The 106837-nt window shown below is 40.2% G+C and overlaps 2 protein-coding genes and 1 long non-coding RNA gene across 4 annotated transcripts; 1 reads left to right on the plus strand and 2 right to left on the minus strand.

Moving 5' to 3' along the window:
* Positions 1 to 1037: 1037 nt before the first annotated feature.
* On the minus strand, positions 1038 to 21232 carry ROPN1L (rhophilin associated tail protein 1 like). 2 transcript variants are annotated; one of them, XM_036020268.1, is made up of 6 exons: positions 21117 to 21232; positions 20768 to 20941; positions 17444 to 17567; positions 16035 to 16196; positions 7595 to 7770; positions 1038 to 1219 (listed from the first exon to the last, which is right to left on the minus strand). In XM_036020268.1, exons 2-6 carry the CDS (start codon positions 20896 to 20898, stop codon positions 1156 to 1158), a joined length of 657 nt encoding a protein of 218 aa, XP_035876161.1. In that variant the 5' UTR covers positions 20899 to 20941; positions 21117 to 21232; the 3' UTR covers positions 1038 to 1155. The 2 variants fall into 2 exon arrangements, with proteins under 2 accessions (XP_035876161.1, XP_035876162.1); XM_036020269.1 differs by having other exon boundaries at positions 20768 to 20922; positions 21117 to 21228.
* A 4718-nt stretch (positions 21233 to 25950) lies between these two features.
* MARCHF6 (membrane associated ring-CH-type finger 6) lies at positions 25951 to 95221 on the minus strand. Its single transcript, XM_028524385.1, has 26 exons — positions 94922 to 95221; positions 81639 to 81735; positions 80545 to 80618; positions 77985 to 78128; positions 70007 to 70079; positions 65423 to 65591; positions 63748 to 63937; positions 62068 to 62129; positions 61173 to 61205; positions 58966 to 59017; positions 54833 to 54891; positions 53512 to 53592; positions 53212 to 53280; positions 53059 to 53133; positions 51863 to 51997; positions 49314 to 49433; positions 47587 to 47687; positions 46405 to 46542; positions 45230 to 45434; positions 44596 to 44665; positions 41298 to 41479; positions 39544 to 39678; positions 35744 to 35833; positions 33448 to 33580; positions 32230 to 32365; positions 25951 to 29901 (listed from the first exon to the last, which is right to left on the minus strand). Exons 1-26 carry the CDS (start codon positions 94938 to 94940, stop codon positions 29811 to 29813), a joined length of 2733 nt encoding a protein of 910 aa, XP_028380186.1. The 5' UTR covers positions 94941 to 95221; the 3' UTR covers positions 25951 to 29810.
* On the plus strand, positions 80008 to 97927 carry LOC118499429. The gene is made up of 3 exons (XR_004901906.1): positions 80008 to 80381; positions 97666 to 97672; positions 97916 to 97927. It is a non-coding gene; the product is annotated as an uncharacterized LOC118499429 (long non-coding RNA).
* The last annotated feature ends 8910 nt before the right edge of the window (positions 97928 to 106837 follow it).

Genomic DNA, 106837 nt, shown 5'->3' on the forward strand with positions numbered 1-106837 from the left:
GAAGCCAAAGAACTTATATGTACAACCCATAGACATGAACTAAGGGGTGGGGAATGCTGGAGGGTGGGGTGGTGCAGGGCAGAGAAAGATAAAGGAGAGAAAAATATGGGACAACTTAATAGCATAATCAATAAAATACACTTTAAAAAGAAAAAAAGGGCAATCAGAAACTATTAGAAGTTTTAAGCAGGAAAAAAATTGTAAAAGCTTTTAAAAACTCTAAAAGCTACTTGTAAATTTATGAATAATCTCTATGTGTTGTCTATTTACTGGGAGGGTGACCAAAAAAAAGTCCAAATGACCATCTCAAATAAGGACATTTAGTATTGAGATGAAAACACCCTTTAAACATTTCAGTGCAAAAAACAACTCTTTCAGATAACAGGAAAACATTTGAGCCATGCAAAACATGGCCATTAGTTAACTTTGGGTTTTCACGAGTCTTGGAACACTGATAACATTGACTGGCATGGTGACCAATGTGCAGAGAAGCAATGAGCCAAACCATTTCCAAGCTCTCAGAAAAATTATTCAAGATGAATGTATTTCCTTACATTGAGTGTTCTACTGGTTCTAATGTTGTGTATAAGACTGTATATAGGGAATGCAAGTAAAGGATTTGGATGCTTACTCCTGTTCAGTGGACCAATAGTTTGTCCAGTTTGCTTCATGGCCATGGCTGCCCTTTGAGCAACACGAATTCCTAGGCCCGCCTTTCCCAGACAAGACCTAGATTCACCGAAGATGCTCTTCCTGGCCAGTCTTAGGTGCACCCCCAGGGAGTAAAGAGCATCTTTGTCCTGCTGGTCAAGTTTCCAGTGAAGAAAAAGAACGGCCATTTTTAAACTGCCCATCCCCCTCCATACTCTGTAGCTTCCAAAAAGATGGCCTTACTCACCTAAATCATTTTACTGCTGGAAAGGATTTGCCTTTAAGGTTCCTACAAGAACATAATGAAGAGCAATCATTAAATAGACCCTGCCCCCCCAGATGCACTGGTCACATTCCGTTACCACAGAAACTCACACAATGGATGCATGTGGTTAATGACAGGTTGTAATTGGTGCCAAGTTTTTGAAAAACACTCTTTTGACATTAAAATGTGTTCTTCTCTGTATTAGTGGCATATCTTCTGAGTTTTCTGTTTGAGGTTTTTTAAATTTTCCTCTGTGGAATTAAGAAATCCACAAGTCCTATCATGCCATTCTTTCTAGAAGCTCTAAAATAGAAACAGATAAAGACACGTATTAGTAATTTCTCACAATACAATACTAATTTTATGAAACAATATAAGTTAGTATAATTTAAATATAATTTAAATGCAATATAATTTTAAAATTTTACCTTAAAATTACTTATGATCTCTAATCAATAATTCTTACCTCAAAAATTAAAGCATTCTATTTTTTATTTTAAAAATTGGCATTTATTTCTAGGTAAAAAAATCGGTACTAGTCCTAACAACAGCAATCAGACAATAAAAAGAAATAAAAGGCATCCAAATTAGAAAGGAAGAAGGAAAACTGTCATTGTTTGCAGATGGCATGATAGTGTACATAGAAAATCCTATAGACTCCACCAAAAAACTACTCAACCAAGTAAGTAAATTTGGCAAAACAGAAGGATACAAAATCAATACTCAGAAGGCATTTTTGTACAACAATGAAATATCAGACACAGAATCAGGGAAAAAATCCCATTTGATATAGCAACAAGAAAAATAAAGGACCTCAGTTAGGAATAAACCTAACCAAGGAGATAAAAGACCTGTACTCAGAAAACTACACAACCATGAAGAAAGAAATTAAGGAAGACACAAACAAATGGAAGCATGTATTGTGTTCATGGGTCGGAAGAATTAACATCATCAAAATGTCCATACTACCCAAAGCAATTTATAGATTCAACAAAATCCTTATTAAAATACCAATGAAATATTTCACAGATAAAGAACAAACATTTCAAAAATTTGTATGGAACCATACATGACCCCAAATAGCAACAGCAATTTTAAGAACAAAAGAGGAGGGATCACAATACTTGATATCAAACTGTATTACAAGGCCACTGTAATCAAAACAGCCTGGCACTGGCATAAGAACAGATGCATAGATCAATGGAACAGGATAGAGACCTCAGAAACAAACCCATGTCTCTATGGTCAATTAATATTTGACAAAGGGGGCAAAAGTATAAAATGGAATAAAAATAGCCTCTTCAACAAATGGTGTTGAGATATATAGAAAATGAAACTCAACCACCAACTTACATCATATACAAAAATGAACTCAAGATGGATAAAAGACCCTAATATAAGTTGTGACACCATAAAAGTCCTAGAGGAAAACATAGGCAGGAAAATCTCAGATATTCTACACAGCAATATTTTCACCAATATGTGCCCTAGAGCTAGGGACATAAAGGAAAGAAGAAACAAATGGGATCTCATCAAAATAAAAAGCTTATGAATGGCTAAAGAAAACATCAGGAATATGAAAAGGGAACCAACCATATGGGAAAATATATTTTCCAATGATATCTCAGATAAGGGTTTGATCTCCAAAATATATAAAGAACTCACTTGACTCCACTCCAGGAAGACAACCCAATTAAAAAATGGGCAAAGGACCTGAACAGACATTTGTCCAAGGAGGACATACAGAGGGCCCAGAGACATATGAAAAGATGCTCAACATCACTCAGCAGAGATGCAAATTAAAACCACAATGAGATACCACCTCACACCAGTCAGAATGGCCATGATAACCAAATCAGCAAACAAGTGCTGATGAGGTTGTGCAGGAAAGGGAACCCTAGTACGCTGTTGGTAGGATTGCAGACTGGTGCAGCCAGTATGCACCAGTATTTTCCTCCATACTGAGGAAAACAGTATGGAATTTCCTCAGAAAACTGAAAATGGAACTGCCTTTTGACCCAGCAATTCCACTGCTAGGATTATATCCTAAGAACCCTGAAACACCAATTCAAAAGAACCTATGCACCCCAATGTTCATAGCAACACAATCTACAACAGCCAAGTGCTGGAAGCAACCTAAGTGCCCATTAGTAAATGAATGGATCAAAAAACTATGGTACATTTACACAATGGAATTCTAGGCAGCAGAAAGAAAGAAGGAGCTCCTATCCTTTGTGACAGCATGGATGGAACGGGAGAGCATAATGCTAAGCGAAATAAGCCAGGCAGTGAAAGACAAATACCATATGATCTCACCTATAAGTGGAACCTAATAAACAAAACAAACAAGCAAGCAAAATATAACCAGAGACATTGGAATTAAGAACAAACTGACAGTAACCAGAGGGGAGGTGGGAGGGGATAATGGGGAGAAAAGCAGGGAGGGTTGTCAGGAACATGTATAAAGGACACATGGACAAAGCCAAAGGGGAGTAGGAATGAGGGTGGTGAAAAAACACAAATAAAAATTGAAAAAAAGGGAAGAAGAAAAACATTTTTCTTAATGTAATTTCATCATAGTTTTCTATCTCTTGGTGCTCCCACTGACTTGAATTTCAACCTTTTCTTTACTTAATAACGTACTAAATGGCATTTTTTTCTTGCCTTTACTAATCTCTCCCTTGTCTCAGTCACAGTGAAATCCTTTGCTTAAAGAGCTCCATGAAATTAACTAAAAAGCAGCCATCTCAGGACTGTCCATGTTCGATTTTTGTGTCTTTGAGGTTTTGAGTGTTACCTGGCATGGAGATCATCCTGTTCATCTCTGTTTTTGAAGATACTTATTTTTTTAATTTTTGGTATTAAAAGTTTGCACTCTCATTTTAAGATATTGAAAAATATAGAAAAGCATTAAAAAAAATGTTAAAGTAAGCCACAAGCCTGTTATCTGGCGATAGGCATGTTAACTTTTCAGCATAACTGAAATCAGGAGGCTTTGGTTAAAAAGGAATGACGAAGATTTTTTTCAAGGGCCTTAGGGTTTGCACACCAGAAATACAATTAGGCAATACCCAGTGCAGCAAAGAAGAAAGAGCAACTAAGAGTTCTTATGGGGAAATGTACATTCTTGAGAAGAATCAGTTCTGAATTCTTAGTCTCTGGATTGGTCTGAGATGATAATCCCCTAAATGACTGTTGGCCTGCATAATGGATTTCAGGCAGTCTGGGTATGTGAACATTCTTCCCTTAGTCCTGCGGGGGTAATCAGAGGTTTATCTGGAGGTTTCATGCATATATATGCAGGCATTGATGTAGGACTGGCAAGTTCAAAGTTGAAGTTCCCAGGCTTGTTAAAACAGGGATAGAATTGTTACTTCGTGCCCCAACCTACTTGGTGTTAGTTAATTTAGCAGCTTGACTATAGTAATTCTATTTTACTTCTTCTTTCTATTCTTCATGTCAGAAATTTATCTATAAAGAATCACCATGTAGTGTCTCAGGTTCGATTCCCAGCCAGGGTACATTCCTGGGTTGCAGGCCATAACCCCCAGCAACCGCACATTGATATCTGTCTGTCTGTCTGTCTCTCTCTCCCCCCTCCCTTCTCTCCCTAAAAATAAATAAATAAAAATCTTTAAAAAAAAAAGAATCACCATGTAAATGTTACTTTACCCCTTGCTTCTGAGCATTTTTCCGTGTTACTAGCTATGCATTAAAAGTATTGAAATGTTGTTTACCTTTAAAATCAATATAAATCATACATTTGTACAAACTTAACACAGTATAGAAAGGTATAAAATGTAAATTAATCTTCTTAACCCTGAAAGATTATCACCATTAAAAATTGTTTGCCACTCTTCTGATAAAAGTGTTTCTAACTACACAAATGGGCTATTCTACTGTTCTGTATCTTGCATTTTATATTTACTGCTGTGTCTTGAAGCACAACAAATCTGTCTCATTTTAACAACCTTATGGAATTCCCGTGAATGGACGTACCATATTTCACATGCATCCGTCTGACAAATATTCCTCACCTGTCTTTTGTTGTTGTTATTTCAAGTAATACTGCAGTAAACTTTATTTTTTTAAATGCCAAAAAAATCGGCACTGTATTTCAAGGTTTTTCTTTATTGACAACCCAGATTTTAATCACTGATTAACAAAGGTACCCTTCCATTTAAAAATTTAATTCAGTGAAAGTTTAAGAACTGTCTTAAGCCTATGAAGCTTTGGCACTGACAATAGAATCTTTTGATTTTTCTATTTTTAGATATTTTATTTCTTGAACGACAGCAGACATGAGTAAACTTCTATTGTCGACATCAGTAGATACACTGTAATAACACTGAACTATAACAATGTTGATGTGCAGTGCCAGTGGGAAAAATGAGACCTGTCTTTAGGGCTCACATTTTAAAAGTAAAAGGGGCACAGTTAGGAGTGGTTCTAAATCGTATTTTACTGTGAAAAGTAGCGACCTCCTACAGGCCCAGGGGAGTCACACTTGGAGCAGTCTCGCGTGGCTGCCGAGAGAACAGTGGAACATTGGAGAATGACGCCTGTCACCCTGGCCACTTGCCACCCTTCTCCTTAAGCCACGGAGAATGACGGCCAGCTGGAGTTCCTGTCCACAGCTCGGAAGCACCATTAACCAAGTGATGAGAGAAAATCACGGAGTGGAATTTTATGTGGGCTTACGCCTTAGGTAGGACACAGCAGGCCAGGGTCCTTCTGGCAACGAGAGGCTGCTGTAAACTTCCAGTGGCTTCCCCAGCCTCTCAGGCTAGGTCCTGGCAGTGCTACCCCACGGCCGTACCCCCGCCAACCCCGGGAATCTCCTCAGCCAGGGCTCCCGGTTTTCCAGCCCAGCCAGGTGCGAGGATGACACTGGTGGTGTCCCATGGCAGGCACAGTGGGGGCAGCTCTCTTCGAGGGCACAGACTGCCCCCCACCACTCGAGAGGAGGGAAGCGGGCTGAGGGGATGGACCCCGAGTCAGATATGGGAGGCTGGTAGGTCTGGTGGTAGGAGGACACCAGTCCCCCTGCTGTGGCCTGTCAGTGGTGTGAAGGGCAGGCTGGGGGAGACTGGTGACATGCTGGGCAGGGTGCAGATCGCACCAGGCTCCAGGTTGGGCTGTGTCTGCTGAGGGCCTGGGGGCGGCCCAGGAAGGCAGGAGGGGCTGCGGCACAGGTGTGGGAGAAAGAGACCCAGGAGGGACTAAGGGAAGGGTGGCTGCAGAGGAGGAGACTGTGAGCCAAGATGGAGGCCCAAGAGGGCAGAGTGTTGGGCCACCCAAGGGCCTGCTAATGTCAGGAGTGACAGGGAGAGGAATAAAGAACCGAGGAACCACAAGGAAGTGCTTACAAAATTGGCAGATGACAGATGAGAGAAAAGACAGTGGACTATGGAGTCTGGAGGCACAGTCAGGTGCCAGGGGCCTCAGAGGGGATGTGATTTTGAAGGAAGGAGGAGAGGAAATGGGTTGGGAAGGACAAAGAGCGAGGGCTGTGGGGATGCCAGGGTTCTGTCGGGTAGGAAGTGAGGGAGGAGCTGGCCCAGGGCTCAATGGGGCATCCCAGACATGGAAGGTTTTAGGGGAGTAGGAGGGGATGTGCGTCTGGGCAGTGATCGTGCACCTGCCAGGTGGGGCTCCTCAGGGGCCCAAGGGGATGTGCATCCTCCTAGTCCAGCCCCCATCCCTGGGCTCTCTGGCCCTCATGGCCCTGGAGCCCACCTTCTGTCTGGGGATCTGTGTGTCTGGTGTCCCCAGGACTGCAGCCCCACGGGGCACGGGGTGACCTGATCCGTGGACCACATCCCTGGCACAGAGCAGGCACTCTGAGATCATGTGCTGGGGCCCATAGCTCCTGACGGAAGGTGTGAGGCTTGGGCACTTGCGGGCAGTGGCCCAGGAGGTACCAGAAGGCCTTGGAGCACAGCCCCACCCAGTCCCTTCCTTCCTCCCTCCCTCCCTCCCCCGCAGAGCCTGAGGGAGCCGGTCAGTCCTGCTGGTCAGTCCTGCCTCACCCGGAGCCTCCTCCCCTGTAATCAACAGGCTTCCTGGGCTTCAGCCCTCGAGGGGCACCACCACCGCCCACAGGGAGCCTTTTCTGTGCATGCCATGGCCCCCAGTACTCGGGGGGAACAGGGAGCCACCACTGCCCCACCTGCCCTCCAGGCTGCTCTTCCTCTGCACACCCCTCACTAGCTAGCACAATATGGGGCACACAGTCAGCACCCCAAAAATGTTGCTGGAATGGAGGACGAAGCTGCATCAGTGGGCCCAGGCACGCCCCCCACCTGCAGTGCTCCGTTTCTGCGTTTCGTTGTTGAGAAACGAATTCTTTTCAACATGCGATGGTTTTAACCCACTTGACACACTATACTTAAGAATCAAGATAAATTTAGATAAACTTTTCTTAAAGACAGGACTATTTTCTCCCTCTGAAGTCTGAAGAGAACGGAACCCCAGACTGCCCCGAATCTCGTGGGAAGAAAGCTGCCTCCTGCCACAGCTTCCTTGGCACGACTTGGTGACATATCCATGTGAGTGCCTGTCCTTCCCATCACATCACAGCAAGATCGGCCGGGACCCAGGTGTCAGAGATAAGAGGTGGGAGAGGGGAAGACTTCTGATCATCAATATGCCCCCACAGCCCAGAGGGCTACTTACGTGTTTTCCTTTAGAGAGTTAAGGTAGGCCTCCGTTTCCACAGCAGAGGCATCCGAGTCCAGGGACGACAGGTAACGGTAGACGTAACAGAAAGTCTCGAAGGGGATGCGTGCAGGGCCCCCCTCCTCGTCTTTGGTCAGGATCTCACACACGTGCTTCATTGCACTATTCAAGGACTGGAAACCACAAATGGGGGTGGGGAGGGGTGGTAATTAATGCTTGGGTTTCCTAAAACTGGCAGCAAAGACACTAGCAGAATAAATACTCGATTATATTTTATAGAAATTCTCCCAAAGTACACTATGTTCTTGATCTAAATTAAGGACCAGTTGAGTATATACGTGCCATAAAGAAAGAAATAAACAGGAAAAGTTTCATCAGGGTGCAACTGGTCTGAAAAATTTTAACCCATCAATTTTATATTAAAATAGGAGTAACTTTTAAAGTGGGAATATTGATCTCCTTAAAGATACACCTCCCACACCGCTGTCCATGTCCATGGGTGATGCGTGTATGTTCTTTGTCTAATCCCTTCACCTTCTTTCAACCTGTCCCATCCTCCCCCTTCCCTCTTACAGCTGCCAGTCTGTTCCTTGTTTCTGTGCCTCTGGTCCTATTTGCTCGTTAGTTTATTTTGTCCCTTAGATTCCAATTATAAGTGAGATCATATGGTATTTGTCTTTCACTGCCTGGCTTATTTCATTTAGCATGATAGTCTGTCTCCAGGTTCAACCATGCTATCACCAAAGTTCTGGAAGAGGAGGTGCAGTATCATCATCATCATCACTATCTTCTTCAAAGTCTTCACCGTCCCCATCTGTGAGAGGATTGAGGTTCAAAAGTTGGCTGAGCTGCTATCAGCTTTCATGATTCAGCAGCCCCTGCAGATCACAGACACCGAGACGACTCTGGGCTCCCAGAACCCTCACATCTTTGTTTCTAAAGACAGGTCCAGGCTGGGCACAGTGATTGCGTGAAAGGGAGAGGAAGGAACCTACTTTCATCTTGCGAGGTGCCATTCTGTGGCTTCGTGTACATACACATTATCATTCCATATCATCTGAACAGAGTGACTGCTGTGAGGGGGGACCACAGATGTTATGGACTTTATGCTGCCGGGCTGATGACCTGATCCTCGTGGCAGTTTGAGCAGTAACTGCATAAGAGAATCTATGGTAGAAGTACTAGAATACATACCACTCCAAAATCGAAAACAAATACTCAATTATTTTTTAATACACCTAAGCCACTTTGATTAATGCTAGCGTCTCACGGGAAAAATTATCCACCGCCCAGTGTCCACATCTTGGCTACTTCAAAGTCCAGGAGCAAACAGTTAAGGCGCTGCCAACGCCACAGAACAGGCTGTGAGCACCATCTTCTGGCAAAGCTGAAGGTGCAGTGTGGCTGTGTTGTGAAGAGGCTGACAGCCAGCCATGCAGCGGTCATAGGCTGTTACGGCCCAGAGAAGACATACTGTGACTCCCAAGTCAAGGGCAAAGAGGCACTATTGGAGCACATACCCTCAGTATGTAATTGACTTTTTTGATCCTATTTATTTACCTAGCATCTGGGGGACCTTGCTAGTTACATGACAAAGGCCCAAAAAAGACAAAGTGGTTAAGAAACACATGGGAGCATGGAGCTGGGCGTCCAGGTAAGACAAAAGAATGATGGTTGTGTTCCCTGCCAGAGTCACAGTAGAGTCACAGAGACAATGCCCTCTAACCGGGGCTGACGGGAAAACCCGGGGAGGGTGGCGTCTGCCCCCCGAACCTCCGCTGCGTGTTTCCGCTGTTCCTCACGAGGGCCGAGAGTCAATGCCTCGGCAACAAAATAAGGCCAGCCTTAGGCAGGACTAAAACTCTCTAAAGTTTGCCACGGGTATTCAAACCCCACTTATTTGCATGGTTTCTCCCATTTGGAACATCTGTTAATATCTCCCCTGTGTTCAGTGCCCAAAGCTTCTCCATATTTAATCATATCCAAGGTGGGTCTAAAAATAATGTTAAAGCCAATCACAATGAATTTTATATCACTGAAAAACTTATGATGCTATGCTACATATGGTTCTATGTATTTTGATTAATAAATAAATAAATAAAGCTGATTACATAAAGATATTCTTCCTAAGCCAATGCAGAACCCTCCAGCCCCTTTGGCCCCGGAACATACCTAGGGACAAAGCACACTGTTACCAATTAGAGGGGCCACCTGTGAAGGGTGGGGGCTGGCAGGGTCCTGCTGACGCCCACCTGCCCTTTGGACTCTGTGCAGGGCCCGCCTGCCCTTGCTCTGGGCCTTGCCTCAGTTCTGGAAAGCACCCTGCCTGCCTCCCCTGCGCACTGGGCACCTCACTCTGCCTACACCACGCACCCTCACCCCAGCGTGGCTGACATCCTCGACTTGCAGCCCAGGTGACCATCTTCAGGGAAGCCTTCCACCCCACACCACTAAGCCTCCAGAGCACATGACCTATCCCATTCTCCCCTTCAAGCCACTCAAGCCATGAAGGCATGAGGAGACACATTCGGGGTGGGGGGGCCATCGCCTGTGTCAAAGACAGTGTCAGTATTCCAGGAATTTTGTGAGATGGTTGGCCATCTGTGGGCAGGTTGCCATCAGCCACGGTGGGAGCAGTTCTGCCACATCCATGGGCAAGCACTGCAGACGAGGGCCTTGCTCCCAGGGCAAAGCCCCAGCTGTAGGGAAAATCCCGGGACCTGCCTGCCTGCCTGCATCAGTGCCGGTATGGGGAGAGTGCTCTGACCCCCTCAGGGACATGCAAATGGCTGGAGCCAGGCCTGCCTGCCTGCCTGCCTTCCTTCCTTCCTTTCTTCCATCTTTCCATTTCTTTCTGTCTGTCTTTCTTTTTTAAACAATACTTTTGTTTTCTGGCAGTTTCCGGGGGTGAACAGTCTGGACACAACTTAGCTGGTCCCCTCGTCAGGCTCAGTGCAGGTGTGAGCCCGGGCTTGGTTTCCACGCAGAGGCTCCGTTGCTGAGGGAACCAGTGGCAGCCTCACCCTGGCAGTGGGCAGAACTCATTTCCTTGTTGCTGTACGCTCGTCTTGCTGAGACTGGCTGGTGGCTGCCCTCAGCTCCAGCAAGCCTCCCGCAGGTCCTGGACACGTGACCCTCTCACAACGTGGCCACTTGTTTCCCCAGTGCTCCAGGAGCTCCACCAGGTCCTCCCAGTGCACTTGTAAGAGACAGTGGGAAAGAAGGTAGGTTCTTGCACAGGATGAAGCTTCTGAGAGCTTGACAGGGCACCCCCCTTCCTCCTCACAGTAACCCTGTGAGGTGGCCCAGAGAGGCAGAGTTACTTGCTCAAGGTAAACCAGCCAGGAGCAGAGGCAGGCACTGCTGAGAAGCACCACACTCCCCCGCGCAAACAGCTGCTGGGCTGGCTCAGGGAGGGAAGGGTGGGGCAGACACTGGGCCACATTCCCAGGATTCCAGGCATTGGGCTGCAGGGGATGAAGGCTGGGCAGAACAGACGCTGCCGTCACTGACAGCTGGGACTCAGGGCAGGGCGGAATGTGGGTGGAGAGCAGTCCCCAGCCCAGAGATGCTCCAGTGGGAGGGCCACTTGTTCACTGCACTTCCATAAGGAACGGCGAAGCCGTCCTCTGCAAGGCTGTGCTGGAGAGAGGACTTGCTGAAATTGAAGCTGTGTGTTTTACAGTGTGTGTTTCTTGCAGGAAACTTTGCCAAGGCATGTTATTACGTGGGACTTTACTTTTGCATCTGACACCAGTGGCAGGGGGCCGGCGAGCAGCAGGCAGACGAGGTCTGTGTGACGGGAGGTCCCAACACTCCGGAGGAGGAGGTATTTAAGGAAAGAAACCCATCCAAACATCCTGGCATCCCTGCCTTCCGCAAAGGCACGATGACATTACCGGTGCTAACATTTCTGACAGTAAGATTTGCAGTAATTTTTACATCCAAAAGAAATCATAAAGCAACTTGCTTGGTTTTGCACTGAGGGTTGTTTCCTATAAACAGATTTCTGACTCCAGAGGGCGGTGGGCAGTCAGGCTTCTTGCTCACAGCCTCGGCAGGCGGCCGCCTCTGACTTCCTGCGGTTCCCTGTCAGGGACCTAAGCCCTCCCGGGGAGGGGGTGACTGACCCACGCGCTTTGTTCTTGGCCAAGCGCTCTCGCCTGCCCAAGCCACCATCCGAAACCGAAGCGCAGACGCGCGAGAAACACGGGCACGGAGGCGTCTGTGGCTCCTGAGCCTCTTCCACGTGCAGGTCTACGGAATTCTTCAATTTCAGAGCTTTAGTTGCCGTCGGGATGACGCACAGAACCACCTCACCCAACCCCACGAAGCGCCCCTTTTAGCGAGCATGGAAATAAAGATGAGAACAATGTCTCACCCGACCCCTTTAGACAAACTAAGAACAAAGAAGGTCTTGCTCCCGAGGTGCGGCCCGACTGCGCTCAGGAGGCTGACAGATTTAATGTCAGACTGTGGCATCAACCCCAGCTCTCATTCTTAGAAAGCCTGTGAGCTGCTTCATTTCGTTTTCTTATCCTCACAGGACTTCTGGTTTAAGGCGCTGTCCTGGGGCTTGTGGCAGGTGGGGGTGGGAGACCCACATTCTCCGAGGGGCTGGGACACGGCCCCAGAGTGAAGCCAATCTGCTCAGGCTGGACACTGCCCTTGGCACTGTCCAGGAAAGGGGTGGAGGGACCAGCATGTCCAGTGTCCACCATCGTGTATGGACTGGATGGGAGCACAGTGACAGCACCAGTGGAAAGCGTACCCCAGCTCTCCTCTTCCCCACAGAGAGAGAGACTTGGGCCCGCCAATGGGCTGACTGGTACTGGGGACAGGCAAGCCCAGAAACCCCAGAGCGGCCCCTTCCTCTCTGTCACCACACAGGTCTGGGCGGCGGCCCTCACTTACTGAGGGCGGAGGGCAGCTGTCCCAGGAACAGGCTCCGGAGGCCAACTGGGGCACGCTGAGTGGAAGGCAGTGGGAAGTAAGCGAGGATGCCCCCTCCACCCCGGGGCAGGCGCCACCAGCGATGTTCTTAAGCATTAAAGTGGTGGATGAAAATTTTTGGTTTTGTTTTTTTTAAGCCTGGGGGTCATTTTTGGAGCATCAGAAAATTGTGAGCCAAGTCCCCCATTCCCTACACACACTGACTGAGAAAGCCACGATGACATGACAGGGCCACCGATGGTGCTGCAGGAATGTAAAGGTGCAGGTCACAACATACAGGTGTGATCCTTCCACCAGGTAAGCACACGAGGCACTGGGCGGGAGGGCAGGAAGCCCTCACCCAACCTGCCACCACACCCGACCTGCCTGGGGCAGCCCGTGGGGCCCCTGACCCCGCCTGCAGCACAATGGCCAGAGCAGAGCTCAGCGCTCGGAGAGGTAACAGGATGTCAGCTCCGAGGCCCAGGGGTGTGGGCCTCTTGCCTTCACTCTGGAATCCTCAGTGGGCAGAGCAGGGCGCAGCACAAACCGGTGCCCCACACAGGGCGGTGACGGCATGGGGGGATGGGTTGCAGTCTCTGTAGAAACCTTAAACTTGGTTCATCTGACTAAAGTGATTTTTAAGAGAAACTCTGGAGCACGGAGAAAGTATCGGCCGTAAGCCAGGCAGACGACGAGGCGGCGGCAGCAGGATCAGCATCCGCTGTGGATGCACAGAGACTAGATCCCAATTTTACAGAAACCCTAGATGAAACAAGAGGCAGCAGTCCGTTCTCAATTACTCCTCCTTGTCTTGCTTCACTTCTTCATTTCCTCCTTTTTGAAGGTCTTTTTTTTAAGCATAAAGATAAATGTTAAGATGCCAAACTACACCACGAATCATCCTCTGGAAGTCACAGCTTCAAGTCAGTGCACTTCCAAGCTGCCCTGCCAACGTGGGTATACAGTGGCATCAATAAGGGGAATCCCTGCCTCTGCATCCGAGCCTGCTTCCGGGGGGGCCTCCCCGCCCCTGCCGCCCCTGCTGCCAACAGCTGTTTGAACTCATCTCTGCACTGTGCAGGGCGGGGCAGCCCAGGCGTGCCAGCACCCCACCCCCCCCACTCTGCCCCCAAGTCTTGCACACTTGAACTTCATCCCTGACAGCAGGCAGGGGCCATGACTTTCCACAGCAGGAAGGGGCTGTAGGGGAGAGGTAGGGCAAGGGCCGACAGTGAACCCAGCCACGGTAAGGGCTTAGTTAGGGGACAGAGCTGGACCCACATCGCCTGCTACAGGAAGAAGACAGGCCTGCTGCTGTTTCCCACCCCTCCCCCAGGATGCAGTGTAGAAGGTGAAGCTCCATCCTTGACAAGGTGACTCCACCTAGTGCCACGCACTGCACATGGATACGAGGCCCAGTCTGCCAAACCAGATCCCTTGCGGTTTTAAGTCTGGGGCTTCGTTTTCACAATCAGGGAGATAGACATTACAAAGATGGATCCCAAAATATGAAATATTCTGCTTTCTCATCAAAACTAAGAGGCACAAACCCATAAACATTAATTCATATGTTCGAGACTAATTTCATACTACTAAAATCTTGCTTTCACAGAGTTCCAGAGAAACCAAGCAACATGAAATTTTTAAATACTTAAATGTACTTGTCCTACAACACCCCATTGGGATCCCACTCCCCCGGTGACCCCGATGCTGTCTTTCCTACTTGTCAGTCAGTGTCCAGCCCTCGGCACAATGAGCCCAGGGCTGACCCCCCTCTCCGTGGCTGACCGGGGACACTGCCTCTGGGCAGTCACACAGCAAAACTGAGCAACATTAGGCAGCCACCGGCCCGACCCCTGACCTGACGGGGCTTTCGGGGTTTCTCAGCTGCAGCCATCAATAGGCAGCGAATTGCAGCGTGTCCCCACAGAAGGTGTTACACGGCAGGGGAGGTGACCTACACCCACCTGTAATGACACGGGTGGATAACTGTAGAAATCCAACTGGGAATGAAAAAGTCCCAGAAGATTACTACAGCACAATTATCTTTTCATAACTATAAGCAGAACTACAATAAGGTATTTCTCGGGGTATATACGAGGTCTGTCCAGAAACTATCTCGCCATGCACTATGAAAAATAGAGACGTTAATTGAAGAAGATACAAGAAACATTGTACAATGATGCCTCAGTCCCCTTCAAAGTAGGCGCTTTGGGACCTCGCACAGTTCTCCCAATTGCCACCAGCTGCCCCATCGTATTTCCCTAAGTCTCGTCGATGCTCTGAAATCTCTTGCCTTTCAAAGGTGATTTTCGTTTTGGGAAAAGCCAGAAGTCACAGGGCGCCAAATCTGGGCTGTAGGGAGGCTGAATCACCTCAGTGATTGGATGTTTCGCCAAAAAACTCTGCACAAGACGTGATGCATGAGCGGGCATGGTGTAGTGATGAAGCTGCCGACCCCCAGCTGCCCAGACCTGCAGCCTCGTACATCATCCGACCAGGTTCCGCAGAGGAATGTTCAAGCTTAACGCAAAACCTGATGTAGATTCACTGTTCTACTCGCTCAATCATTTTGAATGCGACGGCCACACAGTACACATGCTCACTCGATGACATCTAGTGCCCCCACCAACTAGAAAGTGAAGTCATCATTATTCACAATGCACATTCCAGTCCACTCTCCTTGGCTATAGGTTATATCAGTGTCGCACAAATTGTTATTATATTAACAATGGCTGGACTTCTGGACAGACCTCGTATACGTGATAAAGGGGAAATGTGAGAGGCAGGAAAGCCTGCCTTTGCAGGGGGTTGGTTACTGTCAGTGCCAGTGATCATGTCAGGTGGTATTCCGTAAAGGAATTTTTAAAAATTAAAACTGAATCAAAGAGGCTCATGCATGGACCCAAGATGAGTGTGAACCAGGAAGTGACTGACCTCCTAGGCTCACAAACCCCTCACCTGGGAAACAGTAGGGTCATCTGGGTCTTCACTCCTAAGTCCTTGGGCCATACTCTAACATCAGCAGAGCTGTACTGTACCTGTTAGTTACTAATAATACATTTTAACTGAGGTATAAAATAATTCTGTGCTTCTCTCCATAGATTAGGAAAACATGTTATCTTTGCCAAATGATGTGTAGTTTAATAGAAAGTCATTGATGCATTTTTTTCTAGAACCTAAATACAGTTTAACGGCACCCAAATATTTTATCTGCTGCTGACATCTTTCGGTGTGTTGGGAACGAGGTGCTAACCAACTGAGCTACCTGGCCAGGGCTACTGTTAACATCTTTTAAATTGAGATATTCATAAGCATTCAACTTCTGTAGGTTAAAATAACCATAATCCTGAAAATACATTAGGTATCTGAAAAACATTGCTTTTCTGAGACAAAGTCACTAAAGTAATGTGATTGCTTCAGTCACTGAAACACCTAAGTTATTTTTCAGGCAGGCCTGTGATTACACAGAATTATCAATACGCTATTTCTGGATACATACCCCACCAAGCATGCTACATCCAAGCGCTAAAAACTTCATCCACTCAATCTTGTGTTCACAAGGATCCAACTGCAGGATGGCTCTGAATTTTTCGACTGGCAGGCACAAATTTTTCCATTTCTGCTCAAGGTCGGCTAATTCCACATATTGCTTGTGGCTACACTGTTTAGAAAACACAGCATAATTTATATAAGCTTTAAACTCCACAAAACAATATGATGCTGTGAATACTTGCACATACCCCAAGTAGCCAACCCCACGCAGGGACCGGGGAACTCGGAATTCACGACCCAGTGAATTAGCCCTGGGGAGGGAAGGGGGGTGCGTGCGGTGGGGGAGACGCACGTGCGGGGAGGGGGACAGCGAGCTCGGCGACACCTCACTTCTTAAGCAAGGACTATGAGGCAAACGTGGCACAGCGCTGTAACCTCATACACCGGGCGTGCTGATATTGGGTGTACGATTCTCTTCCGATAAAAATGAACTTCCATAAATAAAAACATTTAAAATCCAACCCCATAAACATGTAACAGTTACAGGGGAGAAATCTTAAGACTGAAAATAAATTTATACCTCCTACTATTTTAAAACATGGGTCACTTGAGTGATCTGCTAGTACTGCTCTGCGTGTAAAGCTTTGGGCAATACTGGCACGTCTTTTCCCAAGCTACCCCGTTTCGATGGCTATTCATCTTCCCTTACCTCAAAATCTAAAATGAGCACTATGCTGTACACCTGAAACTAACCTAATATTATATGTCAACTGTAATTTAAAAATAAAAAATTATCTTTAAAAATGAGTAATGGGGACCAGTCACTTTAAAAATCAAGGTTTACCCTTGGTGTCGTTTTTTAGCAACATGACCCAAGCACTAGCCCCAAAGCTGGTGGAGTTCTCCTGAACTGGTTCCTTTAAAAGCCAGCAGGTGGGCAGGGAGGAAACTTGCCCAGGGCTGTCAGGGCAGGGCCAGGCCCAGGCTGTCTGGAGGGTTGGACACCAGCCCTCCCCCCAACCCCCTCCCCAGGACAGCCGTCCTCCACTCGGTCACTTTAGCACACACACAGCTTCCATGGACACACCTTCACATTGTGGCCCCCATGTCTCAAATGTCATACTTTCACATTTTTAGACTTTTATTTCAGTCTTGTAGCATCTAAGCATTTTAATCTGGTATTTAAAAGAAATTACACTTCACTTTTCTACTATCTAAGCCTGAGTAACTATTTTGGGTTCTTTCAACTAGAGATAGGCACTGAATTCACCGAGTTCTCCTCAAGTGAAACTCAAAGGGTTATGGCGGGGAAAGCACCGTGCAAGGATGCCAGCGGTGGTGGCTTCCGCCAGGCACTGGCGGACGGCAGGGCTTTTGCTCGAGTTAAGCTGGCTGGTACTACAAACCCTCTGATACCTGCTTGTGCAAAACTTTCAGCAGCCCCTGAGTCAGGCCGGTGTCTGTTTTCTGAGTGGCCACGGGCATTTCAATTCTGTCCTTTACAGGCAGTGGATCTCCTCTTGACAAAGCTGAAAAATACCTAACAAACAACAGAGATCTCTGAAGACTCAGCAATACACAAAAAGCATTTCAATTAACAATTCATGCACTTTCTTAAACGAACCCTGCGCCCAACAGTGATTGGGGAGTAAAGCGCTGGAGTCTGAAGGCGCAGGTCCGTCCCCACGCCTCCACTCAGCTCCCCTACTGCCCGCCCCCTCCGCTGCCAGTCTCTGTCTGCAAGCCCAGGACAGCGACTGTGCCTTCTGGGCCTTGCCATTTTTCCAGGGGCTGGAGTGCAGGCTTCGCTGCCCATTCGACTCTAAGGCACGCAGGTCGGGGCTGCCCTCTATCTGCGCCACCGGGAAGGGTTGCGTCACTGTGCTAAGGCAGAGGCTGCCCCTCCCCTCCCCTTCACTCTTCCTGCCTGGTTTGTTCTTTTGTTTATTTTTCTAGTATTTTCCCCTTAACTGCTCCTTTCTGGACCCCAAATATTGCTGCTTATATGGGCGACAAGAGAGGACACAGAAATGTTTGGGGCAACAAGTCAAGAGAGGACGCACACCCAGCCTCCGGCTGGGGGGAGGGAGGCGGAGGAGGGCCGGGCGGGTTCTTCTGCAAAACTCACTTCCCTTCGGGCCAGCGTGCTGGAGGTGGCCACAGGTGATAGTTTAAAGGATATGAATAATTAGAAACATCTCTGCATATGTAATAAAATGTAGATAAAAAGGCAGTTGATAAGGCTAAAACAAATTTTATATCGACCCCTTTCTCTCCACCCCTCAAATTCAACTTTGTTTTCACGCTTTTAAGACAACTCCAGTTATCTCCCGTTTGTTTAATGGTTTGAGGGGGAATCAAAACAAGGCAGCGGAGAGTCGGACAAATGCGGACCTCGCGACCTAAGGTGCCAAGCTGACTGACGCGTGCTTAGCTTTGTTCCTAATGAGGGTTTTCGCCTGCCTCACGGACTTTATTCTTCACAGCCTACCAAATCCGACCCGAGCTGGATGGAGCCTGCAGAGCAGTGGTTCTCAACAGGGGGCGATCTGGGTCCTCCCCCTTCCTGAGAAGGTGCTGACAGTTCCCGGGGATATTTTGGTTGTGACCACAGGTGGTGGGTGGTGTTACCGCCATCTAGTGGGTACACACTAGGATGCTGCTAGGGATCCTATGCCCCCACCTTTCTCTAACCCTCAAAATGGTCCCAGCCATAGTGTCAAATGAGCCAAGACAGAGAAAGCCTGCATTAGTGACAAGACCAGCTTGTGTTAAGCTCTGTTAGTTCCCCGGAGGCATGTGTGAGCGAAAGTAGCCTTTTAGCACTCAACCAATTCTGGCTTCCATCCTACTGCATGATGCACAATTGCTCGATGACACAATAAGGCACAGCCAACTCACTGTGACATCACAGCAAAGTACACAGGCTGGGGGGCAAAGCTGTATGTCCTACCTTTGCCGCTGGCAAATCCCATTTGAAAAGAATGCTAACCTTGAACGTGCACTTGAGTCCTCCACAGCAGTTACTTCCATACGCACCCTGGTTTTCTGCTCTCTTTTTATTTTTTATTTTGTTCTTCTTGACACAGGCCCTTTGTTCACATGCTGTGTCCTCATCTTGGAATACCAATCTTTGCCTCGAAATCTTTCAAAGACCAATTCATCTTGTTCTGAACAACATTCTAACAGATTCTGTGCTGAGAGACCTGGGACACCTCCGGGTCCACTACACACACATTGCTTAATGAGTGATGCTCATCTTTTCTCCTAAATTCTAAACTTAGTTCCATGGAACATTCAGAAAGTTCTCAATTAAGTCTTTTAAAGGGAAGCTTAAAGTAGTAGTTGTCTCTAAAGCATTACCAAATATAATTTAATGTTCCAAGAAAATTATTAAATCTTAGAATGTTGTAGAGTACCAATAAATCTTATGAGTCCCAACTATCTTTTATTTAGGCCATGATTTTTCCGAGCAAAAACCTTCGGAGAATATTTCAGAAGCAATTGCCAGAAGTGTTTGTCAGAAAGCAAAGCACCAGGTACACAAGCAGGAGCCTCGTGTGGGAGGTTCAGTGGGGGCCCCAGGGATGTCTACGTCCTAATCATGGAAACTGTGGGTCTTATTTTGCATGGTAAAAGGAACTTTGCCTGTTATGTAAGGATTTGGAGGTGGAAAATATTATACTGGGTCAGCTGGATGGTTCCTAAATGTAATTGCCAGTGTCCTTAGAAGAGGCAGACTTGAAGATGCCATACTGCTGGCTTTAAAGACAGAGGAAGGGGGCATGAGCCAAAGAATCCAAGGAATGAAACTCTAGAAGCTGGGGAATCCCAAAGACAGATTCCCCCTCCAACCTCCAGACAGAGCAAGGCCTTGCCAACATCTTGACTTTAGCCTGGTGAAACTGATTTTGGACTTTGGGCCACCAGAACTTTAAGAGAATAAATATGTAATTTTAAACCATCAAATTTTGTGCACTAGTCACAGGAAACTAATTCACCTTGGTTATATAGTTTAGAGGTCAGCAAAATTTTATATGCTAGTTACTAAAACATTTTGGTTGCATTTATACTGATTCTTATGAGCATAAAATTGAGCTTCTAAATCTGTTGAAAAAGAACAAAGAGTTTTCCTGTAAAATCAAAAGGGTTTATTTTAATGGTTCTAAGGTCTGTTGACTTGTAACTTTAAAGTTAGGAATGACTGTTGCTGGAAATAGAAAGCTTGCCACAAAAAGTTTTGAAAGCTCAGTTGCTGTCAACTAAGCTGGACACAGTTGAGCCTTATGGCAGCCTTGGGCTGAGAACCCCAACAGGACTTCGGTCGTTCCCAGTCAGCCAGTACCTAGCCCTGGGAGGATACCCTGAGGAGGAGGAACATGGCCACAAGATTCCCTCTGTCTGTAATTGTTGTGTTACCACAATGAAGAAACTTTATACCCCAAGCAAATGCTTTCTAAATTTTACTCTATCTGCGTAAACATCACTCTCCAACAACAGAACTGTTATTACTCTGTAGATAAGTGAGCATTGTACAGTAATTTCTAGTCCCACAGTCAATAAACCACGATGCTTCCTAGATAGAATACTTAGGTGTAGGTAGCACCGATGCTAAAGTGAAGTCTTGCCGATACTCTAAGCGTTCTGGGCGTGGGACCACCGCTCCAGAAAGGAGGATTCACTAGCTCGCCTGGGCACGCGGACCGCGGGCTTTTCCAGGCACTGGTCCCGGGTACTTACCCCGCGGACCACTGCAGCACGTCCGCGGGCTGGGTGCGAATCGCTGCCTTGGTAAATTGCTTCAGGATGTCGGGTAGTTCCGGGGGAATGTGGATCTGCTGAGCGCAGAACATGGTGTCGGGAAGCGGCATCGCTCTCCAAAGATCAGGATCAGGCTGGAAAGATCAAGGTATGCTGCGGCGGAGGAAAGGCGGAGAGTTGCCCGTCTGCCCTCCCCCAGGTTTGGACCCTGGCCAGGGTAGGTAGTTTGGGGCGAGACCGGAGTCCGGAATCTGGGTCCGGGCCGGGGTCTGGGATTTGGGATTCGCAGAGAGGCGGGTTTCGAAGGGCGGGGACCACGGGGACCCACCCGCTCCTCCTCAGGCTCCTCGAAAAATGAGGGCCAACCGCCCCCTCTAGCGGCCAAGACCCAGCTGCACCGGAGCGCAAGCCGGCGCAATTGTTGCGCAGCAGTAACCAGGCAACCGGGACGCGCGGGCGGCCCCGCCCGCTAGCGCTGCGCACGCGCACACGCCTCTGGCTGAGGGTGGGCTGTGGCCTGTGGGTTGTCCAGGAGGCAATGCGCGTGCGCAGCGTGGCTTCGGCTCCACTGCAAGAGCTGATCGTTTCATTTAGGAGAAAAGAGCCTGCTAATCGCTTTCCCGCTGCCGACAGTGAGAAGCGAATTCACAAAGGCCACCACCACCCCCCTTGCTCTAGCAACTGGGAACTTAAGGACGGGTGACTCGGTTTCTCCTTTTTTGGAAGCCGTTAAAGTCACGAGGGGTGATCCGTGCAGTCAGCGTGAGCCTCCCTGAAGGAATCTGGCCCTTGCCTTCCTCAACTGCCTCGTTCATCCTGCACGGGCCCCTGGCAGCCTGTCCAAACGACGTGGAAGTGTCGGCGCCTTGAAGCGCTTGCTGTTCCTGTTGCCCAGTTGTTTCGCCTTAGTAAGCTCATTCTTCAGATCTCAGTTTATTAGTTACTTAAGAGTTTAGACAGTGGGTAGTTTCCAGCCAAAAGATTCTGTTTAACTTGGTTTCCCAAAGCAGGGTGGTTGAGCCACTCTGGGTGTAGGAGAAAATAAGCCACCTCTGATTGAACCACTTTAAGTGGAAGGATAGAAGAAATTGTTCCGTCCTGGCGGGTGCTGATCAGAGCAGCATAAAAGCTGCCCGCCCTGGCTGGCGCCGCTCAGTGGATTGAGCCAGGGCTGTGAACCAAAGCATCGCAGGTTCGATTCCCAGTCAGGGCACATGCCTGGGTTGTAGGCCACAGCCCCCAGCAACCCCACATTAATGTTTCTCTCTCTTTCTCCCTCCCTTCCCTCTCTAAAAAATAATAATAATAAATAAAATCCCTCTAAAAAAAAGGTGTGAACCCTGGTTTAGGGGACATCCTGGCTGGCTGCTTCAACTGCCCCTGACACCCATACTGAATGAAAGAGGCCCCGAGACGCACCTACCCTTGCTTACCTCTGGACAGGAAGATGGAGAATGAGAGTGAGCTATTTCCAGGAGGGTCCAATAACAAACCCTCCTTCCCTCCCTAAAGTCATCAAGCCCCAACCATGACTCCTCTACCTGGCCAATGTGTCCACCAAATAAATACACGTTTTCAAATTAACAGCTTTAGCAAAAACTGAAAATAGTCACTAATGTTGAGGACGATAATGGGAAAACAAGGTATCTCATACAACAATTGTTGAGAGAGGAGTAAATTAGTACATTTGGGGGGCAATTTGGCACTTGAAAATTTTTTGATGACTTAGCAATCTTACTTCTAGGAATTTATCCTACAGAAATTCTAGCCTAAGTATATGAAGTAAAAGGGACAAAAATGTTTACCACAGCATATAATAAAATGGGTTAACTAATTCTTTCAGAAAAGTTAAACCCATATTCTTATCCACACAATAGAGTACAAGTTAGAATTTTTCAGTGGGATAGCTACTTAAGTGCTGACGTAAGATGTTTGTAAAATATACTGTGAAAGAAAGCACGGTGTAGAGCAGTCTGTGGAGCACTCTCCTGTACTGTGATCAAAGGGTCTGTGGGTGTGGGTTTACACACAGAGACGGTCTGGGAGCATATGCTAAACCACTGACGGTGGTTACCTCTGGAGAATGACACAGAGCTTTCTGGTTTCATTTTAATCATAATACATTATTTTGATTCTGATTTATTCATTTACTTAACCATGTTGAATACCAAATATGTCCCAAGGACTGTTCTAGAATACAGTAATAATTCCCAACTAGTTTTTTGTTTTTAATCTCTGGCACTTACACCCAAGTGAGGGAAAACACGCAATATCAACAAAATAAATAAACCCTATAGTATGTTAATAGATATGAAAGAAAAAAATACAGCAGAAGAGACAAAATACCTCCCTAAAAATGATGCTTCAGTAAAAAAAAATGAGGTTGGGGAAAGCCTGGATAAAGAGCATTAAGGCATGGCAAACCGCCAAAGCAAAAGGTCCTGAGGTTTCACCTGTTCTAGAAAAGGGAGGCTGGAGCAGTAAACACAGAGTGTGATAGATCAGAGAGGGTGTGGACTTACGAAAAATTCTGTTCTGATTGATTCTATCTTCTCAGTGAAACAGGAATAGAAGTCATCAGCCAAAAATGAGAAAGGAGAAAAAAGCGGCACTCTGAGGGGGAAAGGTACGAAATAGTCCAATAGGGAGCCGATATGAACACGGTATTACTTTTTGAAATTGAGGTGCAATAAATTGCATAAGTTTGAAGTGTACAATTTGTTTCGACATATGTAGATATGGCCATACCAGGACCCCATCAAGATAGGCAACACAACATCCATCACCCCCATTTCATCATCCCCCTGGAAATCCCTCCAAGTCCCTCCTCACCACCCCCACTGATCTTTCTATAGCTTTCTGTTGGTTACTTGCGTTTTCTAGAATTTTACTGAAAGTATTCAGTACATTTTTGGTCTTTCACTTAGCATAGAGATTTGTGAATGTTGTGTATATCAATAGTTATATTGATATAACTTGCTGTTCATTGTATGGATAATCATTTACCCATTCACCTGTTAATGAGCATGTGGATGCTTTAGGCTATCACAAATAAGAGTACTATGAACACTTGGGTGCAAGTATTCGCATGGGCTTATGTTTTCTTTTCTTGGTAAACAACTAGGAGTGGTGAGTACATATTTTAACCTTTTAAGAAATGCCCAACCATTTTTCACATTAGTTGTACCACTTTCTATTCCCTCCAGAGTACAAAGAGTCCAAGTTCCTCCACACTCTCACCAACGCATGGCACCATCATTATTTTTAAGTTTAGCCTAATAGGTATGTGGTGGCACCACATTGTGGTCTTTAACGTGCATTTTCTGAATGACTAATGATGTTGAACAGCTTTTGCATGTATTTCCCATCTGTATACCATCTTTAGCCTTTTTAAATATTCTGCCCATTTTTTAAATCAGCAAATAGGTTTTCTTACGATAGTATTTTTACATTTCTTTATTCTGAATGCATGTCCTTTATCAAAAAAATGTTTGGCAAATATTTTCTGCCACTCCATGGCTTGTCTTTTTGTTCTCTCAACAGTATGTTTCAAAGAGCAATTTCCAATTTTGATAAAGTCCATTAAATTTTTCTTCTATGGATTGTGCATTTGGGGTTGTATCTAAATCTATGACTAACCCAAGGCTGAACATTTTTCTTCTTCTAGAAGTTATATAGTTTGGAGTGTTATATTTAGGACTCTAATTCATTTTAATTATTGCATACACTGAGATATGGATCAATTTTTAATTTCACACCGGGATGTCCCATCATACCAGCACCTTTTGTTTGGCTGTCATACCTTTGACAAAATCAGCCATCCATACACATGCAGGTGTGGGTCTCTTTCTAGACCCCATTCTGCTCCATCAGACCGATGGATTTGTGCAGTTAGCAGAAGGGGTTCATCAGTTCATGCAAAAAAACAAAGTGGATGAATGAATGGGCTTCGTGAATGAAGCTTCTTATCCTACATTAGTTACTGAACAAACAAGAAATACACATCTACCTATGTTACCTATGTAACATTTCAGAAAGATGATTAAACAATGTGAATCGCAAGGGACCTCCACCCCAGTTCCTGTTGACTGAGTAGGGCAAAGTGTGGGACCGAGCGGAAGCAGACTGCAGGAGGTCGAAAGAGGAATTATGGGGGTAGGGGGAGTACCTATATATACAAAATAATAATTAAGGACACACCTAGGCCATCACAGAATCCCCTCCAGGCAGATCCTTTGTGTCTCCTGTGGCATTTTATTACTATCTCTAATACAGCCTTTGCTCCTTTTTCTGTTCTTTTCCACTCTACGTGGGCTCCTTGAAGGCAGACCCACAGTTCATTCAACTATGGTGTTAAGTACAGTGCAGGGGAACAAAACACACACCAGAAAAGCATGGGGTGGGGGCAGGGGGAGTGGTTAAGAGAAGAGAATGTTACCTCCTCAGACCCTCAACCCACTTCTGGTATGGGTTCTGTTTGCAACGAGACAGGCTGCACTGCAGGGTGGGAAGGGGGATTAATGGTCACTTTCTGAGATTCACCATGCAATCTCATGTGTGTAAAATTTCAACTTCACAGATTAAAGATGCTCTATGGTTCAAATAGCATTTTGCCTACCATCACCACATTTAAAATAAATATGTACTTGATTTTAAAAAATCATAGAAAAAAGTTGAACCTAAAAACAGAAAAATTAGTAAGGGATCTCTTTATACAGGACACAGCAGGGAAAAAAATCCACGTGCAGTCCTTTCCTTTCTCTCCGAGGCTTACGGGCAACTATGTAAAATGGATTTGGTTGGTGTTACTCCATCCAAGTATCCCCCTGCAGGAGGCAACCTGGTGAAGCCTCAACATTCAGATCTTGTAGCTGAGGCACAGAGGTGGGCGGCACAAGACCGAGGGGCTTTACACCTTTGAGGTGAAGATGGTCTATAATTACAGTGAGGGGCGGAGGAAATGAGGGCTGTATCCTCTGCAACTATCACTTTCAATTTATGCTTAGAACAGAGAGGCTATAACCACATGTAACTTCAGTGAATTCTTCTTCTTCTTCCACAGTTATGTTAAAAAATATCTGGATAATCTACTTATGCTAGTAATACACATTTCTGTGATTCTGAAGCAATCTTGCAATAAAGCAAAAACCAACCAAAAAAACTAGGCTACAACTAACATTCACTTTATTCAGTTTTGTTCTCTCAACTTAGAAGACAACAAATGACCACATAAAAAGGGGAGCATTTTAGAATATATACAGGAAATCAGTCCAGGTATCTAAGGTGTTCAGTTTAATAGAAAACTGGCATCCCACATAACTAAGTGTTTTATTTAGCTTCTACAGTAGTAGTCCATGTCTAGGCCTTACAGTCATTATATATTCACTTAAGGTACTTTATTACTGTCATGACTAAAAAATGAGGCACTCGTAAGAAACGGATGGGAATACAAACAAATATATACTGTCTTACCTTTACCCTGCACTAATGCTGAGATTATAGGCAGGGACTATTTGAAAGTAGCCCTTGCTCATGCTGGCTGTTACAAAACAAAACAAAAAACCCTTGCCAATGTGGCTCAGTTGGTTGGAGTATCATCCCATTAACCAAAAAGTCACAGGTTCAATTTCCAGTCAGGGCACATACCTAAAGTTACAGGTTCGGTCCCCAGTTGGGGTGTATATGAGGCAACTGATGGGATGTTTGTCTCTCACATCGATGTTTCTCTCCCTCTCTCCCCTCCCCTCTCTCTCTAAAATCAATAAGTATGTCCTCGGGTGAGGATTAAAAAAAATTTTTTTAAGACATAGAGTAGTAAGTGGGCTGAAGAGAAAACATCTGATTGGAGAGCAAATGAAGTAAAAGGATACAAGACAGCGCCAGCAAGTAAATCAGAGAAGTTCCACAAATGAGGCTTTCAGTAATACTTTAGTAGTAAGGCATTTCACTGTTGTCTCTTCTTGATTGTGATCCATTACGTACCATTCTACAGGAGAATTTTAAACATAATTATTCAATTTTACAATGTAAAAAAGTCACAGTTCAGTAGAGGACTTAATATACTCAATCCTGAAAATAAGTAGCTAACTTGCCAAGTTTGAGAAAGTGACAGTGTTCACACCCTGGTGCTACAGTTTCATGTGTGTGTCAGTGCAACACAATGTAGCAATGTCCGCTGCTTCTCTGCATTGTTTTTAAAAGTCATCAATTCCACCTAAATTCAAGAATTACACTTTAATAATAACATTTTGCCAATAAAGAAATTACATATCTGAGATCAAATCATTTGACAAAAAGTTATTCTCTATTTCTTAAATAAGGGCAAGAAAAAAACACAAGACAAAAACCCACAGTAATAACAGCTATAATAAATGTTGAAATAAAAATTATCTTTGTTTACACTTGGAGCTGAGATGTCCGATACCCACTGTTTCTCTAAAGAACAGGAAAACATCACCTAAAAACATGGAGCTCTTTAAAGCTAGCTAACACAAACTTCACACTGGCATTTCTCTTCAGTTTTCATCTCAACTATTAGTACTTAATAGTTTAAAAATCAAACATAATTTGCTAATAATGAACAACAGTACACCTCATACTATGACCATCTGGTAACTGGTCATGAAAAACTAACCCTAAATGTTGGCTTGTCTTCAATTTGTAAAGGTAAAGCAAAAAGGTCTTTCCTAATTAACTTCCTTGAAGACTATTTTAGCCCAATGTAAAATGAAGCAAAACTATGCTATTATTAAAAATAAATTCTACATGAAGAAGGGCAGCAATACTAACAGTTTCTAAACTAGAGATTTTAAATATTTATAAGACTGGTTAGTAAAATCTTGGTGCTACCCCCATAAACAGTATGCCAGGAGATGCTTTTCTATGCAAGTATTCACCTTTTTGAAAACAGGACAAAGCACAACTGAAAAACTAAAGGAAAATCATTAAATAAGATAAAGTTATCTGAAAATGCAATGCAGGGCAACCTTTTGGCCATTCATATATATATATATATTTTACAAAATATCTGATAAGATTCATTTAAAATTTTGTAGAATAACAATTTTTAATCTTTTGTGGTATCTGCCTATATCTTTCTGGTAAAACAGATAAGTATGTTTCAATGACTTTATATCAAGATCTACAAAGTCTCTGAAAAATTAAAAAAGAAGCCTAAGTTAATATAATCAAGTTATATACCAAATTTTGTAGCATATTTCTCTACTGTATAGACACAAACCATGGCAGGTGGCATTTTAAAATGCTCCTTCTTTTTCACAGTAGGACTAAATTTCTAAGTGAAGGCAGGGCTCGCAAAGACCTTATTTTAAATACAAGAGAAAAGGCCTACTGCAGACTGCCAAAAAGTGTAACACTGAATCCTTACGTCAAGCTTTTTTTTTTTTTGATACTGATATTTTAAAATATATTTTAAAGTAATTGCTTACCACTTTGGGAAAAAATTGAACTATAAAACCACCAGAATATATTGCTTTTGATTTCAGTAGCTTATGTTTGGCTGACTTTCAAATTTTAAAAATCCTCAGATTTGAGTCTATGGGTTTTAATACTATATGGAAATTCTTGTATGGTTTCTGAAGAACTATGCTTTTCATTTTCTCGGAGAACTTTTGGTTATCATTAGCAAACAGACATTTATCCATACAATAAACCATGATTATTAAATATTTGGATCACGTGCCCAACTGTTCTATTTCCCTAAACTTCTACTTGGAAGCTTTGGTAGTAAGGGAAAAAACCATGTTTGTGTGTTCAGTTCTCAGATTACAGCACGTTTCAGTTATAGCACGTTCCCAGTAAAATACATCCCGCACTCCTCTATTAAACAGCCAGCCTAGCCATGTTCCTTCTGGACAAATAAAATCAACTTGTTTTTGTTTGTGGTTTTATTCTGTAAACAAAAAGCTCTGGAAACCTTGGGATTTCTCACAGAAAACTAGAAATGTACTCCCTCATCCTCACCCAATGACGCACTAGCCAGCAGGACTAAGTGTTCTAACCAGTCTTCTAATGCTATTGATCTCAGACCACAAACCACGTCTGCATTTAAGGGACATGAGTGTGTCGTGATTCCAGTAAGATGGAGTATCCTAGGTGGTATTATTCTGTAAGACTTATGAACTTGAATGACATATACCAATGCTGCTAAAAACAAACAAAAAAAGTTGTGTATGGGGAAAAGTGGGGGTGAAAGGACTAATGAAAATCTTCTTTTGGACTTTTTTCCCCTCTAAGTATAGTCATGCCCCTAACAAGCACAAAAACCCAACTCCCAATGCTAATCACTAGGAATATTAAATTATCAAAATTAAAAACCATTTCCCCACCTAGCACAAGATACTATACAATATTACAAACACAGACACATGAAAAAAAATCAGGCAGTAGAAAATGTACAACAGCTTTGGTGTTATACAAAATAACTTCCAAAAACGATTGACAGTGAAGCACAAAGTTCATGTTTTCTTACCACAGACACTCCACTGCTGATTTCCATTTGTTTCCTTTTATGTTCTTGGTAAGGTATCAATAGCCAAGACAGACTGAATGTACAGTTTACTGAATAAGAACTGGTAGGAACACCATGACACTGTGCTCCAAGAAATGTCATTAGTAAGTCTTGCCTCTGCACTGTGGCTCTGTGGCACGTTTCCTTTCAAGATCACAGCAGGTCCAAAATAAAGTGACAACTAGATTTAATAAATTAATATACATTTGTTTAAAGATGTACAATGCACATTCTGTTTAATCCAAGGTTTTAGGGTATCCAGGAACTTCTATTTACACATGTACAGATCTCAAACAGCAGTGATGTCAGAAGACGCAGAAAGGCAGCAGAGCCTTAACCTGCAGCTCTCTCCGAATGCTGAGAACACAAGTCAAATACATTTAACTTAAAAACAATGCTGAGAGATCACTGGGAAAAATCTCCAAAGAGAGAAGTCCACAGAAAAGGACACGTAAAGGCAAGGGGAAAGTCAAGGTAGTTGAGACAACCACTTTATTCTTGGGATGACTGTGGAGGTGGCGAAGATGTGCCTTGTTTGCCAGATTTCCGTTCATAGTTCACAAGGCGTTGGCCCACAAGGTACCTAGGATGTAAAACCAGGGTGGTTACTCTATGATCTTACATATTAAAACATTCTTCCAAAAAGCAGTCAGTGATACTTTTTAAAAATGCAAATCAGATCACTTCACTCCTACTTCCGTGACTAGGTAGGTAGAAGGAGAATCTACATAAATACCTGCAAAAAGCACAAAAGCAAGCACCTTCTAGCAAGGGGCGGATATGTGGGAAGGCCTAAACAGCAAAGGTCAGAAGGCCTCATATGTGTGCAATGGAGCACATGCCCCCAGTCCACAGGTTGGGGCTTCTCATGAACTCAAACACTCAAGTGGCCAGAAGAGTAAATAAGTCAGAGTAAACTTATGCAAGGGGGTTTCTCTGTACAGATAGTATTTTATGAAACACCTTAGTGGACTGATCTGAAGAAATGTACCAGAAATACAATAATCAGAAAGCTAGGTAGAGAGGACTTATCCTACCCTTTTTTTCTTAAAGTTTTTATTTATCTACTTTTACAGAGGGGAAAGAGAGGGAAACATCAATGTATGGTTGCCTCTCTCACATGCCCTCCTGGGGACCTGGCCTGCAACCCAGGCATGTGCCCTGACTGGGAATGAAACCAGCAACCCATTCGTTTAAAGGCCTGTGCTCAATCCACTGAGCTACACCAGTCAGACCCCTTTTCAGTGGACCAGAACAGCTCTAGTTCTAGAGAGGAAGATAAAATGAAGGACAAAGATTTCACCAATGTCAAAGGGGAGATAACACTGAAGTAAGTCTATGTGAGTGATGGAAGGTACAGGGTTATGGTGCAAGAGCAGAACATGATGTGTTCCTAACTCCTGTGACATGACGACAGGGAGATTACTGTCAAGAGTGCAGGAAGGCAGAAAAAGAGATGTAACTGGCTGAACTTTGACAAGACTGCAGGTCCTCCACCAGGACACTGCATTCCCATGACAATGGCAGGCACTGCCACAAAGCGATATGCCTTACTGTTGTTGAATGACCTGAAGCTTGAGCCCTGGAAGCCAGTGGGTGACAAAACCATGGCAATGAGCTGGAGGGGCCTGGGGTACAAGTGTGCGAGTGCCCATTTGGGAGCATTAATGCAGATCGAGTGCCCAGTAAGACCTCGCCAAAACAAGAGAAGTGAGAAAATGGACTTCCATTACTGAAGTGCCCTGTCCCCCTTCTTCCACATTTGATGGAACTTTGTACTCTGACCACCACCTAAAGGTGTACTTGTGTTTTCAACTGTCAGTAAATGCTCTGGAGAAGCCTTGAACACTCCTAAATTTAATTCCTAAAAACACTACTCTTACAAGTCCTCGGAGGAAATAAGGTGAGCACATAACGTGCTGTCTAAACTGGGGCACTCCTGAGTCAGGGGGGTGCTGTGAATGATGACACGAAGGCACCATGTGTAAACTGGGGCTCTCCCAGGCAGGCCAGGAAGGATGGTTACCAACTCACCTTCTCTGTCAGACACCGCTGGAGCACAGCAGAACTCAGCCTTCCGTAAGGACATGGAAGGCCAAAGGGCTGTTATCCCCGAAAGCTATTATCTATCCTTGGCTGTCCTCAATCTCTCACTGAGGTCAGGTCACCGTTTCCTCAAAAGAGAAGGCTCGACACTTGTAGTAACCTTGTCACCTCCCTCAGCGGTGGTCAGAGTAACCTAATGGCTCTTGATTATAAGAATGGCTTAGCCAGGCACTGCTAATTCCTAACAGAGGCTTCTTTTTATCTCAAACTATTTAATATATTGTCAGATCACAGAATTTGACTAAAAACTATGTGAAATGAGCATTAAAAGAAAAGGTTCCTCCCCACACCAGTTTCTCCCAGTCTTTTCATCTACACCAGCAATTTTCAACCTATTTCATCTCATGGCACACATAAACTAATTACTAAAATTCTCCAGCACACCAAAAATACACAGGTTTTTATGATCTGACAAAGAGAACAGGCATAATTTTGATTTATTCATACCAGATGACTATCGTTTTTTGGCTGTTTTCATTTTCTTATTTGATAATCTAAGGGAAAAGAGGTCAGTACCCCTGACTAAACAGTCAGATATTGCATGTTTTAAAAATTCCTGCGGAACAAGTTGAAAATCTCTGATCTACATAAATGACAACTCCCATACTGCCGGCAGTTCAGCCCAGCAGAGTTTCTGATAACACTGTTTCACACCCTCACTCAATCTGTTACCAAATCCTATTCTACCTCAATGTACATACAGAATCTAAGCAATTTTTCCTCTGGCAATTTATCACATTAGACACAAAAATTAAGGGACAAGAATCTTATCAAGAGTGGCGGATGAATGGAAGTCTAGACTTACTTGTCATTTTTAATATGTTCATAAAGGCGCTTAAACTGGCGGACCTGGAAGGACAAGATCCCCATCAATACCACAACCATCAATAAGAATGGGTAAATCCGCCTGTGGACCAAGTTTTGCATTTCTTCAGTAACACCTGTAAAACCAAAAAGAGAGGAAAACATTAAGTGTATACGGAATGACAGTGAAATGAAAATCTGCCCCTTCACTAAGAAGAGGGGACTGGCTGGTGGTGCTTAGCTGAAACTTGTTGCATATGAAATGAAGTAAGGCAACAAGTGAGGTCAAACTGGAGCTGGTCACAGCACAAAGGGGAGCCTTTGAACTAAGTGTAGGAGCTGAGTTATATTCTAAAGACCACAGAGGAACCAAAGAAGAAGGTTTACTAAAGAGAAACAATGAGATTCGGTTTTCTGAAAGGTCACTGATGCAGCAGTGTAAAAAATGAATTAGTTGTCAAAGCAGGGAAACGAGACAGGAAGCTGCTGGCAATAAAGTAAGAGATAATATGCACCTCAATGAATCACAGGTGAGGGCACCAGAAATGAGAGAATGGGTTCCAACAATCAGATCAGTGAGACATGAAGACCGTTTGAGTAGGGAGAGCAGAGAGCCTCAGGTGACATGAATGACCTTCATGGTTTCTTGCTCATGCAACTTGTTGGATGGTAACACTAATCGCTGAGAGGGAATTCAGAAGAAAAACACTTGGAGGGGAAAACTTTGTGCTTATAAGTAAATATATGTGGGGTTTAAGGTCCTGTGAAGGTTCTTCAGTAGAAAATTGATCACTTCTGGTTGATGCAGTATCACAAATTAGCATCTCCTCTTTGGTTATCTTTTTATGCTAAAGAACATTTTTAGAATTAATTATAACACGTCCTTAATTTTGTAAGTATGTGATCACAGCACTTCTAGTCAAGAGAAGACAACATGAAAGAAATCCGTTCCTGCCTATTTTGGAGACAGTGTAAATGTCAATACTTCCTCACCTGCCTAGAGAAGAAAAAAACTGTACCAAAAGGTTTTATGATCCTTTTAATTTTGTCATGAATAATCAAATCTAAGATAAATGATTTTTTGAAATCATTGTTTTAGGTAAATTTGTTTTTATACATAAAGCATTTGGGGACAGCCAGCCTATGATACCAGAAGTGACAACATTGTAACAATGTCAAAAAAGGTGCCCTCTCAAGATCACTAGCCAGCAATACTCACCTAGTAAAGGAACAATGCCAGCCGCAATGACATAAGGTACACACAGGGAAAGTAAGAGCACAGAAATCACAGGTGCTGCCAGTTTACGAATGATATAGTGAAGATCAATGTTTCGGATACCATTTGCGTAAACCTGAAAAATGGGAAACGTATCAGAACAAGGACACAAAACCATTCTTCCGAGTTAACAGAACAATCTCTACTGAATCCATGCTGCAGGGAGTTGAGTCTTCCAGGCCCAAAACATTCAAACTGGTTATTTTTTTCCATCCAAAGTCAAGACAAATTCTGAAACACAAACATAAGTGTGGGACCCACAAGCTTTTAACTCCTTACACTTTGTAGTTAACTCTACTAAAAAATGAAATAGTAAATCACTAATCTAGAATCATAATTATACTAACCTTGAACTATATAATACCAGATGGCATCTAATAATACTAGTTTAAGACCACATTAACTTGAGGTAACTTCATAAGTCATCTATTACTACTCAATACTGCATTCATTTTATCTGAATATTAAAAACATTAACCCTAGCTGAAGTGGCTCAGTCAATTGAGTGCCGGCCTGCAAATCAAAAGGTCGCTGGTTCAATTCCCAGTCAGGGCACATGTCTGGGTTGTGGTTGGGGTCTTGCGAGAGGCGACGGATAGATGTCTCTCTCACACACCAATGTTTCTCTCACTCTCTTTCTCCCTCCTTTCCTCCTCTCTGAAAATAAATAAAATCTAAAAAAGTTTTTAAAATACATTATAAACAAAGAACGTATTTCTGGAAAACTTGTATAAATCAAATTTTAACAAACCAAAAGGTATTTTATGGAAAAATTTAGTATAAATGAGTTCTACAGTGAATAAAATTTTTTAATTCAAAAATTCCTAGAGCATTTCCATAATCTTACCCAGAAAGTTCTACTGGATAGCACTGAAAAGGTCAGAATTGATGAAAGTAGGAAAACCTTGGGAATAATGGAAAATAAAGATGGCATGCAGAGGGGCAAACTGGCTAGTGTTATTCTTGTTTTTCTCCAGCACTTCAACCTTGCTTGCCCACAGTCATACCTCATGGTACAACTCACCCTATCCCTGAGGAGAGGACCAGAGACAATGACAAACTGGTTTAACCCCTAAAGGCAGCTTCTGATCCCAAAGAAATCTATTTAACACAGATGCATTTACACTCATGCAGCAAGGCATCCCGGTGTTTCTCAACCACTTTAAACTTGCACATATGTATGAGAGAAGAATGCATCAGAGAGCAGAATATTCAATGTTACAAAGATCAACTATGTTTCATAGCTGCTAGCTGTGATTAAACCCTTATTCTCCATACTCCTTTGCAAGGGCAAAGGAGACCTACCTGGAGACTCTAGAGTGAAGTGGCCCGTACCCCTACCATGAGTGGATATGCTGCCACGCACCCCACAACCCACCTCACTTCAGGGCACTCAGAAAAAGTCCGCACTTGAGAGATGCATGCAAAAGCACAGCAATCCCTGGCTCTCCCCACCCTCAGAAATCTCCAGGTACAGGAATTTGACAGTTTTTCTCATGCAGACTGGGCTGGAAATGACTGCCTTTATTTCCTATACATCAAAAGGAGATGTTCCTTTATGGCTACAGAACTATAACACCTTATTTATTTGGCACTGGATAAGGATAAGAGGATTGCCCACAAAAACATTTTCTAGATATAAGTAAAACTTAAGTAATTTCCAAAATCTGTTATGATGGCTATTTTGGACAGAAATCTTCCTAAAATAAACTGCATACCTCTTAGCCTTATTATCAGAATACAGAAGCACATCTATCTTTTTCAAGGTTATGATCACAATGACCAAATTATCTGATGGTTTCATAATACAAAAATTTTCTTAGGCGCTACATAGCTAAAATACTGCCAAACAACTCTGCTTTTATAATGTTATTTTTTCTGCCTTTTATTCACTGCCTTGAGTAGCTTTCTTCCCTTCAAGTTTAAAAAACCTAAACAAGCCTCCATCAGAACTCCTGCCCCCTCAAAAAGCGCATATGCTAATTTTTGCGTTAACTTTGGATAAGGTTCTAGGTACTGTAAGTTACTGGTTAACCTCAGATAAGGTAAGTCTTAAGAGTAGTTGATACAAATTCATGGTGATAAAAGAGCAAGTTAACTTAAAAAAAAAAAGAGTTATATATGCTCATAAAAGAAGATACAGAAAACTCTGAAAAGTTGAAAAATGAAACATAGGTCCCATCAGCTAAATGTAATCAGTATTACTCCCAGTCTTTTTCTGAAAAATGATTTTGCTTACCTGCTCAATTACAGTTTTCAACCACCACTGAGGACCCATCAATGTTATAGCTGCAATGATTTTGGCGTGCAGGACTCCAAGTGCCCAGTCCTAGGTTAATCAAAAACATTTAATAGATTTGTATTATTCTTTTTAGCAATAAACCCAACATAGAGGCTATATAATTTTCTTAATTATTTCATTTCAAAACTAAAGCCCTGAAGAATGACTAAGAGTTTTACCTAAGACTAACATATGCTGAAAATATAGGAAACTTTTTCCTCAACGGCTCAAGTTCAACATTTCTATCAAAAATCATTCTTATATCTTTTAGAAATCTACATCATTTTAGGAAAAGAGAACTAGGAAAATTAGAAACACTAATGGAGAGCTCAAAAAGCAAATATATAAAATAGTGCCATGATCTTAGTAAAAGTAGAAACATTAATGGAGAATTAGGAAAGGTACGAACATTAATAGAGACCTCATGGAACAAATAAAATACTTTATTTCATTTTTATTTATTTTAAAATAAAAAATATTTTATTTCATCAAACCATTTTTAGGCTGTAGTTCAGCCGATCACATCAAAATAAGATTGTGGAGCCATGTTTGGCCTAAAGAAACCATCCCAAATGCTCAGAGCACTTCTAGCTTGGTGAATTCATAGTTCTGCTGAACTGTCACTAGAGCCTCCACTGCCACCCACCAGGCTCCTCACTGTGGGAGATGCCTGAGGAGATCACTGAGGGGATCCCTGAGGTTCAAGCTCTTTCAAGATTCATTGCTTTCCAGTCTTTTCCCATAGTGAGAACACACCACACTAGTTCCTCTGCTGAAATCCCTGATTCCCACAGATCTGCAGCCGGATAAGGCAAGACAGGCAAGTAGTGTAAAGTCAGAAATCAAAAAACAAGTCATTCCATTTTCAAAGTTTGGGGTTTACTATTAAGGACATCCTGCGGCACATATCTGTCTACAACTTGTGTTTTCCCCCTACTCAAAAAGATACCTGAGAGATACCTGTAACAAAAAAACATACAGCTCTACTTTATTCTTTTAACTGCTGCACTGAGTTCCAAATCAAAGATCTACCACATTTTATTTAGTCACTCTACTGGTGGATATCTAGGTTGCTTCTAATTTTTTTGACATTATAAAAAAATGATATAATAGCAGAAACAGCCTTGTTCTTGCCTCCTTCTACATTCACATGTGTAAATGTATCTCCGCAGCAGATTCTGAAGAGTAAAACTGCTAGGTCACAATATATAACCATTCTTAAAATGGAATAGTTTCAAATAATTCTCCAAAATGACAATGTTGGGTACTGTCAAGACCACCAAGAAAACACATGTTAACTGAGTAAGCTGCATTTAGTACTCACTGAGGTGAGAGACAACACAGCATGGGGAACTGGGGGTACTTAGTAACAGCATGTTAGAAAGGGGTTGGTACAGGATTTCAGCTTATGGGAGGGAACTTAAGGAAGCAGGGCTCTGCTCTGTGTCAGATGTTATTACAAGGCAGAGGATCTATAATTGGGTATCTTAATAAATCAGACTGAGGGACAGACTGAAGCTAAAACTATATATATTGGTAATGAACAGCAGCCAATCATATTTGCCAGGACAAGGGATATTTGGCTCATTATTGTGGTTTGGACAATACTCATGTTTTACCTCTGTTCACACATGATTATGGCAGGAGTCTTATTTTTGTCTTGATCCATCATAGTCAGAGTGACCTTATGTAATGCTGATGTTCTGTGAAACTGTTTACGCCCAACAAAACACCAAGGCCTAGCTCATAGTGCCGGGGCAGCTCCTGGATGCCAAGGCTACCTTGCTTTTTCAGTGCTGCATCCTGTATAATATCTGGAGGCACATACCATTCCTGTGTAATGCATTTGCAGTGATCACTGGGTTAAGGCAACATCCACTAGACCCTTCCACTGTAAAGATTTGTTTCTCTGTGAGACTGTGAAATAATTGCTAAGGTATCACTTGGCCACCATGCATTGTGGTATCAAAGCACACCAGCAAATTCTTTTCCCATTGAGGGCTAGGGGTCTACTTCCCATCTCTTGAATCTGGACCAGCCTCTATGACTTGTTCCCAGTAGAATATAGCAAAAAAATGAAGCCGGACTTCTGAGATACGGTCCTAAAAGGAGATGCAGCTTCTGCCTTACTGGCTGGGACACTCATTTCCCTGAAGTGAAATGTAAGAAGCCCAACTTTCTCGAGGCTACCAAGTTGTGAGGAAGCCCAGGTACATCCAGTAGCTCCAGCCAACAGCCCAACTTGGGTATAACCAACAACCTGCACTGACCCTGAGTAATGATGCCTCCAAATGATTCTAGCCGCAGCTGTCGAATCACACTCAGCCTCGGAGTGTTTCTAGTTCAGGCCTAAGATAACATGGAGCAGAGACAAGCTGATGTGCCTCAGCTAGTCTTAATTTCTTACCCACAGACTCTCAGACAATATAAATACTTGTTTTAAGCCACTAAGTGTGAGGTAACTTGTTACGCAGAAATAGTAACTAAAGACCCATCAACCTTCACCAGATGGGTTCAGCATTCACTAACAATTCTTGCTGGAATCAATTGTTTTGTTAACTATCACAAAACAGTGATTTTCTAATCTGTTAATCCCTCTATCTTTATTAGCTGGTGTCTTTCTGCAAAATCTTTTTCTTCAATCACTGATGCAATTTGACTACAGTGCAACATAGCTCTCACAGACAGGCATTACATATGCCTTATTACTTTACTTTCACTTTTCTCTCCCATTCTAACTTACGAGCACACTGGGTTAGAGGCAGTTAACTATATATGCATCCTCTGGCTCACTCTGAGGTCTGCCCACTCACTCCTTCCTAGAACATACTTCTTGATTGTTTACCCACTTCTCTCTACTCTACTAGATTGTTTAGACATTATCTCCTAGAGAAAATCATTATCGGAAACTCCCAAAGCTGGTTAAATACCTCTCCTATGTGATACCACAATTCCTCGTGCTTGTATCAATCACAGCACAGTTTACATGGGTACCTGTCTATCTTTCCCACCAGCCTGAGGTCCTCAAGAAACTCCCGTGTTAGACTCATTCCCACCTGAGTTATGGAGTACGGGGTTTTGGCACATATTAAAGCACTCAAGTATGTATTTGCTATTAGATGAAGTCTGTAGTCTGGAAAGTATAGAAGAAGGGAAATATGTACCAAATAATTTTCATTTCCAGAAAATCCATCATAATATACTATGAGGAAGTAAAAACAAGGCTGAAATAGCCTTTGAATGACTGAAGTCAATGCGTAGCTCTTTCCTCTAATATTAAAACTTGAGGTCCATGACATTAACTTCAGGCTCTAAGTACTATAGTTAAGTTAAATTTTTCCCCATAAGCTTTAAGATCTTTGCTGTGACATACGTAAGTTTCTCCAAAAATGCTCTTATTAATAAGCTCTATGACTCTGTGAGATAAATGCTGTAATTATTCAAAGGTATAAGTTATTGCTTAAAGTCTCAAAGGCAAAGAAGCTACATATCCTGCCCTAACTAAAAGGTAAAAAGATCAACACATGTTACTTTGCACCATCAAACACTGGTGAAGCCTAAATGAATAATGACATTTTAACATATAAAATAAGGTCTAAAGAACTTACATAACCTGCATACTTTGAAAGCCATAGAGTGAAATATATTATTTAATAAATGTTACAAAGGTCTTCCCTGAAGTAGAATTAAGGAGTCTTTCAAAACAAACTGCTTAAAAGCAAAAGTATTATTATCAAGTGCAAAAGATACGCACTTACCTGCCATGGGTAAAAAAGAGGTGTCTGATCCAAGGGAACCCTTAACGGAGCAACAATAACAAGCTCAAACAGGAGCCCCAGAAGGAGCGGGACGACTCCAGCCAGCAGCACCGCAACTATCAAAGTCTTCATTATCTATTAAGAAATGAGAGGACATGTCATTAATGAAAGTCTTTCTGACTTTCAGCCAAGCTCTTCATTCCATTGGGAAGTTTATTTTTCTTCATTGACCTTATGTCTAATAGAATGAATACATTACCATCAACAACTTAAACATACTTTATACTACATGTTTAAATGAGATTTGGATATATGGCTATAAAAGCTTAAGCTATAATGAAAACATGATATTACTATGCTTTGCTGCTACCAAATTATAAGAATTTCATTTTATTACATATATTAACCAGGTGGCTGTGCTGCTTTTCTCAATCTCAATCTCAGTAGTAAGCTTTTATTTGTCCACGAAAAGCTACTGATCCAATGGTAACCGACCCACAAGCTAACATGTGACCCCTGAGATGAACTGGTATTGGAGAAGGGCTCTGCATAGCCCTTATTAAGGTAATTAATCAAGCTAATCAAAGTGGCTCCCTCTAAAACAGTGCAGTCCAACAGAACTTACTATGTTAACAGAAATGTCTATATCTGTACATGGTAGTCATTAGCCACATGGCTACTGTGTTAGACAGTACAGCTCTAACATTTAGACACACTGGCCACTACGAAATCCTAACAAAGAAATCAGTAGCGGCCTTAATGTCTGATGATCTCACTATTCTTAAGATAGCCTCAGTGAGTACATTTGTTTCAATAAGAGATTAATATGATATGCATGAAGACACAGTACACTGTTACTTTAAATGGCAAACTGATGATCTCGAAGAATGTCAAATGAAAACTAGAATTAGCTGATTTCTTTATTTTTAAATATAGTTAGATGTCTCATTATCCTATGGATTATATTTATTCCTCTACTCATAATATACAATGAATCTCTTATGGTTTTCTTTCAACGTTAAAATTAAATCAATATAAAACTTTCAGTGGAACCAAAATATAAATTTAGATACAAAACGAGAGTTGGTTATACAAATGAAAAGGCATAAGGAGTCACCTAACTATATTTTATGAGTCATGGCTAACATTACAATCAATAAATTGTCACACGTGGACTGTCTTATAGTGACATTTCCCCCCCACCTTTGTGGCAGTTAAGTTCTCTATTGAAAGCAAAAATTTCCATTATTTACTACACTTTCATGTTAGCCAAGACATTCCTGAATGAGCAATATACTATGTGATTAAAGAACTCCCAATTATATGAAAAACACTGACTCAATCCGGAGGTCAAGATTTTACATATTCGAATAGATCGAAAAATCTAATTTTAGAAAAAAAAATCATTAAAGAAAATTTCTATTAAACAAACTGATTTTAAATTCTACAGAATATCTTATTCCTTAAAAATGTAATCAATCTCCAAAATAATTTTTCTATTATATTATTTACTCAAGACATTACTGGCTCACTTAATAACATAATTTTCTCTTACCTCTCACATACAATTAAAAGTGATTTTTAGAATGAACCAGAAAGCTACTGTCTTGAAGGACTATCCCTTCTGATTCAAGAAAATCAACTCGACACTATTAAGATAATGAAGAAATAAAAGTGAAAAGATTTAAAGAAATGATTGAAAAAATATCCACTACTCCTATCAGACAAGATCAGTCTTCATTAGAAAAACCTACCATGAGGGACCACTCTTTAACCTTCTGAAAGATCACTCTGCGTCCCTGGGGCATCCATGCCACCAGCACTGTCACTGCTCTTATAGTCAGCCAGCAGACATAGAGACCACAAGCAGCTGTGTAGAGCTCATGAATTTTGGCAGTCCCTGTCCAAAATGACATTAACCAGCGGCCAGCAAATACTGAAAATAGAAAGGCTGATAAATGAGACACTTGGCTACAAAAAGAGAACCATACTCTTGATGTTAATGTTCTATTGGTATTTTCAGCCATTTTAAGTGATAAAAATAGCACATTCTGATATATCAGTATCTTTGTTAAAAGCAAACAAACCAAAAACAAAATAACAAAAAACAACCCTCCCAAAACTCACAAACTCTAAAGAACATAATTATTTGATTAAAACACAACCAAAACACAGCTAATCACCGGGAATTAGCCCTCCTAACTAGCTATACCAATTACTTGTTCTTTTGGGTCTGAAAAAAACTTGAGAGAGTGGTTGTTTTCACTGTTTTTTATCACCAAATGAAATCAGTGAGCACATTGTAAGACAAAAGTTAGAGAATTTATTTTCTATTATTTGTATAAATATTTTCACTATTTAGAAGTATTATAAATACTTTAGAATAATTTTCTTTCAAATGACTTTTTTGTCTAGACAGAAAACTAAGCTTATTTTAATAAGAAGCGGACACAATTACCAAAGAATAGCATATTAATTTTCTTGGAGAAATTAGGGTCTAAATATACTAACACTTAGGAAACATATTTGAAAGTTGTCTAAGGAACATTCTCAGATACAGTGTTATTATAAATAAAGTCTACACTGTACTCACAAAAAAATCTCTTAGGTAAGATCATTTATTAAGTAACATTCTTTACATGGCTACTTCTTAATAAGGCTAGACAGAATAGCAAGACCCAAATTTACAAGTACATTTATCTATGAACCAATTTCTACTTAATGCAGAACTTATCTGTTACTTTTGAATACCTAACAGAAGCTAGTAGCTATCCTAAGCATTTTGTATCTATTATCTCATCAATCCTCCCTACTACCCCTGCAATGTAACTACTACTTCCATTTTGAAGAGTAAGAAACCTATGCTCAGCAACTGAAGCTTGCCTAATTAAGGTCACACAAGGGCAGAGGATGAATTTGAACTCATGTCTACATGACAAAAACTCATGCTCTTGACTACTGAAACCACACTGTCCCCAATCAAACTAAACCAGTGCAACTGTCAAATCTTACACGACAGAATACTGATAAGCAGACTTCTTTGTAGCCTTACAGAACAGCTTGGATGGGAAGATAATTTCATTTTTTTTAATTTTTAAAAAATATTTTATTTATTTGTAGAGGGAGAGAAACATTGATATAAGAGAGGTACATCCATCAGTTGCCTCTTGCACACCCCCACAGCGGGAACCAGTCCACAACCCAGGTTAAGTGTCCTGACTGGGAATGGAACTGGTATCCTTTCGTTTCCCAGGCTGGCACTGATTCCACTAAGCCATACCAGCTAGGGGAAGATAATTTCATTTTTAAAAACAAATAAATGTAAATGTTACAAGACATGAACACATGTACATGTTCATTTGAAGTTATAATAATCATCACTGATATTTCTGCAGAAATGTTTAGTGTTTGTATATGTATATGCATACATGTATATATATTTCTACTCCAAGGTGTTGGTTTCATTTTTAAAAATTTAAAGGCTATTTTCCATTCCATACATCATATACTTCTAATCAAAAGTGTTTTTGAGAGGACAGGGTTAGGTTTTAGTTTGTAGTTATCAATTAAATTGTAGCTACTGACAAGTAACCTATATGGGGGTGGGGGTGGGGGGTGGGAACAGCATCCTCACCACCTTAAATGTGTACTATGACACTAAGCATTTCTATGATTAAATATAATTGTATTCTCTCTAGATGGTGAGACTGGATTAACAGGGAAATATTTAGTTAACAATCTTCAATGTAATTAAAAGTATTTTTCTTGCCAAATTTAAGCACTAAAACTATTTCCTTCTTTTGTTACCTTTTTCTTAATATTTCTGAATAAAACATGAAAATGGAACATAAAAACTGTAAGTGTAAAACTGTCCAAAGTTCAACAACTAAGTTTTCTCAGCAATATGTTTACTACATTACATCTAATGGTTAAACTCTGTCATTTTAATAGCTGTGATGAGTACTGAGTTTAAGAGCAGAGTTCTAAAGGTCGAAAATTATGATGCAGAAACAGTTCAAGGTAGACCACAATTCCTACAGATTAGAAAACATGTATGTATTTTAGAAACCTCCCTTGAAATTAAAATATCCTACTTGCTCCTTCTTGGCCTTAGCCTTCATGGGAGCATTCAAGTACTTATTAATACAAATATGACTTATAAAATTATATTATTATAATCAAGACACCAACTTAATATACATTTATATGCTTTATAAGAGCTCAAAACAATAACTGGAGAAGGTGGGGACAGCAAGCTGTTCCTGCCACTTTGTAACTGGCTTTGGGCTCCACCCCCATTTACCCCTGATATCTGGAGAAGATGACAAACTACTATCTTCATTCACAGCTTCTTATACGATAAAGAAATGTTGTTTAACTGAAATTTAAAGATGAGTATTTGAGAAAATGAGATGATAAAAAGGAAACAGTCTGGCTCCATAAAAGTCTCCAGCAACATCATGCAGTGAACTGGAAAAATAATTACATGAGGAGAGCAAACATAATTAACATCAAAAGAGTGGCATGAAAAAATGACTTAAGCCACAAAGATGACTGTCAAAATGTCCATAAAAACTGAGTGACCACAAGTACTCTACCTCCAAAAATGAATCACAGATTATATCTCCTGACTTTGTCCCCTTCTACTCCAATACAAAGGAGTTCAATGAGATGGAGAACATTAAGTAGATCAATATCCTATCTTCAATCAGAAATGAGGGGAAAACTATTTCAAATTTTGTATCTGATGAATGGTCACACCCCAGCAAGATATACGATTAAAAAAATTTTTTATTGAGTTGAGAAAGAAAGAGGAAGGGAGAAAAGGAGGAAGGGAGAAAAGGAGGAAGAGAGGGAAGGGAGGAGAGAGAGAGAAACATCATTTGTTGTTCCACTTCTTTAAGCACTCATTGGTTGATTTTTGCATGTGCCCTGACTGAGGAGTAAGCCTGCAACCTTGGTATATCAGGGCCTAAAATATACCATTTTAAAACACAGCACCTTTTCATAATGTCACAATGGCATTAGTGGAGAGCTAGGATAAGTTCATACCTGGTAGAGTAAGACAGATGAGGCTGGCGATCAGTAAAGTTATGCACATGAAGACAATCAACAAAAATATCTGCAAGGAAAAACACTGAGAGTACATAAATGGCTCCTATCAGTTCCATGCATTTTATAACACCCTCAAACGATCAACACAATTTTCCCAGTAAAAACAAATGGTCTATATCGGTTGTTTCTAGGTTTCCTTCCATTTTCTATAAAAAAGACATTCTACTTTAGGTAAAATTACCTACACTGCCTTGAAGTATTTGAGAATTAAATGGGAGAAAAACATTAGACTGCCCACTCCAGTTCCTGATACATAGTTGAAATGTAGCAATAATCTTAATTTCTTATTTGTTCAAGGAGTCTTTTATATCCTTCCTTGCAAACAGCATGGAGCAAGTGCACAAGGAATCTCAACTCTGTTTAATTCATTGCTAAAACTTGATAAACTGATCTGACATTAACATATATTATGCTGCATAATGAAAGGTCTAAAATCATGAGTTCTTGTTGTGAGACTGTAAGACATCTTTACACAGAGGACCACGTACTTACAACAACAAAAACAGCACAAACATTTCTCAATAAAAATATGAAAAACCTTAACTTTCGTTTAAGTCTGTAGAGTACCTACCCTGAGTGGAAAATTTAAAGGCCGGCGGTAAGGCTGAAAACCAACAGGCCCTCCCTGCTGGAGTATGGCTTGGTGCGCTGCGTGTAGACCTTCCCCCACCACAGGGAGAGCGTTGTTATTTCGAGCATGCTGGTTATTGTTAACTTGCTGGTTTGCACTGTTCTCATTTTCTTCCTGGTCTCCCAGTAAATAGGAATGAAGATCCCTATGTAAAAATTGTATCAGTGAAAAACTCTCACTTCAGGATCAGCATAAATGACATTTACTTTCTTAATAATTATTACTTAGGGTAGAAAACATACAAGTAGAATCTGTACATTCCACTATTACCTCAATCTGGTCTAAATGTTGGTGCCCACTTTAAATTAAACCTTCCCAAATTTAATGTTAATTAACATATAGAGTATCCCATAAATTCAATTTTTTAATGTTTTCTTTAGTCAGTATCTGCGAAGAAATCATAACTGGGAAAAAAAATACAATGTACAAGATATTCTATGTGAAGACCTGAAGGAAAAATAACAACTTCTTTTCCTATCTACAGGTGGCTACTATGTCTGCTATGACATGTACTTCAACTAAAACCTCCAATCCACAGATCGTTTAAGGCAAAAATGAGTTGCATGGAAGAGGCTCAGGGCAAGGCACAGGGCCATTAGAAAAGGCTAAATGATCAAATACAACCAAATAAATATGTCACATTAAGATATCTACAGAACGCCACTTATTTTCTGAAAAAAAAAAAAAAGTTTAAATCACAAAGTAAGTATATAACAAAGCATGAAAAAAAAATCAATGCAACAAGCTGAATAAATAAATGACTGAGAAATTAAATCTGAGAAGAGCTCATATCAGGTTTAAGACTTTTAAAACAAGGGTAGGTTGGTTTGTTTCTAATGAATTAATTTTTTTTCTGCCCTGTATAATAAAATAAAAGAAACTTGGCCAGCAGCAAACCTCTATAAGAAGATAAAAACATGCATACATTCTCCACAGAAGGATGCACAATGATTTAATTTTTTAATTAAAATTTTTTAGAAGTAAGTATTATACAAACCTGCAGATATTACTAAATTGTCTCTTATTGAAACTGATTTTTCCTAGGGGAGGCAAGGAACATATGTTTCCAGAAAGGTGATTACACTGACACCTGCGAGCCACCAGCCCGTACTTACAGCAAGTATCCAGCAGTAACAGTCCACGCTCGCACAAGCCCCTTCAGCCACTGCCGCGTGTGTCCCTGTTCCAGTAATGCTGGCAAGACAACCTGAAGCAGAAGCAGCTCAAGGGACAGTTCACTCACTGGAGCATCACTAAGACAATTACAAAGAGTCATAATTTATAATGTGCATTGTTTTCCAGTATAAGTATAATGGGAATATTTAAAGGGATGACAGCAGAACTCCTTAAAGAGTCAAATGAACCCACTCCCCTGTCTTTACCACCTCTCCTCCACTCTCTTGAGGCCAAACAAGGCTTACCACTCAAGCTGCATAAACCTGTTCCTTACAAGGGTCACCAATGACCTTTGTGTGCTTAAATCTGATGGTCAGGTCTTATCTTCACCTCACTTGCTATATTAGTAGCATGTTACAAGATTGGTCACTCCTTGCTCCTCAACATACCTTCTTCCCTTTCATCATCCCAACCTGGATTATCATGTAGATTATAGAGGAAGGAGGAGGGTGTAAGTGATAGATTATTAACAGAGAACAAGCGGAAGAACTAAACTAAGGTAGTAAGTCATAAATTGAGTTGGACTAGATAAGATCTTAAAAGTCTAATCAGAAGTAAAATTGAGGAAGAAATCCAATTTTCCTGGCAGATTTTTACTTTAGGTGACTGAAAAGGCAATGCAAATCACAGAAAAGGGGAAAGCAGGAGGAATGAGAAACTAGGTTTCCAGAAGACTTAAAGATGTCAGGATGGCCGAGTAGTCTAAGGTGCCAGACTCAAGCTTTGCTTCCAGGTGACTTAAGTTTTTAAATCAAAAAAGAGTTTCCATCTATAAGACTTATATCCTATTTTTAATCCATAATTAAATGTGCAGCTATGGCTACATTCCTTATAATATGCTTTTCATATGAAGATGATGCTACTAACACACTCTCATGAGATATGGCAAACATTTCAATGCTAAACAAAGGCAAACTTCATTTGCAGAAAAGTAAGTCTGTCTTCCTTTGGAAAATGTTAACTTGCTAAACCAATGTTTATGTGATCTCAAACATGGCAAAATGTAACTATCAGATTATTTTCAGTATCTGTAAGAAATGTATGTTTTAAATGTATGTACTCTGAATATCATATCCTTAACAGAGCTAAATTAGTAAAGCTTCCAAATTTCAAAAATTTACCTGTAGAGCATGACATTGTATGGTAGGAAATGAGGCAGCAGACTCTTAATTATACGTATAGGAAGCCAAAGCATCAGGAGGACAATGGAGCCGAAGACAATCTGCAGTAAGAAAAAAGGCATACATCATTGTAAATCATTTCTGTGAGAACTTCTGACCATACTCGACCAATCCACAATCCAAGTCTATACCCACCCAGGGCCCAGAGCGTTCTCACTCAACACACTACACCTGGATCACTCTGTGTAAAGAATGCATTCTTGAATGAGATGGCTATGCCTCTGTCTGTCTGTCTGTCTGTCTCTGCTAATCACTGCATAGTATGTGAGGGGAGAGCTGGAAACTCACAATGAAGGATCAGAAGTGTCTGCAACTTAATAAATCATCTGTAATCATTACAAGACATGACCCATATTCATGGCTACAAAAGTTTCCAAGAGAGCAATATTGCTCTTAGAATTTTATTTTAGAAAAATTTAGATTTAACTAGGTAATTCCTTCTTCTAGATGAGAAAGAAACTGAGATCCTCTGTTAAGAGTTTTGTTTTTTTTTAGGCCCTGTCTGGCGTAGCTCAGTGGATTGAGCGCAGGCTGCGAACCAAAGCATCGCAGGTTCGATTCCCAGTCAGGGTACATTCCTGGGTTGCAGGCCATGACCCCCAGCAAGTGCACATTGATGTTTTTCTCTCTCTCGTCTCCCTCCCTTCCCTCTCTAAAAATAAATAAATAAAATATTTTTTAAAAAGTGGAATATGGAAGAAAAATTTTTAAAAAGTTTTTTTTAAATCCTCGCTCAAGGACATTTTTTAATTGCTTTTAGAGAGAGGGAAACATCAATGTAAGAAAAACACAACTGGTTGCCTCCAGTATGCACCTGAACCAGGGACCCCACCCACAACATTTTGGTTACGGGACAACACTCCAACTGAGCCACACACACTGGCCAGTGCAAGAGTTTAATTTAGAAGCTATTAACAAGTCTCCATTGCTTTAGTGCAAATTAATTTTAATTCAGAAACTCATAATTTGGTAATTAAGTATACTACTAAAGTAATAGAAAGTCTTTTTGTTTTAGTAAACATTTTATTAAATTTATCAAAGTAATCAATAAAACTGCTACTTTATCTTCTTTTTCTTAGATAATTCCCTTTAACATTTCATACAATAAGGGCTTGGTGATGATGAACTCCTTTAACTTGGCCTTAAGTAAAGTAACAGCAAACTTATAATTATTAACAACTACACCTAAAAAAAAAACAAAAACAAAAACTAAGCAAACAACTAGAATAGGAACAGAACCATAGAAATGGAGATCACATGGAGGGTTAGCAACAGGGAAGTGGGAGGAGGAGAGAGGGGGCAAAGGTACAGAGAATAAGTAGCATAGATGGTAGATAGAAAATAGACAGGGGAGGGTAAGAATAGTATGGGAAACGTAGAAGCTAAAGAACTTACAAGTATGGCACATGGACATGAACTAAAAGGGGGAATGTGGGTGGAAGCGGGTGTGCAGGGTGGAGGGGAGTGAAGGGGGGAAAATGGGACAACTGTAATAGCATAATCAATAAAAGATATTAAAAAAACAAAAAACTGCTATTTAACAACCAAGTTTCACAGGCTTAACCATAAGTTATTCAATCTACTGTACCAGTACCCCTGATCCCCCTCCCCCAAAAATCTAAAGGGTAGCACACTTTATTTCAAAAACAATAAAAAGACATGCTTACCACTGATAAAATAAATCTTCGGAGATGCCTATAAATGGGCAAATGGATCATTTCCTGTACTGGATTAAAATCTGGGTCATTCAAATTCCTTAGAAACCATAAGACACCAGGTCGAAGTACCTGAAAATATATTTTAAACACTATAAATACTCAGCAATGTCTTCAAGGTTCTGTATGTGAGCTAAAACATTGGCAGAAAAATAAGATCTTAAAATTATTTTGGCATTTTAAAAAATAGGACCCAGAAAATTCATATGGCTTTCCTGCAAAAATTTCTAAATCAGAATCTTTAATGAAAATTTTGTGTTTGACATCCTTTAATGCTTTTAATTATTTAATGAAAAATAAATGTTTTTAGCCCTGGCTGGCGTAGCTCAGTGGATTGAGCACGGGCTGGGAACCAAAGTGTCCCAGGTTCGATTCCCAGCTAGGGTACATTCCTGGGTTGCAGGTCATAACCCCCAGCAACCGCACATTGATGTTTCTCTCTCTCTCTCTCTATCCCCCCTAAAATAAATAAATAAATAAAATGTTTTTTTAAAAAAAATAAATGTTTTAAAGGACGGTTTGTCAAATTTAGATCTCCTAGATGAAAAATAAATATTTGTTTTAAACTGTCACTATATTGTATCATTAGGTTGCAATTTTAAAATGTCCTAAATAGAAGATTTGATTTCAGTCTTACCCTTTCTGGGAAGAGTCATTTTAATTAAGAAGCCTACCACTTCTCACTATACATCTTGATTTTACTACCTACATCTTTTCCCTTCTCTCAGTGGGAATCATCAACTCAGGAGTCTGTTGGTAATGGGGCAATGAATGGATAAGTCTGGGTATTAGTCCTGGGTGGTCGAAACTCACTGAGTTATGCTATAGAAAGCCTCTCATATGCCCAAACTCTGTTTCTCCAGCTTCTAAACAACAGGGTTATACTGTATGACCTCTTAAGGTTCCATCTAACTTCCAAATATTAGGATTCTGTATCAACAAAAAAACCACATAGATAAATCGAAACAAATTCGGTATACACATTTTATCACTTAACGTAATTTAGAGGGCATATATAATTATAATTTTTAAAAAAATTATTAACGTAGCCCTGGCTGGCGTAGCTCAGTGGATTGAGTGCGGCCTGGGAACCAAAGTGTCCCAGGTTCGATTCCCAGCCAGGGTACATTCCTGAGTTGCAGGCCATAACCCCCAGCAACTGCACATTGATGTTTCTCTCTATCTCTCTCTATCTCCCTCCCTTCCCTTTCTAAAAATAAATAAATAAAATGTTAAAAAAAAATTATTAATGTGCCCTGGCTGGTGTAGCTCAGTGGATTGAGCATGGGCTGTGGACCAAGGTATCACAGGTTCGATTCCCAGTCAGGGCACATGCCTGGGTTGTAGGCCATGGCTCCTAGCAACCGCACATCGATGTTTCTCTCTCTTTCTCCCTCCCTTCCCTCTCTAAAAATAAATAAAATCTTTTTAAAAATTATTAATGTAGTCTCAATCACTTGTTTCAAAGAAAAAATATAAGCTTAATATGACAACAGAATTTACTAAACATATAAACTTACACTATATAATACAGGAGAACATGCTGGCCCCCAGACCTCTCCCCAACTCCTCAAAACTTTCAAAGTACACCAAGCAAAGTACACCAAGAATAGCATTAAGCCTCCGTGCTTTTAAATTCCATTCAAACTGTATTAGTGAGCCTGCTCCTTCAGGCCCTTCCTTGTACATCTCCATTGCCACTCTCAAAGCTCTCACAAAGGAGTAAGCTGACTGGTTCTACAGTTGCACTCAATCCCAGGATATAAAATCAAGCAGAATGGGGATTGTGTCTTTGTTTTCACTATTACCCCAGCAGACAGCACAGTGACTGACACAGAGCAAGTATGCAGTAATACTGAGAAAAGGAATGCATAGCAACGAGTACACTTATCAGTTTTATACTTCCTATTGCACCAAAATGACTGAGTATGAGATGTATACTAATCAAATACTGACCTCACTGTCACTGTCTTCAAACCAGTAAAGACTGTATTCCAAAAATAGATTAGTAAGGTACCCATCTGGCAAGTGAACTGGAAACATAAAGGACCTTCACTCCAATTTTACGCTTAAGGTGCCTGCTTCAAGACCATTTTACATATTTGATCCTATGTAAAACCGTAACCTCTGGGTATTTCCAGAACTATATTTCCTTGGATGAAGTCCAAGACAGGCTCAGATCCTATAAAATTCCAAGAATCTGTACTAGAGGATGGCTAAAAGTAAAACATGTGCTTTTGTTTAACTTTTTCGCCTCAGTCTACTCATCTGTCAAATTTGTAACTAATTATAGGCAGAAATACTAAAATGTGTCAATTTCTTCAGACAAATGACTGAAAACAATTCAAAGCAATTAAGCCAAACACATCTATCACTTATCCCATCTGAGAATAAAACACAGAAAATTAGTTAGAAAATCATAACCTCTGAGGCACGACTTCTGGTTAAACAAAAGTCCTTTTCATGAACATATAGCATCAGCACTTCCCTGTAGAACTTACCTCTCTCAGTAAGAGAATGAAGGAGGCAAAGTAGAACACGTACACCATTCCCACTAGCCAGTGCAGAAACATGGTAGTACCTGGAGCTGACTGAAAGCTCAGTTCTCGATCTTTCAGAGTAGCATCAAACATTTCCTAAATCAAAACAGAACACGTGAGCAAGAGTCGTAGCACCTACAGTTGCCAAATTAACACCTCCGTCTTCCAGGAAGTGAAAAAAATAACTATGCATATAGTTTTTGAGGTTCTAGGGCCATAGTTCTCTTAATACCACTTCAAGGTATCACAGAAGGTAAATGATATAAAGTTAAATACTACTTCAGAAATGTATATGACACTTCAAAAATTTTACATAAGTAGTAAGACTGAAAACCAATTGCTAAGTAAAAACTTTACTAATACTACCACTGTAAAAAAAACTATTTTTGGTTAACATACTATCTTCTTTGCTTAGTTACAGGTCTGCATTCATGACAAGTTTTAATACAGTATGGGAGAAAATGTTATCTCAGAACCAAAGGTAGCTTTTCTACATATAAAATATTTTTGAAAAGTCAATAATTGATTATCACTGATGGCCATTAAAGATTATAATAAAAAACCCTAGCTGGTGTAGCTCAGTGGATTGAGTGCGGGACTGAGAACCAAAGGGTCCCTGATTCAATTCCCAGTCAGGAGATGTGGATGGGTTACAAGCCAGGTCCCCAGTAGGGGGCATGCAAAAGGCAACCACACACTGATGTGTCCCTCTTTTTCTCCCTCCCTTCCCCTCTCTCTAAAAATAAATAATGAAATCTTTAAAAAAAGATTATAATAAAAAATGAGCATCTTAGTTAAAACAAATGGTTACGGTTGAATTTACTACTACAAAGGCTGTCTTTTTATCAGATTGCTCTTTTTATGTACGTAATGTCTTGGCATTACTGTCACATTTAGAAGAGTAAAATAAGAAAATTCTCCACCAATTATTAGAAAGGTTCCAGTCAAAATATGCTGACATCAAAAATCCACACAAAGTCTCAAAAAAATCAGGTACTCAAGAAAAATTAGCTTGAAGACTCCACCATGATACATTCTCAGAAAAAAATAAGCAAATTATTATCAAATACTGGTATTCCTTTAAAAGAAACCCATTCTACAGATGTCTTTTCTGAAGCCTTTAAATTATTCCATTATAAGATGAGTAATAAACTCACCAGGGAACAGATATCCAGCCACCAGCCACAAATGAGAGGGAAGACTCCAATTTCTACCACCACTAGCAAAGAGACCTTAAGCAAAACAAAAGTCATCAATATCACCCAAATGGGGATAAATCTTTTCCAGCTTTAACTCATAAAAACAATTACCTTAACAACAATATAGCAGACTCCCAGCAAGCGACGAGACCTATGAAATTTAACAAGAGTTGCCAAGCCCTACAGGATCTAGTCAAGGAAAAACTAAGCATTTCAAGTTACAATAAAACATAATAATTTTGGTAACACTTAATATTACTTGACAGAATTCGTATTTTGTCTTCCTTTACCCTTACTACAAATATCTTTTACTAAGAGGATAAGGGAAAACAAACAGTTTTGTCAGTAACAGGAATAACTCTTTGGTATGAATAATATCACTAACACCCACACTGGATCATTAAAGGATACATGACAAATTATCAGTGTTATTGCTAAAAGTATATATCCAACTATGGTTGTGATTAGGCCTTCAAAATGAGATGCTTGAACCTGGAAATAAGAAAAATAAATAATTTTTAACTGCACCATATGGCCCCCACCCCAGTTTAACAATATATTAAACAATTCTAGTAGACTAGAAGTGAACCATCTAGGCAATTTACAACTACAAAACCATAAAATCCCCTTTGAAAACCAGGTTCTCCCACTGACCGTTATGCAGTATAAAAGAATAAGAAAAAGATTAAAGAGCAATACTTTATTCAAGCAGAGAAAACAGAGTGCATTATTTTCCTTTATTTACAAAAATAAAGGAAAAGCTGTCATGCCCCATTCTAAAGCGAACTTGCTGCTAAAGGCTGAGCACTAAAAGCAGCGGCACACTGCCCAAGCTGTCCCCCTTTCCGGTGCATCCCAGCATCTCACTTCCTACCACTAGAAGGCACTATTTAAATTTCCCCTGCTCTCCTAATCTGTCCCACTCTCAATTTATAGAACCAAGAGTTTGGAAAGTAACAAATACTGCCCATATTTTTGGTTCCTGAATTTCAGATAGCAAGTGACAATAGCTTGGAAAATCAAAATTTACCAAAGGATTCATCCTAACTTTTCAAGTCTTTGCATTCAACTAGTGAGAATTTGGAGCTGTTATCAAATATTAAAACACCTCTTTGCCCTTTCAGAACACTTCAAATTGTGTTCTCTCTCAGGATTCATGTACACAAACTGAACAGAGTAGCCAGAGATGTCAGCTCTTCCTTAAAAAGCTAAGTCCCTCTGTACCCCCACCAAAACAGTAGTTGCCCATCCAGATATTTATCCACCTCTGACAATGACAAACTGTCAAAAATAAAGCAAATTCTTTAGAAAACTCTGCAGACCATCATTCCAAGATTGACTAACCTTTTTTTTTTTAAATCAATGATATACTGTTACTTATCTAAATTCACTAGGGTGAAAAGGGAGGGGAGGGTACAGAGGTTCATTGGAATGGGTCATAAATCTGCCTGCAAGAAAATTTTCCCATAGAATGCCTCTGGTCCACCCAACAAGAAAGAAGGCAGTGCATAATGGGATTTGAGAGCACATCTTCCTTAGCTGGCAACATAACCTCCTGTGTCTTAATTCATTGTCAGTTTTTAAAGAAAAGAACAAGACAGTGCTGGATAACTATTCCTTTGTATAAGACAGATTAAGAAATAAATTAACTCTTTACAATATTAATTATTCAGTAAATATCAAATTTGGGGGGTTATCAATGCAAGTAAGTTTATAAACGTATTATACTCACATGTTCTTCAAATCCCAAACCAACAAGGGAGAAATGACCAATGTGGTAAGGGCAAAATGCTAAAAGGGAGGAAAAACAATGAAAACTTCAAAATCAAAACAATGAACACTCCCAGTACCATCTCCCACTGAAAGGAACCAGGGCTTTTGAAAGAAATGGACCATTCCAGAACTGTAGCTAAAGACAAGTATTTCCTGGGACAGTCTCTATAACCAAAGAACAACAAAGTTATCAAGGTCTAACAGGCTTACAGCAAAGGACCCAGGAACCATTTTGCCTATAAAGAGGGTCCATAGGCAAAAAAAGACATGAGCATCAAAACAGTGACCCAAACCAATGAAAACACACTCAATACATAGAAATCCATAAGTTCATTACACTCAACAAGTGGTAGGCCAAACAAAAACAAAAAGAAAAAAACAACACAGAAAACACTTTTATCACCTATGGAAGTAGTTAGCTCATCAATTCCTTACCCTGAAAACTGATATTTAAAGGGAAAGAACTGCTCACCTGTCCTGCTGCTTCTGAACACACAAGTTCAGGTTACTAACAGCTCTAGCTAATAATAAGTTCATCTTTATAGAAAAGCTAGTCAAGCCCTGGCTGGCGTAGCTCAGTGGATTGAGCGCAGGCTGTGAACCAAAGCATCGCAGGTTCGATTCCCAGTCAGGGCACATGCCTGGGTTGCAGGCCCCGGCCCCCAGCAACCGCATATTGATGTTTCTCTCTCTTTCTCCCTCCCTTCTCTAAAAATAAAAATAAATTAAAATCTTAAAAAAATGACTTGAAGCTTAAAAGAAAAGTTTATTGGTTTAAAAAAAAAAGCCAGTCAATAAATGTGAAAAATGACAATTTGAAAAGAACCATTTTGAACTGCCTAATAAATTATTTCAGGCAAGTATCATCAAGGGATAATAAAATCATTAGGTCAAATGTTGATGAAACACTAGATGTTTTCATGATACTAAAATTCCCTGCCCTGGCCAGTGTGACTCAGTTGGTTGGAATTTTGTCCTATAGACCAAAAGGTCAGAGGTTCAATTCCTAGTCAGGGCACCTACCCAGGTTGCCCGGTCAGGGCATGTACAAGAAGACAACGAACTGATGTTTCCTTCTCTTTCTTTCTCTCTCTCTCTAAGCGATGAAAATAGAATGTCCTTGAGTGAGGATTAAAAAAAATTTTAATAAATAAATAAAATGAGGCCAGCATTAAAAAAAATACTACCCCCACACATTACTTTCTGATGGTAAATGGAAAAATGAAGCCTAACAATAGAAACTTCAAGATGCAATCACCTGAACCACTGAGAAAAGTGGAGAACCAGATATCATATGTTACCTGATATGTTGTTATTACCAGGCAAAGCACAACCAGTTGAAAAATTTGTCCCAAACATGTTGAACCAACAGAAGCAAGGTAACAGGCATCATCAGGAAGCATGTGGACAAACGTAAAACATGAGGTACTTAGAGGGCAGCTGACCTAAGTCTCTTAAACAAATCAATGGCAAAAGGTGTGGGGGGCGGGGCAGAAGAATATTCTAGATCAAAAGGATTAAGAGCCAAAAATAATGTCTAGACTTTATCTGGATCCTCAAACAAACCAACTATAAAATGACATTTAAAAGACAATCTAGGGAATTTTAATATGTTAAATTGCTAGGAATATTAAATTCTGGTGGTTTTTCTAAAGTGTGGTAATGATATTATGGTTAAATAAGCAAATATGCCTAAAATTTTCTTTTAAGATTTTATTTATTTATTTTTAGAGAGGGAAGGGAGGGAGAAAGAGAGAGAAACATCAATGTGCGGTTGCTGGGGGCCGTGGCCTGCAACCCAGGCATGTGCCCTGACTGGGAATTGAACCTGCAATACTTTGGTTCTCAGCCTGCGCTCAATCCACTGAGCTACGCCAGCCAGGGCTTTCCTTAAAATTTTCATAGTAAGAATTTTTACAGTCTCTTTTCCTTGTCTTTCTTGCTATGTAAATAAAAATTTTAATTTGTTCTTAATAATAAAATTTAATTATTTTTTAATGCCAAAAAACCCGAACAGCATAGATTAGAGAAGTTAGTTGGGAGGGGAACTGAATCATTAAGAAAAACATTAGAGTGAATCTGTAGAATCTGTCTGCCGAACAGTTTTGATCAAGTAATCTAAGGATAGAAATTTATTTATGGGTCTAAGATCTATTTTGAATTTATTCACAAACTAGACATGTATAATTATTTTACTAATATATTGTGTATATTATAAACTACAAGAAACTTTTAAATAAGAAAAAACATACACAGAATTTTTCCCATTTTGTTCTCATACCAACTCTGAGGGTGATTCAAGGTCCCTGAGAAAGGCAAACTTCAAGTTTCATCTCTATTCAGGTATGCAAATGTTAACCTATCAATTGTAACAATTAATTTCTATCCTATTCTACACAACTACAGATAAGTATCCTGAAATTAAGGGCAGTTTCTCACAATCATTCCCTTCTACTAGGAAACAGCAGTGCTGTAAGGTGGTATTTCTGCAAAGTACATGACCACAATAATCAAAAAAAATGCCAGAGGAAAACTGCAGTAGAGCAACCAAAGTAGGAAAAAACATGTGTTTAATCCCAATGACTGTGTTCACCTAAAAGGAGAAATACAGTATATTCCTAAAAAGAAAACTATTTCAAGAGATCCCTAAGTATAATGTATTTAAGTGTACTAAGACAGAATTTTTCTTTACAGAAGCTTATATGCTTATATAAACTTAGAAGATTGGATTAGAAAAATATTTATTTAATGATATTCCCTTTATATAAATACGGGTTCTTATTTCTATAAATTCAGTTTTAAAGGTGACTTGTTCCTCCAAACATTAATTTAGCATTAACCTTTTCTTACAAGAACAAAGACAATTCTATTGGTCATTTTTTTCTCAAATAAAATTTGGTCAAAATCAAAACAGTTTCACACTCTATATATCAATTATTTTACATATGAAAAATAAACACAAAATAATCTACAGATACATTTTTATCCTCACATGCAAGGGGACACAATAAAGAATGGGCTTCTTGTTAATTTGCATCATCTTTTTTGCAAGATATTTTGTTTCAACAAGTTACCTATAATTTTATTTTACTCTTTACTAATAATATTCAGAAATTAATTTTTGTCTCATCCTCAATCTACATATTCAGTGTCTTTGTGACCACATGGCTTCCATTCTGTTGAAAACCACTGACGTGGTTCCCAACATAGAACAAATAACTTGGAATTCAGTGGAAGAGCCTTTGGGAAATCTACCCCTCCCTCCTCAGTAAATCTGAGGAGTAACTCACAGGCATTAGAGGAAGGAATTTCTCAAAGACCATCTCTGTGGAGAGATCTGTAGTCAGAGGTCCCTCCTAGGAGATACAATTCATAGCACAGCCCAATAGTAACCTGATTTTATCAGACTCCACCTTCTCTCCTTTGAGAAACACAGGAATTGAATTCTAAAGTCTTGGTTTACTTGATTCAGTTTACCTTTCCCAAAGCAGAAAACTTGTCAACTGCATTTCCTCAACGCTGTCTTCTTCCTTTTTCTAATTGCTCCAATACACACGGGGGACTAATGTGCGTTGTTACAGAACCCTCACAGCTGTAATGGTGAAAGTATCTGGAAGGGACTTTACATTTACTAGAATTAGCTCTAAGGGAAATTCACACTTGGGAAAGGGTTACTGTCTTCCCTCAAGCCTACATCCATCTCTGGTAACAGCTCCCAAGCTAGGACCTCTGGAAAGGCCTCAATCAGGATTTTGATACACGGCACCAAGATCTTCTGCCATAGATAAGGGCCACATATAATCAGCACAAAATTAATTTCAGAAATGGAATATTGTATATTCTCAAGTCAGTCAAATCGGCTTCTACAAAGAGATAAAAATGCCCAACAGAAACAGAGATGGTAAGTAACTACAGCTTACTAAAGTCAATGTTGCTTAGGAAAGAAGGTATTTGTACAGGATTCCTACACAGGGTACTATCTAGAACTACCCCATATATTCCTGTTTAAAAACGAAACAAAAATCTATACAAGAAGGCTCCTAGAAACTAAATGACCATAATACAATAAACAAAAGGATAAACACCACTTACCAAAAACAAGAATGAACAGTGTATTTAAAGACACCACCCAGAAGACATGTTCCTAAGGAAAAGAACAATAAAACACATTCAATTCCTATTTGATATATGTTTAGACTACTCTGCTTCTTCAATTAGAAAACTGAAATTTTCACTCTATAATTGAGGCTTAATTCCAAAAATTATGTGCAACTTTAAATGTTTCATTTAATAGCTCATAGAAATAAACCTAATACAATTCAAAGTTCATAATGTTACATGTAGGAAAAAATGAAAGAAATTAATCCATAAACATTTCCTCTTCAGAAATCAATAATCCACCACAAACTACATAGATTCTCATAAATAAATGCCAGACTGCATTAAGTCAAATGACAATGAAAAATTCCACAGAAGAAAAATTTGAAAACCACAACAAATTCCCAACAACATATTAATGTAAAAATGCACAGTGCTTCTTTCAGTGTCTACTCTGTTCTCATGACTTCTGCAAGGTCACTTTTTCTTCTCTGGTCCCTTTTCTCCCTATGGTACCCTGGCTTTCTTTGCTCATGCTTCAGAATCCTCATTCTCACTGGACCATTGATCCACTTCCACAGTTGAGTATTTTCACCTCCATGATGACTGCTCTCATCTATTCCTCCAGCTATGTCACATGTACTTTAGTCACATTCTGTGCTGACACTATAAAATCCAAGCCTATTTGTCTAGGCGCACCACCTCCTGCCCCATCAAGTTAATGATTCTTCCATAGGGGCTAACATTGTAAGATTTTCTTTTTAGAAAAATTATTCTGATCAAGTCCCCACTCTGGTACAAACCCAAGTGGCAAGAAGGGTGGGCTATCCAAGAGATGACTGTTATATTCTTACCACGCCAGCTCAAGTCACTTGATTATTTTCAGTTTTTCTGCCTTAAGAACTCCCAAACTGTTCTTATCCCCTAACATCTTTCATGCCTCAACCTCTACATTACCTCGTCTAGTTCCTGCTGACAAACTCCACCAAGAAACACCTAACCAAGCCCTCTTCTGTACCACTGTGTCCTATGTGCACCTTCTGTCACTGAGTCTTTAACACACAGTACCTCTAAATTTCCTTGTTCACATGTTCATTTCTCTCTACTAAACTATAAGGCATCTTTGAGGACAACGTCCTATTTCATTAATCTCTGAATCTCCCAGTGTCTACCACAATAGCTGGCACACAGCAGACACTAAAAATATTTTTCCATGAATGAAGACATCCTATAAATCATGTTTTCCAAAAATTAGAATGGGCTTGAGTCAACACCACTGCCTCAATGACTTCTGTCACTCACCTATGAGGGATTGACAAGGTAAGAGATATAAATGAGTATGTAGCCAAAAAATACCTTCTATACTGACTGTTCAAACTTTGCATAGGAGCTCATTAACATCACATTCTCACTAATCTATGAATTACCACCAGGTACCTTCCTCAGTGTAACTACTAACCCTCAACTTCCCATTCTGGCTCCCATCTGGAGCCAGCCTGAGGAAGAAGCCAACTCTGTGGACAGCAGAGGAGACAGACTTATTTGGGTCTTTGGTGACACTGTTGGGCCTCTAGATCAAGCCCTCCTGAAGCCCATCCTTCTTCGGGACTTATGTTATGGTTTTGGTCACTGAGGGTTCTCCTACCTAGAGCCAAAGTCATCTTGATACCCAAAGCCATTCAAAATCCCAAAAGGCAAGTGATTTTACATTACAGAATCTTTAAAAAGTATCTCCTTTAAAGAAGAGGTTTATTAAAGAATTGTTCCTCACCTTGAGCTATACTCTTTACTAACAACATAAAGATGGGCAGGATTCAGCAAAAGGTGAAAACCTATGATAAGCTGGGGGCTCTCCTTGTGAACATCGCAAAACTACTCCATTTTCACCAGTGCAGGCATTTAAACATCACAAGGCAAAACTTGAAAGACCAAGTTCTTAACTACTACTCATTCTGTATTTCATTTTCTTTTCTAAAAGTCAAATATTCAATGATTCCCTTTAAATAGTATTACTTTTAAGCTTTGCCAATACTTTCAGTGCATATAACAAACAAACTTACTTCAACATATTCAGTAGTCAAAAATCAAAGGGCATTTTGATCTTTAATATAAAAAGCCAACAGTAAATTTGAAAACATTTGATCACTAACACAAATGATTCAGTCACAATTTTATTATCAAAAAATATTAGCTTTACTTACTAGAAAAACTAGTGATCCATCAAGTCCTAGCATCTAAAATGAATAATAACATGCATTAATTCAAGATAAAACAGGATTTTTTTCTATTTATCAAAACGGCTCATTTTCCTTTCAATATCTTTCAATGTAATCCTTACCCACTAGCCTATCATTTTCAGAGAGTAAAAAACTCCTGTACATGGGAGTTTTATACAGGGTCCAGTAAAAGTACGGCCTAGTTGAGTGTGGTTGGTAGGGCAATAATATGGGTATAATTTATAGTTTTAATTTGAACATTTCACCTAAAATGTCACATGGTCCACTTGAGTGTGACATTGTTTTGTCACAGAATTACATGCTTATGATTTTGTGATAAAAAGGGAACTTCATTTGTGCCAGACCCTGTATTTTGGGTCTCCTTTTAATTCAAATCATGGTTCTCAAGTCAAAAAATTCCATCTGGGGTTTCACTCTTACATTAGTTATGAAGCCAGTCAAAATTTCATGCTACAGCTCTATATTGTCAACTGAAGCATCAGAATGAGACTTAAAATTGTTACTTCATTTTTTGAAAGCCAACAACTTCAGGTTTAACATTCCCTAAGTATAGCAAAGTTTATTTTAAACACCAGAAGATAGAAAAACAGTTATCAGTAGATCTATATCATGTTTCTAGTAATTTCAATACAAAGCATCACTTAATTTTCTCTAGAAATTAAAAGTTCTATTAAAATTGTCATCAAATGCAACTTCAAAATTGGCATATAAATCTAAATATGCCCAACTTTAAAATAAACTTTAGAATTATGGGAGTAGGGGGGAGAAAAATGTACTTGAACAATGATTAAAATTTTTAAAAAAAGGAAAAAAAAAAGAATTAAAACACTGATGCTTGATAGAAAAAAGTCTTACTCACTCTTTCCCATGTAAGCTCTTCTGCAGCTCGGTCCCACTCTAAAGCATTCCAGTTCATGTCGTCTAGAAATAAAATTGTAGTTTAAAGATTACTGACAGAACTTGATCTATAATAAAATGCACCCTTTAATTCAGTTTGTAAGCTGTTGTTGAGAAGCTACACCACATTAAAAAAATTTTTTCATATGAGTATTTGCTTGTTAGGCAATAAATAAGAATACATATACATAAATACAACATATAAAATAAGGTAATTCTAGTACATGGTAAGCACTAGAATGGAAACAAATAAGAGTTACATGAAAGAGAGGAATTCAACAGCTCTGAATCAGGAATGACTCCAGAAAATGTAAGAATAGAAGCCAGGAGACTAGAATTCTCTGGGCAAGGAGAAGGCAGAGATATATATAAAGGTCAGACAAGGATTAGATCATGTGAAAAGAATGTGGAGCCAAGATTTTACTTTGTTCTTTAGTATCTTGGAAAACCACTGAATATTTTTAAAGACAGGAGAGCAATCTGAATCTATGTGCAGCAAGAATGAAAGAAGGAAGACCAGTCAGGAGCTAATGCATTAGACTGAGACAGAAATGGTAAGATAGGACTAGGGTAGCAGTAGGCTGCACTCTCGGTCTTTGAACCAATACTGGCCTCTCCCTGGCAAAGGCCCCGTTACACAACACACTTCTCATCCTTCAGGTCGCTATTCAAATAAGAGTTACTCTGAGCTACTGGGACATCTTATCTATATACGTCTCTCCCCAGTAGCATCCTCAGAGCAATCTGCACAATGTTTATCACAACGTGTAATGATAAACTTGCTCACTTGGATATTCATCACTAGACCAGAAACTCCATGAAGGCAGCCCCTGGTGTTTGAGTGCCTGGCATACAGGAACACTCAGATATTGGCAATACCGAGCGGGCCGAGAGACAATGCAGTATTTTACAGGAAAACTTGGGGTAGGAATAGAAAAAAGGAGGTACTGAGCTACTAACAGCTGACTGAGGGAGGGGCCTAGTCTCAGATCTCCTTTTACATTGTAGAGTTACACTGCTAGAAAAGGAGAAATTGGTTTCTTTGGATGGCATATAACCTATAGTGTACACTTCAAAAGTTCTTCTTTGATATTAAAAGTACTGAATAGAATGGTAAAAGAATAAGATGAATCTGTTGTCAAATTCCTTCTTAAAAAAACTAGGAACTATACCAACTTACAAATAATTTCTTCCTATCCATTCTACACAAGTCCTGCCGAAGATTTTTTTTAGAGATTTTATTTATTTATTTTTAGAGAGATGGGAAGGGAAGGAAAAAGAAAGGAAGAAACACATCGATGTGTGGTTGCCTCCCATACCCTTCCAACTGGGGACCCGGCCTGCAACCCAGGCATGTGCCCTGACTGGGAATCAAACCAGTGACCCTTTGGTTCACAGGTCCACGCTCAATCCACTGAGCTACACCAGGCGAAGCTGAAGATTTTAAAACACAAAATGAGCCCTGCTTCATAGAAAAAAAAATGTATATCCATACACACATTTGCCAAAATAAAGTAAAAACAGGTTAAAACACAATTTTAAACCCACTGATTTTTGAAAACTCCAATCCTTCTCCCCATGACAGTTTGAGAATGGACTCATGGTGGAGAAGGAGGGGTAAGAACAAGCCAGCAGCCATTACCCTGGGCCCCATTGTTGGCTTCCGCTGCATCTTCCCCGCCTGCCTCATCTTCCTCTTCATTCTCCTCCTCCTCCTCTTCTGCCTGATCATCCTGGGCATCTGGGTTTTCCCCCACCACCACATTCTCAGCTGGTGGGTTGGCAGGCTGGTCAGGGGCAACATTTTCAGCACCATTTCCTCCTGCTGGAGCCTAAAATGACAGAAGAACCCAGACATTTAGCTAACTAGTCTCAGTTTTGCTTTATTTCCAAATCAAGCTCTCCCTTATAAAAAAATTCAAACTAGCAAACAAACACAAACTTAAACTTCCAAAAAAAAACCCCACCTCTCAATGTCATTTTTTCTAAATGTATCTTATTTTGGATCAACTTGATATATAAGGACATAAACTCACTTCACAGTGTATATATCCATTCAGTATAATTTAGGGACTACCATTTCATAAAGCATTACAAATAATGGGTTAACAATCTGACTACTCTGAATATATCATTCCATACACAATACTTGTTTAGAAGATAACTCCTATATTTAATGACCACCTCAAGGATAAAAACATATTTATTTATGGATCTATTTGTTTATACACAAAGAGATATAAAACTTCATTCTCAGTTAAAAGTTAAACACTTGAGAAAGCATAGCTCTGTAAGTAAACCTGTCCATACAGACTTTATCAGTTCCCATATGCATCTCCCTCTGGCTCTTCCTGAGTGCAACTACCTACCAAACAAAAACATAGTTGTAGTTAATTAAGACGCTCAACTCCCATTAAACTAATGGAGATTTAAAAAGACCAACATTAAATGCTTCAAAATATGAGGTACAGTAATGCAAGTATTAGCAGTAGATAAGAACAGTATCCTTTATAGTCCCATTTTTTATATGTATGATTTTCAAAGGAGAAGCTGTACTCTTACCTAATTCTATAGAGAAAACAATATGGCAGAATTTGATGAAATCAATCTGCACACTGACAAAAGCAGGTCATTTCATGAAAAACTAAGTTGTTAATTTTCATTCTGAGTATCTTACAGTCAATTTTTTCATAACAAAATTTTATGAAGTACAGATTGTTTTCATATGTAAGTAGCTAATTTTTTGACATTTTCAACCCCATCATTTCTCAGCAAGCAAAATACTAAAAATAACTTATGTTCTCCTTCTCTTCTTAATGCCTCTAAGCAAATGCTTTAGTATCTAAGCATATCATCTCTCACAAAGAAAAAGTAAAACTGAACACCATTGTTACAGTGTCCCAATGTTTCTACTTTTGGTAATGTTCCAGCTGGGAACAGCAAAGACAAGGCATTTTACATACAAAGAAACTGATGAACAAAGAGGGTAAGTTGCCTCCTTAGTGTTACATAGCATGTCAGAAGCATGTGGAAAAAGTTTGTCTTAACTTCCAGGCCAGCATTAAGCAGTTAAACCAGGCAAAGGCCACAAAAGAGTACTTCAGTATACCTCTGGTATGCTCCCAATCTTGCTAGAAAATTAAGAGTCCAAATCACAGCAGCTTTTTTCCCCCCACATTTCCCCTTCACCTTCTCACAAACCCTTTCACTATTCTGCTCTGCAATGAGGACCATAGGAGTCAAGGATTTGGGTCATATAAGGTGATAATTCTCAAATCTTGCCCTAATAAGATGAACTCAAGGATGAGGGGAGTTACCTCATTTTGGTGGTGTCCAGCAGCATTGAAGGGCGGAGCAGCATGTTCCAACCAAATCGGTGCTCCCCCGTGGACAATCTGCTCTCGCAACCACACCAAGCTGATGAATGCGCACAATGTGCACGTCACCACAAAACAACCCTGCAAACAATCTGCCAATAAATTGTCCCTAGTAAAAAATAAAAAAATTACATGAAATTACTGGAAAGAACACCTAAGAAAACCAAAGAAACCAAAGCAACATTTCATTTTAAACTAAAATCTCAGAAAAACAGCCAGAAAACTTGTAATTTTCTGGGTGAAATCAGTTTCTCAAAAAAATTTTATTTTTGAGGATGATGAAAATCTATCTTATAAGCTGGCCAAATTTACTTATTTATATATATTTTTAGTATAGGTGTTTATACTACAGCAGGCAAGGAATAATATCAGAACCAAACAGACATGAGCTATCCATTGACTGATGGAACATGGCTTAGAAACAAGAAGGTGGCAAGCAAAAACCCCAAAGCACCCAAAACTAGACAAAGTCCAAGAGTGTATGTAATTTACTAAAGATTAATTTCTGCTCAACCCTACGAATTTCCTCGTCCTTATTTTATACACAAAATTTAACAAATGTGGTTAGCTGACACCTGAGCCTACACAAATGAAGAAATTCAGCAAACCAGAAAGGTGGGAAAGCACCCCCAGAAAGGCCTAATGACAACATAAGGAAAGGAGGTTAAAACTATTCAGTATGCACATGTATGACAAAGAAGTCTGTAACATACTTAGAAATGTCACTTAGAAAGCAGATTCAATTTTGATCTAACTGCCAAGTATAGCAAAAGTATACAGGATCCAGTAGAAGTAATACATGCTTGAGTGTGGTTGGTAGGGTAATAATACTGGTGTAACAATTTATAGTTTTAATTTGAACATTTCACCTTAAGTGTCATATGGTGTGCCTGAGTGTGATATTATGTCACAGAATTACATGCTTATGATTTTCTAATAAAAGATTTTATAATAAAAACAGGGGCTTTATTTGTGCCAGACCTTGTATTATAACAGTTCAACCAATTCAGATATACAAAGTTTGGTTCCCTTATAATCATACATGAAAGTATATGGAGTATTATGATACTGAAGAGCTCTTTTTTCTTTTCCTCTCTGAAGGAGCTTATCCTTCCCTAGACTATGCCTGATTTCAGAATAATTCAAGAATAACTCAAGAATCTTGGCAGTCAGCCCTGGCTGGCATAGCTCAGTGGATTGAGCACGGGCTGGGAACCAAAGTGTCCCAGGTTCGATTCCCAGCCAGGGTACATTTCTGGGTTGCAGGCCATGACCCCCAACAACCTCACATTGATGTGTGTGTCTCTCTCTCTCTCTCTCTCTCTCTCTCTCTCTCTCCCCCTCCCTCCCTTCCCTCCCTAAAAATAAATACATAAAATCTTAAAAAAAAAAAAAAGAATCTTGGTAGTCTTTGGAAATCCACTGTCATAAAGGAATGACTTTTTGCCTCCATGGAAAACCTAAGGAAGGGTCAATTTGGGACACCTTGGAGTAGCAGCTCCAAACTTAACTGATATGGCCATTATTATCTGAAATCTTAAGAGCAATCAAAAGAAGAATCTTAATACTCCCTTTCTGAAGAAACCTCCAAACCATTAAAACTTTGATAATCTGGACTAAATTACCCCTTTCTTTACTCCTTCCCTGTCCTCAGCAATAAGAATAACAACTGCTGTTGATTTTAAATGACAAACTTTGTAGAGTCCTTTTCTGTCACAACTGGAGTCTGGGCTGGTTTTGTGAATTGCCTAGACAAAAGGTTATGTTGCCCATGTTCGAGAGCCTAGAAGAGAACTTGCTAACTTCCACTCTCACCCTTTTAGAGTGCTGCCCTGACACATGACATAAAAAAGCGCCCCTAGCCTTCTGGAATGAGAGACTACATGAAGGAGAACCAAGGCACCGCAGCTAGGGCCATCTTAGTTGTCCAACCCTAGTGAAACACATGAGTAGCTAAGGCAAACCCAACTCATTAGATGAACTGATCAACTGAGCCCAGCCCAATTTGCTGACCACCAGAATCATGAGCAAATAAAATGTCTATGGTTTTAAGCCACTAAGTTTTAGGGATGGTATATCTTGAAGAAAGTTAACCAATATGCTGTGCTCTGAGATGACCTGAAGAACTGGGCTACAGAATATGTAGCAGCTGCTATGTTACTTAAAAATTTTTTAAAATAATAATTTAAAAAAATTTTTAAAGAAATTTAAAGTAAAATTTCAAAAGTAAAATACTACTACAGAGAAAATGAAACAATTACTCAGGAAAAAAAAGTGGCTCAATCCTTCAAATTGTAAAAGGCAGCATGTGATTATAAAACCAAACCATGTTTACAATTTCTTTCAACTAATCTCACCATGCCTCTAGCATTCCTCCCATGGGAATGAGTAGTCTCATAAAGGCAATTCAGGAGGCCCACTAACCAACCAGATCAAAGAGAAAAGGGGCATCTGCCAACATAAGTGAGCTTCCGTGGTAATTTTGCTATACATTAACCTAACGCCCAAAATTTGCATACAGTGTTTACATGTACACATATACCCCTGCTTTATTAAGCAACACAAATGGAAACTCAAGTCACCATTTCTAGACAACTGAGATACTGACTTGCTACTACACTATATTCTCAAAACTACAATATTTGGATTTTTAACCCTGAACAAAATGGAACAAGACTGCCCTCTTTGAAATGGTTTATAGATGTTAAAATACAACTTCCACATGTTTGATTCCCAGTCAGGGTACATGCCTGGGTTACAGGCCATGGCCCCCAGCAACCGCACATTGATATTTCTCTCTCTCTCTTTCTCCGTCCCTTCCCTCTCTAAAAATAAATAGAATCTTAAAGAAAAAGATACAACTTCCATAACTCTCAGCAGTCACCCTTGCTTTTTTCTAACCACCCTTGCTACTTCTGATATGCATCTTTGTTTTATATACAACTCCTAGATGAAAGCCAGAGATGAATTATGTCATATACACAAAGATTCAATGAATAACAGCTGAGCCATTTAAGACTGATTTTTCTGGCTTCTAGACTAAGACTGTGTATGGCTGAGATAAAAAATATAATGTCTAGAAATAGGAATGTTGTCCAATTTGTTTCTATTGCATCACTTCACAGAAGGTCTATACTTTTATACAAAGGGTTATTTTCTTACACCATTTCTAACCTTTAAAGTGTGCCAAATTACCGATTCTTTTTGTCATAGCCAATTAGTGCCCTAATTTCAAGGCCCCCGTCCACTTCTAAATATTACTTAATTAAAGCTGTTCTTCAATAATGAAAACAAAAAAATTCTAATATAAATAAGGTTGAAGTTCAGAACCTTTTATGTTGTCTGCTCCCTACACTGTCATAGAAACAAACGTAACGCCACTCACCCATTCTATCCAAAAAGAGATACAAGCAGCCAGTAAATGCGTTGCAGATACAGGTAATGTTTCTAATAAGTATTTTCCACCATGATCAAAATAACACAGACACAAAAGACTAAAAAGATCTATTCGTCAACTTCTGTCCTGTGAGAAATGTAACAGACTCTCCTGTCTCTTTTGTTGCCATGTGGCTAACTTACTTTGATGGTGCTATACTCTGAATGCTTCTGATCCACAAAAGAGTCTATCACTGCTCTTTGCCTTTACTGATACAGGGATCAGAACACTAAGGGCAACTGGGCACAAAAGATTTAGCAAATTTGGTATAATCTTCTGCAGGCTTAATAATCTAATGACCTTGATACAGTCAATCATTTACAGCATTTCTAATTCCAACATCCATAATAAATAAAACACAACCTTGGCTGGTGTGGCTCAGTGGAATAAGTGCCAGCCTGAGAACCAATGGGTTGCTGGTTCAATTCCCAGTCAGGGCACATGCCTATGTTGCAGGCCAAGTCCCCAGTATGGGGCAGCACACAAGGGGCAGCACATGAGAGGCAACCACACAATGATGTTTCTCTCCTCCTTCTCCCTCCCTTCCTCTCTCTAAAAATAAATTCTTAAAAAAGTTTTTAAAAAACTAGATTGTTTAAAAATAAATAAACACAAATATCTTTCCCAAGAAATGCAATTACAATGCTTAACTTCAAATTGAGATACAGAAAAAAACGAGTGAACAAATTTTTAGAGTTCATCCTCAAATAATCATAAGGAACATTTAAAAAATAAATTTGAATTCAAATGTCTATACTGTTAAAAATACATTTAAATTAGCTTACCATGTGAATATAGTAGTATATATCCCACATTGCATGACAGCCTATTTAACAAGCTGTCTCACTATTACAAAACAGTCCTTTAAGACAGGTATGTTTTAAAACAAACAGCATGTGTGTGTATGTGTGTGCGTGTGAGAGAAGGAGGTGTTTCTACTGTACCTATAACTATTAAAATAAGATATAAAAATTATTATTTGACCTCAGAACAGAATAACTTTTCAATTATAACAAATACACAGAAGAAAAACAAGCACCATCTACATATATAATGTAGCCTTCCACCATCACAAGGTTCATACTTACGTGGACAGCATATCCAGAGGCAGTGTCAGTAGCGAGCTCACGGAGCCAGTAAACAAGCACTTGTAGATACGGCCTACCAAAAAAGAGCATAATAGCACACAGTCACAACTCCTGTCATGAATCACACAGTTAGCTGCTTATAGGGAACCTATCTACATGGCAGTGGTGAATAGAGCCCAGCCCCTGATTCAGAAAAATGACGGGGAGTGAGTCAAGGAGTGAGTCAGCACACAGGAACCAGGCCCACAGATGGGTTTTCCCATGGGGAATCAGGTCTGCATTGTACCTAAGCTGCTTTAAGGCTTGCTTTTTGCTAAAACTCCCTCACCCTGAATCGAGGCAGCAAATGTTTACTCCATATCTTTAAAGTAACTTCCTAAAGTCTGTGCTAACCTCCCAAGTATGGAGTGTTAACTAGTTTAACCACTTTTTCCCTTGCATCTGCAACATCCCTTTCTTTGAAGTATTAGCAACATTCTTTCCTTTGTTATTTGTAAAAGGTCATCACCTAAAGCGAACCTGTGCATAGTAAATGAGGACCATCCTAGACATAATGTGCCCAGAAAAGCAATAAAAGCTTGTCCGGGCAGAGGCAGGGGCCCTCTCTCACTCAGAGAGTGGCCATGCTGTCCCTTTTCTCCAGAGGCTTCTACAGTTCATGTGAATTTGTTTGTTGCAGCCACAACACACAGGCCCTGCTGGCTGGAGTCTGCATCAGTTGCTCATCTGAACAGAGGTGAAGTAACACCGTTAATGCCACTGAAATAAACATTTAGTCTTTGCAAGGCTAAGTCTCAAAAAACTAAACTTTTTAAAAATAGTCAAGCATAAAAATACTAACAGTGGAGAGTAAGTTACACAAATATGTTTAAAGTTTAGATTTTAGATTCCCTTGCTTGTTTTTATTGAAAGCTTAAATTACTGAAAAGACAAAAAAATCTAAAGTACAGATACCTCCAAAAACAATATAGAGAATTTTTTTAACCTAGAATTCTAAAATTCCTTGAGTCTGGCTCATGAAATTAAAGGGTTTCAGTTTTGGAAGTACAGATTTTTTATTAAGAGGACTTCTCAACAGAGTATATGCTCCAATGCCATGAACAGCAAACTAACAACTATTTTTTAAAACCACAGACACAAGGGTCCTCAAAAAGAGAAAATCTTAAACCTGACTATGAAGGGAAAAGAAAAGGTACAGGTGAATGCACAACCATCATCCCCTTACCCTCTCAGTCAGAAAAGGCAGGAATAGTTTTGGAAGTGGGGGCAAAGAGGAAACAGTTGAAATTTTCTGTAAAACCAGAATTCGTATATTAGTTTAAACTTTCCCTATAGCCTTGCATCAGAAATTTTCAGTAATTTCAATGGCACTTTTCAAAAGCCAAGTCAAAATTTTCTGTAACGTATTATTTACATGTGTATGTAAGTATTCTAAGCAAGTACACCTGTAACAAAGTAAAACTGATGACAAACTACATGTCTGCAGATAGGAAAATGAATTCATAAATGATAGGCTTCCTTATTACAGAATTCTATGCATTCATTAAAAAATAAGGTAGCTCAACATGTACCTACATGGAAAGACAGCCAGGATACATTGCTAACTTAAAGAAAAAATATTACAGAATACGTACTTGTGTCACATAATTTAGATTTTGATTGTGTATATATAAACAAGTCACAACAGAAATCAAGCTTCTTAACTGTGTTTACTCTAATCCTCTTAAATCCTAACTTAATTTTTGATTACTTGATCTACTGATTTCAGAGAGGTGTTTAGTCTTCCACTATGACTGTGGATGTTTTACATGTATAGATACATACACACATATATATTTATATGTAAATATGTGTGTATATATCTATACACATATATACATGTATATATACAAATATATAAATATAATTATGCTATTTATATGTAAATACAATTAATTGTGTTATTACAGTTTTCCCAATTTTTCCCCCTTTATCCCCTTTTACCCAGCATACCATACTCCCTCTGGCAATCCAATCCCGAGTTCATGTCCATGGGTCATGCATGTAAGTTCTTTGGCTACTCCATTTCCTATAGTGTTCTTAACATTCCCCCCCTGCCTATTCTGTTACAACCAATTTGTGCTTCTTAATCCCTGCACCTTTGCCCCCATTCACTCCCTCTCCATTCCCAACTGGTAACCATCCAAATGACCTCCATATCTATGACTCTGTTTCTGTTCTGCTTGTTTGCTTAGTTTGTTTTTTAGATTCAATTGTTGATAGTTGTGAATTTATTGCCATTTTAATGCCTGTATTTTTAATCATTTTTCTTAAATTAAGTCCCTTTAACATTTCATATAATAATGACTTGGTGATGATGAACCCCTTTCGTTTTACCTTGTCTGGGAAGCAACTGATCTGCCCTTCCATTCTAAATGATAGCTTTGATGGATAGAGTAATCCAGGTTGTAGGTACTTGCTTTTCATCCCTTTGAATACTTCTTGCCAGTCCCTTCTAGCCTGCAAAGTTTCTCTTGAAAAATCAGCTGACAGTCTTACGGGAACTCCTTTGTAGGTAACTCTCTGCTTTTCTCTTGCTGCTGTTAATATTCTCTCGTTATCTTTAACCTTTGGCATTTTTAATTATGATGTGTCATGGTGTGGTCCAATTTGCATCCACTTTATTTGGGACTCTCTGTGCTTCCTGGACTTGTATATCTATTTCTTTCACCAAAAATTAGGGAATTTTTCTTTCATTATTTTTTCAAAGAAGTTTTCAATTTCTTGCTCCTTCTATTCCTCCTTCTAGCACGCCTATGATGTGAATGTTGGTATGTCTGAAGTTGCCCCAGAGGCTCCTTACCCTATCCTTGTTTTTTTTGGATTCTTTTTTCTTCTTTTTGTTCTGATTGTTTTTTTCTGATCTGATTCTCAGCTTCATTCACTCCATTATTGAGTCCCTGTAAATTTTTCTTTATTTCGCTTAGTGTCATCTTCCTTTCTGATTGGATCATTTTTATGCTGTTGAAGTACCCCCACTGAGTTCCTTGGGCATCCTAATAACCAGTGTTTTAAACTCTGCATCTGACAGACTGCCCATCTTCACTTGTTTAGTTTTTTTTCTGGAGTTTTGATTTGTTCTTTCATTTGGGCCCTATTTCTTGGTCTCCTCATTTTGGCAGCCTCCCTGTGTCTGTTTCTATATATTAGGTAGAAGTGCTTTGATTTCCTGTCTTAGTAGCATAGCCTAATGTAGAAAGGCCACCGTTAACCACTTGGGCGGGCCTGTAAGTTGGATGGGGCAGAGCCTTATTGGTTCATCTAGGGCAGGGCAACTCCTTTCAACCAGGTTGATGGAGTCTTGGATATGCTACCACTGCTCTGCATGGGGGAAGGCTCAGAAAAGGAACAATGGCCGCTACCTGAACTCTGGGTTTTGTCTGGGAGGAAGCTATCCCCTCCCTCTCCCCCTCATGCCAGACACTTTAGTTTCTCCTCTTATGGCACTGGTGCCCTTCCAGCTGCTGCCTCAGTGCTACAGCCTAGAGGTAGTGAGTCTGAGTAACTCTGTTGCAGGCCCTTTAAGAAGAGATGCCTGAGAATCCCAGTTTCTTCCACTGCCCCAATCCCCACTGGTTTTTACAGCCAGAAGTTATGGGGACTTATCTTCATGACACCAGAACCCTGGTCTGGGTGGTCTGGTATGGGGCTGGGATCCCTTGCTCCCAAGATATTCCTCCCAATTTTTATCCACCACACATGAGTGTGGGACCAGCTACTTCCATGTCTCCAAGTCTCCGCCCCTGCTACCCATCTGAACGAATGTGACTTCTTTAATTCCTTGACTGTTTGACTTCCACACAGCTTCATTTTCTGATGGTTCTGAGTGACAGTGGTTTTGTAGTTTAGTTGTAATTTTTGCTGTGGTTGTGTGAGGAGGTGAGCCATGTTTACCTACACCTCCATCTTGATCAGAAGTCCTGATTTATATGTTTATTAAGTCCTGTTTTCTGGTACATAAAAGTTCTTAAGTCTTATTTTATTAGAGAACTATATCTTTTATTTATATGAAATATAAGGTTTTTCCCCATTTAAAGCTTTTCATCTTAAATGTATCTAGCTAATTAATACTCTCCCTGCATTTTGTTAGCACTTGCTAACAAATCCCTCTAGCATTAATCTGGGCTGATCTGTACATAATTATCACTTGTAATGGAACACTTTTAAATGTATACAATTGTGAGGTGCTATCTCACATAAGAGAAATCTAAACTCTTATGATCACAAATGCTGCAATCTTATCCTTTCCTCTCTTTTACTTCCTTCCCTCTGCCCTCTCTTCCTGTCTTTCCTGTCTTTTGTTGGACTTTACATATATTACTTATTGTGTTCTACTCCCACTCTGGAGAATAAAAAGTGATCTTCTTATTTCTATTCTTCTAGCAGTTACCTTTAAGTTTTGTTTTGTTATTTTTATTACAGTAAAATTTACATAAACCTTAAGTATATGTTTGGGTAAATTCTTATATACTGTGTTCTGCTGTGTATAATGCACACTTTTGTGCCCATATTTTTTTAGGGAAAAACAAGGACTGCGCACTATACAAGTGTAATACTAATTCCATATCTATATAGATGATTTTAATTATTTTATTTATGCTTATGTGTTAGAAGTGTGACTCTAAAAAGCAGTAACAATATCTGTATGCAAAATAATACCTGGAATACGAGAATCAGTTTTGTTTCTAAATATAAATAATAAAAAATTTAAAACAAAAGATATTTTTCCTGAACGTTTGGGCCAAAAACGTGGGTGCATATTATACTCAGGAGAGCATTATACACAGCAAAATACAGTATGTATATATCTAGACAACTGCCACCCAGATCAAGATATTCAAGATTTCTAGTTCCTAGCTCAGTGGATTGAGCACAGGCTGTGAACCAAAGTGTTGCAGGTTCGATTCCCAGTCAGGGTACATGCCTGGGTTGCAGGCCATGACCCCCAGCAACCGCACATTGATGTTTCTCTCTCTCTCTTTCTCCCTCCCTTCCCTCTCTAAAAATAAATAAATAAAATCTTAAAAAAAAAAAAAAAGATTTCTAGTTCCTCAGAAGGCTTCCTCAAGCACCTTCCCAGTCATTATCTCTGGCAAGAGGTAACCTGATCTCTATCACCATAAACCAGTTTGGCCTATTTTTAAATTTCATATAAATACAATAATACAATCCATACTCTTTTTCTGCCTGGCTTCTTTTTCTCAAAGAAGTAAAATTCATCCATGCTATTCCATGTCACAACACTTAGCTGTTTTTCACTGCTATGTAGTAGTATTCCACTGTAATGGATAAATCACAATGTATCCATTCTACTATTGTTGGTAGGCATTTGGGTGGTCCCAGTTTTAAACTACTACTGGCAAAGCTGCTATGATAATTCTTATACATCCATCTTTTTGCAGATACAAAGCTCTCAGTTCTGTTAGCTATATTCCCAGGAATGGCTGCATCATAAAGTAGTTGTGATATTTAGCATTGACAGATACCACCAGTTTTCCAAAGCAGTTATATCATACATACTCCCACCATCAATGTATACATGTCCCAGATGCTCCACATCCTAAGAACCCCCGGGCATCATCCTGTCTTTTAATTTCAGCCATTCCTGTTGAGTATGTAGCAGATCTTGTACATTTCCCTGATGACCAACAATGATGAGCACCTTTCCTTGTGTTTATTGGCTATTTAGATAATCTTCCCAGAAACACCTACTCAAATCTTCTGTCCACTTTTTAACTGGGTAGCCTTTTTTCTTACTGATTTACAGGAGTTCTTTATGAACTCTAGATACAAGTCCTTTGTTGGGTATGTGTAATGTAAATATTTTCTCTCTGTGGCATGCCTTTCTCTCATAAGAGTATCTCAGCATGAAGAAAGTTATTAATTTTAATTAAAGTCCAATTTATCAGTATTTTCTTTTATGGCAATTCTACATTGTTTTAAAAGATTTTGGTTTTACACATTTAGGCTAATGATGCATCTCAAATTAGTTTTTGTGTGAGGTATGATATAATGATATTGTTCATTTCCCCCATAGGGCCATCTAAGTGATGCTATATCATTTACTGAAAACATCATCTTTTCCACTGAACAGTGGTAGCACCTATTGTTAATCAAGTAACAATGCAGGTGTGGATCTAGTTCTGGACTCTATTTGGTTACCTCTATACTTGTAACACATAGTTACACTATATTTTTCCTATTTACTTCTAGCCCATCTCCCACAAATAAGACAACTCAAAAAACTCTCATTTTTATCCTACCCTCACAATTTTTCCCATGTTAAGATCATCTAGAATTTTAGTTCCAGGCTGTTACCTAAAAATTATTAATTATTATAGATTAATAATCACTACAATTTAGCTATAAGATACACTTGTTTCTTTTTATTTTTCTTTAACAGTTTTCTTTTTTTTTTAAAGATTTTATTTTTATTTTATTTTTAGGGAGAGAAGGGAGGGAGATAGGTAGATAGAGACAGAGAGAGAGAGAGAGAGAGAGAGAGAGAGAGAGAGAGAGAGAAACATCAATGTGCGGTTGCTGGGGGTTATGGCCTGCAACCCAGGAATGTACCCTGGCTGGGAATCGAACCTGGGACACTTTGGTTCCCAGCCCGCGCTCAATCCACTGAGCTACGCCAGCCAGGGCTGTTTCTTTTTCTTTATAGTTCACATCTTTCACTTTTTGACTCCTTGCTCATTTAAGGAAAGTACATTCTCATTTACATTTTCATAAATAGTTTGAGGTGATAAACTTTCTAAGCCCGTGCATCAATTGAAATGTCTGTATACAGCCCTTCCATCTGAGAATTTGTGCGTAGAAGATTTTAGGTTCAAAAATTTTGACAAATTTTGAATTTGTCTTCTAGCATTCAATTTGAAATTTACGCTTTCTTCTGGTTTCAGAAAAAAAAATTCACTGATTTAAGCCTGACATTAACCTGATTTTCATTAATTTGTGGGATAATTTGGAAGTGAAACATTTATTCACCATCTTATTCAGAACTGGAAAACTTTAAAAGATATTCAGGATTTGAGTCTCTTTTACCATGATCAGCTCTTTATCAATCAGCAAGACACCTATCATTTCCTCATCTCCATTATCTCTTTTATTCTGGAACTACTTATCAGACAGATACTAAAAAAACTTGATGTAGCCTCTATCTCTTAGTTTTCCCCTCATACTTTCAACTTCTTGTCTCTTTGAGTTACATCCTAGAGAACTCCTTGGTTCTCAATCTTCTAGTTCACTAATCTCTTATAAAAAATAGTACCTACTCAGCTATTTGGTATATCTCCTAAGATTTTCATCTTCATAAATGAGCAAATTTATTGTGTTTTAAGGAGACATGAAAATATTAATTATACTTATTCAAATATCTCATTTGCACTTAACTCAAAAGAATCGTACCTATATACTCTGGTATCACATATCCCTCTCCATGTCTTCAAAAACAAGAAAGAACCAAAAAAGTACCAAATAAGGGTTAGTGTATCAACCTTCCTATATTTAAAAGATAAGTCTCCCAATTATTCAAGACCATTTGATACAAGGGACTTATAAAAGCAGGGGGAAATCTCAAAAGAACCCATTTTTTGCAATCCCTGAAAGCTCTAACAAAGTCCAAGGGGTAAAATTTAAGTTCCTCCCAACTACAATTTGATTTTGCTTTTTTAATTCTTTCATGAACTTTTATTGTCAACCCCTATATGCTATAGTTTTATTTCCCACATTCATTCAAGAAACTGACCTGTTTAAAAATACTTCTTAGTTCAGGTGAATGATGTTTTTTCCTAAGTGAGGTTTTCCTAATATATAACACTGTAATATCAAATAATCAAATATCATTTGAACAAAAATATGATATAATATTACTCTATATTATTAAATAGTTATGCACTGTTTAATTAACTTCAACCATAGAGGAATGAATACTCACATGCTGTAAGAGGAACAACTCCCAACCATGCGAAGGCCACAAGTGTATAGTGAAACCAATATCGTATTGCAGTGCCAATACTTGTAACCAGTCCAGCAAATATGTCTTGGATTGGAAGCCGTGAAGGCATATCTGGGGAATAAACTATGACAGGAAAAAAGTACATATAATTTCACAAAGATTGAAAAAATAGTTTAATTCATAAATATAAAACAGGCATGTAAAGTAATCTTAAATTTTTTAAATGATTCTATTTATTCATTTTTAGAGAGAGGTGAAGGGTGAGAGAGCAATATCGATATACCAGAGGAACACCAACTGACTGACTCTCCTAAGCTCCCAACCAGGGACCTGACCCTCAACCCAGGCAAGTGCCCTGACTGGGAATTGAGCCAGCAACTTTAAGCTTTGCAGTAGGACACCCATCCCACTCGGCCATACCAGTCAGGGGTTAACTTTCAATATCTGTATTATACTTAGTATTTTTCCTATAAAAATGAACACATACTTATAATAATACCACACTCATGTAGAAGCCAACAAAAAAGACCTCTGAGCAAGGGAAAAAAATTCAAGAGAAGCTTGCATCCCTCACTCATAGATATGAACTTCATGACAAACTAATTTACACATATTTTAATATTCAAACAATATAATTATCCGGTTTCCCAAATTATAAGAAATCAGATAAAGTAAACAGGAGTAAAAGGTGAAGCTGATGACAGGTAATCAAGAATAAACCCTCCTTCCAATTACAAGCCTTAGACATAGTACTCAAAAGCACAACAATCTGCAGCATATTCGTTTTATGTGAAGCAAACAGACAACTGGCATTTGTTAGCCACCTACTCCTCAATTTTAGCACAATTAACACTGCAAATGTAAATTCAGGTCTTCCCAACTTTCTGTAAGATATTGTTCAATACACTGAGAGAAAGCGGTTTTGCCATGTTTTAGAAAGAATTTGGTTTTTAATGGTCAAATGTAAACCACTGCTCAAACACAGGTATCTGCAAAAGAACATAAAAGAATACCTCTTCCTCCAGTGAGGCCAAAATAAGAATTATGATATATAAAATTTTAAAATCAATGTCTAAGATTTATGAGCATACTATCATAAAACTGTTCCCAGCTATAAACATTAAGTAATAAACAATCAACAAACAGCAACTTTTTACAACATACCCACAAAGATCATTTACTTTCAGGAGATATCTGATACACACAAGTCATTAACCCAGAGTGTTTTTGAGAAAGATAAAGAATACAGCATATGAATGTTAAATGAAAACTAAAATTTACCGACCTCAAAGTAAAAAAGCTCATAAGTATTTCTAATGAAACTTCATAAAGATATTCAATTATTTAGTCTTACAGTGTGTTATAAAATTTATGCCCTACAAGAAAAGACTATGAAACAACAGAACTGATATTTTGATGGTGATGATTAAGCTCCAAAAGTGAAACTGTAATGACTTTAGTAAATTGTGCTCGCCACATAAAAAAACAGTAAAACTAATATTAATTTATATTCAGCAACTCAAGGTACTAAAAATAAACAAACAAAAAAAATTGGGGGGAAGAGGGCAATGTACAGGGATCCAGAATAAAAATTATGCTTCAAATTCTTCATAATTTGCCAGTACAGTTCTTGAACTGTTTAAAATGAACATTAAATATAATCAGTGGGTACAGGAATTATAAAATATAATTGAAATTTTAAAGACCTGCAAAATATTTACTATATGCTCACAAAATACTGAGGTTAAAAAGTCTCATTTTAAAATGTGAGCTAAGTCCTGGCTGGTGTGGCTCAGTGGATTGTGTGCTGGTCGAGTCGCAGGTTTGATTCCCAGTTGGGGCGCAAGCCTGAGTTGCAGGCCAGGTTCCCAATAGAGGGCGCGCAAGAGGAAACCACACACTGATGTTTCTCTCCCTCTCTTTTTCCCTCCCTTCCCCTCTCCCTAAAAATAAATAAATAATATTTTTTTTTAAAAAGTGAGTTAAAACTTTGTCCTTATTATTATTATTTCAACCTACACACTTCTAACTCAAAAGATATCCCAAATTTGAACAGTGATATATTTGATAATATCAAGGCATTATTAATTTTCATAAACATAATAGTTCATGTTTTTCAAAAAGAACCCTTACTTTCTAGAGATACATACAAAAATATGTACCAATAAAATTATAAATAATGGCATTTGCTCTAAAAATGGAGGGGTAGAGAATAAAAGCATAAGTAATGCCATGTAAAGATCACAAGATGAAAACAGGTCAAACTGCGTGATGTCTACACGTGGGCTCATTATAGCTTTGCATACATTTGAATCTGTCCATAACAAAAAGAAAAAGAAAAAAGAAACATCAATCTCTCTCTCTCAATATGTATGAGTTGATATGTATTTTTCAAAATATTTTCTAAACACTACAGCAATACTTTGCATTACTATCAAACACAAACTAATTGAAAATAGGAGTTGTTACATACTCGTTAAATACCCCCATACGACCAGTTATAACCCAAAAAAGCAGTGTAAACTTCTAAAGAACTTACTTGGTGTGAAAGCAAATCTGTGCTTGCATAATTCACAGTATTCTTTTCGACTGTGTTTCAGCCACTGAACTAAGCTGCAATTACAAATACACTCATAAGTACAATATTTATTACAAGAAAATGTGAAGATTTCACTGAAAACAACCGTATTTTGCCATGTATAATGTGCACTCACGTTTTTGTGCTCATTATACATGGGATTATTATACCCATTATTATACCCGTGTACAATGCACGAGTATTTTTCCCTCAAAAATTTGGGCAAAAAAGTGCACGTTATACATAGCAAAATATGGTAATGTTCTGTTTTATTGATATGTTACATTTCATAGAGCTTTTACACTTTAAAATATTCCAAAATGTTTTAGTAACAGATGCCTTCTAAGGTACAAAGCACTAACAGGTAAGAAAAACAATATGTACTCCTACTATCAAAAGAGATTGGAGGGAGGTGGGGAGGGATGGGTGGGTGGGCTGGAATGGGAGTAAAGGACACAAAAATGTACTTGAACAATGATTAAAATAAAATTTAAAAAAAACAGTTAGATTCATTTAAATTGTAATCTCAAAGCTAACTGAAAATGAAAGAATCTGCAAACATCAACAGGAGTTCTGGCCTGGTAATACCCTAGGCTGTAGGTCTGAATTCTATTTCTGTCACTAACTTGCTGGCTGTGTGACCTAGCACAAGTTAGTTAACCTTTCTACACTTCAGTTTCCTCATCTACATAATAATAGCTACAGCCTCATGTTTTTGTTGTAGGATTAATGAGTAAAGATATGTAAATGTACTGTGCACTACCTGGCACAAAGCATTTCACAATGTAAGCTATTATCATGCCCAGCAAAACTAGAAAACCTAACATTTCCAATGAACAAAATCTCTCCATGGCAGAAATAAATGAACAGTACTCACATACACCTAGAAAATATACCAAATGACACAGCACAGCAATAAAGAATATGGGTAATTTACAAATTTCACAACAAAAATTTCTTAATAACTAATTATAGAAAAAGTTCATTGAAACAATCCCTCTTATATAGATGACAACTAAAGCTCAGACATAAAATTTTCTACAAGGATGACTCACCATTCTTGATGGATAAACTTAATACTGCCAGTACATACACAGGGATGATAAAGAGGTTTCTCAGGTGTTCCTTCTGACCGACACACTCTACATATGTCTGTTAATGAAAAACAAAATCTGCATTATCTTTGGTTATAATCTTAAAAAATAACAGACCACCAAAAGTTAAGTATTTCATATTAAAGAGCCTATAACTTGGTAAAACATTAATTAAAAGCAAAGAAAACCAAAAAACTGTCATCAAGATGATAATCAAGTATATACGTGAAACTAAAAAATTTCCTAAATATAAAAAGGTCAATTGTTCCTTTGTATGAGCTCTGTAAGTATATCAAAGTTGAAAATGAATTTTTATTTAAAACTGCACGCTTCATAACTAACAATTACTAAGTAAAAATATGCAAAATCAAGTCACATTAGTGTCCTAATAGTTTAAGTCCTAAATCCAGGACTAACAGTTAAAACACATCTAAGGACTTAACACAGTAACAGCAGTGGGCAGCACGAGAGATTTTCCTTTAGCTTTTTTTTTTTAATTTCATGTAGGTAGGGGTTTTTTTTTATTTTATTAATTTTTAGAGAGGGAAGGGAGGGAGATAGAGAAACATCAATGTGCGGTTGCTGGGGGTTATGGCCTGCAACCCAGGTATGTACCCTGGCTGGGAATCGAACCTGGGACACTTTGGTTCCCAGCCCGCGCTCAATCCACTGAGATACGCCAGCCAGGGCGGATTTTCCTCTAGCTTTACCTCACTCCACCAGAGGGACAGACTGAAGGACACAGGAGCACACGTGATCCGGGAGGGGAGAAAGGAGCATTATCCCAAGACCAGGAAGATGCCACGCCAGGGAGAGAAAAGCCGGAGGCCACTTTAAGCAGAAACTACCCGAGCGCAGGGCTACCGATTCCGGAGCCAGAGGGCAGCAGCTCATCTCTTACCCTCCCAACCACTGCCCTAAGTAGCTCTAGATACATCTGTGTGTCTCCTCGCCAAGGTGGCCGGGGCTGTCCTCATAAGCACAGCGGAGTAATCTCGGGGAAGGAATCGCAACAGATTCATCAAATTCACTCGCTCCTTAATGCGCCTCCTGCAGGACCACCTACCGAACTTTTGACCATTTTCTCTGCTTCGACCATTTTCTTTGCGATCTGCCAGGGTCAAGTGCCAACCCCAGGTGGGCAATCTGAGGGGTGACGGGCAGTGTGTACAAGGGGTGGGGACTTAAGGCAAGCTTTGATCTATTCTCTTACAGAGAACTCTCCTTAATGCAGAATACTGCAATCCAAGCCCATCACTAACGGATTTAACGGGTCCCGGCACCCGCTGAGCAGTGCGGCACGCAGTCGCAGACATGTAAGAGCCGTGCAGTCCCAGACACGTAAGAGCATCACAGACTTCTGACTGCTCGATCTTGGGCAGCTGAACACAACCTGTCGAAGTTGAGGAACACTGAGTACTCAGCGTAGCCTAAATAGTACGCAGGGAAGTCCTCCTGGTTATCAATACGCCAGACAAATCACACCGCAAAGGAAACACCACACACAGTCACCCATGGAAGAGCAATCCATGTGCCAATCATGTTCCTACCAGAGTGGGATAAGGGTTGTCTAGACTATATCAAATTAAGCTCAGACTCCATTGCCATGCCTTTCAGTTCAGCTTTGGAACAAGATCCTCTAGCTACCACCACCAGAAGGACACTGGTTTCCTGGAAGCTGCCAGAGAGTCATGGGAATAATGCGGGAGGTTTGCATGGTTTATAATGAGAACTACACGAGATCTGCACCTCTTCAAACCTCCCACTTTCACTTTCATCCTTGATTAATTAAAGCATTCTTGGCAAAAAAAAAAAAACTTTCACTCTGGTCCTATCTTGCACTGATCTAAGACTTTGAGCACCAGTGGTACAATACGAACAAACACTCCAGCCATCCAGCCTAATCAGCTTCCACAAAATTCCGACACAAAAAAATAGAATCACACTTCCATTGCTTGATACCTAGCGCCAGCATCCAGGCTTGCGTGTGCTCTGAGCACTCTAATTTTCCCCAAGTGCACACTTCAGCCCAAGGAAATTCGGCTAAGAGCCAGGAGAGCACAGAGGCAGGGGGCAGGGATGGGGACCAAGGTTCCCCTACCGTGACCAGCGCCAGAGATCCAAGCACTGCACAGAATTCAATACCCTGCACTGAAGCCGGGATTACCCCAGCTGCCAGCATCAGATTTGCCATGAAATGGATCCTCCTTGAAAGAGTTAAAGTGGATTCATTTCAATTACGGGATCTCAAAGAAGTCCAGTATTACTTTTCACCATTGCTCTCCCGACTAATGAATAGGTAATTTGCTTGCCTGCTGCCTTCCTTGGTTGGGACAGTCGATTATTAGGCTCTCTCCAAGGAACCAAACAGGATTCCCAATCACCAGAATTCCCGATTACCGTAGTCAGCACCGTAAGGCGATACGACTCCCACCTAAAACAGTTTATAGGACTATGGGACTCTCGATCGATCTTATAATCTCAAACAGCAACGGTCCCCAACCTTTTTGGCACCAGGGACCAGTTTCCCCAAAGACAATTTTTCACAGATAGGGTTTGGGGAATGCAGGTAAGGGAGCTCAGGCAATGTGAGCGTAGCTTCACTGGCCTGCCACTCAATTCCTGCTGTGCAGCCTGGTTCCTAACAGGTCACGGACCGGTGCCTCACCACGGCCCATGGTTGGGGACCCCTGATCTAGAATTACCAGAGCCACTGGTCCCTGTGGGCATGGGTTTGTTCTAACATTACCACAGTTATCCAGGTAGGAGTGGAACAAGCGCTCAAAGTTATTCGCAACATCACCCAACCAGCCACAAGTATTTGGACAGCCAGGGTTAACTTGAGCAATAAGTACTTGCTACTACCACAAGATCGACCATGCAGGATGAGTTGGGTACAAATGGAGGTGAGCCGGTCAAACACGGAATGAACCAATCCCACCTTGCCTGTTTCCCCAGCCAGCCCTCAGGGCAGCTGTGGATGTAGATGGAGCACAGCAGCAACAGCATGGCAAGGGGGTGTCCCATAGGCAGAACACAGTGCAGAGGAAGAAGGCAGTGGGACACTATGATCACACTAATTAGAGTTGCCATATAGTCCTCCTTAAACACGGTATCTGAGGCCACCGCAAATGAAGCAATGGACTGGAGTAGGGCAGGGATTTTTCTTGTTGGCACACTACTGGCATCAGAATGTAAGGGCTATGCTGGGGGCAATATCCACCTAGGTGTGAACCGTATCCAAGTGGGCTCCTTCTATGATATGAACCAGATCCACCAGGGCACCCAGCCTCGTGTGGCTGGGGGGGAGTTGTGGCAAACACCATGTAAGAGCCAGCTTGGAGCAAAGAGGTTGGAGACACTGGACCTCCACTTAGAGGACTGAGGAACACACCTGAAATAAAATGGGACACAAATTTTCAGAAGACCATCCTTCTGAATGACAAACCAACAAACCAAAACTAAGCCAACACGACAAATCTAAATCAAGCCCAAGGCTCTGCCTAACACAGTCCAGCTAAAAAAACTGAGACTCACCCAGTCTCTACAAGGTCAAAACTATTTTCGTTGTAACAGTAAGACATTGTCTGTCTTTTACTGCCACTGTCTTGCCAGTGTACAGTGGAGTTTTCCAGATGCTACATTAAGACAACTGATTGAATACAGCCACAGATGAAGAACATCCAGATGCCTCCCATTAAACCAGTTAAGAGATTTGCAAATATAAAATAAATCTACTCTTCTCACCAATATTTTGGTTTTGAAATATATAGTTATTTTCACTTTTTAAAGCTTATATTAACACATAATGGGTATGTTAAGTAAATTAATAAATATTCCCAATTTTTTTGTTTTATTTTCTCACATGGAAAATAAAAGCCCTTTTTAGACTTCATGTTTTCAAGTGTAAAAGGATCCTGAAACCAAAAAAGTTGAAGAACTACTGCTCCAAAGAAGTGGTTCAAATGCATTTTTGCTCTTGGAACCCTTGGGGAAAAAATCAGAGTAACTATGGTTCTTTCAAAATACACACATAAACAAATTTTTCATTATTTTATCAGGGGCTCCACAAGCCTTCATTGAGTCTATAAAAGGAAAGAAAAGGGAATATTAGGTATCTGAATCACTTTGCTTTAGAACCATTGAAATCTTTCACATAATTATAAAACAAACATATCAAAATGGGAAAATAAACAACACCCAAATCAATAACAAATCAAACAAATGAACCTATGCATATCAAACTTAACCACAAAAGAAAATTATTTTAGAGACTTTAAAACAGTAAGATGATTGATCATACATCCTAAATAGGCTGTATTCTAAGATAGAAGGAACTGCAAAGAAACCATAAGCAGAATTCACCAATTATGTTAATAATAACACTAATGGTCATTTTAAGTCTTGAAGGGTAAAGGCAATAAGCAGTATGATAGCGGTAGTGTGGTTATGTGTTTAAGAAGTTATTTCTTAAAAGAAAAAAGAAGTTATTTCTTAGAATACATATGTATTTACAGATAAAAAGATAGCCTATCTTGGATGTGCTTTAAAATAATCCAAAGTAGGGAAGGGAGGTGAGATGTGCTTGTATCTGTTGAATCTAGATGCTGGTTATATAAAGGTTTATTAAATTAGTCTATTTTGTAAGTGTTAAAAATTTTACATAATAAACGTTTTTAAATACGCAAGTTAAAATATGCAATTTGCAAAATATCACAGCTGAACTTTTATTTTACTGACACTACCAAGCCTGATTTTATTAATGAAGTTCTTTAGCGAGAGGGCTTAGCTTGTGATTTATGTAACATGCACACAAATTTAAAAATTCACATTAGCAATTTCCTCATTTCACTGGTTATGTTTTTTAAAATGTGATAAAATTTTCACTATCTTTATCAGGGGAAGAAAGCAAAATCAAATTTAAATATCATCTGTCTCAGGATTCCTAAAAACCTATATCTGTGCAACCAGCAACCCAATTCTAATTTAAAATCATTTAATCTAGCCATGGTTGGTGTGGCTCAGTGGAATGAGCGCTGGGTCTGCATTCAATTCCCAGTCAGAGCACATGCCTGGGTTGCAGGCCAGGTCCCCAGTTAGGGGTATGCAAAAGGCAACCATCGATGTAGTATCTCTCATACATCAATGTTTCTTTCCTTCTCTCCTTCCCTTCCCCTCTCTTTAAAAATAAATAATTAAAAAAAATAAAAAGATAAAACCATTTAATCTGTCTCAAATATGGAGTTTGTTCTAAAGGACAATTATCACAAATCTCTGTTGCAATATCAACTGTTTTTCCCACTGATGATGTGACTAAATGAGTTTTGTTCAAGAGGACTTTATGTATAAATATTCCCCTAAATGGAAATGCAAATTTGTTGGTATAAATCAACTACAATGGTGATAAGCCCTAGCTATTAAATACCTGTAAGGCAAATATTTGGCTGTTTGGCAGGCCTGAGCCCTGCTTAGACTGTGTCATGGGCATATCCACACCTTATTAGGGAACTGGAAGCCAGGAAAAGCTGCCGAAGAGAGGTTGTACCTGCTCAGGCTCTATATCCTCAGCTAAATTTCTTTAGCTAACCTGTGTATATTTTACAAGGAATGGAAACTTCTTCCCTGCTAATCCATGTTGCAGCAGAAAAATCTGAAACAAGGCATAAGTTTGCAGAGTTAAACTACATACTGTATGATTCCACCTATGACATTCTAGGAAAGGCAAAACCATAGAGACAAAAACAGATCAGTGGTTGCCAGGGTCTGGGGGTGGTATTAACTATAAAAGGGTACAGTGGTATTTTGGAGAATGATGGAGCTATCCTATACCTTAATTGTGCTGGCTACGTGACTATGCATTTGTCAAAAACTCAGGAACATTAATAAGGTAAATTTTACTGTATTTAAAGTACACTTCAACTTAAAAGAACAAGATATCCTATAGTAATGTTTAAATAGACATATGGGAAGAAATAACAAATGACAACATGAAAAAAATTATTGTTCCCTCTCTAAAATGCAGTCTAATGAAGCTGTAGAGTAAAATGTGTCCCAATGAGCACATTCATTTCATCCAACCAGGTAGGAATTAACGGGACTGTGAAAATCATTAGCATTGGTCATCAAATATTTCTGGAATTCCACTTTCTGTGTATACAGCAGGACAGAACTCTACCACTTTGAAATTAGACACAGACATGTGATTTGTCTCCATTCTAGCCATTTTAATAGGTACGCAGTAATATCTCATAGTTTTTCTTCTTAACAGCTTTACTGAAATATAATTTACATACTGTAAAGTTACTCCCCATTCTGTTAGCCCTCCCACTTTCTCTTTATGAAGATTTGCCTATTTTGGACACTTCATACAAACTGGATCATATAAAATATGTTATTTCATGAATGGTTTCTTTCACTTAGCATATCTGTGAGATTAAGTCAAGTAGTAGCATTCCATTCATTTGTATTGCCAAATAATACTCTATTTTATACATGTAGCACATTTTGCTTATCTATCCATCAGCCTGTGAACAATGTGTTGTTTCTACAGCTTATGAACATATATTTTTTAATTATCTTAGGTATATACTTAAGAATGAAAGTGCTGGCTGGGTCATATGGCAACTGAGTTTAATGTGTTTGAGGCTAATTAGCTGCACTACTGTACATTATCACCAGCAATGAATGAAGGTTCTAATCTCTTCACGTCCTTACCAACATTGATTATCTGTCTTTTTTGATTATGGCCATCCTAGTAGGTGTGAATTATCTCACTGTAGTTTTGATTTGTATGTACCTAGTGACTAATAATGCTTATCATTTTTTTCATGTACTTATTAGCCATGTGTATATATTCTCTGGTGAAGTATCTGTCCAAACCTTTGGGCCATTTCTCAAATTTGGTTATTCATGTTCTTATTAAATATTGAGAGTTTTTTACATACCCTAAATAAATCCTTTATCAGACATAATGTTTTGCAAACACTTTCTGTGGCCTGTCTTCAATTCTCTTAAAAGTGTCTTTCAAAGAACGGACGTTCTGAATTTTTATACTATCCAATTTATCAATTTCCTCTTTTATGGTTTATACTTTCAGTTTTGTACCTAAGAAATCTTGGCCTAACCCAAAATCACAAAGATTTTCTCCTGTATTTTCTTCTAGAAGTCTCATAGTTTTAGTTTTTTTCATTTAGGTCTAATACCCCTTTGACTTAATTTTGGTACAAGGTATGGCTCAAAGTTCATTTTTTGCCACTGGATATTCAATTATGCAGCACCATTTGTTGAAAACCTATACTTTCTCTACTGCATTGTTTGTGTACCTTAGTCAAAAATCCATTGTCCATGTATCAGTGGGTCTATTTCTGGACTTTCTTTCCTGAACCACCAGACCAATGCACTTTAAGTCTATTTAATTTTTAACATTTGATTGATATGTTTTCCAGATATAATGCTGCTAAAAACCTACTACTTGTTGCGTTTTGGCAAAATACCAAACTATCCCAAATTATCTGAAAATATGCCTCTCTTTTCAAACTGACTGTGTGAGATCAAATCTTCACCTACTTGAACTGAAATATATAAGAACACAGTAACTGTACAGGCAGAAATGAGAATCCAATTGTCTTCTAATAATCCATACATAAAAAAGATTTGCAAAAAAATTAAAACAGTGCTACTCTCTCATTAAGGCTGTCTCAAAAACACTTATCATAAAGTTATTTTTACCTGTGTCATGTTCTAAGCTGTTTTCATTTCAAATATAGTAAAATACACACACACCCATACCCCACCTAAGCAAAAGTCCTTTGGGTCTTCAATTTTTAAGAGTGTAAAGGAATCCTAAGTGGTCTTCAAATTGTACTATTCAATAAAAGTGATACTAAGGAACTTTGCAATGTCTGAGAATGGGGGAAATTAAACTGATACAGGAAACACTGTTGGTACAGGGCCTCAGTACATAGCAGGTATTCAATTATTTGGTAAACAGAAAAGAAAGCAAAGACGAGGAATCTCCAAATCTTGTATTCAGAAAAGGTATAATAGAACAGCACACTAAAAAGGTTAAGTTTTGTCCCTGGCCAGGTATTCAGTTGGTTACAGCATCGTCCTAATGCCAAGGTGTGGGTTCAATCCCCAGTCAGGACACATACAAGAAACAACCAATGAATGCACAAATAAGTGGAACAAATCAATGTTTCTCTCTCTCTCTTTAAAATTAATAAATAACAAATGTTTAAACAATTTAAGTTTAAAAAAGGTAAACTTTATTGTGTGTAAATTATACCTTGTTAACCTATCATTAAAGAGTACACAGTCAGTCCTGACTGGTGTGGCTCAGTGGGTTGGGCATCGTCCCACAAACTAAAAGGCTGCAGGTTCAATTCCCAGTCTGGGCACATGGCTGTGCTGCAGGTGAGGTCCCCAAATCGGGGCATGTGAGAGGCAACCCATCCATGTTTCTTTCCCTTTCCTTTTCCCTCCCTTCTCCTCTCTCTAAAAATAAATAAAATATTTTTAAAAAATGTTAAAGTATACAACATAAAGATTTAATATATGTATGTACTGTGCAATGAATGAGTCTAAAGGCATCACCACAGTTACAAATTATTTTTCTTATTCTGAGAACTTTTAAGACCTGTTTTCAACTGACAAATAAATAACAGTATTATTTATTAACTATAGTCACCATATTATACACTACATCCCCAGGATTTATTCAACTACTGGAAGTCTGTACCTTTGGACATGATTTTTATTCTTACATTATCTTTCCAACTACCACCTAGCCAGCTACCGGGATCATCGGTAGGCACCTGACGGACCCAATATGGACCAATCAGATTCTAGCTCCCAGAAATTTGGGATGAAGAGTTGATTTGGAAAAAGGTACGGAGGAACCTCAGTTCTCGAACTTTATTCATTCTGGAAGGCTGTTCGAGAAGCAATTTGTTCGAAAACCAAATCATGCCTGAGAGATATGTGACTGATCATATGGGTACCAGCACGAAAGGGTTGTCACATCAAGAAATGAGACATTTTTTCCATGAACTTGGCTGAGAACCAAATTGTTCGAGATGGGAGACACTCAAGAACCAAAGTTTGACTGTATATTCAGGGGAATAGCCAGTGACAGAGTGACAAGACAATTTATGTCTTGTCTCTGTTCGAAACCCTCCCATGACTCTCTATTTCACAAAAGTAAGTCAACTAAGTCCTACTTACTCTCTCTTTACACTCCCTACTGGCCCCACGATCTCTCTGACTTCATATTTTGCTTACTCTTTCCCCAACCCATTTCTTGAAAATTCCTGGCATATTCCCAATTTAGAGATTTCAAATTGGCTATTCATTCTGCCTAGAATGCTCTGCCCACAGAGCATTTATTTGCATGTCTAACTCCCTCTCCTTCTTTGCTCCTTCCCAGTGGGTAGGAGACATATTTCAAATTGCAACCAATCCTCATATCCTGACACTCCTTATTCCCTCCTCATCTACTGTTGTCCACAGCACATATAACCTTCTAGTTATGCCATATAATTTCTTACATGGCTTGTGTGGAGGGTTTTTGGTTGGTTTGTCTGTTTGTTTGTCTTAGATTTTGTGTCTTTTGTTGTCTGCCTAGCCCAGGTGCATAACATAGTGTATCTGGCTTGTAACAGGTACTCAATAAACATTTGACAAAGAAGTGCATATCTGTTTGGTAACAAGCATGCCAAAGCAGTGAAAGTTGATCTGTGGTGACAAGAATGAAGCAAACATGTCCGGAAGTAGAGATGAAAAACCCTGTGGTTCTAGAAAGATGGTAACTAGCTATCTGGTTCTGATAACTTCTCATCCTTTTAACTCATCCAAATCGAAGTCTCCTCAAGTTTTCCCATAGTAAATAGAGAACATGATCAACTGCAATATACTTCAGCTTCATACCTTCCCAATGAATGTGTTCATAAAGCATAAAGAACAACTGACTTGACATTTCGTTTTTTAAAAACTGCTGATTAGATTTTTTATTAAGTTCTGCTGGCATAAGGAGTAATTTAGCAAAATGAAAAAAAATCAGCTCTATGTATCACTGGGTTGAAATGAGAGCACTATGATGGCAAAACGTTCAATATCACATGATATTGATACGTTTCATATCATGAAACATATCACTGAGTTTCATAGATCAGTACTTGCTTGCAACATCTATTCTAATAGTGTGGTGCTTTTATTTTTTTTAATGTATGTTTGAGCAAAAGATAGGTTTTTCCCCCAAAACTGAAAAATCTCGGTGCAGTGCAGGATCAGACTCCTAATCCATATAATGAGAAAGTTGTGTATCTATGGTCTCCTCAGCGATTAAATTTAAAGATTTGATGATAGACAACAGTTTATGCAATACATCTGAACTCATACAAACAATAAGAATGATTCATCCACCCTTTGTATTATGAAAGTATATTATAAACCTGTTGGTTTTAGAAAAATAAATTTTAATACGCTAAATACTTTAGATATATTTAAAATCTAGTAAACAATATGAAAGGTCAAAATCCATCTGGGAACTAACTAATGTTCTAACAGAATTCAGTACTATTTAGTATAGACACAAAACAGTCTGAGTATTATAATATATGGTAGCACTAGAGGCAAGCAAATGTTATTTTTAAAGGAGAGTTACAATGTTTGTAGGGTTGATATTTTAGTAGCATTCTGATTCCATTTGCTGAGATTAACATTAAAAATACAAGAATAAAAATATCAGGTTTTAACAGTGTGATAGGATTAAGAGATTTTTTAATTTTCTTTATGCTTAGCAGTATTTTCTGAGTTGCCTACAAAAAGACTTTCTTTTGTAATCACAGAAAAAAACAACTGCATTTTTTTTAATTTAAGAAATAATCTGTGTCTGCCCTGGCTGGTGTGGCTCAGTGGACTGAGCGTGGGCCTGAGAACCAAAGGCTCAGGGGTTCAATTCTCATTAGGACACATGCCTAGGTTGTTGGCCAGGTCCCCAGTAGGGGGCGCGCAAGAGGCACTGATGTTTCTCTTCCTTTTTCCTTCCCTTCCACTCTCTCTAAAAATAAGTAAAATTTTTTAAAAATTTAAAAATAAAGAAAGAATCTGTGCCCTGGCCAGGTAGGTAGCTCAGTTGGTTGGAGCATCATCCTGATACATGAAGGTTGTGGGTTGGATCCCCAACCAGGGCATACACAAGAATCAACCAATGAATAAGTGAATGAATAAACATGCGTAACAACAAATCAATGTTTCTCTTTTTCCTCCCTCCCTTCCTTCCTTCCTTCCTTCCTCTCTCACTACCTAAAATGAATAAATTTTAAATAATTTTTTACAAAAGAAATAATCTGGCACTGGCTGGTGTGGCTCAGTGGATGGAGCACTGATCTGCAAACAAAGAGGTCGCTGGTTTGATTCCTAGTCAGGGCAAAGGCCTGGGTTCTGCACCAGGTCCCCAGTTGGGGGCGTGCAAGAGGCAACTGTTTAGCTCTCACAGAACCAACTCTCTCCCTCTCCTTCCCTTACCCTCTCTCTAAAAATAAATAAAATCTTTTTTAAAAGGTGTAAAAAAAAAAAGAAATAATCTGTAATTTGGCAAATAGAACAGTTCTTTCCAAGCTTTTTGGTATCTTGACTAACATTTTTATAATGAAATTCTCTGTAATCCTCTCTGTCCTTCCAATGTTTCTCCAAGTTCAATTTAAATTAATTTTTACAATTTCAGAAAACTTCCAATTTAGAAATTTTTCAAAAGTAGGCATAAAAGCTCTTAAAATTCATTTTCATTTTATGTCTAGTAGTTTCATAAAACAAATACAAAATAAGGGTCTGTCAAATGGAGCCATAATAAAAGGAAAACTCTATTTGTAATCAGAATACCTGGGTTCAAATCTCTCTCTTACTAGGGTGTGAAACTTGAACAACCTATTAAAATAACTAAGCCTGAATTTCCACGTCTACAAAAGATAATACCTACCTACTCCACAGGGCTCTTGTGAAGATCAAATGTGAATGCATGTGAGTATGCTTTGTAAACTGTCAAGTGTCACATGCAAATGTTATTACAGTTGAAGTTCTCACTGATTATGAAAGACTTCTTTAAAAAAAGATAAATCTAATTCTATCAGTTCATGACATATACAGACAATATCAAATATTTTATCACTCATTGTTTACTTCACGCCATGACAATGCTCCATGAGTTTCATCCAAAACCAAAAAAATCGCAACCTATAAGGTTGAAAGGTGTTTATCGTTTCCCCACATAAAGACACCCAAAGCATAAATGTGTCTTCACTAATAATCAAAACATCAAGAAACAGGATAATTTAGGCATTTCCTCTAGAGACTTACTAAATTATTTCACAGGCTCTAAAAAGGTAACTGCTTAAAAATAACCTACGACCTTCGGCAGCCAGACAAAAAAAATGCATTTCAATACTCTGATGTTTATACCTATGTGTTCCGTTTACAAGGGTCAGCTTGTTCCAACACAACCATATCCAAAACACACATACTCACGAAACAAAACGCACACACACGAAACCCTGCCTCTTGGTGTCGGGAGGATTAAACACAAAATAAACTACACCAAAACAAAAGAATTCTAAACAGCCTCCCCCCTTCGAATAACCTAGCTGGACCTTCCTCTTCCCCGTTTCGATTAGAAGGCAAGGTTTTTACATAGGGGTCAGTTCAATTCACTGCACTCGGCCGTTGTCTGGCGGGCTATTTTTCGCTAAGTTTCAGAGGCAACAAAGAAGTTTTGTTGCGATGGGGTAGGGCCCGTATAGCGATGTGCAAAATGATAGGAAGAAAAAACCGAGTGAACGAAGGGTGTGAAAAACGCCCCCACACTTCGAGGAGCCACTACCGCCCCGTCCCCCTGCCCCGGGCCTGGCGGGATGCAGGAGGCGGGGGAGCCCGCCACACACGGTCCCTGCTGCCCAGACGCCCCAGCCCCGCAGGGTCCTGACCACTGCGCCCACAGGCGGGAAAGGGGGGGGGGGCGCGGGCGCGCGAGGGGTCACCCCCTGCCCACGGTGGTCCACAGCCCCTCGCGCCGACTGCTCCAGGGGCAAAACGGCTCGGGCGCTGGACCCGCCACTGTCATCGCGAGCCCCCGCCCTGAGGGGAGGCGCCTTGTCGCGCAGCCCCGGTCCAGCTCACGCCTGGAGCATCGCTGATAGGGTGCGGGCGGGACCCCGGGCTCCCGTGCAAGGGCGCGGACGCTGTCGACTTACCTTCCTCGGCGGTGTCCATCTTGTCTGGCAGGGCGGTGGTGACGCAGCCGCGAGGCTCCCGCGGCGAGGCCGGAGCCTTCCGTCTAGGGTGGGGAGGAAGGGAAGGGAGAAGGGAGCGGAGCTGGGTCCGGGCAGGTGTGTGTGTTCAGGTGCGAGTGAGGAAGCCAGAGGATGGAGTGAGGGGAAGAGGGAGAGGGAGAGGGAAAGAGGCTGACAGAAAGCGGGCGAGAGTGGGGAGGGGGAGGGGTTGGGAGACCGGAGGGGCGAGGCCTGGGCGGGGCGATGGCCGGAAGGGGCGTGATGCCCCCCAACGACCAGGGACGTCACTTCCGGCAGCCGTGGGGCGAGGAGTTCTATTTGTGGGCAGTGCCCCAAACCTCGGCGGGCGCTTGGCCATCTGGGCTTTGTCCTAAGGGCTGTGCGGGGGCAACAGGGCTGTAACCTAAGCAGTGGTTGAACTCTGGTGGCCCGTGGGGAGGTGACAGAGAGCGCGAGGGGGGAAAGCGGCGGCGTGTGTGCGTGAGTACCTGACAGTGAGGCCGGGGGTCCAGCTCCGGCTCCCAACCGGAGCCACAGACCATCGTTGGGTGCTTAAGAATTCCCTGGGCACCTGTGAAAATACGGGCTCTCCGCCTTTCTAACCGCGCACGGAGATTCTGGAGCCGATTCCTGGAGTGGGCCCAGGAAGATGCATTTTTCACCACTGGGGTACTTCTGATGCACGTTTTGAAGAAGCACAAAAATAGTAATTTTAAACCTTTTTCATTTCATGTCACATATAAAGTAGTTACTAAAATTATGCAGGAACACAAAAAAATAGTTTTTGCTGAGCAGACAAAAATGGGTATAATTTTGATTCACACCAGATGGCAACTGTTGCGTTGGCTTTTTTTTTTCTTTTAATTTGACAATCAAAGAGAAAAGGGGTCAGTGCCCCTGGCTTAAATAGGTATTGCATGTTTTAAATACTCTTGCAGCACATGGTTTGAAAACCGCACTAAAATATCAGTGAAATGTAAGAGGAAGTGCTAAAGTAGTGCGGCAAGACAAGCATTAACTTTACCAAGATTCCACCCAGGGAGACTTCTGCTTGTGGTTAGGATAACTTCCGCGAATCAAAGAGATTTTTGGACGAGGACAGGGCCTGATATACTGAATTACAGATGCTTACCTAAATCACTTTGGCCTAATAGAAGATTGACCCCTGCCTCCACCAGTGTACCACCTTTCCTCGTAGTCTTGGCTCTTTCTCTAAATGAGTAACTAGAAAATCTAGATTAGAAAGGCCACCACCTTAGAATTGCCTGAATAGAAGCAAAAATGTCTCTAACCCTAATAAAATATATTTTAAACAATACGCAGATAGATTCAAGAATGCAAACCTTTTTCCCTCTGTACAAGTGAAGAAATTGGGAAGACTCCTCTCCCAAGTCTCATCACTCAGAAGAGAAGAATAAAAATAATAAAACGGAGTCCTCCAAAAAGAGAACATCCCTTGAAGAGTAATGTCACTGGTAACATTAGTCAATGTTAGCCAAGGCAGGAAAGCAAATTTTTTTTAAAGATTTTGCTTATTTATGTTTAGAGAGTGGAGAAAGAAGGGGATAGAAGCATCAACATGAAGTGAGAGAAGAAAATCAGTTGGTTGCCTCTCGCACGCTCCCAGCTGGGGACCTGGCCCACAACCCAGACATGTGCCGCAACTGGGAACTGAACTGGTGAACTTTAGATTCGCAAGCAGACACTCAATCCACTGAGCCACACCAGCCAGAGTCTGAAAGCAAAGTTTTAGCACAATAATGGAGACCCACTGTTTTCAAAGGCTAACCTTTAGAAATGAGCATATTTGAGCCTTTCACGATGAATTTGAAAGAGGCTTATTCCCTGTAAGGGAATCTCTTACACTCAATCCCAACTTGAGATCACCCCTCCCCCATGAGTTTAAAACCCTGTAAGTCCTGTGGTAGAGAATGTCTCACTCACCTCAGGCCAGAGACACAATTCAGGACCACTACACCAAGTCTCAGATGTTGGGTTGCAAAAGGGAAAGGAATTCTGAGAAAGGGATGGACTTTGGGGTTTACTGAAGGAAGTACTAGTATATCAATGCAGGTATGTGAACCTCCAGAGAGCAAAACCCAGTTAGGACTGGAGGGATGTGTGTGAATGTGATGGGGTGAAGGGCTCCTTTTGTCTTTAGGTGTCTTCCTTAGTGATGCTCAAAGGCAAGTTACTTCTATAATCAAGAATTGCCCAATCTTTTTTCTCTTGGAGGTTAAATATAAGAGTACTAAACTAACATTTGTGAGTCCCTGGTACATGCCAAGAACTGGTCCTATTAACATCTTTTTGAGATATGTCAGTCAACCTCTTGGTTGCCATTGAAAGGAACCCAAATAAACTGGGAGGCAAACAGGAGGAACACACTGCTAATACGTATAAAGTTTGACAAAAGTAGTGGTCTACTGGGGCTCATGGACTGCTCTCGGTCAGCATGCCCCTGGCTGCCCCCATTGCAAAGCCCTGCTTCACACTGCACATTGGCTTCATGCTCGCAAACCAGCTTCCTCCGTGTGACTGGAGAAAAGGCCACTGAAAGGTCTCAAGGTCACATCTTCCTCCTGTCAGACAGATTGAGAGTGATAATCTCTTGTTGCAAGTTAAAAATTCCAAGGGAAGAACACTGAATTGATTCAGCGAGGTCCCCATTCAACCAAATGATTTTGCCGAAGAGCTAAGATCAGTAAGAACGTGGCCGCTGCCCCTGAACTAAATTACTGAAATAGAGAAAAAACATTTCCCATGAAAAGGGAAGTGTTACAGAACAGCCCAGGTGGGGGGAGGGAGGGGGGACAAGATACTGTTACCAAAATATGCTCCCTCCCACCTGGGGTCCTTCTGTCACTGTGGATTCTTTGCCCACCACCAGGGAATTGGAATTACGGCACTCAAAGCCAGAATTTGGTGAAAAGAAACGGAACTATTTATCCAAAGTTATACAGATTTAGAGTAATGACTTAATGTCCCTAAAATCCCAAAGTCCCTTAAAACACCCACAAACACACACAGTCCTTCTTCTGCCCTTTGCCCTGGCAGGCAGTTTCAGAACATGCCAATCAGAAGTACCATCCTCCAGAAGAAAAAAAACACAAGTCTGCACCTCACTTCTCCCAGTTCTTCTCAGTCATCCGTGTTTGGCTGGCAGGTCTCCTGCGGTTCCCAGCACCATCAGCTGAGTCGCTGGGATCTCCATTCCTTAATCCAAACCCACGTGGCACCTTCTCATGGCCCACCAGCATGAGTCCTTTCACCCCTTTCCTGCTCTGCAAGGTCTCACATTGTCCCTATCCCTAGTCCTGCCTTGTCTGTCCTGCATTCTTTCAAACTGCTAAGAGAAAACTCTACATGGTTGCTACATCTTGCTTTCGTGCTTCCTACGTTGCATGGTTAAGGGAGCCCCCAAACTGTGTGGTTCCCCCAAAACTGTGTGGTAAACCCTGCATGGCTGCTACACTTGGGTTTAAATCCTACAAATGTTCCCCTGCAACACCACATCTGACTCCACCCACAATTGACTACACCTGCTAGCACTCCCGAATTTTTCCAGCTTTTCTGGGCTGCCAGAGTTAAGTCCCGGCAGGCCTGGCCCCGTGGCATGGAGCAACCATCTCCAAACTCTCACACAGGTGCTGTAACCAGGGGGAGCTGCCTCCCAGTTTTGTCCTGGGTCAAAGTCACTCCCATCCCCCCGGCTCAAAGCATGGCCGCAGCTACTTACCTATGAAGCTGGCCAGCTCTTAATAGATATGTAAAATAATCGTTTTTGTATATGAGGTATGAAGCTGGCCAATTGTTGATATGCAAAATAACTCTCAATGGCCCTGCTCTTGTGTCCTACCCCAATTCAATCATGTGGGGGTGAGGATATCCTATATTTTATAATTCCTGGACACCCCAAGTTCTGGACCCTGTTACAAATCCCTCTTTTGAGCAGGGGCTCTGGCTGCACCCTGTTACAAAAGGACAAAATAATAGATGCCCATTATATTAGAATTCTCATTGTTTTCAATGAGAATATTACCAATATTACATAGAAACATTTTCGTTTGGCACACTTTTATACAACAAAACCAATGTTAGAATTGGTACAGAATTACAATCTTGAAAAAAATGTTATTTTGACCAAAAGAAGTGTATAAAGGTATAGCATACACATGTTCCAGCTTCATTTGTATGTGTGTATTTACTGTGTCATGAGGATACTATAGTAATGCAGGGTTTCTTTTTTTTCTTTTCTTTCTTTTTTTTTTTAGAGAGAGGGGAAGGGAGGGAGAAAGGGAAACAGCAATGTGTGGTTATCTCTTGCACACTCCTAATTGAGGACCTGGCCTGCAACTCAGGCATGTATCCTGGCTGGGAATAGAATCCTCGACCTCTTGGCTCGCAGGCTGGCAACTCAGTCCACTGAGCCACATCATCCAGAGCTGGGTTTCTTATAGCAATAAAATGAACAAGAGGGCATGTGTATCAAGACAGTACAATTTTCTGAGCACTATCTATAATAATAATTAATCACACTCACTATTATGTCCAATGAACATCAATGGCAATCCTGTGAAATAAATATTATACCCATTCACAGATGAGGAATTTGAGACTCATAGCTGTTAAGTTAGCTCTTGGCCACACATATAGAAGACGAACCAGAATTAAAGCACATGTCTGTCCTACTCCAGGCCTCCAAGTGTTAAACCTCACCAGTTTGCCATTAGCAGCCACCCTTTTAACACCGCCATTTAACTCTTAACCTTTTACTGTGAGCCCATGTTTATATAGGTGTCACAGGTGGGCACAGGTAACCAGGTTCTTAGTGATCGGGACAAAGAATTGAACTGAACACCCAGAGTTTATAGCAGAGAACATGGGGGCAGGCCAACTCCAAGCAGAGATCGACCTCATGGGCCAGAGGGACTTTATTCTTATAGGGTGGATCTTTCCTGGCTAATTTCGGTGGGTTTTTACTTAGTATAAGTAGATGTATTACTTTAAAGCTACCACTCCTTCTCCTGGGGGCTCCCTGTACTAGGTTCACCTTTCCCTTCGCCAGAGAATTATAGTTGTCCATGTTACAGATTGGTGAAAAAGAAAGGAGTTATTTATTCAAGTTATACAGACTAAAAGTAATGACTTAGTGTCTTCGTCAAAATCCCAAAGTCCCTTAAAACACCCACAAACACATACAGTCCTTCCTTCCCCACTTTGCCCAATCTGGGGTACCGTATCTCAGGAAAAGAAATAAAAGTCCATGGCTCAGGCAGCTCCCAGTTCTTCCCAGTAATCCGTGCTCAGCTGGTAGGCCTTCTTCGGTTCTCAGCACCATCAGCTGTGTTGCCAGGATCTCCAGCTAAAGCTGCATGGTGATTCTTCTCACAGCTGTGGAGGCCGGGGGGGGGGGGGGGGGGGGTGTTGTTCCCCCTGTGCCAAAAGTGCATGGTCATCTCTCCACTGCCACAGCCACGTGACTCCCTGCAATGGCTGCCAAGTCTGGGTTTAAATATCCTTCCAGCTTTACTGGGCTGCCATCATGAGTCTGCGCAGGGGTGGCCCCATGTCGTGGAGCCAATCATCTCCAAGCTCTCACGCAGGTGCTGTAACTAGGGGAAGTTGCCTCCCAGTTACATCTTGGGGGGAAGTTCCTGCCATCCCCCTGGCTCAGAGCATGGTCATAGCTATTTAACATATCTATGCAACCACTTAAAGGTTATAGATGTGTTAAATGACCACACCAGAGGTTAGCTGCAAAGATTAGTTACTATGCAAAAAAGCTCTCAATGGCCCTGCTCCATGTGTCTCTTCTCCCAACTCACACCTGTGGTGGAGGGTGAGGACATCCTATATATCTTTCTAATATTTCCTGGACACCTTGAGTTCTGAACCCCATTACAAATCCTTCTTTTGGGGACCCTCTGGCTGCATCTTCTTACATAGAAACTCATGACTTTGCAAGAGTTGCACAGAATTGCTGCTGAACACACATAGATAGATATGTTAATTAGGCAGAGTGCCCTACTATAAGCTTAACATTATTAACGTTAACAAATTATTGAAAGCAATTTATGGCATTATCTTAATGTTAAACTCTTCCCTTCCTGTTTTCTCTTTCCTTTTCATATTTCCTTCCTTCCTATCTTCCCTTCCTATTCCACCTTCCTTTTCCTTCCATCTTTCTTTTCTATTTCTCTTCCCTTTCTTCACTGAGACACAACAGTGATTTTGGCAAGAACATGAGGGCTGAAGGGAGAGGCATGCAGGTAGCAGAGGAGTAGACTGGTGTTGGACAGCTGATTATGTTAAGCAAATGAGTAAAGATATTTAGAATAATAACAACCAGCTCTAGCTGGTGTGGCTCAGTGGATTGAGCGCCAGCCTGCAAACCACAGAGTCACTGGTTCAATTCCCAGTCAGGGCACATGCCTGGGTTGTGGGCCAGGTCCTCAGTTGGGGGCATGCAAGAGGCAACCACACACTGATATTTCTCTCCCTCTCTTTCTCCCTCCCTCCCCCTCTCTAAAAATGTGATGCAGACACTGGCCTGCAGTGTCCAAGTCATTATGAATGAAATGAGCCATTCACATGGACAACCGAGTCTGGTGGAGGAAAAGGGACAGCATGACTTTTCTCTCAAGGGACGCAAAAGTCTTGGCCCTTGCTGTGATCGGCCTTTATTGGGTTTCTCAGCACATTACATGATGGTCCGCATTTTTAGGCGGTTACCTTTTACAGAAAACAAAGGAGCCAATGCCACTAATCACATCACAGAAGAGGGACATTTGCAAATGAAAAGGCAAAAGTGGTTGAACCAGTTACACTTCTCCTTGGAAGGTTTGGCATGGATTTTAGAAAGTTACTTTGCAGTAAATGTCCTCAATTCAAGGTGAGGAAGTTTTTTAGCAAGAGCAAGACTCAAATTGGCCTAAGCACATTGCAGGCCTGATTCCCCATGGGAGAACCTATCTGTGGGCATGGGTCCTGTGCATCTCCCAGTGGGAGCTGGGCCCACGCCACACAGAATGATCTCCTACAAAAATAAATAAAATCTTTTAAAAAAATGACCAGATTTCCCACTGTTGGAGAAAATACTAACATGGAAAGGGGGAAAGCTAGAAAAAACCCTAAGATATTAGACCAGAAATGTAAATATCGTTATGAACTCACTTAAGAAATACATAAACAAATATAAAAATATATATGCATGTGTGTCTAAATTTATGTATAATATGTATTAGATATTAAATATATATACTGGGATATACGTAAATTTCCTAGTTCTGTCCTCTGACAGGATCTACATGCAGTGATAGGCCAACAACTTTGAGCACACTGAATACCTGGATTTTGGCTTCTAATACCATGCTCCACTAATAGGGACCAAGACTGTATGATAGATAATGATGGTGTCATACAGTCATTATACTTTTTTCCAAAATCATAGAATGTGCAACACCAAGAGTGAACCCTAGTATAAACTAGGATTTTGGGGATCATGATGTGTCAAAGTAGGTTCACCAATTGTAACAAATGTACCACCACGGTGGGGAAGATTGACAATGGGGAGGGGTTTGCGTGTGTGGGGGCAGGGTACATATGGGAATCTGAATCTCTCTCTCCATTTTGCTGTGAATCTTAAATTGCTGTAAAAAATAATACAGTCTGCTATATTTTCTAAGTAGTTACATGAGGGCAGGGAGAAGAACCAAGACTCTTTGTGGAAATATCGGATTTTAGGGCCAGAACAGAAAACTAGAAGATGAGCCTAGAACATTCTGTGACAGAAATTAAGGAAGTGCTCAAAGACTAATAGGAACATGTTAAAAGGACATGAAAATGAGATTATATAGTCTCTCATTGGCCCAATCGGTGGCAATTTGAGCATAAAAATAAATATGTATAGTACCAGATTATAATCTATGGAATACAATAGGAATCCATATGCTCGTAGTGCTAAAGATAAATAAGTGGGGAGAAAGAAAAAGCTCCTCCTTTGCAGTATAATGTCAACCAATGAATGTAAGAAGAATGATGTGACTAGAAAACCATTTGCCAAACATGATGGTTATTCAGGCTCGAGTTGTCAACGGAAGATAAAACTGGGCAAAATTCAGTGGGGCACAGGGTTTGGGCACATTATTGAAATATTTTCCAACAGTTACAAAAGAAAAGGTAACTTTACCATGAAGGCATCAGCATGACTATATAATCAAGGGTAACATCAGCAGTGAAAGGACAGACTGACATGAGAAAAGCAAATTTACCAAGAATACACACCTGACACTGGACAGAAGAAACATCAGATGGCCCCAGGCGGAGGGTCACCCTACGGAATGTAAGGCCTGTATTCTTTTAAACTGTCAAGGACATGATAGAGGATGACTGAGGAACTGCTCCAGATGGGAGGAGACCAAAGAGATATGACAACAAAATGCAATGGATGTCCCTGAATGGAGTCCTGGACCTGATCATTTAAAGACTTATTTGGGACAATTGGCAAAATTACAATTTGAATAGGGTTTTTGAATTGGTAGTGTGTCAATGTTGACTTCCTGATTTCTTGGTAGTCCTTGATGGTTCAGAAGAAAGATGTGTGTGTGTGTGTGTGTGTGTGTGTGTGTGAGAGAGAGAGAGAGAGGGGGAGAGAGAGAGAGAGAGAGAGAGAGAGAGTTGGTTAATTTGGGTAAAGGTAATATGGGAGTTTTTTTGTACTATACTTGAAGCTTTTCTATGAGCTTAAAGTTATGCTAAAATTATTTTTTAAGTTAAAATTACTAAGTGCTATTGGGACTCCAAAGCAATAGTTCTCAAATTTGGTTTGGAGTCATAAATACCTTTAACAAGCTGATAAAATCTATGGACTTTTTTTTTAACTAGAAAAATTTCATAAACACAAGATGTTGCATGTAATTTTAGGGGAGTTCAGGGATGACTTCAAGTCCATGCATAAACCCCAAGTTAAAAGACCCTCACAGTTTAAGTATTGACAAAATATATATAGCAAGCTAGGTTATTTAGACCAACAGTTAAAAATACATAAAAACTATAAAAAGTATATTCCTAAAAGCACAAAAGAGTTGACAAAAGTAGCAAAGCAATTACCTGGCCAAAATTTAAGGAGAAGATGTGACTAAAACATGAACATTACGTTTACTCTACTGATCAAGGCAGACTTGAACTTGTGTTTTGGCAGCTTCCAGGGGAAAGAATAATAATTATCAAAGCCTAGAGCCTACCCAAGGTTAAGAGACCTCCACTAGGATCCACCTCCAAGACCTACAGGACTGCTGTCTCAGAAGGATGATGAGCCGAAAGTAAATCTAACCCCTCTCCAAAACTTCTAGAAAAAGTTGTCTTAGCTGAAACATATTGAAAAATTGTACTAATGGACCAGCCCTGGCATAAATTACACCCCAAACAGGTCACTCCAATGATTACATAATCCCAAAAATTGAATTTAGTTCAAATTATCTTGGACTGCTAGGACCCTTAGCACCTGGTAGAAGCAAACACAGATTATCTGCCATAACATTATGCAAGATCAGTAAGCTTGGGCAAACATGGATGAACCCTGCAAGGAGGCAAAACATCAGCCAGCAAGCAGGTGCCTACCAGGGACCAGGGACCATTACAGCCAGCAGTTGCACCAGCCCTGGGGTTGCAGATTGGGTCGAAAAGACACATAACCCTCTTTCTGCCAACCCAGAGAAAACAATGCAAACACATGCCTATGTATTTCCTTTTCAGAGATCTCCCTCTCAAAGCAAAGTGTGATTTATGAGTTATAAATGGTTGCAGGCAAGTTGGGAAATAATAGGCTTCTCTACTATAGATTTCTGGATGCCTTTAATTTATTGAAATTTGTTGAGGCTCTACAAGAGGGGAATGTGGTCACCAGTGGTGTCCACATGTCCTTAGCCACTGACCCCTTCTCTAGAGGCCACCTCTCATAGCTGCAGTGCCCAAGCATGCACTCCACAAAATGCTGAACCAGACAAGCCTATGGACCCTAAGGATAAATGAACCCAGAGGTCCACCCTTGAAAGTAGAAAAGCACCTAAATTGGCCATGGAGCCCTAACCAGTGTGGCTCAATTGGTTGGGCAACCTCCCACAAGGCAAAAGGTCACCAATTTGATTCCAATCAGGACACATGCCTGAGTTTCAGGTTTCGTCTCCAGTCCAAGTATATGCGAGGGCGAACTGATAGATGTTTCTCTCTCACATCGATATTTCTCTCCTTCTCTTTCTCTCTTCCTTCCCCTCTCTTTAAAAATAAATACATAATATCTTTAAAAATAAAATAATCAGTTGTGGAACCACCAGGTCTTGAACAATGGATTTCCCAGGCCATGTTAGGTTATCCTTGGCTGGCAATGAATCCTATTTCCGAGAGTGGAAGCTGGGCTGACCCCTGTGAGTTCATGGGCTCAGCTCCAGAACATCATGGGAGATCCATGGCCATCAACAAGCATTTTCAGGAGTGAACTTCTTAATGTTCTTGCCTTTGGGATATGGTGTAGTGGTCTAAATAGTGCCCTAATCCCTGAAATCCTATAGTAGTCTTTGCCGATGTAATTAATGGTCTTGTGATGAGGAGATCATCCTGCATTCGCCATGTAGACCACAAATCCAAAGGCAGGCAGAGGGAAATCTGAGACACAGAGGAGAAAGCCATGCATGGAAAGAGGCAGAGAATGGAGTGGTGCAGCCGCAGGTAAGGAACGGGGCGGGGGGGGGGGGGGCGGGGGGGGACAGGAACCACAAGCTGAAGAGGCAAAGAAGAATTCTCCTCAGAGCCTCTGCAGGAACCGGGACCCCGCCTACACCTTGACTTCAGACTCCTCACTCCCAGAACTGAGAGAGAATAAACTCTGTTGCTTGAGGCCACCCAGTTTGTGGTCATTTGTCACAGCAACCACAGGAAACCCATGTTAATCACCAATTTAGATTTCAACATGGACTTGCTGGCTGCAGAGGCTGTGGACAAGTCTCCAGTTTCAGCCCCCTCTGCCACACTTGCCACAGTTCCTGAGCCCTGAGGGTGCATCTCTCTTACTGGTAAGTCTCTTGAAATACACATTTCCACCTGGTATTTTGGTTTCTAACCTGAAATTGTGTAGCTGATGTAAAGTGAAGCTATGCCTTAGAGGTTTTATCTTAGATGCATGGACTCCTAAGGAATCTTTAGGGATTATCTGGTGGCTCCCATTCCTGTATATATGAAAAAACCATTAAGCTCTGAAGCTGAATTTCTTGTCATCCCCTTGCGTATCTTCATTATCCCCAACAGACATTTACTGAGAGCTTATTCTGTCGAATATGCTGTCTTAGACCTGGAAGATAAGCAGGTCAGGCAAGTGAAAAACCTGGTTTCTGTCCCCAAAGAAAGTTTAGCATTGTATTACGGGCTACTGCCTAATTTCACTAAGAAAGAATCTTTTTTACTACCTCACTTGGGGAACCCATGTAATTATAACCATTCTGACTGCTTAGATGGAACTTTGAAGTCTAACTATAATTTCCAGTTTTCTTAGGTTTAAATCTTCTTCTGGACCACAAATGTGAAGCCTATGAACACACATGCCATTTTTGTTTGCGAAGTCCTCCTTCCCCGTTCCTCCAGGCAACATCATCTGCCTCTCTTTTAAAGAACTGTTCCTCCCTCACCCCAAACACAGAGTTCTGGAGGAGCTGCCAGTCTCCCCACCGGCCCACCCCCCTTCCTTCTCTGCCCCTGGGCAGAGCATGCAGTCAGAGCTGGACTACATGTCAACTCTTGGGGGCCCATGGGACCTGTGTTTCGACTGCTGGCTCCTTCAATCCACTTGAGCCAAAGTTCTCCACCCAGCTGAGAAGCAGGTGCCTG

This window comes from Phyllostomus discolor, chromosome 3 (assembly GCF_004126475.2).
Source record: "Phyllostomus discolor isolate MPI-MPIP mPhyDis1 chromosome 3, mPhyDis1.pri.v3, whole genome shotgun sequence".
Classification (NCBI taxonomy): domain Eukaryota; kingdom Metazoa; phylum Chordata; class Mammalia; order Chiroptera; family Phyllostomidae; genus Phyllostomus; species Phyllostomus discolor.

What these genes read in the sequence shown, in the direction of transcription:
- ROPN1L (XM_036020268.1), bottom strand. Translation starts at nt 20,898, where the DNA reads ATGCCGCTTCCCGACACCATGTTCTGCGCTCAGCAGATCCACATTCCC. An exon ending in GATGTAGCATGCTTGGTGGG is followed by an intron (nt 7,771 to 16,034) that starts GTATGTATCCAG and finishes TGTGGTTTCCAG; the next exon opens with TCCTTGAATAGTGCAATGAA. An exon ending in AACTCTCTAAAGGAAAACAC is followed by an intron (nt 1,220 to 7,594) that starts GTAAGTAGCCCT and finishes TTTCTATTTTAG; the next exon opens with AGCTTCTAGAAAGAATGGCA.
- MARCHF6 (XM_028524385.1), bottom strand. An exon ending in ACTGTTCATTCTTGTTTTTG is followed by an intron (nt 54,892 to 58,965) that starts GTAAGTGGTGTT and finishes CCTCCCTTTTAG; the next exon opens with CATTTTGCCCTTACCACATT. An exon ending in GAAGATTTATTTTATCAGTG is followed by an intron (nt 47,688 to 49,313) that starts GTAAGCATGTCT and finishes TTCTTACTGCAG; the next exon opens with ATTGTCTTCGGCTCCATTGT.